We start from the raw sequence: 144,179 nt of genomic DNA, 5'->3' as shown, positions 1-144,179 counted from the left end.
GTGGGGGACCAGTCTATTGCTAAATTTGTTAAATTCAAAAAAAAAAACGACGTGGGGGTCCCCCCCATTTTTATAACCAGCCCGATACAACACAGCAGCAGCAGCCTAGCATTACAAGGGTGGGAAGGTCCACTGATTTTGGCCCTTCCCAGCCTCATAATACCAGCCTACGGCCGCCCCAGTACCCGACCATCACAACAGATGGTCGGGTACTGGATCGTACCAAGCTCTTCCCGGCACCCCTGGTGGTGGTGGGTACCGGGGTAATAATGGGTGGTTAGTGCTAGCCTCTGCACTGGCTAACACTAAGTACCGCCTTAATAATGGACGCTGTCAATCAGCCAACTGCCATTATCTAGGCACTAATAAAGTTTAAAAAAAAACACAAAGACAATTCTTTTTTATTGAAATAAGAAATCCCCAACAAAACCCTCGTTAACCATTTTATTAAAATTTGAAAAAACGTAGATCTACGCAGTAGTCCAACGAATCGAAGATGTAGTCCAATCGGTACATCATAATCTGCAACAACATAAAAAAACAGTTATCAATGTGAACAATACCAATACTTCTACTCACCTACACACATATATATACACGCACACACAAACAAACAACCATACACAGACATATATACACAAACACAACAAGATATACACACACACACACACACACACACACATAAACAGACAAACACACACACATATACACGAACTCACACATATCCAAACAAAAACACACATATCCAAACACACAAACACACACACACACACACACACACACACACACAGTTATACACACACATACACAAACACATATACAAACAAAAACACACATACCCAAACACACATATACACACAAACACATATACACAAACACATATACACAAACACACCCATATATACACACAAACACACACCCATATACACACATATACACAAACACACACATATACAAAAACACACACAAACATCTACACACAAACATATACACAAATACACCCATATATACACAAACATATACACAAACACACCCATATATACACACACACACATATACACAAACACACATATAAAAACAAAAACAGACAAAGTCACATACCCAAACACACATATATACACAAACACACACATACACAAACACGGTTTCTTTTAAATGCTGCTGGGGAACCCGCTCGATCCACTATATAAGGCTGCGCTACAGTGCAGCATTTAAAAGAAACAGGATCCTGACCTGTCCATAGAGTTTAAGGCAGCACAGAGTATTTCAGGAGATGAGCGTGCAGATTCAGTGCTGCTGTGAACTCTGCTCTTACCATTACGTAGCTCTCAGTCTGTTACCTCTCCTCCACTCCTGTCCTCCAGAACACCTTCACATGATTGGCAAGTCACCACGTAATGGTAAGAGCAGAGTTCACAGCAGCACAGAGTATTTCAGGAGATGAGCGTGCGGATCTTGTGCGGGGTGGTGACTTGCCAATCATGTGAAGGTGTTATTGAGGACAGGAGTCGAGGAGAGGTAACAGACTGAGCTACGTAATGGTAAGAGCAGAGTTCACAGCAGCACTGAATCTGCACGCTCCTCTCCTGAAATACTCTGTGCTGCTGTGAACTCTGTTCTTACCATTACGTAGCTCAGTCTGTTACATCTCCTCCACTCCTGTCCTCTATAACACGTTCACATGATTGGCAAGTCACCACCGCGCACAAGATCCGCACGCTCATCTCCTGAAATACTCTGTGCTGCTGTGAACTCTGCTCTTACCATTACGTGGTACCATTACGTGGTGACTTGCCAATCATGTGAAGGTGTTCTTGAGGACAGGAGTGGAGGAGAGGTAACAGACTGAGAGCTACGTAATGGTAAGAGCAGAGTTCACAGCAGCACTGAATCTGCACGCTCATCTCCTGAAATACTCTGTGCTGCCTTAAACTCTGTGGATAGGTCAGGATCCTGTTTCTTTTAAATGCTGCACTGTAGCGTAGCCTTATATAGTGGATCGAGCGGGTTCCCTAGCAGCATTTAAAAGAAACAGGATCCTGACCTGTCCACAGAGTTTAAGCCAATCACAGGCTGCCGCGTCAGAAAAGGTCGGACTGGAGGAAGAAGAGGGACTCGTCACCAAGACAACGACCGGGTACGTATGAAATGCTTTTTATTTTATTTTTAATCAGCAGCCTCTTTTCTCTATCAGTGATTGATAGAGATAAGTGGCTGCCGATTTGTATAATGTTTTTGACCGGGTTCGGTCAAAACGGGTTCGGCCGAACCCGGTGAAGTTCGGATTCGCTGCGAACCGAACTTTTCCGGAAGTTCGGACCGAAACCGGGTTCGGTTGTCCCGGTTCGCTCATCTCTATTTGTCAACTACACCCAAAGTTACATATTTTAGTAGAGATTGTCCTAAATTCAACATAATGTAAAACACTAAATAAAGAATGTATTCACTTGTGGACTCACAAGATTGTCAAAATAAAAGATATACAATGCATATGGTTGTATGGTTTATACAACATTTATCTGCAAATAACAGCTCAGGTCTGACTTGTGTGTTCAGTGCGGATATGGAAACAATAATCTCAAGAATATTTTCTCTTAGATTATCACTATAAATACTTCCAATCATGGACATGGATTGTAATGGGGCTATATTAGAAATTCTACTACTCCTAGCTGGTCGTTCTGTAATGCTGGGCTTACTCGAGTAGCGCCCCATCAAAACAAATACAATCACAGACCAAATGACCATTGGACAATTATCTTTACTGAACACACAACTATTATTACAATGGCCCATCAGCTTATTTGGTTACAACACTTGTGGTACGGTGGCTCAAACAATACTATACTGCTCATATATAAATATATATATATATATGATAGGATGTCCAGGAACTATATATATATATATATATATATTGTAGCAGTGCAGCTAATGGACAGTACAGAAACTGTCCAGCTTTAAGCGACCAGGGAATATGCACAGCAGAGAGGGTTTTCTCTGCTGTTGCTTGGGTATAAAACTCGGAATAGGGCCTGGTTTGCTGGAGTGTGAAGGAGAAGGGCGGGCTTCCACTCCATACAGACTGTCCATGTCTTGGGCTGTCTGATGAGCCTACTTAGGCTTCTCCTGAGGCGGCTCTTTAACCCCTTCCCTCTTTGGCCACTTTTGATTTTCCTGACAGAGACTCATTTTTCAAATCTGACGTTTCACTTTATGTGGTAATAACTTCGGAATGCTTTTACCTATCCAAGCGATTCTGAGACTGTTTTCTCGTGACACATTGAACTTTATGTTACTGACAAAATTAGCTCGATACATTGAGTATTTAATTGTGAAAAACACCAAAATTTAGTGAAAAATTGCGAAAATTCACAGTTTTTCTAAATTTAAATGTATCTGCTTGTAAGACGGGCTGTTATACCACACAAAATTGTTTCTAATTAACATCCCCCATATGTCTACTTTAGATTGACATAGTTTTTTGAACATCCTTTCATTTTTCTAGGACGTTACAAGGCTTTGAACTTTAGCAGCAATTTCTCACATTTTCAAGAAAATGTCAAAAGGCTATTTTTTCAGGGACCAGTTCAGTTGTGAAGTGGCTTTGAGGGCCTGATATATTAGAAACCCCCAATAAGTCACCCCATTTTAAAAACTTGACCCCTCAAAGTATTCAAAACAGCATTTAGAAAGTTTCTTTTTTTTTTTAAATGCTTTATTTGGTTTTTCATCTATATAAAAAAACTCAACTCAACTCGCGGGTGGAATTTTGTATAAACATACATTTATATTGACAAAAGAGATATTTCAAATATACTCCCCCCCCCCTATCCATGGTCCATGCTCATCCTCTTTCCTTTCTTTTTATTTTAATTTATGTGCATCTCTTTAAACTCTGCTCTAGATAATATTCTATTAACAATTGGCTCCCATTTTGTTTTCCATCTAGCTGGATTATTCTCTCTTTTTAATTTATTTTTTTCGATCCACTGTTAATATAATATTTTTTTCCATAATCTCTTAACCTGCAGAAATGACGGAATGTGCATTGATACCCACTCTGATAGAATAACTTTTTTCACTGAAAGTGTCATTAAATGAATTAGATCAGAAAGATAGTTATCTTTTTCACCCGGTTTAAACTGTACCAAAACACATCCATTCGTCTAGTTTTACCTCTTTATTTAGTACATAGCTAATATATTTTTCTGTCAAAACCCACAACCTTCTGATTGCCGGGCATAGCCAGAAACAATGGATCAATCCTGCGTTAATCTCCCCGCATTTTGGGCATCGTCGTGTATAATTAGGTACATATTTTTCGTAAAGCAGATTAAATGAATTATAAAGTCTAGCCCCTACCTTCCACTGCATCTCCCTTAAATTTTCAGATGACGTTGCCCTCCTAACCCGGGCCCATCCTTTTACCAGGCGTTCTTCTACTTCTTCCTCCGAGATATGTGTATCCAGATCTCATTTGCATTTTTAATATATTTTTTATACCTTTCCTATCCTCCTTAACTGAGATTTTTTTTCTAATAAATGCAATCGATGGATTCCCCTGCATACCTCTCATCATATCTCCAAATTCCTTTTGTTTGATACCCAGTCATTTTTTTTTAAATCCCCTTGTTTTTGTATTATGTGTAGAGATGAGCGAACCGGGACAACCGAACCCGGTTTCGGTCCGAACTTCCGGAAAAGTTCGGTTCGCAGCGAATCCGAACTTCACCGGGTTCGGCCGAACCCGTTTTGACCGAACCCGGTCAAAAACATTATACAAATCGGCAGCCACTTGTCTCTACCAATCACTGATAGAGAAAAGAGGCTGCTGATTAAAAATAAAATAAAAAGCATTTCATACGTACCCGGTCGTTGTCTTGCGGACGAGTCCCTCTTCTTCCTCCAGTCCGACCTTTTCTGACGCGGCAGCCTGTGATTGGCTGCAGAGGCCTCTGCAGCCTGTGATTGGCTGCAGAGGCCGCGGCAGCCTGTGATTGGCTGCAGCGCTCACATGGGCTGCATCGTCATCAAGTGATGTCGAGAGGGACGCGTCACCAAGGCAACGGCCAGGAGACCGGACTGGAGGAAGCAGGGAGTTCCCGGTAAGTATGAACGTCTTTTTTTTTACAGGTACTGTGATCGGTAGTCACTGTCCAGGGTACTGAAACAGTTACTGCCGATCAGTTAACTCTTTCAGCACCCTGAACAGTGACTATTTAGTGTATGTGCACACACACTAATTACGTCCGTAATTGACGGACGTATTTCGGCCGCAAGTACCGGACCGAACACAGTGCAGTGAGCCGGGCTCCTAGCATCATACTTATGTACGATGCTAGGAGTCCCTGCCTCTCTGCAGGACAACTGTCCCGTACTGTAATCATGTTTTCAGCACGGGACAGTAGTTCCACGGAGAGGCAGGGACTCCTAGCATCGTACATAAGTATGATGCTAGGAGCCCGACTCCCTGCAGTGTGTTCGGTCCGGTACTTGCGGCCGAAATACGTCCGTCAGTTACGGACGTAATTAGTATGTGTGCACATACCCTTACTGACGTCGCTTAGCAACGCTGCCGTAATGACGGGTGCACACATGTAGCCACCCGTCATTACGGGGCCTCATGCACACGACCATAAAAACACCCGTTATCACGGGTTGTAATTACGACCCGAAATAGCGGGCCCATAGACTTCTGTTAGCCACGGGTACCTTCCCGTTTTCTCACGGGAAGGTGCCCGTGCCGTTAAAAAGATAGAACATGTTCTATTTTTTTATTTTACGGGCCGTGCTCGTAATTACGACTCTTAACTACGAGCACGGCCGGCCGGCCACGGGCAGCCGGCCGCTTTTGCGAACCGTGCTGTCATTATAATTATAGCAGCACGGCCCGTAAAATAGAAAAATAGAACATGTTCTATTTTTTTAACGGCACGGGCACCTTCCCGTGAGAAAACGGAAAGGTACCCGTGGGTAACAGAAGTCTATGAGCCCGTTATTGCGGGTCGTAATTCCGACCCACAATAACGGATGTTTTTACGGTCGTGTGCATAATGGGAGCACGGCTCGGAAAAACCAACGGCTGCCCGTGCTCATCTCCTGAAATACTCTGTGCTGCCTAAGGGTATGTTCACACGGCCAAATTTCAGACGTATACGAGGCGTATTTTGCCTCGTTTTACGTCTGGAAATACGTCTCAAATACGTCGGCAAACATCTGCCCATTCATTTGAATGGGTTTGCCGACGTACTGTGCAGACGACCTGTTATTTACGCGTCGTCGTTTGACAGCTGTCAAACGACGACGCGTAAAAATACAGCCTCGTCAAAAGAAGTGCAGCACACTTCTTTGGACGTTTTTGGAGCTGTTTTCTCATAGACTCCAATGCAAACAGCTCCAAAAACGGACCTAAAAAACGCAGCGAAAACGGCGTGAAAACGCTGCGAAAAATGCGAATTGGTAAAAAAACGTCTGAAAAGCAGGGTCTGTTTTCCCTTGAAAACAGCTCTGGATTTTCAGACGTTTTTGTTGACTACGTCTGAACATACCCTTAAACTCTGTGGACAGGTCAGGATCCTGTTTATTTTAAATGCTGCTAGGGAACCCGCTCGATCCACTATATAAGGCTGCACTATAGTGCAGCATTTAAAAGAAACAGGATCCTGACCTGTCCACAGAGTTTAAGGCAGCACAGAGTATTTCAGGAGATGAGCGTGCAGATTCAGTGCTGCTGTGAACTCTGCTCTTACCATTACGTAGCTCTCAGTCTGTTACCTCTCCTCCACTCCTGTCCTCAAGAACACCTTCACATCATTGGCAAGTCACCACGTAATTGTAAGAGCAGAGTTCACAGCAGCACAGAGTATTTCAGGAGATGAGCATGCGGATCTTGTGCGTGGTGGTGACTTGCCAATCATGTGAACGTGTTATAGAGGACAGGAGTGGAGGAGATGTAACAGACTGAGCTACATAATGGTAAGAACAGAGTTCACAGCAGCACAGAGTATTTCAGGAGAGGAGCTTGCAGATTCAGTGCTACTGTGAACTCTGCTTTTACCATTACGTAGCTCAGTCTGTTACCTCTCCTCCACTCCTGTCCTCAATAACACCTTCACATGATTGGCAAGTCACCACCCCGCACAAGATCTGCATGCTCATCTCCTGAAATACTCTGTGCTGCTGTGAACTCTGCTCTTACCATTACGTGGTGACTTGCCAATCATGTGAAGGTGTTCTGGAGGACAGGAGTGGAGGAGAGGTAACAGACTGAGAGCTATGTAATGGTAAGAGCAGAGTTCACAGCAGCACTGAATCTGCATGCTCATCTCCTGAAATACTCTGTGCTGCCTTAAACTCTATGGACAGGTCAGGATCCTGTTTCTTTTAAATGCTGCACTGTAGCGCAGCCTTATATAGTGGATCGAGCGGGTTCCCCAGCAGCATTTAAAAGAAACCGTGTTTGTGTATGTGTGTGTTTGTGTATATATGTGTGTTTGGGTATGTGACTTTGTCTGTTTTTGTTTTTATATGTATGTTTGTGTATATGTGTGTGTGTGTGTATATATGGGTGTGTTTGTGTATATGCGTTTGTGTATATATGGGTGTATTTGTGTATATGTTTGTGTGTAGATGTTTGTGTGTGTTTTTGTATGTGTGTGTTTGTGTATATGTGTGTATATGGGTGTGTGTTTGTGTGTATATATGGGTGTGTTTGTATATGTGTTCGTGTATGTGTGTGTATAACTGTGTGTGTGTGTGTGTGTTTGGATGTGTTTTTGTTTGTATATGTGTGAGTTCGTGTATATGTGTGTGTTTGTCTGTTTATGTGTGTGTGTGTGTGTGTTTATATCTTGTTGTGTTTGTGTATATATGTGTGTGTCTGTGTATGGTTGTTTGTTTGTGTGTGCGTGTATATATGTGTGTAGGTGAGTAGAAGTATTGTTATTGTTCACATTGATAAGGGTATGTTCACACGGCGGGGGTCCGTAACGGCTGAAATTACGGGGATGTTTCAGCCTGAAAACATCCCTGTAATTTCAGCCGTACCGGCATGTGCAGGCGCTTGAACGCCGCGTCAATTACGGCCGTAATTAGCGCTGCTATTCATTGGAGTCAATGAATAGCGGCTCCAATTACGGCCAAAGAAGTGACAGGTCACTTCTTCTACGCGGGCGTCTATTTACGCGCCGTCATTTGACAGCGGCGCGTAAATATACGCCTCGTGTGAACAGACAAACGTCTGCCCATTGCTTTCAATGGGCAGATGTTTGTCAGCGCTATTGAGGCGCTATTTTCAGACGTAATTCGGGGCAAAAACGCCCGAATTACGTCCGTAAATAGGCCGTGTGAACATACCCTAACTGTTTTTTTATGTTGTTGCAGATTTTGATGTACCGATTGGACTACATCTTCGATTCGTTGGACTACTGCGTAGATCTACGTTTTTTCAAATTTTAATAAAATGGTTAACGAGGGTTTTGTTGGGGATTTCTTATTTCAATAAAAAAGAATTGTCTTTGTGTTTTTTTTTTTACTTTATTAGTGCCTAGATAATGGAAGTTGGCTGATTGACAGCGTCCATTATTAAGGCGGTACTTAGTGTTAGCCGGTGCAGAGGCTAGCACTAACCACCCATTATTACCCCGGTACCCACCACCACCAGGGGTGCCGGGAAGAGCTTGGTACGATCCAGTACCCGACCATCTGTTGTGATGGTCGGGCACTGGGGCGGCCGTAGGCTGGTATTATGAGGCTGGGAAGGGCCAAAATCAGTGGACCTTCCCACCCTTGTAATGCTAGGCTGCTGCTGCTGTGTTGTATCGGGCTGGTTATAAAAATGGGGGGGACCCCCACGTCGTTTTTTTTTTGAATTTAACAAATTTAGCAATAGACGGGTCCCCCACATTTTTAATAACCAGCCATATACAAGGCCGCAGCAGTCTGGCATTACATTGGTGGGAAGGGCCACTGGTTTTGTCTATTCCCAGGCTAATAACACTGTGTTGTATGTGGCTGGTTATGATAAATTGGGTGGAACCCCATGTCTTTTAAAAAAAAAAAATGTAAATAAATAATTTAAAAAAATGACGTGGGGTCCCCCCACTTTTATAACCAGCCAGATACAACACAGCAGCAGCAGCCTAGCATTACAAGGGTGGGAAGGTCCACTTTTTTGGCCCTTCCCAGCCTCATAATACCAGCCTGCGGCCGCCCCAGGGCCCGACCATCACAACAGATGGTCGGGTACTGGATCGTACCTGGCTCTTCCCGGCACCCCTGGTGGTGGTGGGTACCGGGGTAATAATGGTGGTTAGTGTTAGCCTCTGCACCGGCTAACACTAAGCCTCGCCTTAGTAATGGATGTTGTCACTCAGACAGCGGCCATTACTAAAGTGGTAGTAATAAAATTTGAAAAGAAAAAGACAAAGATATAGATAAAATATTTTATTGAAATAAAGCACCCCCAACACAACCCTCATTAACCATTTTATTGTAGAAAAAAAAAACGTCATCTAAGTAGTCCTCGAAACCGACGTAGTCCAAACACCAAACCTGTGAAAAAAAAAATGAAATAAAACATGTCGTAGGCTTAGATTCAGTTTAATGTGTGATACTGACTTTTATACCATGTATAGAAGCCTGCCGTGAAGTTGACTTAGATACAGGGCGCCAGCAGACAGTATCATACATGGCCATACATACATATATACAAACATACATACAAGCATGCACATATATACATGCAAATATACATACATGCAAACATACACACATATATACATGCAAACTATCATACATACATGCATACACACACACACATGAAAACATACATACATACAAACAAACATGCAAAGATACATACGTACATATATACAAGCATGCACAAATATACATGCAAACATAAATACATGCAAACATAATTACATACATGCACATATATATAAACATACATGCAAACATACATGCAAAAATAAAAACATGCAAACATACATACATGCACATATATACATACATACATACATGACAACATACATACAAACATACATGACAACATACATACATGCAAACATACATACATACATACATGCAAACATACATACACACATGCAAACATATATACATGCAAATATACATACAAACATGCACATGTATACATACATGCCAACATACATGCAAACATACATGCACATATATACATACATACATGACAACATACATACATGCAAATATATACATGCAAATATACATACATACACACATGCAGATATATACATACATGCCCACATACATGCACATATATACATACATGACAACATACATACATACATACATGACAACATACATATATATATACACACATGCAAATATACATACAAACATGCATACATACATACATGCAAACATACATACATTCATGCAAACATACATACATACAAATATACATACACACATGCACATATATACATACATACATGACAACATACATAATGACAACATACATGCAAAAATACATACATGCAAACATGCAAACATACATACATGCAAACATACATACATACATGCAAATATATACATGCAAATATACATACAAACATGCACATATATACATACATGCCAACATACATGCACAGATATACATACATGACAACATACATACATACATACATGCCAAAAAAATAATAATACGTTCATACTTACTTTCCTCCTGTCCGGCCTCCAGCGATGACGTTTCATCCATGTCGCCGCTGCAGCCTGTGATTGGCTGCAGAGGCGGTCACGTGGGATGAAGCGTCATCCTGGCGTGCGTGACCGCCACTACAGCCTGTGATTGGCTGCAGCGGCGAAAGGGATGAAACGTCATCGCTGGAGGCCGGACAGGAGGAAAGTAAGTACGAACGTATAATTTTTATTTTTTTATTACATTTATTAAAATTGTATTTTCCGCGCGCCGAGCATGTACTGTCAAGGTTGCTGAAAGAGTTAGTGCAGCCCATTAACTCTATCAGCACCCCGGACAGTAGCATGCTCGGCGCACGTAAGTGACAGGTTCGGTCAGAACTAGTTCGGTCCGAACCGAACTTTTTTGTGAAATTCGGCGAACTAGCCGAACCGAACTTTTGATAAGTTCGCTCATCTCTAATTATGTGGCATATTTGAATGTGTTGCAAGAAAAACCCTTGCTCAAGATCACATTTTTCTTTTATTTGGCCAAAGGTTTTAAGTTTTCTATTTTGTTCATCCATCAAATCCGAGATTCTGCATATACCTTTTTTAGCCCATTTTTTTTCCATTCTATATAATTCTGATAGCCTTTAGATTGTAAATATTCCCTAATGGTCAGAAACCCTGACAAGCTATAGGATAAATCAAAGCTTTTTCTTAGCATTCTCCATATTATTTTAGAGTCTCTCAACAAAACCGAAGATCCTGTCCTCAAGGGACCCCCACCCGGTGATTGATGGAGATATGAATGGAAAGAAGTTTGAAACTGTTTATTGTTTTTTGATTTTACAAATAACAAAGGTATTATTATCATTAATCCACTCTATAACATATCTTGCAATACCAGCAATATTATATGCCCTGATGTCCGGGAAGGATATCCCTCCTACTCTAATATCTTTTTGTAGATTCTTCATCGACATACAGGATTTTTTGTGTCTCCACGTAAATTTCTGAAAGGCTTTATTGATATTATTTATGTCATTATGTTTCAATAGGAGTGGAATCATTTGGAGCTTATACAATAGTCTAGGGAAGATCCCCATTTTTATTAGGTTCTTCCTATCATATAATGATAATGACCAATCCTTCCAAAATATTAGTTTCCTTTTGGCATCATCCAGTACCGGCACAAAATTCCTCCTGTAAATATCATGTATGTCTCTCCCAATATAGATCCCCAGATATTTGATCCAGTCTTTTACAATTTTCAATCCAATCTCTTGATTCCATCCCACATTCATCTGTTTATCCAGCAATAAAACCTCAGTTTTTGTGCTATTCATTTTCAAACTCGTGCAGTGTTTCTTAGAAAGTTTCTTAACCCTTTAGACGTTTCACATGAATTAAAGCAAAGTACAGGTGAAATTTACAAATTTCATTTTGTTTTTGCAGAAATTAATTTTTAATAAAAAAAATTTGTAACACAGAAAGTTTTACCAGAGAAATGCAACTCAATATTTATTGCCCATGTTCTGCAGATTTAGGAAATATCCCACATGTGGCCCTAGTGTGGTAATGTACTGAAGCACAGGCCTCAGAAGCAAAGGAGCACCTAGAGGATTTTTGGGGCCTTCTTTTTATTAGAATATATTTTAAGCATCATGTCAGGTTTGAAGGACTCTTGCGGTGCCAAAACAGTGGAAATACCCCAAAAGTGACCCCATTTAGGAAACGACACACCTCAAGGAAATTATCTAGGGGTATAGTGAGCATTTTGACGCCACAGGTTTATTGGAGAAATTATTGGAATTAGGCCGTAAAAATGTAAATCTAAATTTTTCCAAAGAAAATGTAGGTTTAGCAGGAATGGTTTGCGGAGGCCATGTCACATTTGCAGAGCCCCTGAGGGGAGAAAACTGTGGAAACCTCCCACAAGTGCCCCCATTTTGGAAATTACACCCACTGAGGAAATTACCTAGGGGGTATAGTGAGCATTTTGACCGCAAAGTTTTTTATGCAGAAAGTATTGAAATTAGGCTGTGAAAATTAAAATCTACATTTTTTTCTAGAAAACGTAGGTTTAGCTAATTTTTTTTCATTTCCACAAGGACTAAAGGGGAAAAAGCACCACAAAATTTGTAAAGCAATTTCTTCCAAGTAAAACAATACCCCAAATATGGACATAAATGGCTGTTTGGACACACGGCAGGGCTTAGAAGGGAAAAAGTACTATTTGGCTTTTGGAGATCACATTTAGCAGGAATGGTTTGCGGAGGCCATGTCACATTTGCAGAGCCCCTGACGGGACAAAACAATGAAAACAACCAAAAAGTGACTCCATTTAGGAAACTACACCCCTTGAGGAATTCATCTAGGGGTGTAGTGAGCATTTTGACCCCACAGGTTTTTTTTTATAGAATTGGGAAGTGAAAATAAAAACAATCTCTTTTCTTCAATAAGACGTAGTTTTAGCTCAGCATTTTTCATTTTCTCAACAAAGTACAGCAATATCCCATATGTGGTCATAAACTGCTGTTAGGGCGCACGGCAGAGCTCAGAAGGGAAGGAGTGGCATTTGACTTTTGGAGTGCAGATTTTGCTAGATTGGTTTCAGGTCGCTATGTAGCATTTGCAAAGCCCCTATGGAACCAAAACAGTGGAAACCCCCCAGAAGTGACCATATTTTGGAAACTACACCCCTTAGGATATTCACCTAGGGGTGTAGTGAGAATGTTAATCCCACAGGGGTTTTGCAGAAATCAGTGAGCACTCGATGTTGCAGAGTGAAAATTGGATTTTTTTCCATAGATATGCCAATATGTGGTGCCCAGCTTGTGCCACCATAACAAGACTGCTCTCTAATTATTATGCTGTGTTTCCTGGTTTTAGAATCACCCTACATGTGGCCTTTATATTTTGCCTCGACATTTAACAGGGCTCAGGAGTGAAAGAGTACCATGTAAAATTGAGGCCTAATTTGGTGATTTACAAAGTATTGGTTCACAATTGTAGAGGCTCTGATGTGAAACCCCTGAGAAGTGACCCCATTTTGGAAACTGCACTCCTCAAGGCATTTATTAAGGGGTGTAGTGAGCATTTTCACCCTACAGGACTTTTCCATAAATGATTGCGCTGCGGATGGTGCAAAGTAAAAATTAAATTTTTTCGCTAGATATGCTGTTTCAGTGGCAAATATGTCGTGCCCAGCTTATGCCACTGGAGACACACACCCCAAAAATTGTTAAAAGGGCTCTCCCGGGTATGGCGATGCCATATATGTGGAAGTAAACTGCTGTTTGGGCACGCTGTAGGGTTCAGAGCGAAGGGAGCACGATTTGGCTTTTGGAGCGTGGACTTGCTTGGTAGTAGTTTTGTTTGAGTATTGCTGGTGATTCCGTTTTCTAATGTGGGGCATATGTAAGCTGGGCAGAGTACATCAGGGGCATAGTCAGGTATAATAACTGGGTTAAAAAAACGGTAAAATAATCCATAGATGTGTGTTACGCTGTAACACAATCCTATCTGCACAGGCCGGTGTCACACTGATAAATGTCCTTCCTTATCCCCCTTTTGGTCCACACTCCGCACCTTTGCAGTTTGGGGAATTTTGCTAGGAAGTGTTGTCCTGGTATAATACGGGCGCCCTCACTTCCAGCAGATATGTTTGAGCCCTCCCCTTCCTGGTTCCCTAATTTTAGGGCCTTGATAATTTGCCGCTTGAAACAGAAGAAATGTTCCCATCGGGCCTGCACAACTGCATATTTTTAAATTCCTTGCTTATTGGAGCTTTAACTAATGTAGTTTTTTCATAGACGTAGTGGTATGAGGGCTATTTTCTTGGGGGACAAGCTCTAGTTTTTATTGGTACCATTTTTGGGTACATGCGACTTTTTGATCACTTTTTATTCCAATATTTGTAGGGCAAAGTAACCAAAAAACAGAAATTCTGGTATAGTTTTTTCAAGGGTTTTTTTTACGCCGTTCACCGCGTGAAATAAATAACATTATATTTTTATAGTTCAGGCTGTTACGGTCGCGGCGAAACCAAATATGTATGTTTTTTTGTACTAGATCTGTCAGTCATTCACTGACAGCAAGCCAATCTGCTAGCAACCTCTAAGATGCAGCGATCGCTTTCGATCGCTGCATCTAAGGGGTTAATGGCAGGGATCGGAGCTAGCTCCGGTTCCTGCCATTACAGGTGGATTGTCAGCTGTAACATACAGCTGACATCCACCGCTGATGACGCCGGCTCAGCTCCTGAGCCGGCGCCAACTTGCCGTCGGCTACGAAAGCCTTTCAGGCTCCGCCTCTGGGCGGGGCCTGGAAGATTTCTGTGCTAAGCTATGCTATTGCAATCACTGGAACCCCTGCAATTTAATTAGCTTTTGACAGCTGCATTTAAGGGGTTAATGGCGGGGATCGAAGCTCATTTCGGTCCCCGCCATTACAGCCGGATGTCAGCTGTAATACACCACTGACATCCGGCGATGATGGCATGGACTCAGCTTCTGAGACGGCACCATGCATTCGTCGTATGGATACGGAAAAATGCGGGAAGCACTAGCTTTCCATGACGTATCCATTAGGCAAATGTCGGGATTGGGTTAATGATTCATGATTAAAAAAATTAATAACTCATGATACATGATTCATGATAAACGATTAATGAATTATGATGCATGATTCATGATTACTGGTTATCCACAAAATAGGGGATACATGTGTGATCGCTGGCACTGATAAGGAGAACGGGGGACCGAAAGTCCCCCGAAATTCTCCATGACTAACCTCTGACTTCCGGAGTCTGCGCAGCTTAATAAAAATGAAAGGAGCGCTGGTCACGCATGCGCACAAACGCGACCGGCGCTCCATTCATTTCTACGGAGCTGCTGACACAGACCCCGGAAGTCCGAGGTTTGTGATGGAGAACTTCAGGGGACTTTCGGTCCCCCGTTCTCCCTGTCACTGCCAGCGATCACACATGTATCCCCTATCCTGTGGATAGGGGATACATGTCTTATGTAGGAACAACCCCTTTAATGGCAGAGCGGGGAGAAACCTCCCTGCTCTGCCATAGTGTATAGTGGCGTCGCGCTGTAGCAGCCATAGCGCCAGCTAGCGGAGCCTCCGGAGATGGAGGGGGCCCGTGCCGGCGGGCGACACGGGCCCCCTCATGCCGCGGGCCCCGTAGCAGCCGTTAGGGCTGCTATAGCGGTAGTTACGCCACTGGAATCATTTATCATGAATCATGAATCATAAATCAAATCATGAATCATAAATCATGTATCATTAATCATGAATTATACATCTTAAATCATAAATCATGAATTATTAATCATGAATTATTCATCATGAATAATGTATCATGAATCATGTATTATGAATAATTAATAATAAATCATTTATTATCTATCATTAATCGGAAATCATGAATAATGTATTATGAATCATGAATCATCATTAATTATGAATAATGTATCATCAATCATTAAACATGTATTATGAATTATAAATCTTTAATCATTTATCATGAATCATGTATTATGAATCATGTTACATGATTCATGATTAATTATTCATGATTAAATGATTCATGTTTAATGATTCATTATATATTATTCATAATTAATGATTAATGTTTCATGATTCATGATTCATAATACATGATTCACATTTCACGATTATTGATTCATGATACATGATTCATAATACAATATTAGTGATTCATGACACATTATTCATGATTAATAATTCATGATCAATAACTCGTGATTAATGATTAAGGATACACGATTTATGATTCAAGATTCATGATACATAATACATTATTAATTATTCATAATACATGTTTAATGATACACAATTCATGATTAATATAACTTTTTATTTTTTTTAAATGAAAATTTTTATTCAACACAGTGTCAAAATTTGACAGGAATAGAATAACTTTTAACAGAATATTGCAATACACACTTTATAATACAAAATTACTTTTAAAACTTTTACCATAACCCTTGACAACCCCCCACCCCCCATAATGCCCCTCCGCCCTTATCCACCTTTAGAAAGGCATAGAATCAGACTACTTGAAAATTACTAGAAATTACACTGGAATAGAATCACTACCATTGGCCCCAGTAGCAATTTTTAAGGTTACTCCAGGAGGTACTATTGTTGTTTATTTTTTCATAACTTATGATTTTTTCACATTATGGATCCATGCTTTTACAGCCTTAGGAGTGTTAGAGATCCATTTTCTAATGATCTGAAGTTTGGCGATAAACAATAACTTTATTACACCATTTTTCCAGTGTCTAGGTACATTTAAAGCAGAATCATCTCCCTGTAATACTAATTGGGGAGAGAAAAGAATATCCACCTCCTGACGGTCCAAAATTTCTTTAGAAATTGCTACCAAAAATGTTATAACTGTCGGACAGCTCCATAGGATGTGCAAATAGTCGGCCTTCACTACCATACATCTGGGACAGTTAGATGACTTTTTTTTATAGATTCTGTTCAGGAACACCGGAGTGTAATAAAGTCTTTGAACTATATTGAATTGTATCAATTGGTGATTCCTGTTTAATGAGGCTCTACTAATGTTTTTATATAGAAAAAATGGGGAGAAACCTCCAGCTCACCAAATCCTGCGTCCCAGCCTGACACCTCGCACGGATCTCCGCGACGGCCCACGGTGGAAGTTGCAAGAAAAAAGGAGAAATGATCCAGCGCTGTGTCGGGATAAAAAGGATACGTGGATCCCACTTTTATTGACAATAGAATATATCTACATTGCAGTGCCGATCACATGCAATAGGAGATAGGGGTTTGAGAATCTGGTGACGGAGCCTCTTTAATTCAGATAAATTTCAATTTAGGAATATTGAAAAATGGGAAAATTATTTGAAATGTGTAGGCAAGTTAAAATGAGATATTATATATAAAAACATTGCAAAAAAAAAAGGAGAAATGATCCAGCGCTATGTCGGGATAAAAAGGATACGTGGATCCCACTTTTATTGACAATAGAAGATATAAAATGTAGAACGAGACGCAGTCCCAGGATGGTTGATGGTGCGGGCGTGTGCCCGAGCCTACGCGTTTCAAGCACCGACCGTGCTCTTAGTCATGGCAAGAAATGAAGACTTCCATAACTTGGCCAAGTTATGAGCTATTTTATATTTATGCAAATGAGGTTTGAAATGGACAACTGGGCGTTTTTTTTTCAATTATGTCCAACTGGACGTGTATTGTGTTTTTAACTGGGCGTTTTTACGTGTATGACGCTGACCAATCAGTGACCAGTCAGCGTCATACACTCCTCAACATCTGCACGCTCCTCTCCTGAAATATTCTGTGCTGCTGTGAACTCTGCTCTTACCATTACGTAGCTCTCAGTCTGTTACCTCTCCTCCACTCCTGTCCTCAATAACACCTTCACATGATTGGCAAGTCACCACCCCGCACAAGATCCGCACGCTCATCTCCTGAAATACTCTGTGCTGCCTTAAACTCTGTGGACAGGTCAGGATCCTGTTTTTTTTAAATTCTGCTGGGGAACCCGCTCGATCCACTATATAAGGCTGCGCCTCCATCCTCTTCTGCCCCAGTCACTTATTCCCAAGCACTGTAAACTTTCAGATTGGTTGCGCTGTGAATATTCGGAGAACATGATTGGTTTATGTGCAGGGTAATGAATATACAGACAAGCAGTAGAAGACTGAATTCAATGAAATGCTCAGCCCTTAGTCAGTCTTCTACTGCTTGTCTGTATGTTCATTACCCTGCACATAAACCAATCACGTTCTCCGAATATTCACAGAAAAAAAACGCCCACTTGTCCATTTCAAAGCTCATTTGCATATATATAATATAGCTCATAACTTGGCCAAAAATGAAAGTTTTTTAAAAAAAACCACGTTGCTGTTATCTACATTGCAGCGCCGATCACATGCAATAGGAGATAGGGGTTTGAGAATCTGGTGACAGAGCCTCTTTAACTTCTAACAATGTTTTATAGATATTAGAGCCTTGACCCCTACTTCTTGGATGAAAAATCTTGAATAGAAGCCATTCGTAACATCCTTGTAAAGAAGCAATTTATTGTCCAAGTGATCAAGGGCGGGTTTTAATTGCGCAAAGGAGAACCTTTCCTTTGAGGATAGACCAAAAACTGCATAAAGTTGCTCCTATGATTTAATTTTTCCCTCCTCCCCTCTAGTATACGCCTTATTTCTTTTTGTCTTAGGAGAGGATGCTCTGAGATATCCTTGAGCTGCTTGAACCATGAATTATGCCATAAAGGCGAGAATTCTATTGAACTTTTCCTTCCTATAATTTTACCCATGAGAGTACAACAGTCATGTAGATGACGGGCTGTTGGCACAATTGCTAGTACACCGGATAGTAATTGGCCTGACTCTAACACTTAAAAAAAATTGGAGTATTGACCTTTGGTCTTAGACATAACCCACAGCAAATCCTTGTTCCATTCCTTAATGTAAAGTAGTTGGGCTGCTAAAAAATACAAGCGGATCTCAGCGAATGCCAAACCTCCACTTGTCTTTGGAAGGCATAAAAAGTCTAGTTTTATCCGAACCCTTTTCCTCCCCCATATAAGTTCATTGGACATAATAATAATTATTTTGAAGTGATGGATCCCGACTGGGCATACTCCAAAAATAAACAATAATTTAGGTAATAAAACTGCTTTTATCTGTAATGACGGGGGTAGGGAAACGGACAAGTGAGCCCTAATCTACCCGCCACTCTGTCCCTGCCTAATTGCAACGACCCGCCCTAGGCGACGGGGTACAACTGGGCGGCGGTCCCTACGCTCAGTAAGTGCACGAGACAAACAGACAAGGGAACAAAAAGCAAAGGGAAAGGGGCAGTTGCCCACGGCAACACCGTGAGCAACAAGAGTGGTGAACGAGCCGAGTCAAACCAGGAGTGCACGAGGTACCAAACGCAGAGCAGGAGAGTAGTCAGTAAGCCAGGGTCAGTATGGAGCAGGATCAAATAGTTAGAAGCTGTAGCTGGGCCAGGAAACCACACGAGAAGAATCACAAGGAAAGGAGGAACAGGAAAGGCAGGTATAAATAGAAAGAGGGCGGGAGCTAGCTCAGTCTGGCCAGGCTGCGATAGGCTCTCCCACTCCTAAGCCTGCCATCCTGAGTGGTGGAAGATGGAGTCAGTCTCAGAGACATAGACTCAGGTGCAGACTGATTACCTATGGGAGTATACACAGAAGTTGTGCCTGGCAGATCCTTTACAGTACCCCCCCTTTTATGAGGGGCCACCGGACCCTTTCTAAGTGGACCTGGTTTATTGGGGAAACGAAGGTGGAACTTCCTGACCAATACCCCAGCGTGAACATCCCGGGCGGGTACCCAAGTCCTCTCCTCAGGCCCGTATCCTCTCCAATGGACCAGGTACTGGAGGGAGCCTTGGACCATCTTGCTGTCCACAATCTTGGCCACCTCGAATTCCACCCCCTCAGGGGTGAGAACGGGAACAGGAGGTTTCCTCGAGGGAGCCAAGGACGGGGAGCAGCATTTAAGGAGGGAGGCATGAAACACGTCATGTATTCGAAAAGATGGGGGCAACTCCAGTCGGAAGGAGACAGGATTGAGGACTTCAATGACCTTATACGGCCCAATAAACCGGGGAGCAAACTTCTTGGAAGGGACCTTAAGGCGCAAGTTCCTAGACGATAACCACACCAGATCCCCGACCATAAACAAGGGGTTAGCAGAACGTCTTCTATCAGCCTGAGTTTTTTGTACGCTCTGGGACGCCTCTAGGTTCTTCTGAACCTGGGCCCAGACTGTGCACAGTTGCAGATGAACGACCTCTACCTCGGGATTGTTGGAACTACCAGGTGAAACGGAGGAGAACCGTGGATTAAACCCAAAATTACAGAAAAAGGGGGAGACCCCTGACGAGTTACTGACCCGGTTATTAAGGGAAAATTCGGCGAGGGGAATGAATGAGACCCAATCATACTGACAGTCAGAGATAAAACACCTTAAATATTGTTCTAGAGATTGATTAGTCCTCTCAGTTTGGCCATTAGTTTCAGGATGGAAGGCAGAGGAGAAAGACAGATCAATCTCCAACTTTTTACAGAAGGCTCTCCAAAACAATGAAACAAATTGTACCCCTCTGTCCGAAACAATATTGACAGGGACCCCATGGAGACGCAGGATGTGTTTGACAAACAAGGTAGCTAACGTCTTGGCGTTGGGTAGTTTCTTGAGGGGCACAAAGTGGCACATCTTACTGAAGCGGTCTACTACCACCCACACCACCGACTTGCCTTGAGATGGAGGCAAATCGGTGATAAAGTCCATGGAGATATGGGTCCAAGGTCTCTGGGGAATGGGCAAAGAATGTAGTAAGCCCGCTGGTCGGGACCTGGGAGTCTTGGACCTAGCACAAACCTCACAAGCGGCGACGTAGGCCTTAACGTCTTTAGGCAACCCAGGCCACCAATAGTTTCTGGCAATGAGGTGTTTGGTACCCAGGATGCCTGGATGACCAGATAGTGCGGAGTCATGATTTTCCCTAAGTACCCTTAGCCGGTATTGCAGGGGAACAAACAGCTTGTCCTCAGGAAGGTTCCCGGGAGCTGAACCTTGATCAGCCGCAATTTCAGAGACTAAATCAGAATCAATAGAAGAAATGATTATACCAGGAGGCAAAATACAAGCAGGATCTTCCTCCGAAGGAGGGCTGGCCATGAAGCTACGCGACAGTGCATCGGCCTTAATATTTTTAGACCCAGCCCTATAGGTAACCAAAAAGTTGAATCTGGTAAAAAATAGTGCCCATCGAGCTTGTCTCGGGTTTTGCCTCCGGGCAGATTCTAGGAAAACCAGATTCTTGTGGTCGGTAAAGACCGTTACCTGGTGCCTAGCCCCCTCCAGGAAGTGGCGCCATTCTTCAAATGCCCATTTAATGGCTAAGAGTTTGCGGTTGCCAATATCATAGTTACTCTCAGTGGGCGAAAACTTCCTGGAGAAGTAGGCACAGGGGCGGAGATGGGTGAGGGACCTGGTACCCTGGGACAAGACAGCCCCCACTCCCACCTCGGATGCGTCAACTTCCACGATAAATGGCTCCATTTGGTTGGGCTGAACCAGCACCGGGGCCGAGATAAAGCACTTCTTAAGGACCTCAAAAGCCTGGACAGCCTCAGGAGGCCAGTGGAGGAGATCAGCACCTTTGCGAGTGAGGTCCGTAAGAGGCTTAGCGATGACCGAGAAGTTAGCAATAAATCTCCTGTAATAATTAGCGAACCCCAAAAAACACTGTAACGCCTTCAGGGAGGCAGGTTGGACCCATTCCGCCACAGCCTGGACCTTGGCGGGGTCCATGCAGAATTCATGAGGAGTGAGCATTTGACCCATAAAATGGTATCTCCTGTACCCCAAACACACATTTTTCGGTTTTCGCAAACAGTTTGTTTTCCCGAAGGACCTGGAGCACCTTCCTGACCTGCTCAATGTGGGAGGACCAGTCCTTGGAAAAAAACAGTATGTCATCAAGGTACACTACAAGAAATACCCCCAGGTAATCTCTTAAAATCTCATTTATGAAATTCTGGAAGACCGCAGGAGCATTACACAACCCAAAGGGCATGACAAGGTATTCGAAATGACCTTCGGGCGTGTTAAACGCAGTCTTCCACTCATCCCCCTCTTTGATGCGGATAAGGTTATACGCCCCCCGTAGATCAAACTTAGAGAACCATTGGGCCCCCTGAACGTGATTAAAGAGATCAGGAATCAAAGGAAGGGGATACTGGTTCCTTACAGTGACCTTATTCAAGTTACGGTAGTCAATGCATGGCCTAAGACCACCATCCTTCTTCCCTACGAAGAAGAAGCCAGCACCTACCGGAGAAGTAGAGGAGCGAATGTAACCCTTGGCCAGGCATTCCTGGATATACTCTCTCATGGCTTCACGTTCGTGACAAGAAAGATTAAATATCCTACCCTTAGGAAGCTTAGCTCCTGGTACCAATTCGATAGCGCAATCGTATTCTCTATGAGGAGGTAACACTTCGGAGGCCTCCTTAGAGAAAACATCAGCGAAGTCCTGAACAAACTCAGGTAGCGTGTTCACCTCCTCAGGGGGAGAAATAGAATTAACAGAAAAACATGACGTCAAGCATTCATTACCCCATTTGGTAAGCTCCCCAGTATTTGAGTCAAACGTGGGACTATGCAACTGCAACCAGGGAAGGCCTAAAACCAAATCGGACGATAATCCCTGCATCAACAGTACAGAGCACTACTCCAAATGCATGGAGCCAACAAGGAGTTCGAAAACAGGGGTATGCTGTGTAAAATAACCATTAGCAAGAGGAGTGGAGTCGATACCCACTACCGGGACAGGTTTAGGCAAATCAATCAAAGGCATAGCTAGAGACATAGCAAATTCCACAGACATGATATTAGCAGAAGACCCTGAATCCACGAAGGCACTGCCGGTAGCAGACCTACCACCAAAAGAGACCTGAAAGGGAAGCAAGATTTTATTAAGTTTCATATTTACGGGAAATACCTGTGCGCCCAAGTGACCTCCCCGATGATCACTTAGGCGCGGAAGTTTTCCGGCTGCTTATTCTTACGCCTAGGACAGGTGTTCACTTGATGCTTGTCATCCCCACAATAGAAGCAGAGACCATTCTTCCTGTGGAACTTGTTGGGGGGACACGGAGGCCCCGAGTTGCATAGGTACCTCCGAGTCTTCCGTGGAAGAGCGAAGCAACGGGACCTCGGGAGGCATCATGGGGGAGTCAGAGGGGAAGACACAAAAACGTTCAAGCTGTCGTTCCCTGAGACGTCGGTCAAGTCGTACCGCTAAAGCCATAACCTGGTCTAGGGAGTCAGAAGAGGGATAGCTAACAAGCAGGTCTTTCAGGGCGTTCGACAGACCCAACCTAAACTGGCACCTTAAGGCAGGGTCATTCCACCGAGAAGCTACGCACCACTTCCTAAAGTCAGAACAATACTCCTCAACAGGTCTCTTACCCTGACGTAAGGTCACCAGCTGACTCTCGGCAAAGGCAGCCCGGTCAGTCTCGTCATAAATGAGTCAGAGAGCAGAAAAGAAACGATCAACGGAGGAAAGTTCAGGGGCGTCAGGAGCCAAGGAGAAGGCCCACTCTTGGGGCCCTTCCTGGAGCCGGGACATAATTATACCTACCCGCTGGCTCTCAGAACCTGAGGAATGAGGCTTTAAGCGAAAGTAGAGCCTACAACTCTCCCGAAAGGAGAGAAAAGTCCTCCGGTCCCCTGAGAACCGGTCAGGCAACTTGAGGTGGGGTTCAAGAGGTGAGGTGAGGGGCACTACCATGGTAGCGTCAGGCTGGTTGACCCTCTGAGCCAGGGCCTGGACCTGTAGGGAGAGACCCTGCATTTGCTGGGCCAGGGTCTCAAGGGTGTCCATAGTAGTGTCAGGGAGCAGGGTAGACTAGGTATATGGGCTTGTGATTATGTAATGACGGGGGTAGGGAAACGGACAAGTGAGCCCTAATCTACCCGCCACTCTGTCCCTGCCTACTTGAAACGACCCGACCTAGGCGACGGGGTACAACTGGGCGGCGGTCCCTACGCTCAGTAAGTGCACGAGACAAACAGACAAGGGAACACAAAGCAAAGGGAAAGGGGCAGTTGCCCACGGCAACACCGTGAGCAACAAGAGTCGTGAACGAGTCGAGTCAAACCAGGAGTGCACGAGGTACCAAACGCAGAGCAGGAGAGTAGTCAGTAAGCCAGGGTCAGTAAGGAGCAGGATCAAATAGTTAGAAGCTGCAGCTGGGCCAGGAAACCACACGAGAAGAATCACAAGCAAAGGAGGAACAGGAAAGGCATGTATAAATAGACAGAGGGCGGGAGCTAGCTCAGTCTGGCCAGGCTGCGATAGGCTCTCCCACTCCTAAGCCTGCCATCCTGCATCCTGAGTGGTGGAAGATGGAGTCAGTCTCAGAGACATAGACTCAGGTGCAGACTGATTACCTATGGGAGTATACACAGAAGTTGTGCCTGGCAGATCCTTTACATTATCAGAATAATTCTGTCAGCTTTTGATATAAGTAGTTTACCCCAAATTTTTGTTTTTTCCCCCAGTTCTTTTATCATACAGGTAAGGTTAAGAGCCCCAAAATATTCTATCTTATTGTAGATTTAAATTCCTAGGTATTAAAATGTTTGACCCGGGTAAAATCACTTATTTTATTTTGTAGTATTACATTTCTTTAATGAAGGGACAACAACGTGGCTTTCGCCCAATTAATTTTAAGACCAGAGAAAAAAAAAACTTCTGAATTTTGGCTATTACATACTGCAATTTACACTCTGGATCTTTCACAAACAGGAGTAAGTTATCCGTGTAGAGGCCAATTTTGTCCTCTCTCACCCCAGCACCAAATCCCTCAATGTACTGGCCTGTCCTGACTAGATTGGCCAAGGGTTCAACCGCCAAGGTAAATAACAGGTAGAGGTAGAGGACAGCCTTGCCTCATACCCCGCTTTAAGATAAAAACTCTGAATTCTTCCCATTGACCCGGATATTAGCTCTGGGAGCGGTATATAGTAATCTAACCAATCCAATAAAAAAATTGCCAAATCCTATTTTCCTCAACACTGCCCAAAGGTATCCCCACTCCACCCTGTTGAACGCTTTAACTGCGTCCAAAGACCGGATGGAGCGGGGATCCCACCCAGATGTCACTTGAATATTACCAAAGACTCGTCAGACACTTTGCCACACTGTTCTGCCTGGAATAAAACAGTTTTGATCCTCATGAATTACCGTTGTGATTATTTTTGCCAATCTAATTGCCAAGACTTTTGCAAAAAGTTTAACGCTTGTATTTAACAGTGAGATTGGTCTTAATGAGTCCACCTTTACTAGGCATTTATCTTTTTTTAATATCAAAATAATTTTTGCTTCTGTCATGGTAGTTGGCAGTTTACATGCCTTTTGTCACGTTGGGTATGTGGACCCTCTGGACCGTACCACCTTGACGGTATGGCAGCTGGCCAACAGGACACGGGTCACAGTCTATAGTTCTTATAGTGTACCTGTGGTAGCTCAGACAGTAGGAAGGCAGGTTCGGCTGGGACTAGGCAGCAGGCAGGCTCCAGGCGTGGTGTAGCAGGACAGGCGTGATACACAGCACAGCACAACTTCAGCTCAACCTAGTGGGTTGCAGGGCAGGGCACAGCCCTTCTTATAGCCCAGGGTGGTCTGGGAAACATCAGCTCAATCTCCCACCTGTGTGCGCTTTGGCTCCTTAAGTCAGGACTGAGCTTGCGAGCATACCCTGGTGATCACTGTGGAACAGGACGGCCGCATGTCCAGACATCTCTGGAGAGAAGGGCGTCGACTGTATGGAAGGAGATCGTGGTCAGTGACCACAGATGATACAGTATCCCCCCCTCTTACGCCCCCTCCTCTTGTGGCCAGAGCGAGAGAGAAACCTCTTAAAGAGGGTAGGAGAATTGAGATTCTCTTCTGGCTCCCAGGACCTCTCTTCAAGACCAAACACCTCCCAATCAACTTTTTTAGTGTCCAGGATCTCCTTAACCTCAAAAGTCTCTGATGTACCGCTGGGAGCCACTGCAGGAGTGGAAGTCTCGGAGTAGCGGTTCAAGATCACCGGCTTCAGCAGGGAGATATGTAAGGAGTTGGGGATCTTGAGGGTATGAGGCAGCCGAAGCTTGTAGGAAACAGGGTTGATTTGTTGCAAAATCTCGAAGGGTCCAAGGAACCTGGGAGAAAACTTGTACGATGGCATCCTCAGCCGGATATTCCTAGAGGACAGCCAGATCTTAGTACCTGGAAGGAACTGGGGAGGCTCTCGTCTTCTTGTGTCTGCCTTTCTCTTCATGCGGTTGACTGCCAGAAGAATAGAAGATCGAGTCTGCTGCCAGATTTGTAGAAAGTCTCTGAATCAAGAGTCAGCTGCAGGCACCTGGGACGTAGTGGAAACAGGAAGAGGTATACGAGGGTGTTGCACCCAGTATTCATGCTGCCCGAAGATAAAGTGGCGTAGATAGTTCTCCATAATCTGGTTTATTCTCTCGAATTGACCATTGGACTGTGGATGGTAGGCAGAGGGCTCTCCAGAACTTAGAGGTGAACTGAACCCCCTGACACAATATGTAGAGGCAAGCCGTGCAGACGGAAGATGTGTTGGACAAAGAGATTGGCCAGTTGGGAAGCGGACGGTAGGCCGGTCAGTGGAATGAAATTAGCCATTTTGGAGAATCGGACAACCACCACCCAGACCGTACTGCAACCAGCAGAGAGAGGCAGGTCCGTGACAAAGTCCATAGCAATATGTTGCCAGGGGGCATCGGGCACAGGCAACGGCTGGAGCAGGCCCGCCAGTTTGGAGTGGGCAACCTTATTTGCTGCTCACACCGTGCAGGAGACAAAGGCCATGATGTCTTTGGGCAAGGTGGGCCACCAGAACTGATGAGCAATCAGGTCTCGGGTCTTACGTGCGCCCGCATGACCTGCAAATTTGGAACGGTGTTCCCAGTGGAGGATTCTTCTTCTGTCCGCCAGACGCACAAAAGTCCTCCCTGGGGGAATGTATCTAACTCGCCTAGGGTTGACAGGGATGATGCAGGATGGGTTAATGATACTCTGTGGAGACTCCATAGTGTCCTCTGTCTTGAATGACCTGGACAAGGCATTGGCTGGACGGTAGTGGAGCTCAAACTGGAACCGGGCAAAGAACAGCAACCACCTGGCCTGACCAGGATTCAGTCGTTGGGCCGTCTGGTGATAAGTGAGGTTCTTGTGGTCCGTAAATATCAAGATAGGATGAACTGCACCCTCTAATAGATGTCTCCACTCCTCCAGAGCCAATTTAATGGCCAGTAACTCCCGATCCCCAATCGAGTAGTTGCGTTCTGCGGAAGAGAAGAGCTTATAGTAATAGCCACATACCATTGACTTGCCCTTGGAACCTTTTTGGAACAGGAGTGCTCCAGCACCAACAGAGGAGGCGTCCACCTTCAACGAGAACTGTCGAGAAACATTTGGATGATGGATGATACAGGCTGACGTGAAGTCACTCTTCAGGCTATTAAATGCGAACTCTGCTTCTGTAGTCCACAACTTGGCGTTCATGCCTTTCTTGGTGAGGTTAGAGATAGGAGATGTCAGTGAGGAGAAGTTTGGAATGAACAGTCTGTAGAAATTGGCGAAGCGCTGTATGGCCCTCAAGCCTTGAGGGCGTGGCCATTCCAGGACAGACTTTACCTTTTCAAGATTCATCTTGAGACCTTGATTCGAGATGATGTAGCCCAGGAAGGGTAGAGCATCTTTCTCAAACATGAACTTCAACTTGGTGTACAGGCGATTCTCCCTCAACCGCAGCACAACTTGACGGACATGCCTCTGATGAGTCATTGGATCTGGAAAAAAAAATCAAGATGTCATCAAGATAGACCACAACACAAACATTGGAGGAGGTCGCGGAAGACGTCATTAACGAACTCGTGGAAGACCGCAGGAGCACTACACAGGCTGAAGGGCATTACTAGATATTCATAGTGTCGGTCACGGGTGTTAAATGCAGTCTTCCATTCCTCACCCCGGCGAATCCGAATTAGGTTGTAAGACCCACCCAGGTCTAGTTTAGAAAAAATCTTGGCAGCACGTATACGATCAAACAGTTCAGAGATCAATGGCAACGAATACCTATTTTTCACCGTGATCTGGTTGAGACCCTGGTAGTCGATGCAAGGACGCAGAGAACCATCCTTTTTCTTGACGAAGAAGAACCCGGCTTCTGCCGGGGTGGAAGACTTCCGTATGAAGCCCCTATCCAAGTTCTCTTTAACATAGGCGGACATGGACAGAGTCTCTGGCAAAAAGAGAGGATATACCATACCATGGGGAAGGGAAGCACCAGGAACTAGGTCGATAGGAAAGTCATACGCGCGGTGTGGGGGCAGCATCTCAGCCCCTTTCTTGCTGAAGACGTCCGAAAATGCAAAATAATGACCAGGCAATCCTGACAAGGACTGAGGCAGAGGAGGCTGAATCGAACTAATCTGTACCAGGCAACGATTGAGACGCTGTGACGTCACTCACTTCCTCCCACAGGAGGAACGAGCGAGGACACGCTGTGTGTCTGCGCACTGCCAGAAGCTGGGTGGTAACGAAGAGAAGTGGATGATGCTGATTCGTCAGCATCATACACTTCTATTCACAACGCTCAGCTAGTAAAACAAGTAAACACACCCAGATGTAACGAACACAATACACGCCCAGTTGGAAATAAGATTAAAAACGCCCAGTTGTCCATAAGAAAGGCTCATTTGCATAAATATAAAAATGATCATAACTTGGCCAAAAAGGATCGCTTTTGAAAAAGAAAAACGTTCCTGTTATCTACATTGCAGCGCCGATCAGCTGCAATAGGAGATAGGGATTTGAAAATCTGGTGACAGAGTCTCTTTAAAGAGGCTCTGTCACCAGATTTTGCAACCCCTATCTGCTATTGCAGCAGATAGGCGCTGCAATGTAGATTACAGTAACGTTTTTATTTTTAAAAAACGTGCATTTTTGGCCAAGTTATGACCATTTTTGTATTTATGCAAATGAGGCTTGCAAAAGTACAACTGGGCGTGTTTACAGTAAAAGTACAACTGGGCGTGTATTATGTGTGTACATCTGGGCGTTTTTACTTCTTTTACTAGCTGGGCGTTAGGAATGGGAGTGTATGATGCTGACGAATCAGCATCATCCACTTCTGTTCGTTAACACCCAGCTTCTGGCAGTGCAGACACACAGCGTGTTCTCGAGAGATCACGCTGTGACGTCACTCACTTCCTGCCCCAGGTCCTGCATCGTGTCGGCCACATGGGCACCAGAGGCTACAGTTGATTCTGCAGCAGCATCAGCATTTGCAGGTAAGTAGCTACATCGACTTAGTTGCAAACGCCGATGCTGCTGCAGAATCAACTGTAGCCTCTGGTGCCGATGTGTCCCCGCTCGTCCGACACGATGCAGGACCTGGGGCAGGAAGTGAGTGACGACACAGCGTGATCTCTCGAGAACACGCTGTGTCTGCACTGCCAGAAGCTGGGCGTTCTGAAGAGAAGTGGATGATACTTCTCGTCAGAACGCCCAGCTAGTAAAATAAGTAAACACGCCCAGATGTAACACACATAATACACGCCCAGTTGGACTTTTACTTTAAACACGCCCAGTTGGACTTTAGCAAGCCTCATTTGCATAAATACAAAAATGGTCATAACTTGGCCAAAAATGCTCGTTTTTTAAAAATAAAAACGTTACTCTTATCTACATTGCAGCGCCGATCTGCTGCAATAGCAGATAGGGGTTGCAAAATCTGGTGACAGAGCCTCTTTAATAATGTTTATTAACATCTTATTCGGGCTACCTGCTTCACAGAAACTGTTTTCCTTAAAAAGAAAATTTTATTTTAAGCTTTGTTTAGTAAACATTCTTTGTACTCCTTCTGTGATATTTTCCACTCGCTCAAGAGGGCTTCCGTTGAGTTTTTAGTGTAAATTTTTTCACATTTCTTTCCCCTTACAACTTTATTATATTCACGTTTTAATTTGACAACATTCCCAAAGAGTATACCTCTAATAAACACCTTTATTGTGTCCCACACTATTAACCCCTTCCCGACATTTGACGTATCCATACACCAAAGTCGGGTAGGGGAAGTATGGAACGGGCTCACGGAGTGAACCCGCTCCATACGATGCCGGTGTCGGCTGTTTGTTACGGCCGACACTTCAGAGTAACTAGCGGCATCGCGCTCGAGCGCGATCCCGCTCGTTTAACTCATTAAATGCTGGGCTTAAATGGGGCTTAACAGTTACCTGTCAGAATCACGATATACTGCAATACATTAGTATTGCAGTATATCGTGCAAGCGATCTAACGATCGCTGGTTGATGTCCCCTAGGGGGACTAATAAAAAAAGTAAAAATGAGTTAAATAATTCACTGTATTTTATGATAGTTAACTTGTGCTCCCACAAAGTACTAAAGATTGCAATTCACTGAAGTGATAAATGAGTAAAACTTATAATTTTTATTGAATAACTCTCTAAAAACAGGGGTACAATCACCACTGTGAAAACAGCCCACCGTGATTAATAAAAAGTGTATTAAACATATACTGCAATTGCTGGTTCGTTTGTGAACCCTCCTCAGATTGAGTATGCTTAAAAGTGTGGGATCAGCGTTTGAGCATTGGTGTATCAGTGAATGGGACCCTACAACATAACAGAGCCAGCAGTTTCCGCTTCTAAATACCCCAGTGCTGGGGTTACCCAAAGATACCACTGTCACCTAGGGCCATGCGAGCACGCTTCCGTGTGTGTGTGTAGCAGAATATCTGTTACAGTTTGATATCACTGGCGTCTTAGCCAGAATGACAAAGACATAGACCCCTGATGAAATAATGCATAGAAACGCGTAGGGTCAGAGGAGATAGGGATTATAGCGTAGGTGACAGTGGTATCTTTGGGTAACCCCAGCACTGGGGTATTTAGAAGCGGAAACTTCTGGCTCTGTTGTGTTGTAGGGTCCCATTCACTGATACACCAATGCTAAAACGCTGATCCCACACTTTTAAGCATACTCAATCTGAGGAGGGTTCACAAACGAACCAGCAATTGCAGTATATGTTTAATACACTTTTTATAAATCACGGTGGGCTGTTTTCACAGTGGTGATTGAACCCCTGTTTTTAGAGAGTTATTCAATAAAAATTATAAGTTTTACTCATTTATCACTTCAGTGAATTGTAAAAATGAGTTAAATCCAGTTTTTTTTATGTAAAAAAAAAATTAAAAGTTCAAACAATCCCCCTTTTTCCATTTTCCCCTTAGAGCATAGTAAAAAAATAAATAAGTAAACAAATAATTTTTTACCCATTTCCTAGTACATTATATTGTAAAATAAATGGTGCTACGAAAAACTACAACCCGTCCCACAAAAATCAAGCCCTCATAGGTCTATATCGACGGAAAAATTAAGAAGTTCTGCCTTTTGGAAGATGGGGAGGAAAAAACTAAAATGAAAATCTGAAAAAGGGCTGCGGCGTGAAGGGGTTAAATCAGGAGTTGAGCCCCAATTAATGTCTATTATACTTTTAAGCTGAGCTTTTATTAAATCTAAGTTTTGTATCAAAGTGAACCAGTACGGATTAATTCTAATACTTTTTTGGGAAACATGAATGATTTAAAGAACACTACAGCCCGTGATGATCCGATATACTTCTGGTGTCATATGTCATTTTCCCAATTAACGTGATGAAGGAATCGCTGCACAGCACCATATCAATACGTGTCACTGTGTGATGTGAGGCATTATAACAAGAAAAGCATTGATTTTGTGGGTTCTTAAGGCGCCAGATAGCCAACAGGCCCAACTCTTCGCTTATTCTGGCCAAAGGCGTTATTACCAAAATTCTAGGGCCTCTTTCAGGGTTAAACGTATCTATGGCCTCATCCATTACACAGTTCATATCTCCGATAAACATTACAGGACAGTCGTTTCTCCCCAACATAAACATAATTTCTTAAACACCACGGATGAGAACGGAGGTGGTACATATACAAATGCTAAAATAGCTAGTGTTTCTTTTAATATACAGTGAAGGAAGACAAACCTTCCTTCCTCATCTATATACTTATCAAAGGTTTAGCATTGTGTGCCCATGTGAATAAGTACAGTAACACCCCTAGAATACGAGGAGTGTGTAGAATAGAATTGTTGTGCCCACCATCTATTCTCTAATCTACTAATCGTCTCTTTTGTTTAGTGCGTTTCCAATAAACAAGCATTTGAAGGAAAGTGAGATTTTATATATCCCATAATTGTGAACCTCTTTCATTTCTCACCTATACCCCAAACCACTATTTTCATGCTCATCCGTAGGATTCAATATGTATAAATTGATAGTCCTGTGGGGATTCCTTAATAATGGCCCCAAAATTATACAACTTAATTCTATTAGCTGAAAAACAATTTTTGTTTTTTTCATCCATACCTGTTTTACCCCCTCCCCTCTCCTCTCCCCGTGTTGACTTGTCTTTTCTAACAGGCCTCTCCACTAAACATGTACCCCGTTTTCCCTGTGAATAAATACATAATTATTTTAAACCCTCTAAGTCTCACCATTTTTCAACCTCTTTCTGGTAGGAATAACAATTTACTTTGTCCTGATGTACAAGCCTCAACTTTGCTGGGTAGATTAGGGATTATTTGATTCCTGACAAATGTAATTTTTTCCTAAGGCGGGATTCACACGACCGGGTCGCGCCCGAGCCCGAGTGCCGGCCGGTAAAATCGGCCGGGCAGATCTGGACAGTGACATCAGCGGCAACTCCTGAAGGGGAATCCCCATGTGTTCGGGGATTCCGCTTCAGGAGTTTCCCCTGATGTCACTGCCCAGATATGGACAGAGACATCAAGCGCTCTGTCCAGGAGCGGAATCCCCGAAAACAAAAGGATTCCGCTCCTTCAAGGAGCTAAAGTGCGGCTAGCACATAGCAGAGCGGGGAGATACCTCCCTGCTCTGCTATAGTGGCGTCGCTGCAGTAGTAGCAGCCGCAGCAGCAGCAGCTGCTAGCGGCGCCATCGAAGGTGTCGCCGGGCCAGGGCGCTTTTAAAACAAGCAGGGGAAGGGAGCCAGCGCAGCGCTCCCTTCCACCTGCTGTACACCCCGGCCCTGCCACACAGTGTACAGCGATGCCATTCGTCAGAATGGCATCAACTCCTCCTCCTCACATGCACTCTGCGCTGTGAGGAGGAGGAGATAGAGCGCAAGCGCCGGAAAACCCGGCCATCACTCGGGACACATCCCGCTGATGGCCGTGTATTACCCAGCCCCATAGACTTCTATGGGAGCCGGGCGGCCGGTTACCCGGCCGAAGATAGAGCATGTCCTATTTTTTGACGGCCGGTTTCCACGGCCGTCAAAAAATCGGTCGTGTGAATAGCCCCATTAGGGGTCTATTATTCCTAATGCAGCCGGGTGCCGGCCGATTTATGAACGGCCGGCACCCGGCCGGGAAACCCTGTCGTGGGAATGAGGCCTAACTGGAGTAAACGCCTGTCTTTTTAGTTGTTTCATAAGAATAATCTGGGTATATAGATATTTTTATGTTATTAAATAATAAATTCGATGATACGCTAGCTTTCTTTAGGATGATGTCCCTGTCTTTTGAACTCTGGATTCTTGCAATTATTGCCCTCAGCTTAGTGCCATAGGATAATGGCTTAGCAGGTATTATATGTGCTTTATCTATTCCAAATCCTAGAGACAAATGATTTGCCCCAACTTGATCTTTTATCCAGTTCTGAACAAAAGCCTCAGAATCCGTTTTTCAATCCGTTCCGGGAAGCCCAATAATCTTATATTGCATCTTCTTGACCTATCCTCCATATCAATGATTTTATTTTTAAGAGATGTATTACCTTCTGACAGGCCCTTAACTTCTATTTAAAAAAAATAAAATCAAAAAGGCTCCGAGGAAGGTTTCAGCCTCCTAGCTTTAATGGCCAACAGTCAAACAATCTTCTCAAAGTTCTCTAAGGAGAGTATGTAAGTGCTCTGGACTGAGCCCAGTCTCTCATGATGTTATATATAATGCAAACATCTCCTGGAAACAACAGAGACTGATCATATTTAGCATTTACTCTGGCTGGCATCAGAATACACATGCAGGTTATTTCTTATAACAAAAGCATTGAGAAATCCAGTAATGTATACCTGAAAATGATCTATATTGCCAATACAGACAAAGCCATATGATCTACAGAGCATAGCATATAACAAAGTATGTAACAGTACTTAGCTGACTTCAGTAATCCATGTGCAATGTTCGGTGTTTCACCAATTCAGTATTCAGCCAGCAGGAGAAACATAGTGCACCAATCTGTGTTAGTGGCCTCAGCTATGCTATGCCACTTCAGTAACTGGAAACAAGCAGCAGAGGGCGCCAGAGACCATGCAATGCAAGGCCGTTCTATGAAGAAATCGCTCAGTATTGATATCAGAGCTAGCAAAGCACAGGGAGCTGGAGAGTCAGAGAAACAGGGAGGAGAGGCAGAAGGGATCCACTCTATGGCTTCAGCGTCGTATGCACATGGTCAGGGGGCGAGCTACCAGGTGTTCCTACATGCTTGCTTCCTGTCCCATATCAAATATAGCTATTAAATAATCTACAATCCCTATCCAGTACAGAAATATTTTCAGGCATCGCCATATCAGGCCGCATTGGGGGAAACTAGATGAATCCCTATGATCCATTCTAAACAGAGACTTAGGTGTGTAATCCAATCTATTACAATCTCGCATTTAACATAAACTGAGGGAATCCATGCGCACTTATGGATAGCTCGCTGGGTATGTGTCGGCGTCCTCCGATCATCTGAGCCAATTGCGTGGCACTTACCTGCAGGTTATCATATAGACCACATAACTGGAGGTGCATGAATATTAAAGTAGATTCCTATATGCCTTTCCAGTGTACGGCTGTGCAAGGAATTCCCCTTTAACCGTATTACTGCAACATTATCATCATAAACATGAGAAATCTCCCTGTATCGGGATGCTCAAATACAGGGCCGGCCTTAGGGTAGATGGCGCCCGCCCCGTGCGAAATTATCTTTCGGCGCCCCACCCATTATAAAAAATGCCCCATAAAAAAGCATAATTCCTCCCCACAGTATAATGCCCTATATAGTGCCCCCACACAGTGTAATGCCCCTTTAGTGCCCCACACACAGTATAATATTTAATAATGTAATATATTATAACGCCTTCAAGGACACAGTATTTTGTCCTCTAATTGTGCCCACACAGTGTTATGCCCCCTAAGTGCCACACACATTATATTGTCCCCTGTAGTGCCCCTACACAGTATGATGTCCTCCAGAGTATAATGCCCCCACAGCCCCCCTAGTAGAAAGTGCCCCCTGTAGATTGTGCCGTACAGCCTCCCTGTAGATAGTGTCATAATCCCCCACCTCCTCCATGTAGACAGTGCCATACAGCCCCCATCTGCCCCTTGTAGTCTCATACAGCCCCCATCTGCCCCTTGTAGTGCCATACAGCCCCCATCTGCCCCTTGTAGTGTCATACAGCCCCACCTCCCTCTTGTACACAGTGCCCCCCACCGCCCCCTTGTAAACAGTGTCATACAGCACCTACCTCCCCATTGTAGAAAGTGACATACAGCCCCCACCTCCCCCTTGTAGACAGTGCCATACTGCCCCCCACCTCCACCTGACAGGATCCTTGCGTAGGCCGGCTTGATCCAGAGATGTCATCACGCCGACTGCGCAGGGATCCTGTCCCTGCGCCTCATAGGCTGCAGGCGCCTCTGTAGCCTGTTACAGAGTTTCCCAACCTTTTCGGACTTGAGCCACCCCTGGAAAAAAAAAAAATCCTCAGGGCCCCCCTACCAAAAATTGTTTAGAGAAAGACAGAAAATAGCTAAAAATAAGCACTACATTCTTAGGGTATGTTCACACAGCGTTTTTTTGTAAGGCAGAAAAAATCTGCTTTTGAATTGACAGCGTTATTTGATGGGGTTCTTTTAGCGGTTTTTTTTAAGCCGTTGAAGCGAATGCAAAAGACGCAGCAAAAAAAGCTCCAAAAGAGCGCCAAAGCTATTTTCTTCCTACTATTAATTTCAATTGGAGGTCAGAGGTGGAAACCACTTGAAGACCATCAGCCCCCCCCCCCCACTCACAGTAAAATGACCATCAGCCCCCCACTCACAGTAAGGCTGGGTTCACACACACTATTTACGGACGTAATTCGGGTGTTTAAGCGTTGGCAAAGATCTGCCCATTCATTTGAATGCGTCTTACGATATTCTGTGCCGACGGTCATTTTTTTTACGCGCCGCTGTCAAAAGACGGCGCGTAAAAGAGACGCCCGCGTCAAAGAAAAGCCTGTCACTTCTTGAGACGTAATTTTCCCTTGACTCCATAGAAAAACAGCTCCAATTACATCCGTAATGGACGCAGCGAATAGCGCCTGCACATGCCATTACGTCTGAAATTCCGGAGCCGTTTTCTCCTGAAAACAGCTCCGTAATTTCAGCCGTAATGGACGCTGCCGTGTGAACATACCCTAAAATGAGCATCAGCCCCCCACTCACAGTAAAACTACCATCAGCCCGTCCACTCACAGTAAAACTACCATCAGCCCCCACTCACAGTAAAACGACCATCAGCCCCCCACTCACAGTAAAATGACCATCAGCCCCCCACTCACAGTAAAATGACCATCAGCCCCCCACTCACAGTAAAACGACCATCAGCCCCCCACTCACAGTAAAACGACCATCAGCCCCCCACTCACAGTAAAACTACCATCAGCCCCCCACTCACAGTAAAATGACCATCAGCCCGTCCACTCACAGTAAAATGACCATCAGCCCCCCACTCACAGATGCCCCCTGTATAGTACCACACAGCCCCTTGTAGGTCGTGCCACACAGCCCCCTTGTAGGTAGTGCCACACAGCCCTCTTGTAGGTAGTGCCACACAGCCCTTTTGTAGTTCGTGCCACACAGCCCTCTTGTAGGTAGTGCCACACAGCCCTCTTGTAGGTAGTGCCACACAGCCCCCTTGTAGGTCGTGCCACACAGCCCCCTTGTAGGTAGTGCCACACAGCCCCCTTGTAGGTAGTGCCACACAGCCCTCTTGTAGGTAGTGCCACACAGCCCCCTTGTAGGTAGTGCCACACAGCCCCCTTGTAGGTAGTGCCACACAGCCCTCTTGTAGGTAGTGCCACACAGCCCCTTTGTAGGTAGTGCCACACAGCCCCCTTGTAGGTAGTGCCACACAGCCCCCTTGTAGGTAGTGCCACACAGCCCCCTTGTAGGTAGTGCCACACAGCCCCCTTGTGGTTCGTGCCACACAGCCCCCTTGTAGTTTCGTGCCACACAGCCCCCTTGTAGTTTCGTGCCACACAGCCCCCTTGTAGGTCATGCCACACAGTCCCCTTGTAGGTCATGCCACACAGCCCCCTTGTAGGTCATGCCACATAGCCCCTTTGTAGGTAGTAGGGATGTCACGACACCTGAATTTGGACTTCAATACCGATACTTCGTGTAGTATTGCAATTTCGATACCAAAACGATATTTTGCCAACAGTAATAAAAAAAAGTTCTTCCATTTTCTGATGTGAGGCGCGAGGTGTGATGATGAATTTAACCTCCATTTGCCTCACATTAATAGTAATTAACCCCATCATGTTTCTCAGTCATAATGGGTTAATGTGTGAGGTACATGATGGGGTTAATTACTATTAATGTGAGGCACATGGAGGTTAAAATCATCACACCTCGTGCCCCATAATAATAAGTGAAAGAAGTTTTTTTTAAATTTATTTCTGAAGTCTTTCTGCCAAAAAAACTGCACCAAAATTTGGTGCTGTTTTTCAGGTGAAATTCCCTGCGGTTCTCAGGACGTATACACTGTGTCGTTTTACGTATCCACCCTGTGTGTTCCTACCCTTATAATCAAGTTGCTCTCCCCACAAATATTATCTCTAAGGGCTTATTCAGACGAACGGGATATACGTCCGTGCAACGCGCGTGATTTTCACACGCGTGGCACGGACCTATATTAGTCTATGGGGCCGTGCAGACATGTGCGTGATTTTTATGCTGCGTGAGTCCGCTGCATAAAAGTCATGACATGTCCGTTCTTTGAGCGTTTTTTGCGCATCACGCACCCATTGAAGTCAATGGGTGCGTGAAAACCACGCATGGCACACGGAAGCACTTCCATGCGAACAGCGTGATTCGCGCAACAACTGTCAAAAGGATGAATGAAAACAGAAAAGCACCACCTGCTTTTTTGTTTACAAACATCCAAATGGAGTGTCATAATGATGGCGGCTGCGCGAAAAGCACACAGCCGCGCATCATATGCTGCTGCCGCACGGAGCTGTCAAATGCATTTTGCGCAGGCAAAACGCCGTGTTTTTTGCGTGCGCAAAAGGCACGCGCTCGTGTGAATCCAGCCTAAGGGTAAGGCCACACGGAGCAGCCCTGACACGGTCGCAACGCAGCTAACAACCACGCCGCCACCATGTTCAGTGCGGCTGTCAAACAGCCTGTTAGTGGCCGCACGTATTCCGGTTACACGCGCACTGCCGCTCCATTCATTCTCTATGGGAGCGCCGGAGATAGCCGAGTGCAGTGTTCTGCTTTTTCTGCCGCTCCCATAGAGAATGAATAGGGGGTAAGTTGTTGTAATTTGCAAAATCGTGCGGCCATAAAGGGTGTATTAATTCATGGCCGCACGATTTTGCAGATAAAGGGACGGTTTACCAGCGTTAACGTGCGGCCATGAATTAATACACCCTTTATGGCCGCACGATTTTGCAAATTACAACAACTTACCCCCTATTCATTCTCTATGGGAGCGGCGGAAAAAGCAGAACACTGCACTCGGCTATCTCCGGCGCTCCCATAGAGAATGAATGGAGCGGCAGTGCGCGTGTAACCGGAATACCCCTTAACGAGGTATTGGACAGCCGCTCCTACATAGTGCCAAGCGCGGTTGTTGACCGCGTTGCGACAGTGTGAGGGCCGCTCCGTGTGGCCGTACCCTAAAGAATCCTTTCTCCCCATACATAACGCTAAGTTCCCCTCCCCCATGATTCATAATAAGCTCCTACACCACAAAATAAACTATACAGAAGTCCCCCTCCCCACAAAATACATGTATAAAGAATCCCCCCACTCCTATAGCATTTAGGGCAATGTCCCCTCCCCCACAAAATCGATCTGTAAAAAATACACACTCAAAGTACCTCTAACCTAGCCTCCCCTCCCCCACAAAATCGATCTGTAAAAAAACACACACACACACACAAAGTACCTCTAACCTAGCCTCCCCTCCCCCACAAAATCGATCTTTTAAAAAAAACAAAACATCCTGTTACACATCAAATAAAGCCCCCTCTCTCCCCCTCCCTCACACTGCACATAAATAGACATAGATTAATCTAAAGCTGCTGCACTTACCTGACTCTGGAGCTCCGTGGAGGAGTCTTCACTGGGGCAGCAGCACAGCAGGAAGGAGCTGCTTGAGGCTCTGAGTGTGTGTGACACTGCAGTACAGGCTGTGCCGATTGGTGGAGCAGACAGAGGCACCTGCTGCTCCTCCAATCAGCGCTCACTTCACGCAGCAGTGCAGAGGGAGGAACATTTCTCCTCTCTTCTGCTCGTACCCACTGGCGCCCCCCTTGCAGCATGGCGGCCGGCGCCCTGTGCGACCGCACGTGTCGCACATAGCTAAGGCCGGCCATGCTCAAATACGTCTGTTGGGGACATTTATTTGTTACAACGTCTGATCAGACAAGCCGATCTCTTAAATTAGGACTCCGTCTGTATGGTAACAGAGGAGGCGATTTAAATTCAGGTATTCCTAAGCAACCCCTTTCCAATATTGACCTGTTTTGTCTCAGGTTGTCCCCAATCCCATTACTAAGAGGGCGGTAGATGGAGACAAATGGGATTCATTGCAAGTTGTCCGTTCTACACTTTCTACCCAAGAGTGACTCTTTGTCCACCATACGGCCTTCCCTTTCTGTTGTTGAACCACATTTAATGGATAGATGCCTTGTTTTACGTCTGAAAATAGGGCTACAATACGTCGGCAAACATCTGCCCATTCATTTGAATGGGTTTGCCGACGTACTGTGCAGACGTCCTGTCATTTACGCGTCGTCGTTTGACTGCTGTCAAGCGACGACGCGTAAATTGACTGCCTCGGCAAAGAAGTGCAGGACACTTCTTTGCAACGTAATTTGAGCCGTTCTTCATTGAAGTCAATGAAGAGCAGCTCAAGATTACAGGCGTCAAAGACGCCTCGCATAATACGAGGAGCAGCATTTACGTCTGAAACGACGCAGCTGTTTTCTCCTGAAAACAGTCTGTCTTTTCAGACGTAAAAGCCTCTCATCGTGTGCACATACCCTAAAAATACATTTTATTGATAGATACTAAAATAAGCTCTTGAAGCCCAATTACATATAACAACAGGCTCAGACAGGTGGTCAGCAGCAGAGAAGGTCTATTAGTAGTGGTAATATTGATAAGAAAACTAATGGTGGAATAATATTACCACTACTAATAGACCTTCTCTGCTGCTGACCACCTGTCTGAGCCTGTTGTTATATGTAATTGGGCTTCAAGAGCTTATTTTAGTATCTATCAATAAAATGTATTTTAATCGTTCTAATCAGGCAGTAAATCTATTTTCACTCATAGGTGGATTCTTATTTGAGGGCAAGGCCAAGTCCGTAAATGGACCTTCTCCTGTTGGCTACCACCTTACTTGAGTAAATCCCCCATAGTCCTAAGAAGGGGCATATATGCCTCCTCTAAACCCAACTCCTGACACCTACGTCTGTCATTAATTTATTTATTTTTTTTTAATTTTAGCTTCCGCCTAAACAGTTGTAGGTCTTTGACCCATGAAAACAAGTCAAAAGTCGGGGTAGGGACAAATGAGAGTCCTCTCTTTAACACACAAATTTCCCCTTTAGATCGTACTCTTTGAGAAAATTTGTGTTGGGGTATTGGGGTCTGCCTCTTCCCCTAACACTAGGACGCGAAATGTATCACTGTCGTAATCAAATGAAGATATTTCTGTATACATATCTGGTATACACTACCGTTCAAAAGTTTGGGGTCACCCAGACAATTTTGTGTTTTCCATGAAAACTCACACTTATATTTATCAAATGAGTTGCAAAATGACTAGAAAATATAGTCAAGACATTGACAAAGTTAGAAATAATGATTTTTATTTGAAATAATAATTTTCTCCTTCAAACTTTGCTTTCGTCAAAGAATGCTCCATTTGCAGCAATTACAGCATTGCAGACCTTTGCCATTCTAGCTGTTCATTTGCTGAGGTAATCGGGAGAAATCTCACCCCATGCTTCCAGAAGCCCCTCCCACAAGTTGGATTGCCTTGATGGGCACTTCTTGCGTACCATACGGTCAAGATGCTCCCACAACAGCTCTATGGGGTTGAGATCTGGTGACTGCGCTGGCCACTGCATTACAGATAGAATACCAGCTGCCTGCTTCTTCCCTAAATAGTTCTTGCATCATTTGGAGGTGTGCTTTGTGTCATTGTCCTGTTGTAGGATGAAATTAGCTACAATGAAGCGCTGTCCACAGGGTATGGCATGGCGTTGCAAAATGGAGTGATAGCCTTCCTTATTCAAAATCCCTTTTACTTTGTACAAATCTCCCACTTTACCAGCACCAAAGCAACCCCAGACCATCACATTACCTCCACCATGCTTGACAGATGGCGTCAGGCACTCTTCCAGCATCTTTTCAGTTGTTCTGCGTCTCACAAATGTTCTTCTGTGTGATCCAAACACCTCAAACTTCGATTCGTCTGTCCATAACACTTTTTTTCAATCTTCCTCTGTCCAATGTCTGTGTGCTTTTGCCAATATTAATCTTTTCCTTTTATTAGCCAGTCTCAGATATGGCTTTTTCTTTGCCACTCTGCCCTGAAGGCCAGCATCCCGGAGTCGCCTCTTCTAATGTTCCTACTGTAGGAGTGTGACAGACGTTTTTTCAACGGCCGACACACGGCCGGGAAACACTGTCGTTTGAATGGGGCCTAAGACATTTAAATGTTTACCCTTAAACCACTCCAGTGTACTTTATCAGTATGTTTATGGTCCTTGTCCTACTGGAAGGTGAACCTCGTCCCAATCTCAAATCTCTGGCAGACAAACAGGTTTTCCCTAAGAATTTACCTGTATTTACTGCCATCCATCTTTACTTCAATCCTGACCAGTTTTCCAGTCCCAGCCAATGAACAGCATCCCCACAGCTTGATGCGGCCATCACCATGTTCTTGTGGTAATGGGAAGTGTTGGTTTGTGCCACACATATCACAATAATGGACAATGATTGACAAAAAGTTACTATGATCGCTCTCCCCCTTGAATTTCCATCATATTGGCAGTGCATCTCCATGTTTACAAGTTGTGCTGCTGACAACGATAATATTTTGTGCTGCAGAAACGATTCAATTAGCCGATGTATTTGTCATGGTTTTTGCTTCATTATTTTTTTTGCATGTGTTTTTTGGGCAAAAATACTAAACATATTTTCCTGTAATTTTAATCAAAGAACACCAAAACTACCTTAAACAGTAACTAAACTTTTAGACTTGTCAGAAGTTTTGATCGGTGGGGGTCTGAGCACTATGACTCACAGATTGCTAAAACGAAGTGGCAGAAACACTCGGGTAAGTGCTGTGCCAATTCGTCTCTGATTGTCTTTTCTCGGCTTTCCTCGGAGTGGTGTACAGGCTCAATAGAAAGTCTATGAGTTTGTGCAATACTCGCTCAGCTTTCCGAGGAAAGCCGATTAAAAACAAAGCGGCAGAGCACCCACCTGAGTGCTTCTGTCACTTAATTTTAGCGATCGTGGGGGTCTTAGTGTTTGGACACCCACCGATCAAAATTTCTATGGTATTTTTGGCGTTCTTTGATTAAAATTACAAGAAAATTTGTTTATAATTTTTCCCCCAAAAAAACACATGTTAATGCAAAATAAAGCAAAAACCTAGGCAAAAACATCACTGACATTATTGTTATCTAGTATACTCGGTTGATGAAGGAAGTTGAGGCATAAGGGTATGTTCATACGCTGCAGATTTGATGTGTATCCGCCCAGCGGCGTAGCTAAAGGCTCAGGGTGTGGGACCCATAATGCAATGTCTATAGTTCAGAAAGGGTACCTGAGGCAATGTAGACAGTAGCGGTGGAGTCAGGCTAAGATGAAGTTCCGACAGTAGACACACACCCTGCGGGGTGCGACACAATAGAGACTCCAACTCTTGAAGGCACCATAGCACAGGACACAGGGTACAGGCAGCAGGAACGGGTAACACTGGGAACTGGAAAACACTAGGAGACCATTTTCAAGGACAAACTTAACCCCTTCCCTCCGCAGCCATTTTTCGGATTTTCACTTTTGTTTTTTCCTCCCGACCTTCCAAAAGCCATAACTGTTTTATTTTTTCATCAATATTGCCGTATAAGGGCTTCTTTTTTGCAGGACGAGTTGTAGATTTTCACAGCATCATTTTTTTTACCATATAATGTAGTGGGAAATGAGAAAAAAAATATTTGTGGGGTGGAATAGGAAAAATATAGCGGTTCCTCAACCTTTTGGGTGGTTTTATTTTTACGGCGTTTTCCGTACGGAAAAAATGGCATGTTAACTTTATTCTGCGGGTCAATACAATTACAGTGATACCAAATATATATAGTTTTCTTTATGTTTTACTACTTTTACAAGGAAAAAACTGATTGTTAAAAATAAAATTTTAGTTTTCTCGCCACATTCTGAGAGCCATAACGTTTTTTATTTTTCTGTCGATTTACCCGTGTGAGGGCTTATTTTTTGCGGGGCGAGCTGCAGTTTAGGTACGTGAGAATTTTTAATCACTTTTTATGTAATTTTTTGTGGGAGAAGAAGTGACCAAAAAACAGCATATATGAGGTTTTACATTTTTATTTTTTTTACGCGGTTCACCATGCGGACTAAATAATGATATATTGTAATAGTTCAGACTTTTACAGACGCGTCGATACCAGTTATGTTAACTTTTTATTTTTTTTACATTTTGCTTCAAGGGAAAATTGGAAAAGGGTTTTTTTTTTGAGCTTTTAATTTATTTCTTTTTTTGTATTTGTTAAAAAAAACTTTATTTGACTGTTTCTTACTTTTTTTACTTGTCCCCCTAGGGGACTTTAACCAGCGATCGTTAGATTACTTGCACGATATACTGCAATACTAATGTATTGCAGTATTTAGCGATTCTGACAGTCTCCTATGAAGCCCTTATAAGAGTACAAAGATCGCGGACCCGGGGCGACTTCGTCAGACTCCCAGGCAGCCGTGCCGTGCCAACCAACGGGGGGGGGGCGTAGGGACGTTACAGGGGGTCACCCCACTGTTTTTTAGTAATTTAAATTCCACATTCGCTATTGAACATGGCATTTAACTGGTTAAACAAGTGCGATCACGCTTGAACGGGATCCCGCTCGTTACCCGCAAGTGTAACACACAGCCGACACACTCGCTCTATGGAGTGGTCTAAGCCCGTGAGCCCGCTCCATATAGCCCCACCAGGCGTGCACAGTATATATACGGCGGATGTCAGGAAGGGGTTAAGGTAACACAACAATGCTCAGGCAAGGGTCGAGAGGGCAGAGCCCCTTTTATAGTCCCAAAGCATTCTGGGCTAATTGCAGTATTCTGCAACTGTGCGCGTACTGGCCCTTTAAGGCCGTGAACGCGCGGGCGTGCGCGCCCTTCGGGAGACAGTGTCCGGACTACTCGCTCGTCCATGACCGCGGACATCAGAGGGTGAGTCAGGATGATGGTCCGCAGCCATAGATGTTACAGTATCCCCCCTCTTACACCTCCTCTTACGCCCCCTCTTCTTGGGGCCAGAGCGGGAGAGAAACTTCTTCAGGGAGGAGGAGCATTGATGTTCTCCTCTGGCTCCCAGGACCTCTCCTCTGGATCAAATCCTCTCCAATCCACCAAATAAAACGTTCTTCCTCCTCCTACTCTCTTGGTGTCCAAGATCTCCCTCACCGCGAATGTCCCTGACGAGTCGCCAAGAGCCACTGCGGAACTAGGAGTCCTGTAGTAGCGGTTCAGGACCACAGGCTTCAGCAAGGAGATGTGGAAGGAGTTTGGGATCTTGAGGGTGGGAGGCAGACGAAGCTTGTAAGAGACAGGATTTATTTGCAGCAGAATCTCGAGGGGTCCGAGGAACCTGGGAGCAAACTTGCAAGATGGCACCCTTTTAGTCGGATATTCTTGGAAGACAGCCAGACCTTGGTACCTGGAAGAAACTGGGGAGGTTCTCATCTTCTAGTGTCTGCCTTTCTCTTCATGCGGTCGACCGCCAGCAGAATAGAAGATCGGGTCTGATGCCATATCTGCAGAGGGTCCCTGAAAGTAGAGTCAGCTGCAGGCACCTGGGACATAGTGGAAACAGGAAGAGGTATTCGTGGGTGTTGGCCATAGACAATGAAGAATGGGCTGGAGGTGGTGGACACACTAGTATGGTTTTTATTAAGAGAACTCAGCCCAAGGAAGTAGCTGCACCCAGTCATCATGCTGCCTGGAGATAAAGTGCCGTAGATAGTTCTCCATAATCTGATTAACCCTCTCGACTTGACCATTGGACTGGGGATGGTAGGCCGAGGAGAAGTCCAACTGTACACCGAGGAGACCGCAGAGTGCTCTCCAGAACTTTGAGTTGAACTGAACCTCTCGATCCGAGACAATATGCAGAGGCATGCCGTGCAGACGGAAGATGTGTTGGAAGAAGAGGCCGGCCAGTCGGGAAGCAGAAGGCAGACCAGTCAGTGGAACAAATTGAGCCATTTTGGAGAATCGATCCACCACCACCCAGACCACACTACATCCAGCAGAGAGAGGCAGATCTGTGACAAAGTCCATTGCAATTTGTTGCCAGGGGGCATCGGGCACAGGAAGTGGCTGGAGCAGACCAGCTGGTCTGGAGTGGGCAACTTTATTTGCTGCACATGCCGTGCAGGAAGAGACAAAATCTGGGACGTCTTTGGGCAGCGTGGGCCACCAGAACTGACGTGGCAATTATGTCTCTTCAGGACGATGAAGGATTGATGCTGACGTGAAGGCCTTCTTTAAGCTCTTGAATGCGGTCTCTGCTTTTGGAGTCCACACCTTGGCATTCATGCCCTTTTTGGTGAGGGTAGGGATTGGAGCTGTCAGTGAGGAGAAGTTGGGAATGAATAGCCGGCGTCTCCCAGGAGGGAGTTGCTGCCGGGAACTCGCTCGTCCATTGCCGCGGCCGTCAGAGGTTGTCAGGATGACGGTCCGCGGCCATAGATCTTACAGTATCCCCCCTCTTACGCCCCCTCTTCTTGGGGCCAGAGACGGAGAGAAACTTCTTCACGAGGGCAGGAGCATTGATGTTCTCAGGAAAATGGTCTGCAGCCATAGACGTTACAGTCAGCTTGGGCCCCCTTACCCTACCCAACACCCCAAGACCTCTGCATGCACTTATGCCCAGCTGCCTTGCCCAACAGCCCCCATCGATACCCACACAATATAATGCCCCCAATAGCCGGCCCACACAGTATAATGCTCCCCATAGCTGCCCCCATACAGTATAATGCTCCCTGTAGCTGCCCCCATACAGTATAATACCCCCATAGCTACCCCCATACAGTATAATACCCCCATAGCTGCCCTCATACAGTATAATGCCCCCCATAGCTGCCCCACACACAGTATAAAGCCCCGATAGCTGCCCCCACACAGTATAAGGCTTCCCATAGTTGCCCCCATACAATATAATGCCCCCGATAGTTGCCTCCATACAGTATAATGCCCCCATAACTGCCTACGTAGTATAATGCCCCCATTGCAGACCCCATAAAGTATAATTTCCCTCATAACTGCCCAACACAGTATAATGCCCTCATAGCTGCTCCACACAGTATAATACCCCGATTGCAGACCCCACACATTATTTATGCTCCCCATAGTTTCCCCCATACAGTATAATGCCGCCATACAGTATAATGCCCCTCATAACTGCCCAATACAGTATAATGCCCCCCATAGCTGCCCCCCACACATTATAATGCCCCCATAGCTGCCCCATGAGTGACTCGGCCCAGACAGGCACGATGACATCACTAAATCGTGCCTGTCTGCGCTGAGCCGCAAGTGGCTCACGGCACAGTTAATGCTGGAGCAAGGAGCCGTCAACTCCTTGCTTTCTCATTAAATTTAACTGTATCTGAGGACGCATATACAGTTGGAACTGGGACCTCGGTGAGTAGGTCACAACCCCCCGGTTGCAATGTTTTGTATCATGCAGTTTGCGGTGGGGAGAGGAGAGGGGGGCCCTGTAATTTAAAGCCCCACCCTCTCCTCTCTCCACCGCAAACACAGACAGCACAATAAAACACACATACATTACGGCCCCCTCTGCAGCTCACCTGCAGTCTTCCGTGCTCTTCCACACCGGCTCTTCCACACTGGTTGGAACGCCCCTCACGTGACGTCATGGTCACATGGTACACGTCTAAAGGAGCCCTGCCAGTAACCAGGAAGTTCCGGCGTCACGGCACATATAGAATTAGCATTAGCGCACTATGGGCCCCCCTGGTTTAGGGGACCGGTCGCAAGTGCGACTGCTGTGACCCCTATAGCTACGCCTCTGCATCCGCTTCAATTTACTGTACAATTTGTGTAGATGGGATTTTATTTTTTTCTACAATGTTTTGGGGGAAAAGGGAAAAAGTTTTTTTTCTTTGAACTGTTAATATTTTTAATATAATTAATATATGGAAAAATGTATTTAACTTTTATTATTAGTCCCTCTAGGGGACTTCAACCAGCGATCGTTGTATCGCTTGAATGATAAACTTCCATACTATTGTATATCTCAGTATATCGCCTGAGGCAGGGTTTAATAGGATCACAAAGGTGGCAGACCTGGGGACCTTCATTAGGCCAACAGGCTGCCATGACAACCATTGACACCCTGCAATCGCATCACGGGGGGGAAGCAGGATCCTTCTTGTTGCAGTGAAGTGTCGGCTGTTTCATACAGCTGACACACGCAAGTTATTTGCGGGCTCGTGAGCCCGCTCTATACTTTCCCTCTCGGCCTCCACAGTATATATATATGGCAGATGTCGGGAAGGGGTTCAAAACCTCATTTACATGTACTGGAAAAAAAATCAACACTGAAAAACAAGTATGCTGTTGATTTTCAAATCCACAACATTCCTACGTTATGGATTATGACCGCAGATATCGTCCATTTAATGTATCAGGTGAATTCCACTGTACAATCCATTTAAGAAGTGAAAGTTTTGCTGCAAAATCACTGTGATTTCAGCTGCGGATTTGTGGCAGGATATGAGGGTGAATTTTTCCACTGCATGTGAACTCAGCCTAAGGGCTTGTCCGAACGTAGCGGAATTGCTGCTTTTTTCTCGTCCAGAATTGAGGAATGAAAAAACGCAGCAGAATACAGTAGCAGCAAAGTGGATGAGATTTAACAAATAATGAGCGGAAAAAACGCTCAGAAATGGACCTGTGGTGCAGAATTTTATTCCAGAGCATGTCAATTGTTTTTGCATAATCGCTCCGTATTTTCTCCTGGGATGACGCTTTATCCTATATGACCGCTGCTGCAGCCAATCACAGGCTGTAGCAGCGGACACATGGATGAAACGTCATCACAGGAGGCCGGCCTGGATGACGTCAGAGGGTCGGCCTCCTGGGATGACGCTTCAACCCATGTGACCACCACTGCAGCTAATTACAGGCTGCAGCAGTCTCGTGGGATGAAACTTATTTAGTATGTTTTCCATTACTTAGAGTCCATCATGTTTCACCAAATTTTCCATAAATCAAGTACAAGTGATGATACATTTTGTAAGGCCTCGTTCACATCTGCGTCGGAGGCTTTGTTAGGGGTCTCCGTCGTAGATCCGGCTGAGATCACCGGAGATCAGCATGCTGCGCTATTGTCTCTGGTAAAACCACAGACACACTGACGGAAAGCCGGCGGAACCCATTAAAGTCAATGGGTTCTGTCGGCCGCTGGCGGTTTCCGTTTTGCAACGGAAACATTGCTTCTGGCATTACAGAATGTCACAATGCAGATGTGAACATAGCCTTAGATATCTTTTATAGCAAAATGCCTCTTTCTCCACCTACACCAACTTTTCTCTTCGTCCAGCCTCTTAAAACCAATCTCTCACTTTTAATCCACTGCTAATATCCGTCGATTTTCGGCTTCACTGGGGGATCAGGCTACAACTTCTGCCCATAGAAGTCTAAGAAGAGGAGAGGGGGTGGAGGAGGGCCATAGGTTCTTAATCTCAGCCTGTGCCTAACAGGAGAGCCTGAGTAAGGCCTCATGCACACGACCATATTTTTGTCCACCCGTAAATACTGGCGTAAATACGGGTCCTTGGTCACACGTATTCGACCCGCATTGCACCAGTATTTACGGACCCGTGCCCGTAAATACGGGTCCGGTGTCACCCGTACTCCACCCGTATTTACGGGCACGTTTTTGGCTGCAAAATTGCACTGCACTAATCGGCAGCCCTTCTCTCTATCAGTGCAGGATAAAGAGAAGGGACAGCCCTTTCCGTAATAAAAGTAAAAGAAATTCATACTTACCCGGCCGTTGTCTTGGTGACGTGTCCCTCTCCTGACATCCAGTCCGACCTCCCTGGATGACGCAGCAGTCTATGTGACTGCTGCAGCCAGTGATTGGCCTGTGATTGGCTGCAGCGGTCACATGGACTGTAACGTCATCCCACGAGGCCGGACTGGAGGAAGAAGCAGGGAGTTCTGGGTAAGTATGAACGTCTCTTTTATTTTTATTTTTACAGCTTTATCTATATTCTGATCGGTAGCCACTGTCCAGGGTGCTGAAACAGTTACTGCCGATCGTTTAACTCTTTCAGCACCCTGGACAGTGACCATTTACTGAGGTCGCCTAGCAACACTCCCATAATTACGGGTGCACACACGTAGTCACCCGTAATTACGGGAGCCCCATAGACTTCTATGGGCTGCCCGTGCCGTAATTACGGCCTGAAATAGGACATGTTCTATCTTTTTCAAAGACACGGGCACCTTCCCTTAAGCATACGGGGAGGTACCCGTGGCCAATAAAAGTCTATGGGCCCGTAATTACGGCAGTTTTTATGGTCGTGTGCATGAGGCCTAAGAGAAAGGTAAAGACACACAGTTACAGTATTGGGAGTGGTTTTAGTGCCAGACTTGGCTTCTCTGTTTCTAGAGCTGCAGCTCTGTGAGAACCATGTAGCATAAGTGTGATCTCAGATGCATTTCTGCATTCTCTAGTGGTCTCTCAATCTTACTAAGCAAAGCTTAAAATATTAAATAAATTACATCAAAGTATTCCCAAGGCTATGATCATACACTGTGCTGCAGCTATTAAAACCCCAGTAAGAGGACATGGCGTGTACCCTCTGGGGTACATGTACCAGGAGTTGAGAAGCTAGGCTCTAGATGACAGCATGTAGGACATTTAGCATGGCCGGAGAGTGTTTGTATAGTGAATAAGGGTCTACACTAGGAAAGTGGACATATTTTTATTGTACCCACCCTCCTTTGTATGCCCTTCTGTTTTTGTAACTCTAGACAACTCACCATTCTAATTTTATTTCAGGAATACATCCATCTCTGTGGAGCAGGGATGATATTATTCAGTGGTTACGATGGGCAGAGGAAGAGTATTCACTAAAGAAAACAGATGACAGCAAGTTTGTAATGAATGGAAGAGCGCTGTGTATTCTTACAAAGTTTGATTTTAAAGCCCGTTCTCCTAGTTCAGGTACAGAACTTTTCACTGTTTACATTCGTAATATTCGTAATATTAATAGAGATATGCTTTTGACAATATATAATTAATTTCCTTTATGTATTAATGTGAGATTCACATTTTTATCTAGAAATCAAATAAGCTGTTATGGAATAATTTTAATTTATTCCACTTAAGCAAGAGAAAGTAGTTAAGAAATACAAAAAAAATCTCCAAATTAGTCACCCTATGCTCGTGCAGGCACTATGTATGTGCACTTTATACACAATCTAAAGTAATTATGTTACCAAGACTAAAAGTACACTTCATAGTGTGAAACATGTCCGCCTACCAGAACCCTTCATAGCTCAAGCTGGTCAAAGTTTTAATGATAATCTTCAACGATACAAAAAATTATTATGAATGTTAATGATAATCGTTATGTATATTCTACTAAAAACAATCGGCTCTGACCAATGTAAATTCCCCCCACCAGTAATTGTTCGTGCTTTAAAATTATTTGATCATATAATTTATGTTACCATCATCTGCATCTGTCAAAAATTTATATGGCCTTGTGGGAAAGTGCGCGTTCAAGCTGGATAGCGGCACAGTTACGACACTCTGAGCCGCAGTAGTTTAGTATACTTTCTACAGGGCACATATCAGGCAACTCACCTCTCCCTACACTCCTGGCGAGCAGTGGCAAAGCGGCGTCCGTTACGGCAGAAATTACGGTACTGTTTTCAGGAGAAAACAGCACCGTAATTTCAGCCATAATGGCATGTGCAGGCGTCTTTCGCTGCGCCCATTACGGACGAAATTGAAGCTGTTTTTCCATGGAGTCAATGGAAGTCCAATTACGTCTCAAGAAGTGACAGGCACTTCTTTGACGCGGGCGTCTTTTTTACGCGCCGCCTTTTGACAGCGTAAAAAAAATGACCGTCGGCACAGAACATCGTAAAACCCATTCAAATGAATGGGCAGATGTTTGTCGACGCTTTTGAGACGCATTTTCGGACGTAATTCGAGGCTAAAATGCCCGAATTACGTCCGTAAATAGGGTGTGTGAACCCAGCCGGAGTCTTTCTGGCAATACTGTCTGGCCGCTGTCATACCTTTAGAACAAAGTCTACAGGCCCCATTCAAGATGGTGCCAGCTCAACTGCCTGGAGGAGACCATACGGTCCACCCTTCAAGACTCTTCGGAGCCCAGCCACTCATTCCTAGAGGGCTCTTCTGTTAGACACAGGCAGAAATTAAGAGCCTCTGACTTTACAAATCTGCTACAGCAATCCCATGCCCTACTTGAGATGGAGCTGAACAAGACCTCAGCTAAAATTACTCATGACCTCATTAAAGAAATTAGGGAGCTGGGCACCCGAACAGATCTCCTAAAACAGTGCATGGATGAAATGGTGTGTCCCACTCCTCACTCCAGTATGACCTGCTGGAAGACCGGGATGACAACTTGCAACTCCAGAACAAGCTAGAGGATTTTGAGAATATAGCCTGCCGGGACAATGTTTGTATAAGTGAACTATCCGAGCACATCGTTGACCTGCAAGCCACAATTACGGCGCTATTGCAGGAACTTTCCCTTAAAATCTCAGCAGAGCGCCTTGAAATGGATAGGGTTCTTCAAGTCTTGATGGCTAAGTAAGTTCAGGGACCCTCCGTGACATCATCACAAAGTTACATTTCTACTGCACCAGGTAGGAATTGATGTTGGCAGCCCATACTGCCACTTCCCTGACTTTTCAAGGTCACACGTACCAACTAATTTCTGACCTGGCACCTTTTATCATAGCCAAGAAACGTGCTTTAAAGCCCTACTTAGAAATTCTGCAGAGGAAGAACATCATGTACCAATGGATTTTCCCCTTTAAATTTACATTTATCTCCAATGACAAGGTTCGCACTGTCCTTTACCTTAAAGGGGTGAAAAAATGCTTATCACAGCTTTGTTTGGAAGGCACCACATCCAGCCTATCACCTCCTCCAGATGACCTATCCCAGAGCAGACCCAGTACCTCACAGCTTACATTCCAGTACCTATCCCAGAGCAGACCAGCCCAGCACGCAGCTATAAATGCTCAACCTCATCCCAGCATGTGCCTTGACTTCTTGCTGGACTTTCCACATTGTGCAGCTAAATGTAATCAGCTACTCTAGATTAGTATCACATACAGTTTTTTGCTTCTCATTTGCAACATACGCCTCTTATGCTGTTGCTGATTGACATTACGAGTAATTTTTATTGATTTTCAGTTTTTTCCTCCCCAACCCCCTCTTTTTTTTTTTTTTTTTAGTAATTTATTCTTATTGTTATCTTTTTGCTTATACTTGCATATTGATATGTAGGCTAATACCTGTATAATGTTTTCAATGTGTTCACAGTCATTCTACATCATGATGTTTCTTTAGGCTTCTGTCCCCCTGTTCCTTTACCCCCTCCGTTGGTCACACCAGATAAACTTTATATTGCGCCCTTCAATTCTACAATTGCAGAGAGTTCTCTATTCCTCACCACTGCAGTGCAATGTCGTCCCTCTTTCACCACACTTATCTTTCACGGAAACCCTACACATGGGTCGCTGATGATCCTTTACTGATCGATAGTTTAATGCTGCTCTCCTCACGCCCTTAACTTTAGTATTGCACAGCGTGCAAGGCTAAAACTCACCGCACAAGAAATCCAAAAGATTCCATTATTACCATATTATCCATGTTGATGTGGTTTGCTTACAAGAGACTCATTTCTCCACATCCTCTCGCGCCTAACCATATAGTCCATGCAGTACCTGGCTATTCCCCTACCTGTTTTAGAGGCTGTACTTCCACTTGTGATGTTCTGTATACCTGGAGGACTTGGAGGACTAGGAGGACTTGCACCACAGTAGCAAATTTTAGTACCAAGATATACTACCTCATTTGTACTGTGACAGGCTAATATTTGAGAAAAATTCCCTTTGGGAAGTCCTTCTCAATAAAAATATTAAAGGGGATTCCTATGCTAAGCAGAAGCTTGCCGGCATCCTATTTGTAGCCACAAAGCAGATGATAGCAAGCTCCTGAAAGCAACCTGTCCTCTTCTTATGAGAGATTTGTTCTCGAATGCAATATTACATGATTAACTCCTTATTGACCGGCCTATTTTAGACCTTAATGACCAAACTATTTTTTAAGTTTTTACATCGTCTCATTCAAAGAGCTATAACTTTTTTTATTTTTGCATAGCTGTCTAAGGTCTAAGGCCTTGTTTTTTGCGGGACAAATAGTAATTTTTAATAGCACCTTTTTGGGGTACATAGAATTTAAGGCAGGATTCAAAGAAAACAGCAATTTTTGCATTGTTTTTTTATTTAATTTTTTGGGAGGTTCACTGTGCGGGTTAAATGATGTAATAACTTTATAGTTGGGGTTGTTACGGACGGGGCGATACCAAATATGTGTAACTTTTTTTACTTTATTTTGTTTTTTAATAATAAAGCATTTTGTAAGGGGAATAAGTGGGTTTTTAATTTTTTTCTTCACTTTTTTGTTTTTACTTTTTATTAAACTTTTTTTTACTTTTTTACTAGTCCCACTAGGGGACTTCACTATGCGATCCTTCGATCACATTTATAATACACTGCAATACTTCTGTATTGCAGTGTATTATGCCTGTCCGTGTAAAACGGACAGGCATCTGCTAGGCCGTGCCTCTGGCATGACCTAACAGGCATATACTACATGCAGACCTGGGGGCCCTTATTAGGCCCCTCGGCTGCCATAGAAGACACCAGCACTCTGCGATCACACTCAGGGTGCCGGTGGGATGAGAGCTCCCTCCCTCCCTCTCTTCAAAACCACTCAGTCACCCTACTACAGTCCTTCCTGAAGATATAGGACCCATAAATAGCCTACATGTCCCCTCCTTGAGAGGCCTAAATTATCTCTCACCCCTAGGAGTCCCATTAATCACCCTACCGGATCATGACTCTCCTTTAGACCGAGCATATTTTGATAACTTGCCCACCGATACCCTCCCCTAGCCCTGTCTGTCCTTGTTCCGCTTTCTTGTTATCTGTGGGCCACCAGTTCCAGTTTTACTATGTCTCCACTTGTGTAGCAATTGTCTTTTGTCTTCTACGTATATGCAATGCAGTTACGATCTTCTGTAACAAAAGAGATGCCACTTTGTATTTGCTTGTATTAATGTTGTTTATTTAGAAATGTAATAAAAACAATGTTTTAAAAAAGGCATAATGTCTCCCATGATACAAAAAGATATTCCTGGTAAATATATATTTGTGTATGTTCCTTTTCCAATTAACATACTCACAAAAGCATTTGGAATACTTATCGTATCGGAAAATAATTCAATTTATAGCTCGTTTTACTTCTTCCTACATTCTCATTGTCTTCTGTCAGAGGTATGTTGAGTTGTGAAGATACACTCACAAAACAGCAGTATATCTACCAATAAACTAAATGGGTGACATTAGTCAGGTATGCCATTACATTATGACTGGCTTCTGACTACTTATGTCCAAACATTTAAAATCCATTGAGATAGCAGGAAAAGGTAGATGACAAAATTCTAAGACTGTTTAAAGCCTTAACAGAACAGGGCAGATCCTTATATTTAGCTTGTATATTCTCTGTGCATTGCATAACTACCAGTGATTTAATAGCTTTAATTTGGTGAACCTCAAAAACTTTGTAAGCGGTTCTCATAGGCAGGAAGGTATAATAAGAGCATGGCCTCAAATTTCTCTACCGCCATCATGGAAATATTCGGAGCTATGACTATAACGCTAGATTCACACGAGAGTAGGATATCTCGAACGTGAAAAACTGCCATTTTTCACGACTGGGGTGCATCTGTGCTGCACCCCTGTGGGACGCGTTATCACGCATCCCCCATAGACTAGAGCCTATGGAGGGATTCGTGAAGCACAAAAAAATTGGACATGTCCTATTTTTCATGGACCCTTCACAAGCTCTGTTGAAACAACGGTCGTGTGAACGGCCCCATTGAATTACATAGGTTTGTTTAGACGGCCGCCACACTGACTTATTCAACGTTCATGTGAATAAGGCCTAAAGTGTCTAAATGGCTTAGAAATTACAAAGCATGTCAAGATTTATTAAGTAATGTCTGGTATGGTGGCACAACACATATATAGGTGGTCCACCTTAAGATTTAAAACATTTAAAGTTGTGACACAAAGAGGATTGGAGGTCAGAGGGCTACATCTGGCTGAGCAGGTCTGATGTCGAACTATAAGAGACGTTGACATAACAGGAGTAATGTAGCTGTGGGTGCAGAGGTTGCAGTTGCAGCCAAGCAATGGTGCTATATCTACGTAAGATACTTCTACAGAATTATATCAATTACGTGATATTTGGAAGTGCCAGATTTTGCATCTGGGCTCAACAGGGTTTTCCAACAATCGAAAGACTCCCTAAAGCAGACTAAAATTGTTTGATGACATTTTAACCATGGTGACGTCATTATGGACGACATGTCAATGTGCTAGGACATAAACATTGGAGTAGTTGGGAATAACAAGGATAAATGTTGGAAAACCTCTTTCATGCTACGTTTCTGTATCACATATTTAATCATGTACTTTGGACTGTAAAAAAGACAGTAACACAAGCTAATACCTTTCTTCTTTTTTACAGGTGATGTTTTGTTTGAATTACTACAATGCATTAAGAATCACAGACAGGGGTTAGTAAGGTATTCTTTTTTCAGCCAGTGTATAAGAAAAAGTCACCATCCGCATCTACAGAGCTGCATAAATACAAGTGAGATATTCATTGTACACTGTATCTGTGTACTGGCTGTATGCTCATATGTACTTATTATATTGTACTTATTATATTTATATTCATAAATTAATTTGTGTCAATTCTTAGAGTGTCGCTGTTTCTGGAAAATAGGCAGACCCTTTTTTCTAATTTTGGACAACTCGTTTAAGCTGGCCATTTTCAGCAGATCACATGCATTTTAACTAAATAAATTACATCAGTTAAATGGATTTCATTGTTTATTTATCTTCTGGCATCCCAGTTAGGGCAGATTCAGACGAACGTTGCGTTTATGCGCGCGCAAAAAACGCGGCGTTTTGCGCGCGCAAAAACCACTTGACAGCTGCGTGTGTCATCCGTGTATGATGCGCGGCTGCGTGATTTTCGCGCAGCCGCCATCATAGAGATGAGGCTAGTCGACGCCCGTCACTGTCCAAGGTGCTGAAAGAGCTAACTGATCGGCAGTAACTCTTTCAGCACCCTCGACAGTGAATGCCGAACACAATATCGAGAAACCTGTTAAAAAAAAAGAAAAAGTTCGTACTTACCGAGAACTTCCCTTCTGGCCGTTGCCTCTCTTGACATCGGGCCCCACCTCCCTGGATGGCGCGGCAGTCCATGTGACCGCTGCAGCCTGTGCTTGGCCTGTGATTGGCTGGAGCTGTCACTTGGACTGAATTGTCATCCCGGGAGGTCAGACTGGAGGAAGAAGCCGGGAGTTATCGGTAAGTCAGAAGTTCGTTTTTTTTTTACAGGTTCATGTATATTGGGATCGGAAATCACTGTCCATGGTGCTGAAACAGTTTAACTCTTTCAGCACCCTGGACAGTGACTGTCTCCTGACGTCGCGTACTGGAATTTTTTTTGCCGGGTTCGGCCAAAACGAGTTCGGCCGAACCCGGTGAAGTTCGGTTCGGTTTTACGGGTTCGCTCATCTCAAAGACACTCCGTTTGGATGTTTGGAAACAGAAAAGCACGTGGTGCTTTTCTGTTTACATTCATCCTTTTGACAGCTGGTGCGCTGTTTCAGTCGGTTCGCACGGAAGTGCTTCCGTGCGACCTGCGTGGTTTTCACGCACCCATTGACTTCATGGGGTGCGTGATGCGCGAAATACGCGGAGATATTGAGCATGTCGCGCTTTTTGCGCAGCTGACAAACGCTGCGCAAAAAGCACGGACTCTCTGTACTGCCCCATAGACTTCTATTGGTCTGTGCGTGGCGCGTGAAAACCACGCGTCCCGCACGGACCCAATACACGCTCGTGTGAATCCCCCCTTAGAGAAATTACCCACTTCTGTACCCATTTGTCTCTGATTAGCATCTTGCTTGAGTATTTGCATAGTTCAGAATATCTGAGCACATATAGGGTCAGTTCACACGTTGCGTAAATACTGCAGTTTTTCCGCAAAGGAATTCGGAGGTAAAACCCGCAACAAATAGCAGTTGCGTTTTTTTGCGTCGGAATCACAGAGATTCCGCTGCAAAGAACTCAACTCACGATTTTAAAAAAAAATCTTATACTTACCCAGAAGTCTGTGTTTCTTCCTCCAGGCCAGCCTCGTGTGATGCCGTTTCAACCCATATGACCGGTGCAGCAAATCACAGGCTGTAGCGGCGGTCACATGGGAAAAAAACAGCATGCTCTTTCTTGCCGCGGTTACGCCTCTCACCTCACATTGAAATCAATAGGAGGCAGAGAAAGCGTTTTTCACTGCATTTTTTGCCATCAGCGCTCAATGGCCGTGGCGAAAAACGCAGCGTAACACGCCACGAAGATTGCGGCAAGAAATTACAGACAGGTCAAAATCAGGAATTTTGAGGCAGATTTTTCTGCCTGTAAAAACAATACGTGTGAACAGGGCCTTAGACATTTTCATTCCAGGATTTCATCAGTGTAACGTTTTGTATGTTATAAATGTCAAGCCAGGAGTACAGATGATGCAATCTTTAGAAATTATTTTGTTTTTCCAGAGTGTCCAAGTTGTTTAGAAAATAAAAAAAAAAGGGGTTGGTGACCCTGGTTACAATATATACTTCTGGATATGTGTTACCTGTTAGTATTACCTTTTAATATTCTGCTGCTACTATTAATTGTAATTCAATATTTAGACCAATTGATAGATATCTGAAGTTAGTATCAAATACAATAAAAACATTGGTAAGTCTTATGTGTCTAGTTGAAGTTAGACAACCAAATGTAAAATATGATGTTTTCACTGAAAGTACATTCTTATCAACATTTAAATCGCAAATTACAGGGCACTTAAAGCTCTACCCATCCTGCCTGGGAACACTACCAAAATCGTTAACCGCCCCAAAAAATCTTCAGGAAAACCCCTTTAAATGCAGATTAGAATAAACCTTGTCCCCTTTATGGTCCGGTTTGCAGGACAGTCCCACAAAAATAAGGACATTTAGCAAGTATGCAAATAAAATCTCTATAGTTATTTTAGGCAATGAAGGTGTCTGTGATATGAGTCTCAACTTCCATATAAGTATTATTAAAGAGGAAAATAAAAAAGAGTAATTAAAAGCTATGGGTGATACATGATTATTGCTTGAACTCCAATATACAAATATGAATAAATATTGCATAAAAACAACCTAATCATATATTGACTTGTGTGTTTAGAAACAGAGAATTCTCAATTATCTCCAAAACCAGCTACAGAGGATAATGTCCAAGATGTACCTCTCAATCTTTTCTGAAGGACACAAGGAACACAAAATAATGAAAGCTCTGCAGAACACATTGACTATATGGATAGAAAAATAAAGGGTAAATCTGAAAATAGAGAATGTCAAAAACGTTTTAAAATAGCTCAAAGCAGTCAATGGAAGATGTGGAGAGGCTTCAAGTAGGTCATTACTGAAATTAATGTCAGGAAGTCTCAAAACAAGTCTTCCTATGATACTTTATCTTACATATGTCCAGTTCTGATAATCTCCAGAAACATTTAATCACTTTATTTTTTACTAGTCATAACTGTATACTGACACAAATTCCTTTTTTCTAATCAGTTTTTATTTTCTGATTGTTTATATTTTTATTTTCTGTACATGATTATGGGGGTGAGTTCCTGCTCTGAGCTGTGAACAGCATTTTAGAGATTTGCTTTACAGCAGCCACATAGAAAACCCAGTCAGAAAACCACTCATTGACTTCTATGGAAGAGTGTTGTGGGCATGCTCTGTGTGCAGAGTTCATGTGCAGGGAGGGAAAAAGGTTAGGAGGATTGTAATCCTGCCTGTGAAAAGTGATCTCTGCAGAACAAGAAGTGTTAGCCTATTGTGAGGCTCAGTGGTCAGCGTGAGAACTGCAAGATCAATATTTTTTTTCGATACTGATAGTAATAGATTGTTTTATGGAAAATGATAAAACAAAAATGTAAGGGATTAGCTTTTTTACCCTTATTATTGAGACTGTTCCTGTTATTTCCACCCTTGTTATTGTGTGCGTGTAGCCTAGTGTTTAGAGGTTAAACTCTAACATTAACTATCGCCACTACATGTCATAGCAGACACCAGGAGGAAGTGAGATAAGGGAACTGGTTGCAGGAAGTAGAGTCGGTGTGTGTGTGTGTGTGTGTGTGTGTGTGTGTGTGTGACTGAGAGCTCGTGGAGGGTTAGAGGAACTGCTGAGCTTATTTTACGACAGCAGGCCACACCCAGCTAGCGTGAGATTTGCCGGTAGGCTGGAGAAATTCAGTGAGAGCCATTGCTATTTGACCAGCCGTGGCTGTGCCCAAAAGCATGCTGAACCTAGAGTGAGAGACTGGCCAACTGTTGATTGTAACTGTTCAGAGTGATTCCTTAAAGCCTCAGACTTGGACTAAAGACTGTGTGTGCCACTTCATGACGTGGGAACTGTACTCATGTATTGTCCGGAGAAATGTGGGCAGTTGGAATCACCTTATAGGTAGTGTCGTAACGGCTATGAGAACCTACTGAGTTGCATGGCGTTCTCAATACTACATAACTGGTACAACCGCATGCTGGTGCATAGGCGAGATAGGCTGTGGCAAAGAGTGACCTCACAGAGAACGACAGTGGCACGGCAGAACAGGCTAAGAGACAACAGTTACTTTGGCGCAACTCAATTTGGTGGGACATCAGGCATACTTGTTAGGTTCACCGGCCTCGGTAAGGACGGCACTGAAGAAAATCAAATTGCTTGAAGTGCCCGTATTCTCAAGTCATACTGCGAGAATTTTATAAATCTATTGATCTGCAACAATTTGTGATTCATTCGAAAACACTGTTTACACACCACCATGTTTGACACAAAAACTTGATTTAAACAATAGGTCATTTTGTCATGATACATTTTCTTTATATGTATATTTTTGAATTATAATATTATTATTTTCTAAGCCTTACTTTATAATCTCTGGACCATAGACAATTATGGCATATCCCCAGGATATGCCATGATGATCTAATAGGTATAAGTTTCACCCCAGCAAACCCCACTTATCTTAAGAACATGTAAAGAATGAATGGAGTGGCACTGCAAATGCGTGGCTCTCTCCACTTAGCAAACTTGGTAGCCGTCTCACCAGGCAGTATGTGTGTCGAGGAACCCCTATTATCAATATAGGTGGGGGTCCCAGAGGTGGGACTTGCACCTATCAGATATTTATGGCATGTATCTGTTAAACATCAATTCAAATTTAATTCCTAATTTGTGGTTTTCAATTACAAAAATACATTATTAACCACATATAGACCATTGTCAGTAAAATATATTATGGTGTCTGTAGTAAACTGATTAAAGTAATAGTCTGTAATTGTGAATCCAGGTTGCAGGATCTTGTGGGATTATTTGCACAAGCTCCTTGAGGACAAGCGCTATGAATCATCCATACGGTGGGAAGATAAAGAACTGAAAATCTTTAGGATAGTGGATCCAAACAAGCTCGCCGCATTCTGGGGAAATCATAAGGTAGTTTCCATATAATGTATTACCAACATAAAAATAAATGTAAACACAACCAGGCAATAATTACTTAATAATGTTTACTGGTAGGTTAAGTTGTTTAACAAGATGGAAACAAAGGGAGTTTTCAGCATTTGAACTGTTATGGTGCGTGAATTATGTGGAGAATTCTAAAGTACAATAAATTCCTGGCAACTGTGATATTTGGGACAGTGAGGGTACGAAATTTAGGAATCCTCCTGACAATGTCTGAAGTGCAGACAATCATTTGCATTGGCTGGCTTCTAAATCTGATTTTATGTATTGCCTCAAGGGGACTCCAATAACACTTACTGCAATTGTGCGTGTACACAAAGTCAGGGCAACCACTGGCGTCAGCTGCTTACTACAAAAATTATTGTCTGGTATATAGACAAAATGTAGATGGAAACCCGACGGCACTCATTAAGTCAATGGGTCCAGTCTGGCGCTGTTGGTTTCCATCAGGCAACAGATTAGGCGCTTCCTGTATTCTTATTGTTCTGCTCCTTTAATCGAGCTGAACAACGGAACACGGAACGCATATGTGAACAGAGCCTTACTGACTAACCGTTACAGGCAGTCTGTACACTATAGAGGTTAGAAATGACACCCGAAACACAATACAGGGTCTTAAATAGTGTTCTGGGCACATGCCATCACATGCTGTGAATTTTTTTTTGCTGATATCGCTACTTTCATTTGCAATTTGCTGCCAGTAATACAGAGATTGTTTGGTGAACCTCTTAAACTGCTTAATTTTGCTTAGAATCTCGCATTTAGGCTGGATTCACACGACCATGTTACGTCCATAATGGACGGAACGTATTTTGGCCGGAAGTCCCGGACCGAACACAGTGCAGGGAGCCGGGCTCCTAGCATCATAGTTATGTACGATGCTAGGAGCCCCTGCCTCGCTGCCGGACAACTGTCCCGTACTGTAATCATGTTTTCAGTACAGGACAGTTGTCCTTCAGTGAGACAGGGACTCCTTACATCGTACATAACTATGATGCTAGGAGCCCGGCTCCCTGCACTGTGTTCAGTCCGGGACTTGCGGACGAAATACGTTCCGTCCATTACGGACGTAATGTGCTCGTGTGAATCTAGCCTAAGTGTATCCATTCGCTTATCTCTACCTAACAATAGTTGCATAGTACATAGCAACAACACTGCAGCAGTACAAAGACTGCATTCATCAAAGCCATAAAATGCATGAAATAGGACCGGCAGTTTAAAAAAATTGCAATCTGCCTAAAAAATGTGCAGTTTATAAAAACATTCCCCTCTATGTAAAATCTGTATGCCGAAAAGCATTCAGAGACTTAGATACAAGAATGTACTCTTCATGTGATATTAATTGTGGTATAGAAGTCAGAACATCACCTAACGTCAGGAACTGAACTTCCTGGATTTGAACTCTGGACTCTCCATTCTTGCTTTACAGCATCCACCGGTCTGCTACAGAGATCCTTGCTTGTTCTATCCTTGTTCCAGCCATGTGTTTGCTGATCTTGGTGATTTGTTATGGATTGCACCTGCTATGTGGCCAATCACAGTATTTGCTGCCCTATATTTACCCACAACTTTGTACTTCCTGTGCCTGATTATTTTGGCTTGCCAGTAATCCAGCTACTGTGCGTTTAACGTCCATTGTTTTCCTGTGTACTGAACTCTGCATACGTTTAGCTACAGCTGATCTCTCGCCCCTGTGTACCGAACTCTGCGTACAAATGACCGTGGCTTATCCCTCTGTCGATTGTACTACTTCCAGGGGCGTAGCTAAAGGCTCATGGGCCCGGGTGCAAAAATTCAGCTTGGGCCCCCCTACCCCTCCCCAACACCACCATCATCAGACCCCTGCGCGTGCCTGTGCCCAAACGCCTTGCCCAACAGCCCCCATAGTATAATGCTCCCATAGCTACCCCCACACAATATAATGCTCTCATAGCTACCCCCACACAATATAATGTCCCATAACGTATAATGCCCCCCCATAACAGCCCCATACTGTATAATGCTCCCCATATCAGCCCTCACAGTATAATGCCCCACATAGCTGCCCCGATACATTATAGTGCCGCCCATATCAGCCCCCATGCAGTATAATGACCCCCATGTCAGCTCCCCATAAAGTATAATGCCCCACATATCAGCTCCCCATACAGTAAAATGCCCCCATACCAGCTCTCCATACAGTACAATGCCCCCCATATGAGCTTCCCATACAGTATAATGCCCCCCCATATGAACTCCCCATACAGTATAATGCCCCCCATATGAGCTCCCCATACAGTATAATGCTCCTCTATATCTGCTCCCATACAGTATAATGCCTCTCATATCAGCTCCCCATACAGTATAATGCCCCCCATATCAGCCCCCATACAGTAAAATGCCCCCATATGAGCTCCCCATACAGTATAATTCCCCCATATGAGCTTCCCATACAGTATAATGCCCCCCATATGAGCTCCCCATACAGTATAATGCCCCCATATCTGCTCCCCATACAGTAAAATGTCCCCCACATGAGCTCCCCATACAGTATAATGCCCCCATATGAGCTTCCCATACATTATAATGCCCCCCATATAAGCTCCCCATACAGTATAATGCCGCCATATGAGCTACCCATACAGTATAATGCCCCCCATATCAGCCCCCCATACAGTATAATTCCCCCATATCAGCCCCCATGCAGTATAATACCCCCCATATCAGCCCCCACACAGTATAATTCCCCCATATCAGCTCCCATGCAGTATAATGCCCCCCCATCTTATCAGCACCCATGCCATATCAGCCCCCATGCAGTATAATGCTCCCCCCTGCAATATCAGCCCCCCCGCATCCTTCGCCTCCTCCGGTGTGTGCTATGAGTGACTCAGTGCAGACAGGCGCGATAATGTCGCTACATCTCGCCAGCCTGCGTCGAGCAGCTCAGGGGACAGTAAGTGCTGGATCAAGGAGACGTCAGCTCCTTGCTCCAGCATTGAATGGAACCAGGACCTCGGTGAGTGACTCGCGACCCCCCGGAGGTCTTCACACGAATCCCAAAGGGGACGCGACTCACAGTGTGTAATGTATTATGTTGTATTGTGCAGTTTGCGGTGGAGAGAGGAGGGGGGCTGTCATTTAATGGGCCCCCCTCTCCACGCAAACAGCACAATACAACACAATACATTACAAGGCAACACAATACATTACAATACATTACATTACAATACATTACAAGCTAACACAATACAACACAACACAATACGTTACAATACAGACTCTGCAGCTCACCTGGAGGCCTCCGCACCGGCTCTTCCACTGCACTGGCTGGAAGACGTGTCACGTGACAACACGGTCACATGGTACATTAAGTGTACCATGTGACCGTAACCAGGAAGTACCGGCTTCACGGCACAGAAAATTAATTTAACAAGCATGCTGTATGGCAACGGAGGCCCGTGGGCCCCCCAGGCTTAGGGGCCCGATCGCAACTGTGACCGCTGCGACCCCTATAGCTACGCCACTGACTACTTCATCTGTAGCCTAGCCGTCATTTGGAGACTATCCTGGGGACTGGGCCCTGGGAATCCTAACCCAATTATGGCTATTCCATATTCCAGCTTGCTGCATGTCACAAAACAACGCTCAGTCCGTACTTACCTGGGAAGATGGTTTCAGAGACGGGGCAGGAGCTCCCTCTAGTGGCTGGAATGCGAGGATACATGCCGGAGCTCCCTCTAGTGGCTGGAATGCAAAATACAATCTAGAACTCCCTCTAGTGGCTAGTACATGGCATTGTAGCTTTGACTAAGGACCCTAGCGGTCTGAAACGCGTAAGCGTGGTCCCGGGATCTTTGTTTTAAACCTTCTGTTTTAAGATGACCGAATAAACCATTTAACTTTTATACCGAGTGCTGGATACATCTTTCATTGTTCACCTCCATTACATGGCATTACCTCAACTCTGGTAAACTCCCCCCGGACATCACATGACGCCTAACTATAGGACAGCCCATATAAGCCTCTCTCTGAGCACCAACAGGTGCCAGAGTACCAGGTAATTTCTACCTAGCTCCAGCATTGTACTATACCTGAACTGACTTCCTGTGTTACGACTCTGCATGTATCTCTGACCTCTGCATCTGTGCCTGTGATCCTAACCACACTATTGTATCCTGATCCTAGGCTGCATCCGTGGTAACATCTGCACTGTTCAAGGCCACTTATTTTAAAGGGAGCGATCTGCAGATTCCCGGCACCAAAGTCCAAACAACCTTGCGGCGATCCCTGGTGAAAATCGGGGTTTTTTTTTGTATCGACGCCTCAGTGATTTTAAGCGCTTCTAGAAACTGGCAAAAAGGAATCCCATCCTTCCTCCTAAAAAGTTCCTGAACCAGTGTTCTATCCATTTTGGGTTACTTCCGGGAAATTTTTCCTCTGACAAAGCCGAAGTGGCCTTCATTATCTCCCTGCTTTCCGGACAGGCCTTGGCATGAGCCTCTCCTTTGTGGGAACAAAATGACCCTGTATTATACAACTGTCAGGCCTATCTTGACACCTTCCAGAAGATTTTTGCTGAACCGGGAAGAGTGTCATCTGCCGCAGCCTCCTTGCTACGTCTCCGTCAGGAATCCATGACCATTGTCCAGTATGTGGTCCGGTTTCGGACTTTAGCCTCTGAACTGAAGTGGAACAACGAGGCTCTGATGGCAGTTTTCTGGCAGGGGTTGTCCAATCCGATTAAGGATGAATTGTTCTCTCGTGAACTACCTCCTTCATTGGACGAGTTGATTTCACTATGTAACAAAGTAGATATCCGTTTCCGAGAGTGAGCTATTGAGCAGCGGAGATCCAGATGTTTCAATTTCAAGTTGGCTCCAAAGTTCCAAGCACCTGAGGTTCCCCCAGAAGAACCAATGCAGTTTGGGCGTGCAAAATTGTCCCCGGAGGAACGTGAGAACAGAATGAATGTGCCTGTATTGCACTGCACCCAGGCACCTATTAGCTTCCTGTCCCAATAGGTCAGGAAACTCCAGAATCTAGACAAGGAAGGAGAGCTTGTTCTAAGTCCTCTGTGCTTCTCTCCTGTACAGAAAAAAGAGACATCGTGCTTCACTATCCCAGTGCTCCTGCACACACCCGTAGGGATTAAACACATCTCTGCCTTCCTAGGCTCTGGAGCTTTATCACCTCAGCTCTTGTATCTGTGAGGAAAATTCAGATTAAATTACTTTCTGGTCCCTTTTCTCTGGCGGGCATCGATGGAAATCGGCTGCCAGATGAGGCTATCCAGGCCCGTACCAAATCACTCTTCATGAATGTGGGAGTCCTGCATCAGGAATTTATTGACTTTCTTGTGGTCCCTAAAACCATCAGTCCAGTTATCTTGGGATACTATGGTTGCAAATTCACGCCCCACATATCGATTGGCAGACACGGGAAATTGTATCTTGGAGTTCTAAGTGTCACTCGTCCTGTTTGAAGAAGGTGACCCCTCTTAGACAACTGATTCCTCTGTGCACCTGAAAGCTTGAGGGTATCATCCCCCGCAGTACTCTTCCTTCACAGATGACTTCAGAAAGTCTCAAGCAGAGAAACTTCCTCCCCATCGTCCCTGGGACTGCACTATTGACTTGCTCCCCAATAGAACTCCTCCTCGTGGGCAGACCTACCCTCTCTCGCTAACCGAAACTCAAGCTATGTCTGAATATATCCAGGAGTATCTTGAATGGGGGTTTATCTGACATTCCTCTTCTCCAGCTGGCGCAGTGTCTTTCTTCGTGGAAAAAAAAAGACGGTGGTCTTCGCCCATGTATTGACTATCGAGAATTGAGCGAGATCACTGTCAAGAATAAGTATCCACTCCCTTTGCTCTCCAAGTTATTTGACCGGATACATGGTGCAACAGTGTTCACTAAGCTCGATCTGTGAGGCGCTTACAATCTCATCCGCATCGTCTGGCGTTGAATGGAAGACAGCCTATAACACCAGGGATGGCCATTACGAGTACTTAGTCATGCCCTTCGGCCTGAGTAATTCGCCCGCAGTGTTCCAGAGTTTCATAAATGAGATTTTCCGGGACATGCTGTACCACTTCGTTGTCATTTATCTGGACAACATGATCTTTTCCCGTTCCCTTTCGGATCACCGCAACCACGTGCGCCATGTCCTAACCCGACTGAGAGACTATCAACTTTATTGTAAACTGGAGAAGTGTCACTTCGAACAATCCTCCGTTCCGTTTCTGGGATACATTCTGTCGGGCACCAGACTCAAGATGGATCCAGTCAAGGTCCAGGCTATTCAAGACTGGCCTCAACCCACTGGGCTAAAGGCCGTTCAGAGCTTCGTGGGGTTTGCCAACTATTAAGAACCATGGACCCACATCTCAATGGATTTTGTTACCTATCTCCCACCATCTAAAGGGTACAATACCATCTAGGTCGTGGTAGACCGAATCTTCCAAAATGGCGCATTTCACCCCTTTGAAAGGCTTACCCTCAGCGGCTGTCCTGGCTTCTATTTTTATCAGAGACATTTTCTGTCTTCATAGCTGCCCTCAAGAGATTGTGTCTGACCCAGGGTTTCAATTTACATCACGGTTCTGGCAAGCTATCTGTAAAATAATGGGAGCTAAGCTCAATTTCTCCTCAGCCAACCTCCCACAGTCCAACAGACAGACAGAGAGGGTAAACCAAGACCTTGAGAAATTTATAAGACTCTACCTCTCTCCAGCTTAAGACAACTGGGTAGACCTCCTACCGTGGGCAGATTTCGCACATAACAATCTGTTCCACGAATCGTCATCTGAGTCCCCATTCTTCATCAACTATCAGAAGCATCCACGCCTTCCCACTTTTCCAGCTCTTCCCATCTCTGATGTCCCAGCTGCGGATTCCTGCATCCGAGAATTCTCGGACATCTGGTCTCAGGTAAAGACTAATCTTCAGAAAGCATCTGCCAGGTACAAATCCCAGGCGGATGAAAGACACAAAGTTCCAAGATGAGGACCAGGGAACAGAGTCTAGTTGTCCACTCGTTTTATCATACTCAGAGTGCAAACTATGAAATTTGCCCCACGTTACATCGGGCCGTATATTATATCCCAAGTAATAAACCCAGTAGCCTACCGCTTGTCCTTGCCTCTGTTCCTACGCATCCCAAATGTCTTCCATGCCTCTCTCCTTAAGCCTGTAGTCCTCAATAGATTCTTGTCCTCTCGGGCACCTCCCAGTTCCATCCCTGTTGATCAGCATAAGGAATATGAAGTGGATGAAATCTTGGACTCCAAGTTATCCAAGGGGATCTTGCACTTCCTCATTAATTGGAAAGGCTACGGTCCTGAGGAGCGCTGTTGGATCAAGAATTCGAACGTGCATGTCCCTCAACTTTTAAAGAAGTTTTATAAGAAATTTCCCGACAAACCGGTTTTGGCGTGTTCAGAGCCCACCCCTAAGGAGGGGGGTATTGTCACAAAATGATGCTCAGTCCGTACTTACCTGGGCAGACGGTTTCAGAGACGGGGCAGGAGCTCCCTCTACTGACTGGAATGCGAGGATACATGCCGGAGCTCCCTCTAGTGGCTGGAATGCAAAATACAATCTGGAACTCCCTCTAGTGGCTAGTACATGGCATTACCTAAATTCTGATAAACTCCCCCCTGACGTTACATGATGCCTAACTATAGGACAGCCCATATAAGCTTCACTCTGAGCACCAACAGGTGCCAGAGTATCAGGTCATTTCTGCCTAGATCCAGCATTGTACTATACCTGATCTGACTTCCGGTGTTACGACTTGTATCGCTGACCTCTGCGTCTGTTCCTGTGATCTTGACCAGTGATTGTATCTATTGTACCTAGATAATGGCACAGCAACCTATTACAGGAAAGTCAATATATTAAAGTGAAACGATCATGCTATACATATTATATATGCTGTTTGATCTGAGTGCATCATGTTATAGAGCAGGAGGAGTTGAGTAGATTGATATATATTCTTGTGGGATAAGATTAATTATAACTTGCAGTTTATCATTCTCGGCTTAGGAGTTCAACGGGTGCAGTGACTCAATGATTGACAACCTTTATGACATGCATAGAGAGATAGCTAGCAGGCACTAAGGACCATCCACTGGATTCCTAAGCCTAAAATTTGTAGGGATTTTAATAATTAAATTAGTAGTTATAATAAAGAACAAGCAATGAAAAGTTGTCCCAATTTTAGTCTTTTATACATGTTTTAACAGCAACTAGACAGCTCTTTGTGTTTTACTGTCTCTTAGTAAATCACAAGATGTTTGACATTATCAGTGCCACATTGGTTATGATACATTTTATTTATATGATTTAAAAAAAGGCCACTTCTTGCAGCAGAATATTATCACAAGTTGAAAAAAATAGCCCATAAACATAGTGAGAATAAATAATTTTACTTATTTCCTGCAGAATCGACCAAACATGACCTATGAGAAGATGTCAAGAGCCCTGCGACAATACTACAAAATAAACCTTTTAAAAAAAGAATTTGGACAGAGGCTAACCTTCAGGTAAATTCTTGTTGAAACCATAAGGATTCTTCCCTTGGTGTTAAAGGGGTTTTCCTGTACAGTAATATTGATGGCCTATTCCTAGGATAGGTCATCAATATATGATTGCTGGGAGTCCGACTCTTGGCACCCCTTCTAAATGATGGGGCCGCTGCTCTCTATTAAGTTCCACGTCCCCTTTATTGTTTACCCAGGCACACCGCCATACATGGTTATGGCTATGCCTTGTTCTACAGCTCAGTCCCATTCACTTGAATAGAACTGAACTGTGGCCCATCATTCAGCTGATCATGTGGGTGCCAGGGTTCGGACCCCTAGTAATTAGATATTACTGGCCTATCAGTAATTACTAGTAGATATTACTGGCCTATCAATGTTACAATCTTGGAAAACCCCCTTAAGTCAAATGAGTAATAATACTGGCCATTCAATATTGAAGGGTTAAAAATATAGTTTTTGGACCCTGTAACCCAATAACATATAATAATTCCCAGAATGTCTACATATAATAATTTGCATACATCTTTTAGATATTTAGAACACTGATATTGGAGCTGAAAATGATTATTACAAAAATAATGTAGCACCTGAATAATAATGCATGCGAATACATTCGCATAAATGTCCTTCAAGTTCAATCAGGGGAAAAAAAGAAAAACGCTCATAACGGAAGAGACAATACACACTAAAGGAGAAATAATTAGTTCCTGACCCTGAGTAGTAAACAGGATCAGCTGCCATTTAATGTGTGAATCTCAGAGTTTGTAGCCTGTATAGAGCATTTATATTTTGGAAAACTTACCAGAAGAAATCTTAAAGGGGTTGTCTGGGCACGGGTCAGTTTATCATCCTGATGATCTATCCACGGGATAGGTCATCAGTATATGATCATGGACACATGGACCCCGCACAGATTTGTTGCTCCGCTGCCTCCGGTCACCGGATGTTATGCAGTGGCCAGTGGCGGAAGCAGATGGCTCCGTACACTGTAAAGTGGCTGTACTGAAGTCCTCCAACACTGCTCCTATTCATTTGAATAGGTGCAGAGCTGCAGAACCGCAGCTCGCCACTATATTGTGACCGGAGCCATCTGCTTCCGGCATGGACATCCACCGATCATATACTGATGACCTATCCTATGGATAGGTCATCAGTACGAAAAACCGCCCCGTGTCCGAATAGTCCCTTTAAGTTCTATTTATCCGCTGCTTCAAGATAGAAAGACTCATCCTTTTACGCTGTGGTTTCTATTAAATATATCCTCATGTATGATAATAGAGCACTTGATAATTTTTATTATTATATGATAACTTGGGACCATGTTGCACATTAAACACCCTAGTTCAAGTTATTTATTCTCTTTAGAATATATTCAAGTCAAAATATAGAAGCTACTAATTGAAACTTATATACAATTTTATAGAACGCGAGCCAGTTCAAAGTAACATCATATTTTTCATGGGACATGGGTTCCCTCTAGTAATAAGTGGAGCATTATGTGTAGATACATAAAATAGTATTAGTGTCCCTAGGCATGACATGTTTTGCTATAACTGCAGCGTCTTCATGAGTCCAAGACATAACAATACTTAATTATGAAACACTCTAAGAAGGACATCAAAAGAACAAAAGTGTTGTAATGATGGGGGTAGGGAAATGGACAAGTGAGCCCTAATCTACCCGCCACTCTGTCCCTGCCTACTTGCAACGACCCGCCCTAGGCGACGGGGTACAACTGGGCGGCGGTCCCTACGCTCAGTAAGTGAACGAGACAAACAGACAAGGGTAACAAAGCTAATGGAAAAGGGGCAGTTGCCCACGGCAACACCGTGAGCAACAAGAGTGGTGAACGAGCCGAGTCAAACCAGGAGTGTACGAGGTACCAAACGCAGAGCAGGAGAGTAGTCAGTAAGCCAGGGTCAGTATGGAGCAGGATCAAATAGTCAGAAGCTGTAGCTGGGCCGGGAAACCACAAGAGAAGAATCACAAGCAAGGAGGAACAGGAAAGGCAGGTATAAATAGACAGAGGGCGGAAGCTAGCTCCGTCTGGCCAGGCTGCGATAGGCTCTCCCACTCCTAAGCCTGCCAGCCTGAGTGGTGGAAGCTGGAGTCAGTCTCAGAGACATAGACTCAGGTGCAGACTGATTGCCTATGGGCGTATCCACAGAAGTTGTGCCTGGCAGATCCTTTACAGTACCCCCCCTTTTATGAGGGCCACCGGACCCTTTCTAAGTGGACCTGGTTTATTGGGGAAACGGAGGTGGAACTTCCTGACCAATACCCCAGCGTGAACATCCCGGGCGGGTACCCAAGTCCTCTCCTCAGGCCCGTATCCTCTCCAATGGACCAGGTACTTGAGGGAGCCTTGGACCATCCTGCTGTCCACAATCTTGGCCACCTCGAATTCCACCCCCTCAGGGGTGAGAACGGGAACAGGAGGTTTCCTCGAGGGAGCCAAGGAGAAGGCCCACTCTTGGGGCCCTTCCTGGAGCCGGGACATAATTATACCCACCCGCTGGCTCTCAGAACCTGAGGAGTGAGGTTTTAAGCGAAAGTAGAGCCTTCAACTCTCCCGAAAGGAGAGAAAAGTCTTCCGGTCCCCTGAGAACCGGTCAGGCAACTTGAGGTGGGGTTCAAGAGGTGAGGTGAGGGGCACTACCATGGTAGCGTCAGGCTGGTTGACCCTCTGAGCCAGGGCCTGGAACTGTAGGGAGAGACCCTGCATTTGCTGGGCCAGGGTCTCAAGGGGGTCCATAGTAGAGTCAGGGACCAGGGTAGACTAGGTAGTGAGGCTTGTGATTATGTAATGATGGGGGTAGGGAAACGGACAAGTGAGCCCTAATCTACCCGCCACTCTGTCCCTGCCTACTTGCAACGACCCGCCCTAGGCGACGGGGTACAACTGGGCGGCGGTCCCTACGCTCAGTAAGTGAACGAGACAAACAGACAAGGGTAACAAAGCTAAGGGAAAAGGGGCAGTTGCCCACGGCAACACCGTGAGCAACAAGAGTGGTGAACGAGCCGAGTCAAACCAGGAGTGTACGAGGTACCAAACGCAGAGCAGGAGAGTAGTCAGTAAGCCAGGGTCAGTATGTAGCAGGATCAAATAGTCAGAAGCTGTAGCAGGGCCAGGAAACCACAAGAGAAGAATCACAAGCAAGGAGGAACAGGAAAGGCAGGTATAAATAGACAGAGGGCGAAAGCTAGCTCCGTCTCGCCAGGCTGCGATAGGCTCTCCCACTCCTAAGCCTGCCAGCCTGAGTGGTGGAAGCTGGAGTCAGTCTCAGAGACATAAACTCAGGTGCAGACTGATTGCCTATGGGCGTATCCACAGAAGTTGTGCCTGGCAGATCCTTTACAAGTGTTCAGGAATTCACAAGGAAGAGACTGGCCAAAAATGTGATTCTTGGAAGAGTAGAAAGGAAACACTTCTACTTACTTAGAGTAGCATTAATGCTCGTCTCATATTTGCCAAAAACAACTGGATGAATGCCAAGCCATATAGAATAAGGTTCTATCAGACAAAACACACAGGGTTCATTATAACTGGCAGAAGATAAAGAAGGCAGTTTATAAGTAACAACATCATACCAATGGCTAAACTGCATAAAGGTAAGGTTATTGAGGATACTTTGCTGCCCCTGGACCTGGACAACGTGTCATTATTTTAATAAACCACTAATTCTGCACTGTACTATAACATCAGTTCAGTCATGAGTGTAGTACACTCTTGTCTCTGCACAGTAGAATGGTATAGCCCATGTATTATTCCTAAGCAATTTTTCCTCTAAGCTAGGGCTACAGGGCGACTTTTGGCAGTGACACCGGTTGCATGGCCAAATATTGCTGTGTGCCTCTGTATTGCAAATAATTTAAATGAATTTGGATGAATTGCAAACCGCAGGTTGCCGCGACCCTGACCCTAACCAGTAGGTCCCAACACAGCCAAATTCACTTTAATTACGTGCGATTCACACAGGGGCACACAGCGACCTGTGTCGCAGCTAAAGTTGCCATGTAGCCCTATCCTTAAAGGGGTTTCCAGAGTTAAAATGTGTTTGTGTTAATGCTTTTAACTTATGAATGCAAATCCAATTGTAATGTATTTACTGTTTCCAAATTGGCCCCTTTTCCAGATACTGGCGTGGGGCACATGCCTGGGGACGTCACTCTCTGGCCGCTGTGTTGATCATCAATTTCCTTCCGGGTATACAACTAGTCACTAGCGATGTGCCATGTATGGGTTGTTCTATTATACAGCCAGTAACGCGCATGCGGGGTACAGGCTGTATTTCAAAATAGCCCATACACGGCACGTCACTAGTGACGTGTCGTATACCCGGAAGTTATTTGATGATAAGAGTGACGTCACCAGGCATGTGCCCCACGGCAGCATCTGGAAACGGGGCGAATTTGGAAACTGGGCGAATTTGGAAACTGGAAGTACATTACAAATGTATTTACATTTATAAGTTAAAAGCATTAACACATACACGTTTTAACTTGGAAAAACCCCATAAAGCTGCATGGCAGTGTGGCTGCGCAGCTTAGAAGCTTCCCCCATAAAGGGGTTGTATAGACTTAGATGCTTCCCAGAAATAGCTCCACTCCTGTCCATCTGGTATGTTACGTCTGGTATTGCAGCTTCTCATGTATACAAATTGCCGTTGTTATCATATAATTTAATAGAAATGGGGCTTGTTTTTTGCGGAGCGAGCTTTCGTTTTTATTCATACCATTTTGAGGTACATAAGACTTTTTGATCACTTTTTAATTCATTTTTTGTGGGAGATGAGGTGATCAAAAAACAGCGATTCTGGTGCTTTACATTTTTTTTTGTTGTACTGTGTTCATTGTGCTGGTTAAATAATGTTATATGTTAGAAGTTCGTACATTTATGTAAGCGCCGATACCAGCTATGTTAATTTTTTTTTTACTTTGCATTTGGGGGAAAATGAGAATGGTGTTTTTTTAATATTTTTATTTTTTATACAAAAAATCTTTATTTAACTCTATTTTATTTTAGTTCCCCTAGGGGACTTGAACCAGCGATTATTGGATCACTTGCATGATATACTGCAGTAATAATGTACTGCAGTTCATCATGATTTTTATAGGCTCCAATTAAGTCTTACCTCTGAGACAAATCAAGCAATCAAGGCAAGAAATCCAGAGAGGCAGGAATCAAGAGAACCTGGACAACAGATTCAGCAGTGGAGCTGTCCAAACTTTCAGATGGCTGAAAGAGAAGAGCTACTGCCTGAGACGCAGAAGTTTCTGGGTTCAAATTCTATCAATGCTCCCTTTTTTCCAAGATGTCCTCTGGACGCCCTAGGGGCTTTTGTTTTTGTTTTTTTTAGGTTATCTCTGATTAAATTCTTTTGTAAGTTTAGAAGCATGAACATTTTGCATCAAAAAAGCAGGATGCACATTCATAGATTTAGGAAGATTTAAATGAACAGGACTTCATCAATTTGAGCGAAAATTAGCTTTCCGGTGTTTATCAGCAGCCTATTTAAATACATGTTTAGCATCGTGCAAACTCTCAACAATCTTTTCTTTAACCTTTTGTAAGATCCAGCTATTATCAATTACATCTAATTTCATGAACTTAGATGTGATTGATAATAGCTGGACCTGAGTGTTAGAGACACACAAGACCAGCGTTCACCGAGACCTGACAGATTCATCTTTGACCGCAAGATACAGCTTCAATGTATACAGGGTACATAAAAGCTTTTTCCGTAAAGCCGATGTAGCATATTACGGGTTCATGGACTTGCTATTGAGCCCTTACTCCGATTTGTGTTTTATTTTTTTTTATTTTTTCACTTTTTCTTCACTATGGGGGCTGCCATTTTTTTTTACCATTTCTGTATGTGTCGATTAATGACACATACAGACATGGAATACGGCAGCTACAGTCCCATAGTGAATGCGAACGGGGCCCGTTCCATCCACTATGCTGTACGCCGTCTGTGTGGGAACGGCGCATGCGCCGCTCCCACACAGTCCAAGTTGAACTGTGCGACGTCCGGCGCCATTTTCCTGTGGACCGGAAGTCGCGGCCGGACAGTAAGATTACTACTTCCGGTCGCGGCTTCCGGACTTGTGCAGTTGGAGCGGCGGTAGCAGACGGAGCGGACGGACCGGAGGGAGCGGCGGCGGCAGGAGCAGGTAAGTTATTTCTATGTATGTTCGTGTTTCAGTGTGTGTTTACTACTGTATGTTAACCTACTACACTGTGTGTTAGCTCAAAAAATGGCGACACACAGTGTAGGAGGTTTGACCGTTCAATCCCCTCGTTTCTCCCGGCACTAGCCAGGATAAAGGAGGGGGGTTCTGAGAGCTCACTAGAGCGAGTGAGTTTTCTCAAATTTTGCAGCATAAAGCAATGTAGTTGCTTTACCACATGCAATGCTGCAATTTTGGGAATTGCTCCATCTAGTGACCAGTGCTGGGAAATATTATAAATTAGAATCTAATTTATAATATTTCCTGACTCGTGAAAAAAATAAAAAAATTAGAACAATGTCTAATCACCTATACACTAACTGTTTAGCTAAAAAAAAAAAATGTTTTTCTAGCGACACATTACCTTTAATGTTGCGATTTCAATGTTGAAGGGTGTATTAGGCCATGCCTCTGGCGCGGCCGAATGGGCATGTAGCCAGGGCACGTCTGAGGGCCTTTGTTAGGCCCCCGACTGCCATGGCAACCCATCAGCGGCCAGCGATTGTGTTCGCAGGCCGCCGATGGGTTGACAGAAGGAGCCCCCTCCCTCTGTGAATACACTAAGTGACACCAAACAATTCTAACACCATTACTAAAAATGAAGTGATCAATCTCTCTACACATCCCCTCACTCAAATTCAAATACAGGTCCTGGAGAGGGACCTGTCCTTTGTCCTGACGGAGAAATTTGACTCCTTCGTCTGGACCAAGGACATAGCCCTATTCTCCAGAAAACTGCACTGGCATAAATTTTTTTGTGAGAAAAATAAAAGGACCTGTCAGGACTTTCATTTGGATCCTGTTGATCTAGACACAGCAAATGACGTTGTAGATCTCTTGGAAGATAATATCAGAGACAGAAGCAAGGGACCTTTCACTAATCTAAGATCGACAAGTACCAAAATGCCACCAATATGTAATAACCCAAATATAGAGATTTTCAGGAGACTAGTAGAGGAGGATCTAAGGGCTCTTGAAGGCCAGGAACCTATACATAGAAATATGACAAGGGAGGAATCTAGAACTCTGAATAATCTATCGGCAAATAAAAAAATAACAATAAAACCTTCTGACAAAGGGGGTAACGTAGTGGTGATGGACACGGGCCCCTATCTAGATATGTGCAACACAATTCTCTTTGACTCAGCAACATATCATCGATTGCAAGGCAGCCCTTTGGAAATATTTATGGGAGAACTGAGGATAATTCTGGAGAGGGCATTACAGAATGACATCATTAACCCCTTCAGGACGTAGCCCTTTTTCAAATTTTCACTTTTGTTTCTTTCTCCCCACATTTCAAAAGCTATCATTTTTTTATTTTTCCATCTATATAGCTATACGAGGGCTTGATTTTTGCAGGACAAGTTGTAGTTTTTCATGGCACCATTTATTGTACCGCATAATGTACTGGGAAGCTGAAAAAAAAATATTTGAGGGGTGAAATGGGCAAAAAGCAGTAATTACGTCATATTTTGGGGGGTTTTGTTTTTACGGCGTCCATCAGGCGTTAAAAACTACATATTCACCTTATTCTACAGGTTGATAAGATTACGGCGATACCAAATTTATATGTTTTGTTTTATGATTTACCACTTTTTAAAAAATAAAACCATTTGCTAAATTTACTAAAACTTTTGTGTCGCCGTATTCTGAGAGCCATAACTTTTTTATTTTTCCATCAATTTAGCAATGTGAGGGCTTAAGTTTTGCGGGGCGAGCTGTAGTTTTCACCCATACCATTTTGGGGAATATGTGACCTTTTGATCATTTTCTATTTCATTTTTTTGGAGCGCTAATGTGACCAAAAAACATCAATTTGCGTGTTTTATATATATATATTTTTACAGCATTCACCGAGCGGGTTAAACAACGCTATACTGTCATAGTTCAGACTTTTACGGACGCGGTAATACCAGTTATGTTAACTTTTATTTTTTTTAACATTGATTTAGTGGAAAAATGTGAAAAGGTTTTTTTTTTTAACATTTGATACTTTATTGTTTTTAGAACATAACAAAAATCTTTATTTAACTGTTTTTTTACTTTTTTTATTAGTCCCCCTAGGAGACTTGAAGCAGCGATTGTTGGATCGCTTGCATGATATACTGCAATACTAATGTATTGCAGTATATCGTGATTCTGACAGTCTCCTTTGAAGCCCTGCAGGCGGAGCTTCAAAAGAGTACAAAGATGGCGGACCTTGGGGCTTTTGTTCGGCCCCCAGACTGCCATAGCAACCGTTGTAACCGGCAAACCGTGCCGCTCGGGGGGGTGCGATCGCGAGTTTGAGGGGGCGCCCCCCTGATTCTAACACTTTAAATGCCACGGTCGTGATTGATTGTGGCATTTAAGGTGTTAAACGGGCGGAATCAAAGTGAACTTTGATTCCACTCATTGCAGGGAGGTGTCGGCTGCGTGTAACAGCCATCACCCGCTGTGTATGGAGCGAGCTCAGCCCGTGAGCTCGCTCCATACTTCCCCTTAACCCTCATCACGTACAGTTACGTGATTTTGCGTGAAGGGGTTAGTAAAATGGAACACCAATTTCTATCCCAAGAAAATCCCAAAGTGGCAACTTTTTATACAATTCCGAAGATACACAAAGGGACTAACCCTCTCAAGATGAGACCTATAATCTCTGGGTTTGACAGCCTAAACCAGAACATAGGAATATACATTGATAGAATCTTGCGCCCATTTGTGCTGAGTCACCCTTCATACATTAGAGACACTACAGATTTACTTCTAAAACTAGAGGGCATAGTCATGGAGAATAACATGATTTTTGTCTCCATTTATGTTGTAGCATTATACAGTTCAATTCAGCACCAGTTCGGATTGGAATCTGTTTCCCACTTTTTGAAAATGAGAGGAAACCATCTTATTGCACATAATGCATTTGTTATGGAATTATTGGAGTTCAACTTGACCAAAAATGTATTTCTGTTCAAGGACCATTACTTCCACCAGCTCAGGGGCACTGCTATGGGAAGCCCATGCGCCCCCTCATATGTGAACCTGTTCCTGGGCTGGTGGGAGGCAAATATAGTCTTTGCACATACCAATAGCAAATGGCATGAATCAATAGGCCTATGGCTGAGATTCATTGATGATATTTTCATCCTATGGATAGGTAACCAAGAAGAATTCCGGGACTTTATTCGTGACTTAAATACTAACCAAATAGGACTTAGATTCACCTCAGAGAGTGATACAGATAACCTGGCCTTCTTGGATGTGGGAATCTCAAGGGGGGATAAAGGTAGGATTATAGCTGATGTATTCAGAAAGTCTACCACAACAAACAGTCTCCTGAGGTGGGAGAGCTCCCAACCATATGCCCTAAAAAAATGGTATACCTAAGAGACAATACCTCCGCTTCAGGAGGAACTGTTCTAACATGAAGACTTACTACAAGCAGAGGATTTGAGAAACAGGTTTCTACAGAGGGGATACCCCAAGAGAATCCTGAAAGAAGCATTTAACAATGCAGTGGGAATGAAAAGATGTGACCTTCTGATACCCAATAAAGCAAAAGAACAGAAAGACAACATGATGCGCATCATAGGGACATATGATGGTTCTCACATAGAAATAAGGGAAATAATTAACAAGCACTGTGGAATATTAATGGAAGATGAAGACCTTAGACAAGCTATAGGTGGGAGACCCCAAATCACATTCAGAAGAAGCAAAAGCCTGAAGGATAAACTAGTGTGAAGCCACTTTGTAGATGAACCCCCTGAAACATGCTGGCTCCTGGGGACCTTTAGATGCGTTAGATGTCTCGCCTGTGAAGCAGTTTGTAATGTCCGTGGCTGCGGGCTGTCAGCTCCGTTCTCCCCCTGACAGCCGCAGCCACGAGTCGGCAAGCGCTGGCCCCAGCCTCCTCCTCAGGAGAAGCCAGTGCTCGCGTCTACTCACCACAGCCGGATCCCGTAAAGGGGCATCGCGTGCACAGGACCTCGTTCATGAACCTTGACCGGTGAGTACTCTGGACTATAATAGGGGTCCAGCCCCCTAGTTCTATGCCTGAGCTTTGTTGTGTATTCCTAGTCTGTCTTGCATATGGCCCCCTAGTGTTTCCTGCTCCCAGTGTTCCTGTATCCTATTACTTGTATCCTGATCCAGTCCCCTGCTGCGTTGGATACCACGCATGTTCTGCTTCTCCACACCTGACATCCACCTGCTGCCAAGTTCCTGCCAAGCCTGCATTGCTACTGTCCGAGCTGCCACAGGTACCCTATACAAACTATAGACTTTGACCTGCGTCCTGTAGGCCAGCTGCCTTACCGCCAAGACGGTACGGCCCAGTGGGTCCACAGACCCTTCGTGACAGTAAGCTCAGGCTATGGACCCCGCTGGTCGACCAAGACCATGACGACGTCACAGGAGATGCGGGCGGATTTGCTGGACCTCCAGTCTCTACAAGAACAACTCCTCCAGGCTTTGAACATTCTCGTAAGTCAGCAGGAGGCACGAGCTGCCGTTCCTCCTACTACACCTCCTGGTAGTGTTGATCCTCAGACTACACCTCCTGGCAGTGTCGATCCGCGTTTTTCTTTGCCTCTTTTCTTTGCCGCTATGATGGAGACGCAGGTTCCTGCCGTGGATTTTTGAATCAGTGCCAGATCCACTTCAGCCTGTATTCTAGGGCATTTTCATCTGACGGCGCAAGGGTCGCTTTCATCATCTCTCTCCTCACTGGCAAGGCCGTTGCATGGGCAAACCCTATCTGGGAGAGACAAGGACCAGAGACCCGTGACTTCCAAGCCTTTCTCCGGACTTTTCGAATGGTGTTTGAGGAGCCTGGACGTGTCTCATCTGCAGCGGCTACCTTGATTAAACTACGCCAAGGAGACACCTCCGTGTGCGAGTACGCCATCCACTTCCGCACCCGGGCCGGAGAACTGTTATGGAACAATGAGGCCCTGGTAGCTGCATTCTGGCATGGACTGTCTCCTAAAATTAAGGACGAACTTGCCGCTCGAGACCTGCCATCTACCCTGGATGACCTCATCCTTCTGTCCGCCCGGATTGATATGCGGATCCGAGAACGCCTCCAAGAGGTTAGTCGGGAGGGAGACCCTCCTAGTCTGGTACCTACTTTGCAGCAACCCCTGCTGTCCTCAGATGTCGATCCTCCTAAGGAGTCTGTGATGATGGACCAAGGTAAGCTATCCACCCAGGAGAGACAACGTAGACGCACTTCGGTACTTTGTCTATATTGCGGCTTCGGTGGCCATCTTGTGCGCCTGTGCCCTCAAAAGCCCCAAAGCCTAGGGTTGCTAGGAGTTGCAACCCTGGGTAAAAAAGGACTTCCGTCCAAATTGTCCTTACCCGTGACCATAGTGTCTGGCGGGAGAACGCATCATGTCTCTGCGTATCTGGACTCTGGATCCGCTGCAAATTTTATCCGTAGAGACCTGGTGGACCTTCTTCAATTGCCTACTACCCCTATGGAGAGCCCGTTGACAATTGCTTCAGTGGATGGCCTACCCCTGCCAGACCCAGTTATTGCTGTGACCAAACCACTGAGGCTCCAAGTAGGGGCTCTCCACTCCGAACTGCTGTCATTCTATGTCCTACCCAGAGCCGTTGACCCTGTGTTGCTGGGCCTGCCTTGGCTCCGATTGCATGCCCCAGTCCTCAACTGGAACTCTGGAGAGGTTCTCCAGCGGGGCACCGAGTGTCACAATCATTGCCTGGGACAGATTAGTTCGGCTCAGCCTCCTGTGCCTCAGTCACTGGCAGGATTGCCTAGTCATTTTACTTCATTTGCGGACGTCTTCAGCAAGAAAGAGGCGGAGACACTGCCCCCACATCGGGAATATGACTGTCCTATCGAGCTGGTTCCTGGTGCTTCCCTTCCCCGTGGTAGGGTATATCCTCTCTCTCTGCCAGAGACTCTGTCTATGTCTGCCTATGTTAGAGAGAACTTGGAGCGGGGCTTCATATGCAAGTCTTCCTCCCTGGCAGGAGCCGGGTTATTCTTCCTCAAAAAGAAGGATGGTTCTCTTCGTCCCTGTATAGACTACCGAGGTCTCAACTAGATCACGGCGAAAAATAAGTATCCATTGCCATTGATCTCAGAAATATTTGATTGTATACGTGGTGCCAAGATTTTTTCCAAGTAGACCTGCGGGGGGCTTACAACCTAATCCGCATTCGCCAGGGTGATGAATGGAAGACTGCATTTAACACCCGTGATGGACACTATGAGTATCTAGAAATGCCCTTCGGCTTGTGTAATGCCCCTCCGGTCTTCCAGGAGTTTATTAATGACATTTTCCGTGACCTCCTCTATGTTTGTGTAGTAGTCTATCTTGATGACATCTTGATTTTTTTCTCCAGATCCTATGACTCATCAGAAGCATGTCCGTCAAGTCTTGCTGCGGTTAAGGGAGAATAATCTGTACGCCAAATTGGGGAAGTGCGAATTTGAGAGAGATACTCTACCCTTCCTGGGCTACATCATCTCGAATAGAGATCTCAAGATGGATCCTGAAAAGGTAAAGTCTGTCCTGGAATGGCCACGTCCTCAAGGCTTGAGGGCCATACAGGGCTTTCTGGGATTCGCCAGTTTTTACAGACAGTTCATCCCAAACTTCTCTTCACTGACATCTCCTATCTTTAACCTCACCAAGGGGCATGTACGCCAAGGTGTGGACTCCTGAGGCAGAGTCCGCATTCAATACTCTGAAGAGTGCCTTCATGTCAGCCTCTATCTTCCATCATCCAGACGTCTCTCTACAGTTCTTGTTGGAGGTGGATGCATCCTCTGTCAGTGCTGGTGCACTCCTGTTCAAGAGAGGCTCCAAGGGCAAGTCTAGGGTATGTGGATATTTCTCCAGGGAGGACTTTTGTGCGCATGGCTGACCGAAGGAGGGTCCTCCGCTGGTGACATGCCTCTAGACTGGCAGGTCACGCGGGGATCCGTAAGACCCGGGATTTGATTGCCCATCATTTCTGGTGGCCCACTCTGCCCAAAGTTGTTATGGACTTTGTTTCCTCCTGCTCTGTGTGTGCAGCTAAGAAGGTCGCTCACTCCAGACCCGCTGGTCTGCTCCAGGCATTGCCTGTGCCGGATGTTCCCTGGCAGCATATAGCTATGGACTTTGTTATTGACCTGCCTCTCTCTGCCGGATGCAGTACTGTCTGGGTGGTGGTGGATCGATTTTCGAAAATGGCCCACTTCGTTCCTCTGACCGGTCTTCCATCTGCTCCTTAACTGGCCAAGCTGTTTATCCAACACATCTTCTGCCTGCACGGCTTGCCGCAGCATATTGTGTCTGATCGGGGGGTTCAGTTCACCTCGAGGTTCTGGAGAGCCCTTTGCGGACTTCTACGTGAGAAGTTGGACTTTTCCTCGGCCTACCATCCTCAGTCCAATGGACTCGAGGATCAATCAAATCTTGGAGAACTACCTGCGTCACTTCGTCTCTAGGCAGCATGATGACTGGGTGCAGTTGCTTCCGTGGGCTGAATTCTCCCACAACAATCATACCAGCAAGTCCACTAGGAACACTCCGTTCTTCATAGTCCTTGGCCAACACCCACGAATACCTCTCCCGGTTCCTGATTCATCCAAGGTACCAGCTGCTGACACGGCCTTTAGGGACTTTCTACAGATTTAGCGGCAGACTCGATCCTTCATCCTGCTGGCAGTTGACCGTATGAAACGGAGGGCGGACACAAGGAGAAGACACAAAGGTCTGGCTGTCCTCCAGGAACATTCGACTAAGGGTGCCGTCATGCAAGTTTGCTCCCAGGTTCCTCGGACCATTCGAGATCCTACAACAGATCAACCCTGTAGCCTATAAGCTTTGGCTGCCTACTACCCTCAAGGTCCCCAACTCCTTCCATGTATCCCTCCTGAAGCCAGTGGTCCTGAACCGCTACACCAAGACTCCTAGCCCTGTGGTTGTCGCCAGCGGCCCTTCAGACACCTTTGAGGTTCAAGAGATCCTAGACACCAAAAGATTGAGAGGAAAGACCTTTTATTTGGTGGATTGGAGGGGATTTAGTCCTGAAGAGAGGTCTTGGGAGCCAGAGGAGAACCTCAATGCTCCTGCTCTTCTGAAAAAGTTTCTCTTTCGCTCTGGTCCCAAGAAGAGGGGGCGTAAGAGGGGGGATACTGTAATGTCCGTGGCTGCGGGCTGTCAGCTCCGTTCTCCGCCTGACAGCCGCAGCCACGAGTCGGCAAGCGCTGGCCCCAGCCTCCTCCTCAGGAGAAGCCAGCGCTCGCGTCTACTCACCACAGCCGGACCTCATTCATGAACCTTGACCCGTGAGTACTCTGGACTATAAGAGGGGTCCAGCCCCCTAGTTCTATGCCTGAGCTTTGTTCTGTATTCCTAGTCTGTCTTGCATATGGCCCCCTAGTGTTTCCTGCTCCCAGTGTTCCTGTTCCTGTAATCTATTACTTGTATCCTGATCTAGTGCCGTGCTGCGTTGGATACCACGCCTGTTCTGATTCTCCACACCTGACGTCCACCTGCTGCCAAGTTCCTGCCAAACCTGCCCTGCTACATCTCCGAGCTGCCACAGGTACCCTATACGGACTATAGACTTTTACCTGCATACTGTTGGCCAGCTGCCTTACCGCCAAGATGGTACAGCCCAGTGGGTCCACAGACCCTTCATGACACAGTTGAGGTATCTAGGGCATTTACTAGTGCGACGACAGGCATTGGATACCTGAATAAACAGTTTATTAATTGTAAATATAGAGGGGTGATATATTTAGCTAAATGTACGTGCCCTAATGATTATGTGGGGAAGACTAAAAGAGAGTTCAGGAGACGCATCAGGGATCATTATAATGATATCATAAACAAAAGAGACACTACAATATCAAGACACATTTGTTCGGCACATAGGGTAAACACAAAATCCATCAGATTCCAGGGTATACAACATATTGAACCTAGCCCTAGAGGTGGCAACTGGGATAAATTATTATTACAGACAGAGTCGAGATGGATATACAAGATGAGATCGGTATCTCCAGACGGTGTGAATGAAAATGTGAATTTTGCATGTTTCCTATAGGGATTGGGTTAGACTACGCATATAGAGGGGAGGGGAAGGATGCAATATACGATCCTCGTATAAGATTCTGACTATACTCTGAACAAAAATCTTAACACAGGAACCAATACCCTATACTTAATTGACACTTATATGTTATGTATGTCAGTATATGTCCTTATAAGTAAATGTGTGATGTTCCACGTTTTAACAGCTTATTAAAAGCTAAGTTTTATATTTACTCCTTCTGCAGCTTTATAATATAATCACTATTGACCGCGGCATTTAAGGTGTCAAATGGCAAGATTGGAGGTTTCTCCAATCCTAGCTGTTGCAGCGGATGCCCAGCAGTCAGTAACAGCCAGGCTCCCGCAGTGATCGTGCGAGCACAGCTTCTGTGCCCGCGCGATCAGAAGCATGTATGTGATTGTATGCTAAGCTGTTAATTTAATGAGAGCATTCAAGTTTCGAACTAACTTTCTGTAGACATTAGCAAAACCAATAAATTACTGAATTTTCCATTTTTTGGGGTTGGCCAATCAACACCAGCCAGTCCATACTGAGATGTGCTGGAGATATACTGTACCCAAAGAAATTGAATTGTAGTCTATTCAAAATTACATTTCTCAAGTTTAATATATACAGTGAAGGAAATAAGTATTTGATCCCTTGCTGATTTTGTAAGTTTGCCCACTGTCAAAGACATGAACAGTCTAGAATTTTTAGGCTAGGTTAATTTTACCAGTGAGAGATAGATTATATTTAAAAAAAAACTGAAAAACACATTGTTAAAATTATATATATTTATTTGCATTGTGCACAGAGAAATAAGTATTTGATCCCTTTGGCAAACAAGACTTAATACTTGGTGGCAAAACCCTTGTTGGCAAGCACAGCAGTCAGACGTTTTTTGTAGTTGCACACATGTTAGATGGAATTTTGGCCCACTCCTCTTTGCAGATCATCTGTAAATCATTAAGATTTCGAGGCTGTTGCTTGGCAACTCGGATCTTCAGCTCCCTCCATAAGTTTTCGATGGGATTAAGGTCTGGAGACTGGCTAGGCCACTCCATGACCTTAATGTGCTTCTTTTTGAGCCACTCCTTTGTTGCCTTGGCTGTATGTTTCGGGTCATTGTCGTGCTGGAAGACCCAGCCACGAGCCATTTTTAATGTCCTGGTGGAGGGAAGGAGGTTGTCACTCAGGATTTGCCGGTACATGGCTCCATCCATTCTCCCATTGATGCGGTGAAGTAGTCCTGTGCCCTTAGCAGAGAAACACCCCCAAAACATAATGTTTCCAACTCCATGCTTGACAGTGGGGACGGTGTTCTTTGGGTTATAGGCAGCATTTCTCTTCCTCCAAACACGGCGAGTTGAGTTAATGCCAAAGAGCTCAATTTTAGTCTCATCTGACCACAGCACCTTCTCCCAATCACTCTCAGAATCATCCAGATGTTCATTTGCAAACTTCAGACGGGCCTGTACATGTGCCTTCTTGAGCAGGGGGACCTTGCAGGCACTGCAGGATTTTAATCCATTACGGCGTAATGTGTTACCAATGGTTTTCAAGGCAGCTGTGGTCCCAGCTGCCTTGAGATCATTAACAAGTTCCCCCCGTGTAGTTTTCGGCTGAGCTCTCACCTTCCTCAGGATCAAGGATACCCCACGAGGTGAGATTTTGCATGGAGCCCCAGATCGATGTCGATTGACAGTAATTTTGTATGTCTTCCATTTTCTTACTATTGCACCAACAGTTGTCTCCTTCTCACCCAGCGTCTTACTTATGGTTTTGTAGCCCATTCCAGCCTTGTGCAGGTCTATGATTTTGTCCCTGACATCCTTAGAAAGCTCTTTGGTCTTGCCCATGTTGTAGAGGTTAGAGTCAGACTGATTAATTGAGTCTGTGGACAGGAGTCTTTTATACAGGTGACCATTTAAGACAGCTGTCTTTAATGCAGGCACCAAGTTGATTTGGAGCGTGTAACTGGTCTGGAGGAGGCTGAACTCTTAATGGTTGGTAGGGGATCAAATACTTATTTCTCTGTGCACAATGCAAATAAATATATATAATTTTGACTATGTGATTTTCTGGTTTGTTTTTTTATATAATCTATCTCTCACTGGTAAAATTAACCTAGCCTAAAAATTCTAGACTGTTCATGTCTTTGACAGTGGGCAAACTTACAAAATCAGCAAGGGATCAAATACTTATTTCCTTCACTGTAAGCAATATTCCCAAAGTCTTTGTAGTACAGTGCAGACATGTTTCCGATGCTCCTAAAGAATGTCTGAAAAAAAAATGAGGATATCATCCAGGTAGGCTATTACAAGTTGCCAAAATAAGTTCCTAAAAAGATCATTGATAAAGTGTTAGAAAGCGACTGGAGCATTACAAAGTTCAAAAGACATTAAAAGATACTCAAAGTGTCCAAACTGTCCAAAGTGTCCATTCATCCCAAGGACAGATTAAAACAGGGTTATTTGCTCCTCTTAGATCAAGCTTATTAAATATTTTAGCTGTGCAAAGCCTTTTAAGTAATTCTGGAATTAAAAGGTGAGGATATTGCTTTTTTTTTTTTTATAATTTCTTTGTTTAACTTTTTTAAGGGAGGAGATAGAGAGTACATAATGGAAGGAAAGAGGGCAGGGGGTTACAAAATATACAAATACAGAAAGAAAAACAAACAATTGTCTCTGCTGTTGTTAGTATGAATTAGAAACAGACCTATATAATTCTGTACAAGATTAAAGGATTATATGATATATGTAACTGGCATCAAGTATTCTAAGTTTGAGAAGAAACTGACACCCCACCAATCATAAAAACTTAGTCCAAATTTTGTGCTTTTATCCATCTGCCCTAAATCGTGTAATACTTATCTAGATTGTTCTATTGACCATTTTGTTTCGCTTCGTGTCTGTTCGGCTTTTTCCGGAAATTAATGTATCGGAGTACGGACAGAATAGAATGTCCATGAGCCCATACTCCGATACATCGGCTTTCCGGAAAAAGCCGAACAGACACTAAGCGGCTGAGCGCTCACAAGCGCTTCAGCTGCTTCATTCTAGCGATTGGTAGGGGTCTCAGTGCTCGGACCCCCACCAATCCAAACTTCTGACATGTCACTATGACATGTCAGAAGTCTGCCAAAAGTTGAGCTACACTTTAAACCAAATATGTGACAAATTCCCTGTTTCTTTCTTACAGCTCCAGCATATTGGGTTTTGGTTGGGATCAATTCTGTTCAAGAGCTCTGGTGTCTTATACCAACGTGCAACTAGTTTATAGTTTAGTTCTTGAATTTTTGTAGAACTAGAGGGAGATTGATAATTTTTCTAGATTTGATCAGTCTGTTCCCTGGTGAACGTTTTACCAAGATTTTTTTCCCATTTTGTTATAAATTAGGGTGTTTCTGAATTAGTAATAAGACGTAGGTAAAGTTTTGAAATGTCTTTTTGGGTATAATTCTAGAAGAGTAAAAATTAGTGAATAAATTTACAGTATTTAAGTCTAAGATGTCAGGTGAGAAAAGACTCAGCAATTATGTTCTATTTCCCAACATTAAACGTGAGGTTGGGGATTATACTTTTCATTTGTTTAACCCCTTAATGACCAGCCTATTTTAGACCTTAATGACCAGGCTATTTTTTACGTTTTTCCATCGTCGCATTCCAAAAGCTAGAACTTTTTTATTTTTGCGTCGACATAGCTGTATAAGGTTTTGTTTTTTGCGGTACAAGTTGTATTTTTTAATAGCACCATTTTCAGGTACATATTATTTATTGATTAACTTTTATTAACTTTTTTTGGGGGGGAGATAGAAAAAAATCAGAAATTTTGCCACACGTTTTCGCGTCTTAAATCTACGCCGTTTACCGTGTGATATAAATAACACAATAACTTTATTCAGCGGGTTGTTACGATTGCAACGATACCAAATTTGTATAGTTTTTGTATGTTTTACTACTTTTACACATTAAAAACGCTTTTTTTTTTTTCAAAATTATATGTTTCTGTGTCCCCATATTTGATGAGCCGTAATGGTTTTATTTTTTCGCCGATGCAGTTGTATGAGGGCTTTTTTTTTGCGAGAAGACTTAGTTTTTATTGGTACCATTTTGGAGTAGATGCGACTTTTTGATCACTTTTTAATCACATTTTTTTAAAGTCAGGATTCACAGAAAACAGCAATTTTTCCGTCGTGTTTGAGTTAATTTTTTACGGCTTTCACCGTGTGGGTTAAGTAATGTAATAGATTTATAGTCGGGGTCATTACGGATGCGGTGATACCAAATATATGTAACTTTTTAACTTTATTTTGTTTTTTTACTACTAAAGCAATTTGTAAGGGGAAAAAGTGTGTTTTTCATTTTTTTTTATTAACTTTCTTACAATTTTTTTTACTTTTTTACTAGTCCCACTAGGGGACTTCACTATGCGATCCTCCGATCGCCATTATAATACACTGCAATACTTTTGTATTGCAGTGTATTACTGCCTGTCTGTTTAAAATGGACAGGCATCTGCTAGGACATGCCTCTGACATAGCCTAGAAGGTATTCACTACAGGCAGACCTGGGGGCATTTATTAGGCCCCCGGCTGCCATTGGAGACACAGACACTCGGCGATCTTATCGCCAGGTGTCAGTGGGATGAGAGGGAGCTCCCACCCTCTCTCCAAAACCACTCGGATGCAGTGCTCGCTATTGAGCACCTCATCTGAGGGGTTAAACGGGTGAAATCGATACGAATATCGATCTCACCCAGCAGAGCAGGGACGCTCACAGCCCTCAGCTACCTCTGGCAGCTGAGAGCAGGGAGATTTGACAGCTCCCTGCTCTGTTTACTTATTCTGATGCCGCGACGTAAAAAGTCTATGGCATCGGAATAAGACCCGTTAGTGACCGACGTAAAAAGACTATGGGCCGGTCACTAAGGGGTTAAATGTAATCACAGCTTTGTTATGAATAAAATTGCTTACTGGAAGTAATGCTTCCCTTAAGTTCCTAGATAATTCCTTCCCGTAATGCTTCCCTTTAGTTTTTTGAATTTGTTAGGTATCAAGAAAAAGATAGGGGTATGAATGCATGTACTAGGTAAAAATTGGTGTCTTTTGTTTAGTTTGTGCCAGATTCTGACAGTTTGTTTAGGTAAAGGATTGAGGAATATTTAAATTTATCATAAGATGTCGGCCATAAAAGTTCTTCAATATTCGTTTTTAAGAGATATAATTAAAGTTCTACCCAGAGTTTCCGTTTAACCCTTTCAAGACTGAGCCTGTTTTGGCCTTAATGACGAAGCCGATTTTTCAAATCTGACATGTGCCACTTTTGGTGGTAATAACTTTGGAATGCTTTTACCTATCCAAGCGATTCTGAGAAATTTTTTTTTCTCATGAGATGTTGTACTTTATGTTAGTGAAAAAAATTGGTAGATAAATTCAATATTTATTTGTAAAAACCACCAAGATTTGGAGAAAATTTTAAAAAATTATCATTTTTCTAAATTTAAATGTATTATCTTGTAAAACAGATAGTAATACCACACAAAATAGTTACTAGTTTACATTTCCCATATGTCTACTTTATGTTTGCATCATTTTTTGAATATTCTTTTATTTTTCTAGGACGTTACAAGGCTTAGAACTTTAGCAGCAATTTCTCATATTTTCAAGAAAATTTCAAAAGGCTATTTTTTCAGGGACCAGTTCAGTTCTGAAGTGTCTTTGAGGGCCTTATATATTAGAAAGTCCCCATAAATCACCCTATTTTGAAAACTGCATCCCTCAAAGTATTCAAAACAGCAGTCAGAAAGTGTTTTAATCCTTTAGCCGTTTCACAGGAATTAAAGCAAAGTAGAGGTGAAATTTACAAATTTCTTTTTTTTTTGCCATAATTCATTTGTAATACATTTTTTTTTCTGTACCACAGAAGGTTTTACCCGAGAAATGCAACTCAATATTTATTGCCCATATTCTCTAGTTTTTAGAAATATCCCACTTGTGGCCCTAGTATGCTACTGGATTGAAACACAGGCCTCAGAAGCAAAAGAGCACCTAGTGGATTTTAGGGCCTCCTTTTTTTAGAATATATTTTAGGTACCATGTTAGGTTTGAAGAGGTCTTGTGGTGCCAAAACAGTGGAAACCTCCCAATAGTGACCCTGTTTTGCAAACTACACCCATCAAGGAATTTATCTAGGGTTGTAGTTAGCATTTTGACCGAACAGTTTTATTGCTACATTTATTTGAATTAGTATGTGAAGATGAAAATCTACTTTTTTGTCTGAAAAACTTTAATTTTTTAAATTTTTACAAGGAATAAAGGTGAAAAAACACACGAAAATATGTAAAGCAATTTCTCCCGATTATAGTAATACCCCATATGTGGTAATAAACTGCTGTTTGGACCCACAGCAGGGCTCAGAAGAGAAGGAGCACCATTTGGATTTTGGATTTCTGATTTTGCTGGAATCGTTTTCAGTGCTGTGTCACGTTTGCAATGTACTGGAGTGACCAAAACAATGGAAACTCCCCAAAAGTGACCCCATTTGGGAAACTACACCCCTCAAGGAATTTTTCTAAGGGGAAAGTTAGCATTTTGACACCACAGTTGTTTTGCTGAATTCATTGGAATTAGTCTGTAAAGGTAAAAATCTACTTTATTTCTGAAAAAACTTAGACATTTTTAATTTTTACAAGGAATAAAGGAGAAAATGCACCCCAACATTTGTAAAACAATTTCTCCCGATTATGGAAATATGCTATATGTGGTAATAAACTGCTGTTTGGACCCACAGCGGGGCTTAGAAGGGAAGGAGCTCTATTTGGCTTTTGGAGCTCAAATTTAGCTGAAATGGTTTTCGGGGTGCCATGTAGCATTTGCAAAGCCACACTATTTGGGAAACTACACCACTTAAGAAATCGATCTAGGGGTATAGTGAGCATTTAGACCCCACAGGTCTTTTGCAGAATTTATTAGAATTAGGCCGTGAAAATGAATATCAACATTATTTCCACTAAATATGTTGAATTTTTTCAATTTCACAAAGGATAAAGGAGGAAAAAGCACCCCAACATTTGTAAAGCAATTTCTCCCGAGTACGGCAATACCCCACATGTGGTCATAAATGTTTTTTCATTACAAAAAAATTAACCCTTTCCAGACTGATCCATTTTTGCTTTTTCTTTTTGTTTTTCCCTCCCTGCTTTCCAAGAGCCATAACTTTTTTATATTTCCGTCAATAGAGTGGTGTGAGGGATTATTTTTTGCGGAACAAGCTGTAGTTTTTATTGGTACCATTTTTTGGCACATACAACATTTTGAGCACTTTTTATTACATTTTTTGGTAGGGACAAAGTGATCAAAAAGCAGCGATTTTGCCGTTTTAAAGTCTTTATTTTTCACGGCGTTCACCGTGCGAGTTAAAAAAGCTGTATTGTAATAGTTTGGACTTTTATAGACACAGCTATACCTATTTTGTGGATTTATTATTTTTTGACATTACTTTAGAGAAAAAATGTGAAAAGGTTTGTTTTTTTTGGACTTTAAATATTTATTTCATTTTTTTCACTAATAATAATAATTTACTTTTGTTATTACACATTTTATTAGTCCCCCTAGGGGACTCGAACCAGCAATCATTAGATCACTTGTACAATACACTGCAATACTAATGTATTGCAGTATATTGTCATTTTTACAGGCTCCTGTAACAGCTTGATTGCTTTTCCTGTCCGTTAGTCCCGGGTGTCAGCTGTAATACACAGCCGACACCCGCAGCGTATGGCGCGGGCTCAGCACGGGAGCCTGCTCCATACATCACTCCCACACCACGACATGCTATTAAGTCGTGGTGTGCAAAGGGGTTAATGCGCAATTAATGGGGTGGAGTGAAAATTAAAATTTTCCGCCGATATGCCATTTAGTACACTATATGTTATGCCCACTTTGTGCCACTGAAGAAAAATACCTCATAAAATATTAACCGGGTTCTCCCGGTTATGGCGATGCCATATCTGTGGATGTAAACAGCTGTTTGGGCACGCTGTAGGGCTCAGAAAGGAGGGACAGCCATTTGGCTTTTGGAGTGCATATTTAGCTTGGTAGTATTTCTGTTTGGCGTTTTGCTGCTATTTCAGTTTATAATGTGGGGGCATTAAGCTGTCCGGAGTACATCAGGGTATAATAAGAGGGTATAATACTGGGGTAAATAAATAATAATCCTCAGATATGTGGCCAGTGTCGCACTGATAAATGGTGCCCAATCTTCTCCACTTTTGGAACACTGCACATTTTGCATCGCTATATTCTGAGAGCCAGAACTTTTTTCTTTTTTCTTCGCCAGAGCTGTGTGAGGGCTTATTTGTTGTAGGACAATCTGTAGTTTTCATTGGTACATGCAATTTTTTTGATCACTTTTTATTCCATTTTTTGGCAAGCAAAGTGACCAAAAACGATCAATTCTGACAATGTTTTTTTTTAATAATTTTTTTTACGATGTTCACCCTGGGCTATAAATTACCATTTTACTTTATTCGGCGGGTCGGTACGATTACGGCGATACCATATGTATATAGTTTTTTTTATGTTTTGCAGCGTTTGCGCAATAAAATCACTTATTTATAAAATAATTAATTTTTTGTGTCACCGTATTCTAATAGTCATAACTTTTTTATTTTTCAGTCAAAAAAGCTGTGTAAGGGCTTGTTTTTTTGCGAGACGGGTTGTAGTTTTTATTGGTACAATATTGGCGTACATGCGACTTTTTGATCACTTTTTATTGTATATTTTGGGAAGGGTGGTGACCAAAAAATAGTGATTCTAGCGTTGTTTTTTTTTTGCGGTGTTAATTGTGCGGGAAAAATAATATTAGAGTTTTATAGTTGGGGTCATTATGAACGCGGTGATACCAAATATGTGTACTTTTTTAACGTGTTAATTTTTTCCTATAATAAAAGACTTATAGGGAAAAAAGCATTTTTTGTTTATGTAACTTATAACTTTTATTTTTACACTTTTTTAAACCATTTTTATTATCTTTTTTTTACTTGTCCCACTAGGGGACATTTAGACTTGCAGCTCAGATCGCTGCTAGTCCTACGGAGTGTAATGTGTTCTGTCATTGTAACGGGACAGTCAGTCAAGCGCCATCTTGAAGATCCGAATCAGGTTAGGGGGGCGGATGGGGGGGGTTGATCGGGGGTGTAACAGGGGGGTGCTGGCCCTTATTTAGACCATTTCTCTCTTCTCTCACAGAATATATTCTGTGAGAGAAGAGAGAGAACGGACTGTCGCTGTTCTTACAGCGATCGCCGTTATTCGTTGAAATGACGGCGATCATGTGACCCTCGGTCTGTGCTCCGAGGCCTCAGCTACCTCCGTAGCTGAGTGCACAGAGTTTAAGCACCTCCCGGGGACGCTATCTTATGCCAAAGTGCCGCCGTGAAAAGGCGGCGCTCTGGCATAAGTACCCTTAATGGTCGCCGTGAAAACACGTATAAGCGGTCATTAAGGGTTTAATATAATTTTTTCATTCAATAAATCCAGAAAGTGTATAGCATCCCTGTAGTTTTCCAGGTCTGGTAGGCCTATTCCGCCTGCTTTTTTGTTTTTAATGAGCGTTGAGAATTTAAATATTTATCCTTTAGATTGCCATACAAATTTTGTTATTGTAGCGTCCATGGCCGCGGGCTGTCAGGTTTACTCACCTCCCGACGCCCGCAGCCATGGATCTGTGAGCGCTGGTCCCCATCTCCTTCCTAGGAGACGCCAGCGCTCACTTCCGCTCCGTTCGGCTGTGTCCCGTAGGGTGCGCGCGCACGCTCGTGCCCGGCCTTAAAGGGCCAGCGCGCGCAAATTAGAGGAAGTCATCATCATCAACTGCCACGATTTCCTGGTCTATAAGAAGGCCCCTGGCCTTCTAATCCTTGCCTGGGCATTGTTAGTTTTCCCAGTCTGTCTTGCAAATGGTCCCTTAGTGTTTCCCGTTCCTGTTGTTACCCGTGCCTTGTTCCCGTTCCTGTTTCCCGTGCTTTGCCTTAGTATCAAGTCGTGCCACGTCCTGTGTCATCTGCCACGTCCAGAGGAATCTGCCACATCCTGTGTCATCTGCCACGTCCGGAGGAATCTGCTACGTCCTGTGTCATCTGCCACGTCCGGAGGAATCCGCCACGTCCTGTGTCATCTGCCTCATCCGGAGGAATCTGCCATGTCTGGCGCAACTTGCGGCTCCTGAGCCATCCGCCACGTTTGGCGCTGTCTGCTGCAACCATCTCCATCTGTGCCAGAGCTTCGGTCACTGTCCGGACTATCCAGGTACCCTTGTGCGGGACATTGTATTTCTGGGGTTTCCTGTGGTTTGGCCAGCTGCCTTCCCGCTACGGCGGTACGGCCTAGTGGGTCCACTACCCGCGCCGTGACAGTTCGCTCAGGCCATGGACCCCGCTGGTCAACCTGGGACTTTGACGACACAAGCCATGCTGGCCGAGATGGAGGATCTCCAGTCACGACAAGACCATCTCCTCCTGTCGGTGAATGCCATAGCCCATCGATTGCTCGCTCCAACCACAGTCGTCCCCGCACCTCTCCCTGCGGTTCCTCCTGCTACACTTCCTGTCTGTACCGGTACCAACCCCCTGTGTTTCTTGCCGCTACCTCCACGCTATGACGAAGATCCGAGGTCCTGCAGGGGATTTTTGAATCAGTGCCTGATCCATTTCAGACTTCATGCCAGGTCCTTCTGTTCGGATAACGTCAGGATCGCCTTCATCATCTCTCTCCTTACTGGCAAAGCCCTGGCATGGGCTAATCCTCTGTGGGAACATCAGGGACCAGAGACCCGGGACTTGCAGTGCTTCTTACAGACCTTCCGCTCGATCTTTGAGGAACCTGGGAGAGTTTCTTCGGCTGCTGCATAACCCTACACCAGGGAAACCTCTCCGTGGGCGAGTATGCCATCCAGTTCCGTATCCTGGCTGCTGAATTGACCTGGAACAACGAGGCTTTGGTGGCTACATTCTGGCAGGGACTGTCTTCAGGGATCAAGGACGAGCTGGCTGCTCGCAATCTGCCATCTACCCTGCACGATCTTATCCTACTCGCCTCCCGTGTCGACATGAGGATCCGGGAACGTTCCCAAGAGGTTCTCTGGGAGAGAGTACTTCCTGGGCTGGATTCTGCTGTCCCGCAATCCCCCTCAGTCGTCCCACCAGAGGATCCGATGCAGGGTAATTATGTCAAATTGTCTACCCAGGAGAAACAACGCAGACGCACTTCTGGACTTTGTTTGTATTGCGTCCGTGGAGGCCATGTTGTGCGTCTGTGTCCCCAGAGGCCGGAGAGACCCCATTGCCTAGGATTGGTTGGAGAGACAACCCTAGGTGGAACGGAATCTAACAGAGCATTCGGTTCCAAATTGACTATTCCTGTGACCCTGGTATCCGGCGAGAGGACGCATCAAGTTTCTGCCTATCTTGACTCTGGCTCTGCTGCAAACTTCATCCAGAAAGAGCTTGTGGATCATCTTCAGTTGCCCACAGTTCCCCTTGAGACATCTTTGGCTGTTGCCTCAGTTAATGGACTGCCTCTGCCTGATCCCATCATCTCTAAAACCAAGCCATTGAAGCTCCAGGTTGGAGTACTTCATTCTGAATTTATTTATTTCCTTGTTTTGCCCAAGGCCATCAATCCTGTTCTGCTGGGCCTGCCTTGGCTTCGACTACATGCCCCAGTCCTGGACTGGAATTCTGGAGAGGTTCTCCAATGGGGCTCCAAGTGCCATGGTCGTTGTCTGTTGCAGATCCATCCTGTCAAGCCTACTCTGCCTCAGTCGTTGGCTCAATATGCAGATGTTTTCATCAAAAGGGAGGCTGAGACGCTGCCTCTACATCAGACCTATGACTGCCCCATATAACTGGTTCCTAATGCCTCTCTCCCCCGTGGACGGGTATATCCTCTCTCCTTGCCTGAGTCTTTATTTATGTCGGCCTATATCAAGGAGAATCTGGAGAGGGGTTTTATACGAAAATCTTCCTCCCCGGCCGGGGCTGGATTCTTCTTCGTTAAAAAGAAGGATGGATCCCTTCGTCCCTGCATTGACTACCGGGGCATCAACCTGATCACAGTCAAGAACAAATACCCGTTGCCACTCATCTCTGAGCTGTTTGATTGCATACGAGGGGCCAAAAATTTTTCTAAGCTAGACCTGCGTGGGGCTTACAATCTAGTCCGGATTCGCCGGGGTGATGAATGGAAGACGGCATTTAACACCCGGGACGGGCACTACGAATACCTAGTGATGCCCTTCGGACTGTGTAACGCTCCCGTAGTGTTTCAGGAGTTCGTTAACGATATCTTCCGGGATCTACTCTATGTCTGTGTTGTTGCTTATCTCGATGATATTTTGATTTTCTCCCCAGATCCGACGACTCATCGGAGGCATGTCCGTCAGGTTCTACTACGATTGAGGGAGAATCATTTATACGCCAAGTTGGAGAAGTGCGTCTTTGAGAAGAGTTCTCTGCCCTTCCTGGGCTACATCATCTCGGATCAGGGCCTCAAGATGGATCCTAAGAAAGTGAAGGCTGTCCTGGAGTCGCCACGTCCCCAAGGCTTAAGGGCCATACAGCGGTTCCTGGGATTCTCCAATTTCTACCGCCAGTTTAATCCTAATTTCTCTTCTCTGACGTCTCCCATCTCGTCCCTTACCAAGAAGGGTGTGAACGCCAAAGTGTGAACTCCAGAGGCAGAGTCCGCATTTATTAGCCTCAAGAGAGCCTTCACCTCAGCCTCGATCCTCCATCATCATGACATATCTTGGCAGTTCTTCCTCTGTTGGTGCAGGTGCACTTCTGTTCCAGAGGAGCTCCAAAGGAAAGGCAGTAGTATGTGGCTACTACGCTAGACTGTTTTCTTCTGCTGAGCACAATTACTCCATTGGAGATCGGGAGCTGCTGGCCATCAAATTGGCTCTGGAGGAGTGGAGACATCTTCTGGAGGGCACTGCTCACGCCATCCTGATCTTCACCGACCACAAGAACCTTACTTACCTTCAGTCCGCTCAAAGACTTAATCCTCGTCAAGCCAGGTGGTCGCTGTTCTTCACCCGTTTTCTGTTTGTGCTCCACTACCATCCCGCGGACAAGAATGTGAGGGCCGATGCCCTGTCCAGATCGTTTGAGACGGAAGACACGGTGGAGTCCCTTCAGACCATCATAGACCCGTCCTGCATTGTCACTGCTAATCCTCTGCAGGTTAGAGACATCCCTCCTGGGAGGACTTTTGTTCGGTTGGCAGACAGGAGAAGAATTCTCCACTGGGGACATAGTTCTAAACTTGCTGGGCACGCTGGTGTCCGTAAAACCCGAGATCTGATTGCTCGTCACTTTTGGTGGCCCACGCTACCTAAAGATGTTCTGGACTTTGTCTCTTCTTGCACGGTGTGTGCCTCTAACAAAGTGACTCACTCCAAGCCTGCCGGCCTGCTTCAACCTCTGCCTGTACCCAATGCCCCCTGGCAGCACATTGCGATGGACTTCATCACAGACCTTCCCCCCTCAGCAGGATGCAACACCATCTGGGTGGTGGTGGACCGGTTCTCTAAGATGGCTAATTTTATCCCGCTGACCGGCCTACCTTCTGCTCCTCGTCTGGCGAGTCTCTTTATTCTACACATCTTCCGCTTGCATCGCCATCGTGTCAGATCGTGGTGTTCAGTTTACCTCTAAGTTCTGGAGAGCCCTCTGTAAACTCCTGGATGTGAGTTTGGACTTTTCCTCTGCCTATCACCCCCAGTCCAATGGGCAAGTAGAGAGGATCAACCAGAACATGGACAATTATCTCCGCCACTTCATCTCTTCACAGCACGATAACTGGGTACAGCTTCTTCCATGGGCCGAGTTTTCTTACAACAACCACACAAGTGAGTCCACCACTTCCACTCCGTTTCACATCGTGTACAGTCAACATCCCAGAGTCCCTCTTCCTGTATCAACTTCATCTCAGGTACCCGCTGCTGACTCTGCATATGGGGACTTCCTGCAAATCTAGCAACAGACCCGGTCCTCTATTTTGCTGGCGGTAGATCGCATGAAGCGAAAGGCAGATACTAAGAGAAGAGAGCCACCTCAGTATCTTCCTGGGACTAAAGTCTGGCTGTCCTCTCGGAACATTCGCTTGAGGGTGCCTTTATACAAGTTTGCTCCCAGGTTCCTTGGTCCTTTCGAGATCCTGCAACAAATCAACCCTGTCTCCTATAAGCTGCGGCTGCCTCCTACCCTCAGAATCCCTAACTCCTTCCATGTGTCCCTCCTGAAACCAGTGGTCCTGAACCACTACAGCAAGACTTCTAGTTCCACAGTTGCTACCAGCGGCCCTTCTGATGTATTCGAGGTAAAGGAGATCCTAGACTGCAAAAGGGTAGGAGGAAGGACTTTCTATTTGGTGGACTGGAGATGGTTTGGTCCTGAGGAGAGGTCCTGGGAGCCAGAGGAGAACCTCAGCGCTCCTGCTCTTATTAAAAAGTTCCTCTCTCACTCTGGCCCCAAGAAGAGGGGGCGTAAGAGGGGGGATACTGTAGCGTCCATGGCCGCGGGCCGTCGGGTTTACTCACCTCCCGACGCCCGCAGCCATGGATCTGTGAGCGCTGGTCCCCATCTCCTTCCTAGGAGACGCCAGCGCTCACTACCGCTCTGTTCGGCTGTGTCCCGTAGGGTGCGCGCGCGCGCTCGTGCCCGGTCTTAAAGGGCCAGCGCGCGCAATTTAGAGGAAGTCATCATCATCAACTGCCACGATTTCCTGGTCTATAAGAAGGCCCTGGCCTTCTAATCCTTGCCTGAGCGTTGTTAGTTTTCCCAGTCTGTCTTGCAAATGGTCCCTTAGTGTTTCTCGTTCCTGTTGTTACCTGTGCCTTGTTCCCGTTCCTGTTTCCCGTGCTTTGCCTTAGTATCAAGTCATGCCACGTCCTGTGTCATCTGCCACGTCCAGAGGAATCTGCCCCATCCTGTGTCATCTGCCACGTCCGGAGGAATCTGCCACGTCCTGTGTCATCTGCCACGTCCGGAGGAATCCACCACGTCCTGTGTCATCTGCCTCGTCCGGAGGAATCCGCCACGTCTGGCGCAACTTGCGGCTCCTGTGCCATCCGCCACGTTTGGCGCTGTCTGCTGCAACCATCTCCATCTGTGCCAGAGCTTCGGTCACCGTCCGGACTATCCAGGTACCCTTGTGCGGGACATTGTATTTCTGGGGTTTCCTGTGGTTTGGCCAGCTGCCTTCCCGGTATGGCGGTACGGCCCAGTGGGTCCACTACCCGCGCCGTGACAGTTATAATCTTTTTGAGTTTATTAACAAATGTCAGAGGCACCACAATTGGTAAAACTTGCAGTAGGTAAAGTATTTTTGGTAATATTACAATTTTTATGATATTATTTCTCCCAAACCATGAGATCGGCAAAGTATTAAATTTCTCTAAGTCTGCTTCTATTTTAGTCAGTATTGCCTTATAATTCAACTCGATAATATCTTTAAAAGAATTGTTAATCTTTATTCCTAAAAAGGTGAAATGTACGCAATTATTTTTAAAGGAAAATTTTTAAGTCAATTCCTCCCACGTTTTGGGGTCTATGTTTACATTTAATAATTCTAATTTTGTTGTATTTAGTTTAAAGTTTGAGATTTGTCCAAATATTTTAAATATCCATGTAGTAAGGCTTTAATTGTCTTTCTTTGGTTTGAAAGAATTATTAGCATGTCGTCTGAGAATGCAGCAATCTTTTGTTCTAATTTATTAAATGAAAGACCAGTGATTTCCTTGTTTTCTCTTATCATTTGGACTAGAACTTCCATGGTCATTATAAATAGTAATGGAGATAAAGGATAACTGTCATAATGCGGGGTGTGGACCCACTGGGCCGTACCGCGTAGCGGGGTGGCAGCTGGCCAAACAGGTAAGTACAGAGTTCAAATAGTTCAGCGAGGGTACCTGAGGCAATCGTAGGCAGTAACGAGGCAGGCACGTGAAGGACCAGGCGGCGGGAAGACGTCAGGAGAGGCATAGCAAGTCAAGCGAGACTGTAGCACAGCACGGCAACAGCACTAGAACTGGGTAGCAAGGAAACAGGATACGGGATACAGGAACAAGGTACATTGGGAAACTGGAAGACACTGGGAGACCATAAGCACGACAAACTAAGGGTAACAAATAATGTTCTGGCAAGGGGCAAGAGGGCAGAGCCCTTTTTATAGCCCAGGGCATCCTGGGCTAGATTTGCAGACTTCCTGCAAAATGCGCGCACTGGCCCTTTAAGACCGTGTACGCGCGGGCGTGCGCGCCCGCCGGAGACACTCAAAGTCCGGAAGTGAGTGCTGGCGCCTCACAGGAGGACGACGCTGCAGGGAGGTAAGATGTCCATGGCCACGGCCATCGAGGTTAACGGCAGAATGACAGACCGTGGCCATAGACGTTATAGTATAGACGCCATAGACGTTATAGTATAGACGCCCCCTCTTCTTGGGACCAGAGCGGGAGAGAAACTTCCTCACGAGGACAGGAGCATCGATGTTCTCCTCTGGCTCCCAAGACCTCTCTTCTGGGCCGAACCCCCTCCAATCCTCTAAATAAAATGTCCTTCCTCCCACCTTCTTGGTAGCTAGAATCTCTGTTACTTCGAAAGTCCCCGATAAGCCGCCAGGGACCACTGTGTAACTAGGAGTCCTTGAGTAGCGGTTCAGGACCATAGGTTTCAGCAGGGAGACGTGGAAGGAGTTAGGAATCCTGAGGGTAGGGGGGAGCCGCAGCTTGTAGGTTGATCTGTAGCAGGATTTAGAAGGGTCCGAGGAACCTAGGGGCAAATTTGCACGACAGCACTTTCAGCCGGATATTCCTAGAAGACAACCAGACTTTAGTCCCTGGAAGGAACTGCGGAGGTGCCCGACTTCTTGTATCTGCCTTTCTCTTCATGCGGCCCACCGCCAACAGGATTGAAGGTCGGGTCTGTTGCCAAATCTGTAGAAAGTCCCTGAAGGTCGAGTCGGCTGCAGGAACCTGGGACATAGTAGACACAGGAAGAGGTATACGAGGATGCTGACTGTAGACGATGAAGAATGGACTGGAAGTGGTCGACTCACTGGTGTAGTTGTTATAAGAGAACTCTGCCCATGGGAGCAACTGCACCCAATCATCATGGCGCCTGGAAACAAAGTGACGTAGATAGTTCTCCATAATCTGGTTAACTCTCTCGACTTACCCATTGGACTGGGGATGATAGGCCGAAGAGAAGTCCAATTGTACACCGAGGAGGCCGCAGGGTGCTCTCCAAAACTTTGAGGTGAACTGGACCCCTCAGTCCAAGAAAATATGCAGGGCAAGCCGTGCAGATGAAAGATGTGTTGTATGAAGAGGTCAGCCAATCGCGTAGCAGACGGCAGGGCGGTCAAGGGAATGATGTGAGCCATCTTGGAAAATCGATCCACCACCACCCAGATCACACTGCAACTCGCAGAAGAAGGAAAATCCGTGACAAAGTCCATAGCGACATGTTGCCAGGGGGCAATGGGCACAGGCAGTGGTTGGAGCAGACCAGCAGGTCTGGAGTGAGCAACTTTATTTGCTGCGCATACCGTGCATGAGGAGACAAAGTCCATAACGTCTTTTTTACACCGAGGAGGCCGCAGGGTGCTCTCCAAAACTTTGAGGTGAACTGGACACCTCAGTCCAAGAAAATATGCAGGGCAAGCCGTGCAGACGAAAGATGTGTTGTATGAAGAGGTCAGCCAATCGCGTAGCAGACGGCAGGGCGGTCAAGGGAATGATGTGAGCCATCTTGGAAAATCGATCCACCACCACCCAGATCACACTGCAACTCGCAGAAGAAGGAAGATCCGTGACAAAGTCCATAGCGACATGTTGCACAGGCAGTGGTTGGAGCAGGCCAGCAGGTCTGGAGTGAGCAATTTTATTTGCTGCGCATACCGTGCATGAGGAGACAAAGTCCATAACGTCTTTGGGTAGCGTAGGCCACCAGAACTGACGGGTGATTAGATCTTGGGTCTTACGAGCACCCGCGTGACCTGCCAGCTTAGAACTGTGACCCCAGCTAAGAATTCTTCCTCGGTCAGCCAGACGTACAAAAGTCCTACCCGGAGGAATGTCTCTAACTTGCAGGGGATTCACAGAAAAGATGCAGGATGGGTCAATGATATTCTGTGGGGATTCCATGGCGTCCTCAGTTTCAAAATATCTGGACAAGGCGTCGGCACTCACATTCTTGTCGGCCGGTCGGTAGGGGAGTTCAAACCGGAACCGAGCAAAGAACAACGACCACCTGGCTTGACGAGGATTCAACCGCTGGGCCGTCTGTAGGTAGGTCAAATTCTTGTGATCCGTGAAGATCTTGATAGGATGAACCGCGCCCTCCAGTAGATGTCTCCACTCCAGCATAGCCAACTTGATGGCCAGTAACTCCCGGTCCCCAATCGAGTAATTGCGCTCTGCGGAAGAAAACCGCTTAGAATAGTAGCCACATACCACAGCCTTGCCTTTCGATCCTCTCTGGAACAACAGTGCACCAGCACCAACCGAGGAAGCGTCCACCTCTAATGAAAACTGTAGGGATACATCAGGATGGTGCAGAATGGAGGCAGACGTGAAGGCTTTTTTTAAGGATTCAAATGTGGCCTCAGCCTCCGGAGTCCACATCTTGGCATTCCTACCCTTCTTAGTGAGGGTGGAGATAGGAGCAGTCAACGATGAGAAGTTGGAGATGAACAGTCGGTAGAAGTTGGCGAATCCTAGGAAGCGTTGTATGGCTCTTAAGCCTCGGGGGCGTTGCCACTCCAGAACAGCCTTTACCTTCTGGGGGTCCATCTTGAGGCCCTGATCGGAGATAATATAGCCCAGGAAGGATAGAGACTTCTTCTCAAATACATATTTCTCCAACTTGGCATAAAGGCGATTCTCTCTTAGACGGAGCAACACCTGGCGGACATGACTTAGATCAGTTACTGGATCTGGGGAAAAAATCAAAATGTCATTGAGATACACCACAACACAAACATAAAGGAGATGACGAAAAATGTCATTGACAAATTCTTAAAATACTGCGGGGCGTTACACAGGCCGAAGGGCATAACTAAGTATTCGTAGTGCCCATCATGAGTATTAAAAGCAGTCTTCCATTCATCAGCTCGACGAATCCGAATCAGATTGTAGGCACCCCGCAGGTCCAGTTTAGAAAAAAAATTCGCCCCCCCCCGTATGCGATCAAACAGTTCAAAAATCAAAGTCAGAGGGTACCTGTTCTTCACCGTTATCTGGTTTAGGCCTCGGTAGTCAATGCAAGGTCGTAACGATCCATCTTTTTTTTTAACAAAGAAGGACCCTTCTCCAAGTTCTCCTTAATGTAGGCTGACATGGACTGGGTCTCTGGCAAGGAGAGAGGGTACACTCTGCCATGAGGAGGAGACAATTTAGGAACCAGGTCGATCGGACAGTCATATGCCTGATGTAGCGGCAAGGTCTCAGCCTCCTTTTTGTTGAAGACATCGGAGAACATGGAGAAACAAGAAGGCAACCCTGTCAAAGACTGAAGAGGGGCAGGCTGTGGCGACTGGATATGGCCCAGACAGCGGTCAAGACACTTCGGACCCCACTGGAGGACCTCTCCAGAGTTCCAATCCAGGACGGGGCATGCAGACGGAGCCAAGGCAAACCCAGCAGCACGGGGTTGACGGCCTTGGACAGGACGAACAGGGAGATGAGTTCAGCATGAAGGGCTCCTACTTGTAGTCTCAACGGCTTGGTTACGGACACAACTGGGTCAGGCAATGGCAGTCCATCCACCGAGGCAACGATCAACGGCCTTTCAAGAGGGATAGTAGGCAACAGAAGGAGATCCACAAGGTCCTGGCAGATGAAGTTGGCTGCAGAGCCGGAGTCCAGATAGACAGAGACCGGATGGGACCTCTCGCCAGCAATGATGGTTACGGGAATGAATAGTTTGGAAGAGAGTTCTTGATTCAATGTGTTGACGCCCAGGGTTGTCTCTCCAACCAAACCTAGGCGCTGGGGTTTTTTGGCTTGTGAGGACACAGATGCACAAAATGGCCAGCGAGGCCGCAATATAAGCAAAGTCTAGAGGTGCGCCTGCGGTCTACTTGCATCGGGACCTCGGCAAAGCAATAAAAGCAGGCAAGAGGGGTTGCTGAAAGTTGGACGCCAGTCTAGGGCGCCGACGCTCCTGACGAATCTCGTGATATCTCTCCCTCAGCCTTATGTCTACCCGAGTGGCAAGCAGAATCAAGTCGTCCAAGGCAGGAGGCAGGTCTCGAGCGGCCAGTTCATCCTTGATCTCGGACGACAGGCCATGTCAATAGGATGCCACCAAGGCTTCATTGTTCCAGGATAGCTCTCCTGCCAGAGTCCGGAACTGGATCGTATACTCGCCCACAGAGGTGTCCTCTTGGCGAATGTTGAAGATGGCAGTGGCTGCCGATGAGACTTGCCCAGACTCCTCAAAAACAGTTCGAAATATTCGCATGAACCCCTGGAAATCTTGGGTCTCGGGTCCCTGACGTTCCCAGATAGGATTAGTCCATGCCAGGGCCTTGCCAGTCAGGAGGGATATGATGAATGCGATCTTGGCTCCGTCCGACGGAAATGCTTGAGAGTGCAGGGTAAAATGAATGTGGCATTGGTTCAGAAACCCCCGACAAACACTGGCGTCTCCATCGAACTGAGAGGGCAATGGCAGCGAGAACCGAGGATCCGGACAGGAACTGCCAGGAGGAGCAACAGGAGGATCGGCTTGAAGGACTTGCATAGAGGCAGGAAGACAAGCAACTAGCGTCCCTAGCTGCTGCGCCATAGAGTCCACTGCCACAAGGAGCTGATCCTGCCTAGCTCGGAGATCCAGCAGGTCCGCTTGCATGGCTTGGGAGGGTGCCAAGCCCTTGAATTGACCAGCAGAGTCCATGGCCAGAGCGTACTGTCACGATGCGGGGTGTGGACCCACTGGGCCGTACCGCGTAGCGGGATGGCAGTTGGCCAAACTGGTAAGTACAGAGTTCAAATAGTTCAGCGAGGGTACCTGAGGCAATCGTAGGCAGTAACGAGGCAGGCACATCCAGGACCAGGCGGCGGGAAGACGTCGGGAGAAGCGTAGCAAATCAAGCGAGACTGTAGCACAGCACGGAAACAGCACTAGATCTGGGTAGCACGGAAACAGGATAAGGGATACAGGAACAAGGTACACTGGGAATCTGGAAGACACTGGGAGACCATAAGCACGACAAACTAAGGGGAACAAACAATGCTCTGGCAAGGGGTAAGAGGGCAGAACCCTTTTTATAGCCCAGGGCATCCTGGGCTAGATTTGTAGACTTCCTGCAAAATGCGCGCACTGGCCCTTTAAGACAGTGCACGCGCGGGCGCGCCCGCTGGAGACACTCGAAGTCCGGAAGTGAGTGTCGACACCTCACAGTGGGACGACGCTGCAGGGAGGTAAGATGTCCATGGCCACGGCCGTCGAGGTTAACGGCAGAACGACGGACCATGGCCATAGACGTTACAATAACTCTGTCTTGTACCATTTTTTATTTCAAAATTATGCAAAAAACTCAGCATTTATTTTGATTTTTGCAGATGGATTTTTATATAGAGCCATAATTTTATCTACAAACATTAGTAGTAGCCCAAATTTCTGTAGTGTCAGTTTGATAAAAAGCCAGTCTAATCTATCGAAAGCCTTTTCGGCGTCGGCGGTGAGTAGAGCTAGAGGGATATTTTTATAATCTGTGCGACTTGAATTACATTCAGAATTCTGACTATTTCTTTTGCTTCTCTACCTGGTGTCAAGCCTACTTGTTCTAGGATAATTATGTTTGGTACGAAATTTGTAAATCTATTAGCTGTTGTTTTTGCAAATGGTTTGATGTGATTATTTATTAGGGTATGTTCACACGAGGGCGTCCGTAACGGCTGAAATTACGGGGATGTTTCAGCCTGAAAATATCCCCATAATTTCAGCCGTAACGGCATGTGCAGGCGCTTGGACGCCGCGTCCATTACGGACGTAATTGGCGCTGCTATTCATTGGAGTCAATGCTTTCAATGGGCAGATGTTTGTCAGCGCTATTGAGGCGCTATTTTCGGACGTAATTCGGGGCAAAAACGCCCGAATTACGTCCGTAATTAGTGCGTGTGAACATACCCTTAAAGAGATGGGTCTGTAATTTCCACAAATAGTGTGGTCTTTCTCTTCTTTAGGAATTAAGGTGATGTGTGCAGTTAAGGACTCTTTACAGAAAAGGTTGTGTAAGTCTATTGTGTTGAAGTATTGTGTTAGGAAGGAAGATAGAGTTTCACTAAATATTTTATAGTATGACATACAAAACCCATCAGGTCCCGGGCTCTTGCCTTTTGGGCTAGTATTAATAGTGTTGTCTATTTCTTGTTTTGAGATGGGTAAAGTTAGCGTTTGACTCTGAGCTTCTGAGATGTAAGGAAGTGTTATTTTGTCTAGTAGTTTATTAATCGCTTCGGTTTTTTTAGTCAATGTTTGGTCATTGAGAAGTTATATACCTCTGAGTAAAAGGAACAAAATTCCTTGGCTATTTCTTCAGTAGCGTAATGAAGTTTCGTTTGTTTTGGGTATAAAGGTGTTTGAGTGTTGTTTTTTAATTAGATTGGCTAATTTATTTCCCATTTATCTGCATTCACGTACATTTAAGATTTTGCAAAGTTAATTTTTTTTCTGCATTATAGTTCAGTAAGTCTTTCAGTTCTGTTCTGAGTTTAACCTTTTCATGCCGACAATCTGTAGATTCACGTCCTATTCGCATATACCCCATGCAGATAGGACGTGAATCTGCAAACCTCTGCTTTTGCCAGCATAGAGCTGGAGAGATCGCTCTGACATCGGTGGTGTCAGTGTCCGCGGCTCCCCAGCAACCTGTTTTCTGACAGCTGAACCGATTGGTTCAGCTACAGAGAATATTATCACTATTTTTGATTGTTTCCCGACCGCCCACAGTAAATTCATGTCGGCGCGTGCTGGGCTCTGTGCAGCGCCAACGTGAAATCACAGTGGGTATTAAAAGCGCGATCCAGTGTCTCAGAGTAGTGCTGACACCCGGATCGCGCTGTTAACCCCTGCCTCTGGTCCGGGAGACATGATCGGGACCTGATTGGTACTGGTCACGATCATGTGATCGCAGGGAAAGTTTATTGTAGCAACAAACTGGAAAGTTTGTTGATACAACAAACTTTCTCGGGACCGATTGCGGGTGCTGCCATCGGTTGCATGGCAAAACCGGAGGCCATACAACGGCCTCCGGGTCTGCCATGCACGGAAGCCTATGACGACCACCCGGAGGCTAGTCCTCATAAGTTTCCTGTCAGTGTGACTCTCATCGTCACACTGAGAGTTTATAACACGTTACACTACCTAGGTAGTGTACTGTATTATAGCAGCTATCAGTGCTGCAGGTCTAAAAGTAAAAAAAAAAATTAATAAAAATGTTTCAGAAAAGTGTAAAAACAAAAAATGATTTTTTTCCTATAATAAGACTTTTATTATAGGAAAAAAATGAAAATGTTAAAGAAAGTACACATACTTGGTATCACCGCGTTCGTAACGACCCAAACTATAAAACTATAATATTATTTTTCCCGCACGGTGAACACCGCAAAAAAAATAAAAAAATAATGCCAGCATCACTATTTTTTTGATCATCACCCCTCCCAAAATATAGAATAAAAAGTGATCAAAAAGTCGCATGTAACCCAAAACAGTACCAATAAAAACTACAACCCATCCCACAAAAAACAAGCCCTTACACAGCTTTTTTGACTGAAAAATAAAAAAGTTATGGCTCTCATAATATGCTTACACAAATAATAAATTATTTTATAGAAAAGTGATTTTATTGTGCAAACGCTACAAAACATAAAAAAACCTATATACATATGGTATCGCCATAATCGTATCGAGCCGCAGAATCAAGTAAAATCTAATTTATGGCGCATGGTGAACTCTGTTTTTTTGTTACTTTGCTTGCCAAAAAAATCAAATAAAAAGTGATGTACCCTAAAATTGTACCAATGAAAACTACAGATTGTAACGGAACAAATAAGCCCTCGCACAGCTCCGGTGGAGAAAAAATAAAAAAGTTTCCTTTTCACAGACAAACTCCAATAAATATAGCAAAAGAACTGTGGGGTAAAGATGCTAACTATACCCCTAGATAAATGCCTTGAGGTGTGTAGTTTCCAAAACAATGTCACTTTTGGGGCGTTTCCACTGTTTTGGCACCACAAGACCTCTTCAAACCTGACATGGTGCCTAAAATATATTCTTAAAAAAAAGGATGTCCTAAAATACTCTCGGTGATCCTTTACTTTTGAAACCTGTGCTTCAGTCCATTACCACACTAGAGCCACATGTGGGATATTTCTAAAAACTGCAGAATCTGGGCAATAAATATTGTGTTGCGTTTCTCTGATAAAACCTTCTGTGTTACAGATTTTTTTTTATTACAAATGAATTGCGGCAAAAAAAAAATAATTTGTAAATTTCACCTCTACATTGCTTTAATTCCTGTGAGACGCCTAAATGGTTAAAGCACTTTCTGAATGCTGTTTTGAATACTTTGAGGGGTGCAGTTTTTAAAATGGGGTGATTTATGGGGTCTATCTAGTACATAAGGCCCTCAAAGCCACTTCAGAACGGAACGGGTCCTTGAAAAATAGCCTTTTGAAATTTTCTTGAAAATGTCATAAATTGCTGCTAAAGTTCTAAGCCTTGTAATGTCCTAGAAAAATTAAATAATTTTCAAAAAAGGATGCAAATATAAAGTAGACATATGGGGGATGTTAATTAGCAACAATTTTGTGTGGTATTACTATCTGTTTTACAAGTAGATACATAATTGATGCTCTGTTTTTTTGAGATTGAAAGTTTTAACATAAGTGGAGCATGGTCCGATTGTGTAATTGAACCATATTTCACCTGTGTTATAGCATTGATAAGGGGGATGAGAAATAAGCAAATAGTCTATTCTAGAGTACTTTTTATGAACGGTTGAATAGAATGAATAATCTCTGGTAGAAGGGTATCGAGTTCTCCATACATCAACTAAATGAAACTCTGCAAAGAGTGTCTAATGAGGGTTGAAGTGCTGTATTAAAGTCACCACCTGCGATTAAATCGCCCTCATTGAATTTCTCAAGTTTTAGTAATATTTGCTTGAAATTTTTTTCCTGATTAGTGTTGGGCGCAATTTGCAAACGTGAATATTCTACCAAAGATAATTCCCTTCAAAAAAAAAACTATCTATCTTCAATATCTATAACTACATCTTTGTAAGTGAAAGGAACCCTTTTGATGATAATAATGGCAACCCCTTTAGATCTTTTATGAGGTGTAGATGAATTATACCACTTTCTATAAGCCTTATTTGTTGTTAATATAGTGTAGTCTTTTTTTAAAATGGGTTTCCTGTAATAATGCAAAGTCTACTCGTTCCTTTTCTAAAAACTGCAGTATTTGAAGTCTCTTATTGAAAATATTGATGCCTTTGTCTTTTTCATCTTTTTAGTTTTCTTTGGGTTAGTTGTTTCCCAATTGTCATGTTTTAGAAGTTGTGGAAAGTTGAGTTGTTCTTTTGGACTGGTCCAATCTGGAATTTGTAGATGACATAAATCCAATTAGCTAAGGACAAAGTCCAGGTCATCTAGCGTTTTAACGGTCATTGTTTTGTTGTGTCAAGTTATTTCAAGTCCAAAGGAAAACATCCACCTGTAGGGGATACTTCTCCCTCTCTCTCAATGTTTTACTCAAAGTTTATAGTTGGCCTCTCAGTTCCAAAGTCAGTTTAGAGAGGTCTTGATAAATAAGAGTTTTGCTTTAATTTCTTCATATTCAATTCTCTTAGCGTATCTTGCTTTCAGTAGTATTTCTTCTTTCATTTTTAATTTTTGTGTGCAGCATAGAATGTCTCTAGGTTTATCTGGGCCGACAGATTTGGGCAAGAACAGTCTGTGTGCTCTTTTGAGACTTATATCATGGCTTTCTTCTTTCCCCAGAAGTTAGTTGAATATTTGAGTGAGTACATTAGGAATTTATTTATCAGGTATACATCTTATTCTCAGGTTATTTCTTCTAGATATATTTTCAAGGTCATCTATATGTAGTCTTTCCAAAAACATTTTGTTTTGCTTGTCCATGAGTATCTCAGACATTCTTTCAACATTAGAGATAACTCGGGTGCAGATATACACTAGGGATTGGATTCTGGTAAAGGCTTGTTTAACATCATTCCTCATTTCTGATATTTCTTCTTTTACTGTCTGGGTAAATTCTTTAAATAAGCTCCAGGTACAGGCCGTTGTAGGAAGAGCTTTAAAGAGGCTCTGTCACCACATTATAAGTGCCCTATCTCCTACATAATGAGATCTTGCGAGATCACATGTGCTGTCATTCACAGAAACTTTACCGAAGTGTCAGGAGTGATGAATAGATATCGCGTCCTGGCTGGAGGTGATGTCTATCCACTCCCAAGACACTTCAGTAAAGTTAATATGGGAGTATGTGACTGCACAGCGTGATCTCGCGAGATCACGCTGTGTTGTGAGCACTGCTAAAAATTAATGGAGAGAAGTGTATGATGCTGATTGGTCACTGATTGGTTAGCGTCATACACTTCTCTCCACAACGCCCAGTTGGTAAAAAAGTAAAAACACGCCCAGTTCTCTATTAAGAAACAAATTAGCATAAATCTAAAATTGTGCATAACTTGCTCAAAATTTATTGTTTTTCAAAATAAAAAACACTGTTGTTATCTACATTACAGTGACAATCCCTTTATGTACGAGGTAGGGCACTTATAATGTGGTGACAGAGCCTCTTTAATATAGTCCTTGAGATCAGAGGAATCTTGTATTGCTAGGTCCACTGGCGTAGCTATAGGGGTCGCAGCGGTCGCAATTGCGACCGGGCCCCGAAGCCAGGGGGGCCCACGGCCCCCCGCACCACATCAATAAAAAGTTACTATAGTAACTCGGGCCGCGGGCCCCTGTTACTATAGTAACATACTTTACTTACCTTCCTGGTTCCGGATCGCAGCGGAGGTCCTGACGTCAAGCGCTGTGCGCAGCGCATGACGTCACAGTGCTATGCCGCCGCGCACAGCATCGAGACTACAGAACTCCCGCCGCGGCCGAAGAGGAAGGTAAGGTTAGCCCTGACTGGCGGGGTCTGACTCCCGGGACCCGCCAATCAGCTGTTTTGAAGGGGCCGCAGCACTCGTACGAGAGCTGCTCCCCTTCATTCCTGTCACTTCATTCCGGTCACACTGTGAATCGGTGTCGGCGATTCACAGTGTGAGCGAGTAGTGAAATGAAGGGGAAGCAGCTCTCGTACGAGTGCTGCGGCCCCTTCAAAACAGCTGATTTGCGGGTCCCGGGCGACACATCAGCTATTGATGGCCTATCCTGTGGATAGGCCATCAATGTTTAGGGACTGCACAACCCCTAAGCCTACGATGTATCAGGCTTAGGGGGCCCATGAGACAGGATCACAGATTGTGTGATCCTGTCTGCTGGGCCCTGTATCTAAGCCAATCACATGGTAGGCTTAGATACATGGCCCATGCGTGATCCTGTCTGCTGGGCCCTGTATCTAAGCCTACCACACTGTAGGTTTAGATACAGGGCCCCAGCACACACTAATCTTATACTGTATAAGATTACTGTCTGCTGGACCCTGTATCTAAGCCTACCTTGTGGTAGGCTTAGTTACAGGGTCCCACAGACAGTATCACACATGGGCCCTGTATCTAAGCCTTAGGGTATGTGCACACACACTAATTACGTCCGTAATTGACGGACGTATTTCGGCCGCAAGATACGGACCGAACACAGTGCAGGGAGCCGGGCTGCTAGCATTATAGTTATGTACGATGCTAAGAGTCCCTGGCTCGCTGCAGGACAACTGTCCAATACTGTAAACATGTTTTCAGTACGGGACAGTTGTCCGGCAGCGAGGCAGGGACTCCTAGCGTCGTACATAAGTATGATGCTAGGAGCCCGGCTCCCTGCACTGTGTTTGGTCCAGTACTTGCGGCCGAAATACGTCCGTCAATTACGGACGTAATTAGTGTGTGTGCACATACCCTAACACATGTGTTACTAATCATTTTTTGTGTGTTTTCTTACAGGTTCGGTCGTTGGACTACGGCGGATTCCAGGACTACTTCGATGACAGCTTTTTTTTTTATTAATAAAATGGTTAATGAGGACTGTGTGTTTTTTTTTTTATTTCAATAAAATATTTTTTCTATGTCTTTGTGTTTTTTTTTTAAACTATATTACTACCGCCTTAGTAATGGCCGCCGGCTGATTGACAGCATCCATTGCTAAGGCGGGGCTTAGTGTTAGCAGGTACAGAGGCTAACACTAACCCCCATTATTACCCCGTTACCCACCACCACCAGGGGTGCTGGGAAGAGCCGGGTACCATCCAGTACTTGACCATCTGTAGTGATGGTTGGCCACTGGGGTGGCCGCAGGCTGGTATTATCAGGAGGGGAAAGGTCGAAAACAGTGGCCCTTCCCATCCTGGTAATGCTAGGCTGTTGCTGCTTTATTGTATCTGGCTGGTTATGAAAATGGGGGGGACCCCACGTCATTTAAAAAAAAATAATTGGAAAGAATGATGTCGGGTCCCCCCCAATTTTCATAACCAGCCAGATACAACACAGCAGCAGCAGGCAGCATTACAAGGGTGGGAGGGCCACTGTTTTTGGCCTTCCCCAGCCTAATACTACCAGCCTGCGGCCACCCCTGCCCGTCACTACAGATGGTCGGGTACTGGTTTGTACCCGGCTCTTCCCAGTACCCCTGGTGGCGGTGGGTACCGGGGTAATAATGGGGGTTAGTGTAGCCTCTGCACCGGCTGACATTAAGCCTAGTAATGGAGGTTGTCAATCAGCCAGCGGCCATTACTAAGGCGGTAGTAATAAAGTTTAAAAAGATACAAGCACATAGAAAAAATATTTTATTGAAATAAAAAAACACAACCCTCATTAACCATTTTATTGAGAATAAAAAAAACGCCGTCATTGAAGTCCTCAAATCCGAAGTCCAACAACCGAACCTGTAAAAAAAACACAAACACAAAAATAATCAGTAACACATAAAGAAGCAAAATTATTATTCTTACCTATCCTGGGTCCAGCGCTGGAGCCGCAATGTCAGCGAGCTGGGCCCTGTATCTAATCCTATCATGTGTGATACAGTCTGCTGAGCTGTGTATCTAATCCAATCATGTATGATACTGTCTGCTGGGCCCTATATCTAATCCGATCATGTGTGATACTGTCTGCTGAGCCACTGTATCTAATCCTATCATGTGTGATACTGTCTGCTGAGCCACTGTATCTAATCCTATCATGTGTGGTACTGTCTGCTGAGCCACTGTATCTAATCCTATCATGTGTGATACTGTCTGCTGAGCCACTGTATCTAATCCTATCATGTGTGGTACTGTCTGCTGAGCCACTGTATCTAATCCTATCATGTGTGGTACTGTCTGCTGAGCCACTGTATCTAATCCTATCATGTGTGATACTGTCTGCTGGGCCACTGTATCTAATCCTATCATGTGTGATACTGTCTGCTGAGCTGTGTATCTAATCCTATCATGTGTGATACTGCCTTCTGAGCCACTGTATCTAATGCTATCATGTGTGATACTGTCTGCTCAGCCACTGTATCTAATCCTATCCATAGTTTATAGGGTCGTAGTGCTATAGATATGCTATGCTGTCTCATATACACACTTTTTTTGGGGGCGGACACATATGTATTGGGGCTATTTCCCGGACATTTTAAGCCCTGAGGGTATGTTCACACGGCAGCGTCCGTTACGGCTGAAATTACTGTGCTGTTTTCAGGAGAAAACAGCACCGTAATTTCAGCCGTAATGGCATGTGGAGGCGTCTTTTGCTGCGTCCATTACGGAAGTAACTGAAGCTGGTTTTCCATGGAGTCCATGGAAAACGGCTCCATTTACGTCTGAAGAAGTGACAGGCACTTTTTTACGCGCCGCCTTTTGACAGCGACGCGTAAAAAAAAATGACCGTCGGCACAGAACATCGTAAGACCCATTCAAATGAATGGGCAGATGTTTGCCGACGCTTTTGAGCCGCATTTTCGGACGTAATTCAATGCTAAAACGCCCTAATTACATCCGTAAATAGTGTGTGTGAACCCAGCCTTAGTGACGCCCCCGGCTGCTAGTGCTGCATTGTTGGGTCATTTAGGAGACCCAGCGATGCAGCTGAAAGTGGACCGTCGGCCATGAGAAGTTTGCGGGGGAGGGGGGGGCCCAGTAAGAATTTTTGCATCGGGGCCCATGAGCCTCTAGCTACGCCCCTGGCTAGGTCTTCTTCTTCACTGTCTGACCAACATGAAGTTGCAAAATTATCCTTAGATTTATCTTTCTTAGGATCAACTCTTGAAATCGAGCTTTGATTTTCCCCATAGGCTGGTAATTTCCATTTCTTTACATTTTTTTTCTTTACCTTTTTTTGTGGTTTTGCTGTTTTTGACTTGTTCATCGATTGAGTTTTTTTTGGGTTTGCCCATTATGATCCCTTTCTTATATAACTTGCTGGAAGAACTGTATTATGTAAATAGGACATTTAGGGTTCCCATACTAACCCCTTAAGGTTGCAGCCTAGTTTGGGCCTTAAGGCTCAGAGCCCATTTTTTAAATCGGACATATTTCACTTTATGTGGTAATAACGTCGGAATGCTTAAACCTATGCAAGCGATTCTGAGACTGTTGTCTCGTGAGGCATTGGGCTTTATGTTAGTAGTAAAATTTGGTCGATATATTCAGTGTTCATTTGTGAAAAATTGCAAAATGTAGAGAAAAATTTGAAAAAATAAAATTTTTCTGAATTTAAATGCATCTGCTTGTAAAACAGATGGTTATACCACCCAAAATAGTTACTAGTTCACATTTCACATAAGTCTACTTTAGATTGGCATAGTTTTTTGAGCATTATTTTATTTTTCTTGGACGATACAAGGCTAAGAACATAAACTGCAATTTCTCATATTTTTAAGAAAATTTCAAAAGCCTTTTTTTTAAGGTACCTGTTCAGTTCTGAAGGGGCTTTGAGGGGCCTATGTATTAGAAACCCGCATAAAACAGCGCTATGTGTTCTTAGGAGTCCAGATTTAGCTGGATTGGTTTTCGGGTGCCATGTCGCATTTGCAGAGCCCCAGAGGTATCAAAGGAATGGAAACCCACCAGAAGTGACCCCATTTTGGAAACTACACCCCTCAAGGAATTCATTTATGGGTGTTGTGACCATTTAGACCCCACAGTTTTTTCACAGAACTTATTTGAATTGGGCTGTGAATTACAAAAAAAACAACTTTTTTCCAATAAGATGTTGTTTTGGCTCAAAATTTCTTATTTTCACAAGGAATAAAATACCCCAATTTGTTGCCCAATTTGTCCTGAGTGCGGCAATACCCTATTTGTGGTGATAAACTGCCGTTTTGGCCCATGGGAGGGCTCAGAAGGAAAGGACCACCATGTGGCCTACTGGGGATTTTCTGGTGCTAAGTCATGTGTGCAGAAGCCCTTGAGGTACCAGTACAGTTGAAACCCCTGAGAAGTGAACCCCGTTTTAAAAACGACACCCCTTAAGGAATTCATCTAGAGGTGTAGTGAGCATTTTGACCCCACAGGTACTGTGTAAAAGATAATGCGCAACAGATGGTGCAGAGTGAGAGTTGCAATTTTTCTATATATATATATGCCATGTCAGTTTCCGATATATTGTGCCCAGCATGTGCCACCGGAGACATACACCCCATAAACTGTAATGTGGGTTCTCCCGGGTATGGCAATACCCTACATGTGGCTGTTATTAGCTGCCTGGGCACACGGCAGGGCTCAGAAGGAAAGGACCACCATTTGGCCTACTGGAGCTTTTCTGGTGCTAAGTCATGTACGCAGAAGCCCCTGAGGTAGGGCTCAGAGGGGAAATATGAGGAGGGGTAAGCTGTGCGGAGTGCATCAGGGTAAGTAAAACTGTGGTAAATTAAAAATAAAGGGATGGATGATAAATTTTAAAACACTTTCATACAGAGCTCTGGTTTTTCGGGACATGTGTCACATTGGTATATTTTGTCCTTCCTTATCCCCCTCTTATAGCAGACTTTGCAGCTCTTTTGACTTTTTCCCTTCTTGCCAGTTTGGGGAACTTCTCCTGGAAAGTGTTGCCCTGGTACGATGCGTGTGGCCTCGCTTCCAGAAGTACTGTAGGGCTTCAGGACTTGATCTGACAAGTCCACCCCTCCCATGTACCTACTGTAGTCCAGGATGCAGTCTGGTTTGGGGGTCTCTGTTCTGGTACCTCATACAGGTACATAGATACTGGTGGGACATCTCTCTTGTCTTGTACTTGACACACAATATATTGCTGCTGGATTGTGCCCAGCTCTCACCACTTCTTGTTTGCCCAAGCAGAGTCTTAGGGAGGCTTCTCAGATTTCTTCTAGCAGTGCCGCATGCCGCAGGACTTCTGGAAGCGAGGCAGTTGAAGAGTGGGACACTGGTATAAAAATTATCCAGGTAGAGGTGGTAACCCTGGTCCAGCAGTGGGTGCACAAAATCCCACACAATTTTTGTATTAACTCCCAGTAAAGGGGGGCATTCTGGGGGCTGAATACTGGTGTCCTTCCCTTCATATATCCTAAATTTGTAGGTTTACCCTGATACCCCCTCGCACAGCTTATACATCTTCACGCCATACTTTGCCCTCTTACTCGGCAGGTACTGGCGGAATTGAAGCCTCCCTTTAAAATGTACCAAGCACTCATCAATAGAAATACTATTCTCGGGCACTGAAATGGTCTACTAATAGGGGTCTCCATTTATACAAACGGTCAAAACTGGGGTCATCTCGGGGTGGGCACTGCTCATTATCCGTATAATGTAAGAAGTGAAGTATTGCCTCATTTTTATTTATTTTTTAGGTTCCAGTTTAGTTCTGAAGTTGCTTTGAGGGGCCTATATATTAGAAACCCCTATCAAACACCCCATTTTAGAAACTAGACCCCTCAAAGTATTCACAAAAGCATTTAGAAAATGTATTAACCCTTTAGGTGTTTCACAGGAATTTAGAGCAAAGTAGAGGTGAAATTTAATTAATTTAATTTATTAGGCACCATGGTGGTGCCAAAACACCATGTGGTGCCAAAACAGTGGGAAAACCCCCAAAAGTGACCCTATTTTGAAAACTAGACCCCTTGAGGAATTCATTGTAGTTTTCATGGGGTGCACGCGACTTTTTGATCAGTTTTTATTCTATTTTTAAGAGGCGTGGTGACTAAAAAACAGCAATTTTACTATTGTTTCTTATTCTATTTTTTTTTTACAGCGATCACCATGCGCTATAAATGAAATATTCACTTTATTCTGTGGGCGATACGATTACGGCAATACCAGATGTGTATAGTTTTTTTATGTCTTATGGCGTTTGCACAATAAAATACATTTTGTAAAAAATCATTTACTTTTTGTGTTACCTTATTCTAAGAGCCATAACTGTTTTATTTTTCCATCAGGAAAGCCGTGCAAGGACTTATTTTTTGCGTAACGAACTGTAGTTTCGATCAGTACCATTTTTAGGTACATGCCACTTTTTGATCTCTTTTTATTCAATTTTTTGGCAGATGAAGTGACCAAACAATTGTGATTCTAGTACGGTTTATTATTATTTTCTTTTACATCGCTTTGTAGTTCAGGCCGTTACGGATGCGGCGATACCAATTATGTATAGTTTATTTGTTTATTTATATATTTTTATTAATAATAAAGGACTGATGAGGGAAAAACGGGGATTTGTACTTTTATCACTTTTAAAACTTTTATTTTCTTATTTTTACACAACTTTTTTTAACTTTTTTACACTTTTTTTTACTTTGTCCCACTAGGGAACTTGAGGGCAGGAGGCCCTGATCACTATTCTATTACACGCGTAGTGCAGTGTATTAGAGCTGTCAGCTATTCGCTGACAGCAAGCATAGTGGGTCCTGACTTTGTCAGGACCCACTAGGCTTCCGTTGATGGCGTAGCCAGAGTCCATTATTAGTACTCTGGTTGCCATAGCAGCCATCGCGGGCTGCTATCGTGTAGCGGGCCTTCGATTGTGGCTTAACCCCTAAGAAGCCGCGATCGCTATTGAACGCGGCTTCTAAGGGGTTAATCGGCGGGGACCACCGCGATCGGTCCCTGCACACTGAGCTGTGATAGCCTGCTGTCGGAAACAGCAGGTATCACAGCTCAAACATGTGCCGGGGAAAGATGGCGCCGTGTTAACTCAGGTCAGTACTATTACTGAACTGAGCGCGAACGATGCGCTCAGCACAATGTAATAGTACTGAGCTGAGCGGGAAGGGGTTAATACATGTTCTGAACTACTACTGAGTATAAATGATATTCTCTAAATTTGTAGGACGGACCTTTTGTGCTGATAGGTCTAGTAGTAAATTTCCTTTTTAGGTTGAATACTCAGATTAGAAGTTAATCAGAAGACCACAGAGAGTCCAGGAATTTTTGAACTATGCTCTTTCTTGTTTAAATTCACAGTTCTGTAGAAAGGTAATTAGTTGTTCTGAGACCATAGAGATTTAATTAAAAGCACTAAGCACTTGTATAATGAGGAAAAAACAAGGTGGCTCCTTTTACAAAGGAGAGTTACCTCTTATTTCACAGTAAAATGTAGACCTTTATTTCTCTGGTGAGGGCACTCTGCAAGGCTGTTATTTTATCTTGCTGTAAAAGAAAGCATTTACTGCATAAATAGCGTTCTGGACGCCGTGTTCATTTTCCAGTATAGGACAAAATTCAGTCCCCTTTTTTGAGGCCTAGTAAGGGTTTGGTTTCTTCCCTTTCCCAAAGTTATTTTCAATGAAAATGAAGCAAAGAGTGGATGCCTCAAAATGGGACTGGGTTCAAAGTCCTTATGAGTACACACAAAAAAAGTAGCGAGGCAGCACATCCCAAAAAAAAGTGGGAATTTATTCACCCAATGCAGAACACTGGGGGTGCGTAAGCCCACTACAGCCCAATATTAAATTCCCACTTTTTTGGATGTGCTGCCACGCTTCTTTTTTTTTGTGTGTACTCATAGGGACTTTTTACCCAGTCCTATTTTGTGACATGTACACTTTGCAGCATTTTTTCTGGTGCTGTGACATTTTTGTTTTTGTCTATTGCCATCGGTCCTATCACTTTGCACAGAACAATATTGGACTGTAATGGGAATTACATTATGGCTTCCGCACCCACAGTGTTCTGCATTGGGTGAATAAATTCCCACTTTTTTGGATGTGCTGCCTCGCTTCCTTTTATGTCTTCTCAATGGTATGTCCTACCGTTTAGTATCTGGGGAAGGTGACTGATGCTCTCCGTGCAATGTTTGCATACTTTTGGCATGTTATTTAGGTATGTTAGTATGAGTGCCGTTCCTAGCCAAGTGAATAAGGACTCAGTTCGGACGGTGTCTTTGATCCTTTGGTATGTCAGTGGGGTCGGTGACTCTCTGTGTTACACCTCAACAGTGCTTCCCCATCGCATAAACAGGGCGTCTGTAAACGTTAGTGTCTCAGAGATCTAAGAGGGGGGGGGCGCGGGTCTGCCCTTACATGCGGTAGAAATCGAACAGGCTGCGTTATAGTTTACGCCTTAACCTTTTGTTGAAATATGACTGGGGAGAGATTTAATCTCTTGATTGGTACGCCGCTCACCTTTGATGATGTTTCTGAGCCTGCGTGGCAGCTGTCCCCATTGGTGTAGCGCGTGGTCTGAGCATGGTCTAGGCCACAATGGTATTAAACTTGTCTGCAAAGAATCCAGCGATGATTGACCAGCTGCAGAGAATCTCTTTGCACTACCACACCGGTTCAGCTTTCAAAAAATAGATTTAAAGGCTGTGATGTTATTAGATTCTTTTTTTTAGATGCGGAGCTCATGAAAGCACGTCTGCTCAGTTCTCCGGCTAGCCACGCCCCCAGAGGATATCGGTTTTTAACTGTTCGTTTTTTTGCTCCCTATAATCAATGCAGGGACGTAAGGTTAAATATTTCTTATCAACAAAGAACAAGGGTGCTCCCGCAGGACATGTAGATGGAAAGATAAAGCCTGTATTCAAATTTTCATCCAAATATTCCTTAAGGGCTTTCAGTTCTGTTTCCGAAAGAAAGTAGATTCGACCAAAGGGTTATGTAGCTATGGGTAACAGTTCTATTGGGCAATCATTAACCATGTGGAGGTAGCTTATCTGCATTCTTTTTATCACAGACATCCTGAAATTCTTTGTATTGTGATGGTAATTAATCTTTAACCCCTTAACGACCGGCGTATATTTTTTTTTACGTCGGCCATTCAGGGTAGTTCTTCTGAAGCGCCGCCTTTTCACGTCGGCACTTCAGAAGATTTTTCCCCGCATCATCCGGTGATCTCCTGAAGCCCATGCTGTTGCTAACAGCCTCGGGCTTCAGGACAACGATTGGAGACCACTAGCAGTGTTCTCCGATCTTATTTAACCCCTCAGATGCGGCATTCAATAGCGAGCGCCGCATCTGAGTGATTTTAGAGGGAGGGGTCTCCCTCTCTCATCCCACTGGCATCCCCGCGTGTATTATAATAGCGATCAAAAAGTTTGCACTGTAAAGTCCCCCAGTGGGACTAAAATAAGTAAAAAAAAGTTAAATAAAGTTTGAAATAAATAAATGTCCCAAGTAAAAGAATAAAAAATAAATACCCACTTTTTCCCCTTACAAAATACTTTATAATGAAAAAAAAGTTAAAAGTTACTCATATTTGGTATCGCCGCGTCCGTAACGAACTCAACCATAAAATAATTACATTATTTAACCTGCACGGTGAACGGCGTAAAAAATATAATAAAAAACAACGCCAGAATTGCTGTTTTCTATTCATCCTGCCTTCAAAAGTATTTGACAAAAACTGATCAAACAGTCGCATCTACTCCAAAATGGTACCAATAAAAACTACAAATCGTCCTGCAAAAAAAAAAAGCCCTCATACAGCTGCATCGGTCAAAAAATAAATAAGTTATGGCTCTTAAAATATGGCGACACAAAAGCAAATAATTTTGAAAAAAATGTGTTGTTACTGTGTAAAAGTAGGAAAACATAAAAAAAATCAATATAAATTTGATATCGCCACAATTGTAACGACCCGCTGAATAAAGTTATTATGTTATTTATACCACACGGTAAACGGCGTAAAATTAAGACGCAAAAAAATGACGAAATTTCTGTTTTTAAAAAAGTTATTAAAAAGTTAATCAATAAATTATATGTATCCCAAAATGGTGCTATTATAAAATACAACTTGTCCCGCAAAAAAAAAAAAGTCCTTATACAGCTATGTCGACACAAAAATAAAAAAGTTATAGATCTTTGAATGTGACGATGGAAAAACCTACAAAATTGCTCGGTCATTAAGGTTTAAAATACCTTCGGTATTAAGGGGTTAACAGCAAGTTCAGATATTGATATTCTCAAGTATTGAAAAAGTTTAGGCAGACAATTTAGCTGACAGTACTCAGATGGAAAATGTATACAACGTGTTTCCCAACTGATGAATAGTTTGTGAGTAAAAAGCCAAGGAATTCCCCAAATCACTGAAAACTTTGGAGAAGAAACAGTTGGAAATGAATAACTTCTTGATGATCAGGCATGATGAGAACTTGAAGATGCTTAATTTCATGAGAAAAAGGCCATGATGATAGGGGTCAAATATATCAGAACAAGAAATCTCATGTGTTTTAGTGCATATGTGTATTGGCACTATAAAATAAGATTCTCTGGTGCCAGCAACTTGTCTTCGTCCTATAGTATTTTTTAATCCAACAGATCAGACGTCTCCATTTTCTATTACATCTTTGACAGCGATCGTCCTACGGATCTAATTTGAGCAATAAACAGCATAGTACACTTCAATAAAGGCAAATATTTTCTGTAGGTCGCCTCTCTTTTTCTGCTGTTGTTTTTGAATAACATAAAGTCAAATTGGTTCAGATATAGATTCAGTATCTTTCTGAGTATTCTGACTTGATTGATCGAAGGAGAAGGCAGGATTATCTCCAAATACCCACAGTATAGTCTTTCGTTTTTCATTAAGTCTCTGATCAATTTGAATGCACAATTGCATTAAGTTCTCCAACTTTTCTGGGGTTATCACTTTGGAAAGTACATCCTTCACTTGCTTTGAAAGCCCTCTCTGAAATTGGCTCTTCTGAGCCGCTAGCTTCCCTGTGGTATCAGTTACCCAGCAGCTCTTCTGTGCATTCCGGAACTGAGCACCTTCCTTGCCGCAGATTATGCAGTCTAACTTCAGCTGTGGCATAACAATTAGGATCATCTAAAACTTGATTCATAGCAGTGATACAGTCATCCAAAACATTCAGAAGATTACTATCCTTTTCTACATAAAGAGAAGCCAACACTGGAGCTTCATCTGTCAGAAGATTAATTGTAAGCAATAAATTTTTCTTTTCACTAGTAAATTTGAAAAATATATGTAGCATAATTAAAGAGGTTGTCCGAGCACAGGGCAGTGTTTCATAGTGAATAGGAGCAGAGCTGCAATAACCCAGCACGGCCGCAATACAGTGTACGGAAGCCTTCTGCTTCTGACACAAGCCACTGCATAACATCCAAGGCCTGGAAGCATCCCCAAAAGCTGATCGGTATGGGGTCTGGGTGTTACACCCCCACCGATCATATACTGATGACCTATCCTGTAGATCAGGTCAACAGTATGAAAAACCGCTGAACCTTAGAGATGGACGTTGTGTGCTGCCAGCGTCAGGACCTTGTATGTGCCACGGTGCAGACCATTGCCAGGGACTAATGTAGCAAGCGTGAGGGGGATTCGGTCCCCTAACCCTCCGGTCAGGGTTGCAGGGGGTTTGTTACGCCAATGGGTAATGGCGTGTAAACTTGAGACTGTGGCTGAGTGAGCCACGCACATACGAAAGTTGTCTTTGTAATTAAATCATCTCTCTTTGTTGCTCTCCCTATCGATTTTGCAGCTGAGAACATTTTTTTTTTTGATAAGTAGCTCCAAATGCTTGTAGTTCAGCAATTTGTTGCTTCATAGTTGTCAAAGGACTTGTTCCAGGGGATTCCACATGTGAGCCAGACTAGTCTGCTAAGGTTTATAGCAGATTAAGATTCTAGATCATGTAGGAGGGTGATAATAGCAAGAGTAGCCCAGTAACAGCCCAGGATCGGTACACAGATGAGCAGCAACAGGTTACCGCGTGAGGCAGAGACGTGGTCAGGAAAAAATGCAAGTTCGGTACACAAATGACAGCAACATTTTGTAGAGAGAGTCAGAAAGGAACTAGACTTGAGGCAGGAAGCTTAATAGCCTGGCCAGATTTATATAGTATGCCAAAAGGGTGAGATGAATTAAGCAATTAAGGCAAATAATCCAGAGAGGCAGGAATCCATCCTATGGGTGGATTACTTAGGACTAATCCATTATACTGTGCAGAGACTGGAGTCGACTACACTAGTAAAAATAAATTATGTGAGCAGAATTTTAATTACATATAAATTACAAAATTGTATTGTTTCCAATTCTAGAAATGAATAAATAAAAATGACAATGAAACAGAATATCCCTCCAAATATTGTGATACAGTCAAGAGTTTGCATATTCGAGACACAAATGTTCAATTGTAAAATTAGCTTTCTCTGCATATTAAAAACATGTATTTATATGCTGATTAATTCCACAATTATTTTGTTTAGGTTTCTGAGGTCACCTAAAGAGAAACATGCATCAGAGGAGAAACTGCAAACGCAAGACACATATGACTCTGATGAATATATCATTGCTGTTTCCCCTTGAGATATTTCACTAAGGATACTTTCACACTGCAGTTTTTGGTCAGTATTTGGCATCAGTATTACGAAGCCAAAACCACGAGTGGGTCCAAAACATGGAAGAGGTACAAATCTTTCCATTATACTTTTTTCTCATTAGGTACCACTGCAGGATTTGGCTTCCAAATACTTCCAAATACTGATGCAAAATACTGACCAAATACAGCCCAAAATACTGAAAACATGTACTGAAAACATGATGGAGCATACTGAAATTTTTTTTCATGTGGACTCAGCATGTGTTTCCACCATTGTACAGATGTGCCCACCATTAACTTTTCTTGAATTGCGTTGTTATACAATTTGTCATGATACCATTTCAATACAATCTCGCACCTTCTAGTAAAAAACCTATTAACATAGGATAACAAATGGCTGTTGGATGTCATCTGTCAGACACATTCGTCACAGCTATCCAGTAAAAACAAATACATTAAAGCTATGGTTTTTTTTAACATGGGAGTCAATGGGCAATGGATGGCTCAAGAATGGCATCTGTCGGAGGTTTATGGTTTTTTTACCTGCTTGTTTAACATTTTGTGTCACACATTTCGGGATTTGTCGGCTTTAGAAACAAGTTAAGGGTGGACACATCTGCCCCATTGAAATGCAGTAACATCGTATTGAATATCCTTATGATATGAATGACAAATACGCTTGTGTGCATGATGCCTATGGCTGGTGCTGCATGCAACTTCTATTATTTCCTATGAACTGAGAGCAGAGCCAAGTGTATACATATGAAGATAATAATTAAGAAAACTTGTGTTAATTGCCATTGAATTATGGATATGTGCAGTGAATGTGTTATATGCAGTTATATGCTAACATAAGGAAAAAATAATAAAAATAAAGAATAAAAATGTCACAGAAATATTTTTTTTGTTGTGTTTCTTTTAGTCTTCAGCATAGACTGCACTGAATTATTTTTAACATGACCACGGTATCTGCTTGCCAAAGAGAATCTATAAGATGGCCATGGTTTTTTTCTGCTTTAGCAAGAGCTATTGAACATGCTGAATAGTGCCCTAAACAACGGTTAGGGGAGTCATCCAGAAGTGTGCACCATATGCCAATATTTTTTCAACGAGAGGCATCATGTGATTTCGGCCATACCACTTGTGTGCTTAGTCGAGTCGCAGACAAAACTATTTTCATTTGCCAATCAGGCCTGAGCACACACCATAATTAGTATAGCACGCTTTTGCATGGCACCTGAAGCACATTACGTTGAGTATCTCATAGATGCACTATATTAAAGGGGTTTGTCTGGTGACAGATTTCCTTTAAAGATCGTCTGTCACCAGACACAGCCAAGTGTACCCCAATGTCCTATTCAGTTTTGAAAGAGTCTGAGAGGTCAGAAAGGGCCATCATGTGAACCCTCTTGGTCAGTAAAAAATAGCAAAAGGGATTACGTGTACACATTTACATATAGTGTGGTTAATCTTTCAGCCACCAATGAGGAGATCAAGGTCATTTAGTGAGTGCTCCTTCCGTTTAGCAATACGTTTTGTAGATGTTCTGAAATAAGGGACTCTGCTTTATTATGTTTATGATCAACTCAAAAAGTACTGTATAATTATATACACACATACACAAATTTGTGAAAACCATATATTTAAATTATGGCAAGTAAATCTACTGCCAGCGCTTATAAAACGAATATGTAATCTAGGAAAATGTAAATTGCTTAATCCTATAGACTTATTGGGGAAGATGTATCAAGATTGTGCCAGTTTTAGTTCTAACAAGCTAGAGTAAGATGCAACAAATTTATTAAGAGGCAAATGACTCTTAATAAATGTTTTGCATTTTCAGTTGTCCATGCGACACTAAATAAAATCTATGCCAACCTGGAGCTGTCGTAGATCTTTGCTATAATTTTCGCAAGTTGCCAGTTTCTGGTGTAAATTATAGTAAATATGTCGGGCCGAAGTGGGCACGCCCCTTCCACTAAGCTCCGCCTACATTTTCAAAAGGGGTCGAAAGTGGAGGATACTGCCCAAAAGATGCAAATTTTGCGACTTTTGATCTGTTTGCAACATTTCTTTGCCAGAAAACAGGCATATTAACATGGCTAACTTTCTCCCATTGAGTATTATTTTACATTCTTATTTTAAGCCCAAGCACTGTACCTTTTCCATCTTAAAATAATGCAAAATTCGATAGAGAGAATTTAAGTCGTCCAGGTACAGTGTCTTCAAACGCTACCCATATCATATAAAGTTAGCTTTATTGGTACACTCCCTTGGACTTGGCAGAGATTTCATGTACAGTTGCCCTATATCGAGAGTGTAGGCTAAGAGAATGCCTTTGATGTGCTATTTATACACACCCATCTTTCCTGCACATTTATGGTTTACATACTGTATACGGATTACAAAATGGCAAAATACTTATTTACACTATTACTCTATTTGTATTGTGCTTTGAAAAAAAGTAAAATAATCTGTCTTAGGCCTCATTTACACGAGCGTATTATACGCGCGTGCGACGCGCGTGCTTTTCACGCGTGTCGTACGCACCTATAATAGTCTATGGGGCTGTTTAGACGATGCGTGAATTTTGCGCTGCGTGAGTGCGTTGCGTAAAACTCACGACATGTTCTATATTCTTGCGTTTTTCACGCAACACGCACCCATTGACTTTAATGGGTGCGTGAAAACAACGCATGCCACACTGACGGTCCTGCGTTGCATGCGCGAAAATCACGCAAGAGCTGTCAAAAGGATGAATGTAAACAGAAAAGCACCACGTGCTTTTCTGGTTACAAACATCCAAACGGAGTGTCAAATTAGAGATGAGCGCACCGAACTTCACCGGGTTCGGCCGAACTCGTTTTAACCGAACCCGGCAAAAAATGTTCGGGTACGCGACGTCAGGAGACAGTCACTGCCCACGGTGCTGAAAGACTTAAACTGTTTCAGCACCATGGACAGTGACTTTCGATCACAATATACATATACGTGTAAAAAAAAAACAGAAGTTCTGACTTACCGATAAGTCCCGGCTCCTTCCTCCAGTCCGACCTCCCGGGATGACAATTCAGGCCAAGTGACAGCTGCAGCCAATCACAGGCCAAGCACAGGCTGCAGCCAATCACAGGCTGCAGCGGTCTCATGGCCTGCCGCGTCATCCTGGGAGGTGGGGCCGGATGACAAGAGAGGGACGCGTCACCAAGGCAACGGCCGGGAGACCGGACTGGAGGAAGCAGGCAGTTCATGGTAAGTGTGAACGTCTTTTTTTATTCACAGGTTGGTGTATATTGTGATCGGCATTCACTGTCGAGGGTGCTGAAAGAGTTACTGCCGATCAGTTAGCTCTTTCAGCACCTTGGACAGTGACGGGCGTCGACTAGCCTCATCTCTATGATGGCGGCTGCGCGAAAATCACGCAGCCGCGCATCATACACGGATGACACACGGAGCTGTCAATTGCCTTTTGCGCACGCAAAACGCAGCGTTTTTTTGCGCGCGCAAAACGCACACGCTCGTGTAAATGAGGCCTCAGGGCCAGTTCACACAGAGTTTTTTTAACACGTTCTTTGACACGGAAACCGTGTCAGAAAACGCGCCAAAAAATTTACGAAAATGCCTCCCATTGATTTCAATGGGAGGCGGAGGCATTTTTTTCCCACGAGCGGAAAAACCGGCTCTCTGGAAAAAGAAGGGACATGCCCTATCTTCGGGTGGTTACGCCTCTGACCTCCCATTGACATCAATGGGAGGCAGAGAAAACGTATGTCACTGAGTTTTTTGCCCGCGGCGCTCAATGGCCAAGGGCGAAAAACGCTGCGAAAATCGGCGTGCAGGCAGAGCAAAATCTGACCCAAAAAAGTCTGTGTGAACCCAGCCTTATGCTGATTTTAACTTATCTTTTGGCACTGCCAAATATCTAACAATTATTAACTCATAACTGCTCATACAAAGGAAAAATCTCATAGTGTACTGTCAGCCGATCACAAACAAACTAATGTTTCAGGTACTTTCCAAAGTGTACGTGTTCATTATCATAGTAAACAAAACGGCTTACTGAGCAAAGTACACTTCCTCACCATTTTTTTTTTTAAATAATATGTTAATAAGGTTTTTTCAACTGTAAACACTACACAAAGTTTACTAGCAAGGCGTCTGGGCATAAGCGCGCGCAGGGGTCTGATGATGATGGTGGTGTTGGGGAGTGGTACGGGGGCCCAAGCTGAATTCTTGCACTCGGGCCCATGAGCCTTTAGCTACGCCCCTGGGTCTTGTGGTGCCAAAACAGTGGAAACCCCCCAAAAGTGACACTATTTTGGAAACTAGACCCCTTGGGGAATTCATTGTAGTTTTCATGGGGTGCATGTGACTTTTTGCTCAGTTTTTGTTCTATTTTTAAGAGGCGTGGTGACTAAAAAACAGCAATTCTTCTATTGTTTTTTATTCTATTTTTTTTACAGCGTTCACCGTGCGCTATAAATGACATATTCACTTTATTCAGCATGGCGATACGATTACGGCGATACCAAATGTTTATAGGGTTTTTTATGTCTTATGGTGTTTGCACAATAAAATAATTTTTATTAAAAATCATTTACTTTTTGTGTTGCCTTATTCTAGGAGCCATACAGTTTTTGTCTTTTTTTCCATCAGGAAAGCCGTGTGAGGACTTGTTTTTGCGTAACGAACGGTAGTTTAGATCAGTACCATTTTTAGGTACATGCGACTTTTTGATCTCTTTTTATTCCATTTTTTGAGAAGTGAAGTGACCAAAAAACTGTGATTCTGGTATGGTTTATTATTATTTTCTTTTACGGCGTTCACCGCGCGGGATAAATAACGAAATACTTTTGTAGTTCAGGCCGTTACGGACGCGGCAATATCAATTATGTATAGTTTATTTGTTTATTTATTTATTTTTATTAATAATAAAAGACTGATAAGGGTAAAAGGGGGATTTTTACTTTTGTTACTTTTAAAACTTTTATTTTCTTATTTTTACACAACTTTTTTTTTACTTTTTAGCTGGATGCCATTGTTAGGCTTGTTAGGCGTCTGGTTGCTATAGCCACCATTGCCGGCCGCTATCGTGTAGCGGGCCGATGATGGCAGCTTAACCCCTAAGAAGCCGCTATCGCTATTGAAAGCGGCTTTCAAGGGGTTAAACAGCGGGGACACAGCGATCAGTCTCCGCAGAAGGAGCTGCGGCGACTGCTGTACGAGAAAGCAGCTGTTACAGCTCCTGTATGTGTCGGGAACACGGCCGAAATGGCCGTTCCTCCCGCGACATACTATTCCAGCGCTGAGCGCGAACGATGCACTTAGCACGAAGGAATAGTACGTCGCTGAGCGCGAAGGGGTTAAGCATCAGTTTCCTAAAATGTAATATTAGACTCCCTTTACAAGCGGAGACAATACAATTAAGCAAATATTTTCTTTACGTTTCCCAGTATATAATATGGTACAATAAATGGTGCCGTGAAAAAGTACAACTTGTCCTTCAAAAAACAATCCCTCATACGTTTTTTTTGGACCAAAAAATAAAAACTTATGGCTTCTGGAAGTTGGGGAGGAAAGAGCGAAAATGAAAAACCAAAAATAACTGTAAAAGTCAGGGGTTAAATATGAGGTTATAGGTAACATAAGTAATAATTCATGGCGTGATATATTTAGTAAAGTCCAGTTCATCTCATTCCACTGTTGGACAGGAATAGTTGGTACACTGAAACTTGTAGAATTTCTAATTCTCTTGATGTAGGGATATGAATCTTGGACAATATGGGTGTAAGTATTAAAGGGGTTCTCTGCAAATAAACCTTGATTACTGTAAAATAAAAAATGTTATACAACTTTATAATATCCTATGTGCTAAAATTTCTGTTTTAACTTTTGCTGTAATGGGATGAAAACACGGAGTGAAAACCCAAAGAAGCCAAATACTTCTCATGGATAGTAATATGCTACAATTGTATCCAGCCTAAGCAATAATCTGTAAACTAAACAGCATGGACTCTAAGGCCTCATGCACACGACTGTAATGGCTTTTATTCTACTCAAATACGGATCCCTAGTCATCCAAACTCATCTGCGACTCATTCGCATATAGGCACGCTGTCCGCAAATACGTACCGTCATGCATCCTTAGTTCATCCGCATTTACGGATCCGCAAAAAAAAAGAAATGGGAGTCTACAAATGATGTCACCACTATGTCGCAACCCCTTGAAAAGGTCACATGATCGCTCTGGCACCATTTTCTCTGGCATTTGTGCTTTGTGAGAGCTCTGATGGAATCCTCGGCTGATATAACTTTGGTTTCTGGCATTTCTTTCGTTGCGAGGATGCACTACCCACGTGTGGTTCATGCTCTCATGCTCTTCTGGACTGGCTCGTCTCTCGGCGATTCGGACAGTAAGCTATGCTGGAAGAAGAACCAAAGAGGAGGAGGAGGTACTGGGTTCACCCCATTGTCTCCCAACAGCCCAGAAAGGTGCATTTCCATACCCTGTATGCAGACCTGCGGCAGCACCCGGACAAGTTTCACAACTTCTGCTACATGTCGATTTCCAGCTTTGACCGACGGTGCATCTCGGAGGAACGGCTCATCGTTTCTCTCAGGTAAGAACACCAAATGTCCCTTTTGTCCATTGCTGCCATGTCACCTTGCTACAGGTAGTATAACCGTAGTTGTCCCCTGGGCCCATTGTCGCCATGTCTCCCTGCTACAAGTAGTATATAATTGTAGTTGTCCCCTGTGCACATTGCCGCCATGTCATAATGCTACAAGTAGTATATAACCGTAGTTGCCCCTGTGCCCATTGCCGCCATGTCACTCTGCTACAAGTACTATATAACCCTGGTTGTAGCCTTTGCCCATTGCCACCATGTCACCCTGGTACTGCTAGCACTAATTATTATAAATATTTTTTTCACAGATTCCTGGCAACAGGGAACTCATTTGCATAACTGCATTTTGAATTTCCACTGGGGTGTTCCACCATTTCACAGATCATCTGTCTGACCCTGCGAAGTCATCTGGCAGCGACTGAGAGCGACGATGATGCCACAGCCCAAGGCACAAGACTGGTTTCGGATTGCCGAGGGCTTTTACCAACAATCACAGTTTGCCAACTGTGGTGGCGCACTGGATGGTAAACACATTAGTGTGAAGAAGCCACCTCACTCATGGTACCTATATTTCAATTACAAGCAGTATTTATTGGTGATGCTGTTCGCCTTGGCTGACAGCAACTACCAGTTTGTAATTGTAGATATAGGGGCCTATGGGAGCTCTTCAGATGCTGGCATCTTCAGGGCTTCCAGAATGGGTGAACGGCTTCAGTCCAAACAGCTCCCCCTTCCAGAACCGAGACAACTACCTGGATCTACTGGACCTCCTGCCCCATTTCTCATCGGGGCAGATGAAGGATTTGGACCATATATTCTACGTACAGCACACGTCCGGTACTGATGGGAAGAAAGAGCTGGCTCAGAAGCTGAGCCTGCGTCATCAGTCGTGGGTGTTAGCCTAATCGGCTTGCTGTCAGTGAACGACTGACTGTTTTAATACATTGCTCTACATAGGTAGTGCTATGTGTTAGAAAATAAATCAGAAATTATACCTTCAAGTCCCATAGTGGGTCTAAAAATAAATGTAAAAAAAGTTGTAAAAAATAAAATAAAAGTTTCAAGTAATAAAATAAAACACAATAGCCTATTTTCCCTTATTAAGTCCTTTATTATTGAAAAAATATATAAACCATACATATTTTGTATCGCCGCGTCCGTAACGGCCTGAACTATAAAAATATTATGTTATTTATTCTATGTGGTGAATGGCGTAAAAATTTTTACATAAAGAACAATGCCAGAATTGCTTTTTTTTGGTCACTTTGCCTACCAAAAATTGGAATAAAAAGTGATAAAAAAGTCGCATATATGCAAAAATTATATGAAAACTATAAAAACTATAGCTCAGCTTGCAAAAAACAAGCCCTCATATAGCTCCATCAACGAAAAATTAAAACGTTATGGCTCTCAGAACATGGTGACAGAAAAAATATTTTTACTAAACTAACTTATTTTGCAAAAAGTTGTAAAACAGAAAAAAAGTGCTATAAATTTGGTATCGCCGGAATCGTACTGACCCGCACAATAAACGTAACATGTAATTTATAATGCATGGTGAACGCTGCATAAAAAAAAAATAGAAAACTCTGCAGAGAATTGCTGTTTTTTGGTCACCTTGCCTCCCAAAAATAGGATAAAAAGTGTTAAAAAAGTCTCATGTACCTCAAAATGGTAGCAGTAAAAATGACAGCTGGTCCCGCAACAAAACAGCCCTCATCCACTACGTCTATAATAAAAATAAAATTAAATTAGGGAACCAGGAGTGTGAGGGCCCAAACATATCTTCTGGAAGCGAGGACACCTGCATTATACCAGAACACTTCCCAGCAAAATTCCCCAAACTGCAGAGGTGCAGAGTGTGTACCAAAATGGGGATAAGACATTACACCATTTATCAGTGCGACACTAGCCTGTGCATAAAAGATTACTTGACAGCGTAACACGCATCTATGGATTATTGTTTTTTTCTTTTTTACCCAATTATTATGCCCTGATGTACTCCGCACAGCTTTCATGTACCCCCACGTTATAAACTGAAACACCAGTAATACTCCAAACAAAACTACTACCAAGAAAACTCCAAATGGGCGCTCCCTCCCTTCTGAGCCCTACAGTGTGCCCAAAAAGCAGTTTACTTACACAAATATACACGGGAGAACCCTTTTAACAATTTTTGGGTTGTGTGTCTCCAGTGGCACAAGCTGGGCACAACATATTTGCCACTGAAATGGCATATCTAGGGAAAAATTGCAATTTTACTTTGCACCATTTGTAGCGCATTAATTTATAGAAAAGACCTGTGGGTAAAAATGCTCACTACTTTACTACTTTGTAAATCGCCAAATTAGGCCTCAATTTTGCATTGTACTCTTTCTGTCCTGAACTCTGTCGAATGTCCAAGGAAAAGATTAGGGCCAGATGGAAGATATTTCTAAATCTGGGAATCACAGCATAATAGTTAGAGAGCTGTCTTTTCATGGTGGCACAAGCTGGGTACCACATATTGGCATAGCTATAGAAAAATTACCATTTTCACTCTGCAACATTGAGTGTACACTAATTTCTGGAAAACACCTGCAGGGCTAACATGCTGACTACATCACTAGGTGAATAACTTGAGGGGTGTCATTTCCAAAATGAGGTCACTTCTTGTGGGTTTCCACTGTTTTGGTACCATAGAGGCTTTGCAAATGCGACATAGCGCCCGAAACCAATCCAGCAAAATCTGCACTCCAAAAGCCAAATGGCGCTCCTTCACTTCTCAGCCCTACCATGTACCCAAACAGTAGTTTATTACCACATATTAGGTATTGCCATATTCGGGAGAACTTGCTTTACAAATGTTGAGGTGTTTTTTCTCCATTTTTCGTTAAGAAAATAAAAATGTTGCGCTAAATCTAAGTCTTATTGGAAAAAAATGAAATTTTTATTTTCACTGCCCAATTCTAATAAAATCTATAAAAGTCCTCTGGGGTCAAAATGCTCACTACAACCCTAGATAAAATCGTCAAGGGGTATAGCTTCCAAAATGGAGTCACTTTTGGGAAGTTTCCAAAGTTTTGGTCCCACAGGGGCTTTGGAAAAGCAACATGGTCCCAAGAAAACAATCCAGCAAAATCTGCGCTACAAAAGCCAAATCGCACACCTTCCCTTCTGAGCCCTGCTGTCTGTCCAAACAGCAGTTTATTACCACCTATGGGGTATTTACATACTCTGGAGAAGTTGTTTTACAAATCTTGGGGGCTTTTTCTTCTTTATTCCTTGTGGAAATTGGTTTTTTTTCAGCGAAAATGACATCTTATTGGAAAAAAATGTAGTTTTTCATTTTCACGTCCAAATTTTAACAAAATCTATCAAGCACCTTTGGGGTAAAAATGCTAGATGAATTTCTCAAGGCGTGTAGTTTCCCAAATGAAGTCACTTTTGGGAAGTTTCCATTGTACTGTTACCTTAAGGGGCTTTGCAAATGCGACATGGCACCAAGAAACCAATCCAGCAAAATCTGGACTCCAAAAGCCAAATGGCGCTTCTTCCCTTCTGAGCCCTGCCATGTGCCCAAACTGCAGTTTATGACGACATATGGGGTATTTCCATACTCTGGAGAAGTTGCTTTACAAATGTTGGTGGCTTTTTCTTCTTTATTCCTTGCGGAAATTGATTTTCTTTTTCGCTAAACAATCTTATTGGAAAATAATAAGCATTTTTTATTTTGACATACAAATTCTAATAAAATCTGTGGGGTCAAAATGCTCACTATATGCCGAGATGAATTCCTTGTTGGGTTTAGGTTCCAAAATGGGGACTTTTTTGGGGTGTTTCCGTTTTTTTGGCATCGCACCTCTTCAAACCTGACATGGTGCCTAAAATATAATCTAATAAAAAGAAGGCCCCAAGATCCTCTAGGCACTACATTGCTTCTCAGGCCTGTGCTTCAGTAAATTAGCACACTAAAAACTGCAGAATCTGGGCAATAAATATTAAGTTGTGTTTATCTCGTAAAACCTTCCGTGTTACAGAGAAAAAAGGATTAAAAATTTATTTCTGCAAAAAAACCTGAAATTTGTAAATTTCACCCCTACGTTGCTCTAATTCTTGTGAAAGGTCTGTAGAGTTAAGAAACTCTCTAAATGCTGTTTTGAATACTTTGAGGGGTACTGTTTTTAAAATGGAGTGCTTTATGGGGGTTTGTATTGTATGGGCCCCTCAAAGCCACTTCAGAACTGAACTGGTCCCTGTAAAAACAGCCTTTTGAAATTTGTGAGAATGTCTGCTAAAGTTCTAAGCCTTGTAACGTCCTAGAAAAATAAAAGGATGTTCAAAAATCTATGCCAATCTAAAATAGAGATATCGGAAATGTTAATTAGTAACTATTTTGTGTGGTATAACCATATGTATTACAAACAGATACATAGAAATTTGTAAAAATGCTAATTTTTCGCACAATTTTTGGTGTTTTTCACAAATAAATACTGAATGTATCTACCAAGTTTTACCAGTAACAAAGTCCAATGTGTCACGAGAGAAGAATCTTACAATCGCTTGGATAGGTAAAAGCATACAAACATTTGCTAAAATAGACATGTTTAGAGGATTGACATGTCCTCATTAAATCCAGTGACTCACAGGTGACGTCTTCGCTGATTGTAGACGTTCTCTTTCCTTTTCTTCCCTTTCCAGCCAAGATTGTTATGACGACTTGCCATAATAAATGCAGAGTCTGCTGCCCAGACTATTTTAGCCTATTGCTTCTGCAGCAATTCCCAGCATTTTAAGTAACAAGAATAAACTCAGACCCCAGACCAAACACCAAAATTAATTCATACCCCAGACCAGACCCCTATATAAATTCAGAATTTAAACAGGACTCCTATATAAATTAAGATTCCAAACCTTACCGCTTTTATAATCCAATTCCTAACAAGACCCCTTAATTTTAATGGGACAGGGGTGCAATACCATGCACAGCCACTAGAAATGTAACAGCACGTGCTAATACGAACGAGAAGTTAAACCATGAAAACAATGAAGAGGCTGCAGCTCTCATACAAGGGTTGCAGACCCTTCAAATAGCTGATCGGCGAGGGTGACAAGAGTCGAACCCACCCCACTCTAATATTGACAGCCTATCCTAAGTACAGGCCATCAGTTTTAAAAACCCAGATAACCCCTTTGAATAATAAAATTCCTGCTTTCTGCAGCTGTCTCTGTGTACTGTTTGCTGTATATAAATTTATATAACTTCCACTTAGTGCAATGCAACATGCAGTAAATCCATATACAGAAAGCTGCCCTAGTTGTACCTGCAGGCACCCAGAATTTTATTATTTCAATAAAGCTGTGTAAAGGGAAGCAGGGAATAAACTCTCTATCAGAAAAACGGAGCTTGGCTTAGAAAGATAATTGGTGCATTTCTGGGATCACATATAACACCGCTAACTTGAGAAATATAGAAACATTTATACCCGATAAACATTATTATGACAAATTATTCACTTAATTAATGACTAATAAAAGAAACTCATTGAACCTTCTACATGCTGTGGATTTCTCAGGTATTAATGGGTTTCATACATACTGTAGTTATATGAGGTTCACTGGCAACCATTGGATGATGAGGACATGAGACATTTGTAAATCACTTAAGCATTTCTTGATGTCGATCCCTGTCTTTACAGTTTACCTAATGGGCCAGCAATGGTTTTAGGAGTGACCCGGATTAAGGAACCAGGCAGGAATTCTTTGGTCCTCTTGACTTCAAATGCTGCAGAGAATGTGGTATCCATAAAATTATCATGCAGCCATTTTTCATGAATACATCTGGGTGTTGGTCTTCTACCCCCTCTGGGAGGCCTATGATTAGAGATGAGCGAACTTATCAAAAGTTCGGTTCGGCTAGTTCGCCAAATTTCACTAAAAAGTTCGATTCGGACCGAACCTGTTATTTCCGTGCGCCGATCATAGTACTGTCCAGGGTGCTGATAGAGTTAATGGGCTGCACTAACTCTTTCAGCAACCTTGACAGTACATGAAATGTAATAAAAAAATAAATAATACGTTCATACTTACTTTCCTCCTGTCCGGCCTCCAGCGATGACGTTCCATCCATGTGAGCAGAGTTCACAGCAGCACAGAATCTGCACGCTCCTCTCCTGAAATATTCTGTGCTGCTGTGAACTCTGCTCTTACCATTACGTAGCTCAGTCTGTTACCTCTCCTCCACTCCTGTCCTCAAGAACACCTTCACATGATTGGCAAGTCACCACCCCGCACAAGATCTGCACGCTCATCTCCTGAAATACTCTGTGCTGCTGTGAACTCTGCTCTTACCATTACGTGGTGACTTGCCAATCATGTGAAGGTGTTATTGAGGACAGTAGTGGAGGAGAGGTAACAGACTGAGAGCTACGTAATGGTAAGAGCAGAGTTCACAGCAGCACTGAATCTGCACGCTCCTCTCCTGAAATACTCTGTGCTGCTGCGAACTCTGTTCTTACCATTACGTAGCTCAGTCTGTTACCTCTCCTCCACTCCTGTCCTCAATAAAACCTTCACATGATTGGCAAGTCACCACCGCGCACAAGATCCGCATGCTCATCTCCTGAAATACTCTGTGCTGCTGTGAACTCTGCTCTTACCCTTACGTGGTGACTTGCCAATCATGAAGGTGTTATTGAGGACAGTAGTGGAGGAATCGAAAGGAATAAAGGAGAAAAATCACCCCAGCAGTTGTAAAACAATTTCTCCTGATTACGTAAATACCCCATATGTGGTAATAAACTGCTGTTTGGACCCACACCAGGGCTTAGAAGGGAAGGGGCACCATTTGGCTTTTGGAGCTCAACTTTAGCTAGAATAGTTTTTGGGTGTCATGTCGAATTTGCAAAGCCCCTGAGGTACTAAAACCATGGAAACCGCCCAAAAGTAACCCCATTTGGGAAACGACACCACTTAAGGAATCTATCTAGGGGTATAGTGAGCATTTAGGCCCCACACGTCTTTTGCAGAATTTATTAGAATTAGGCCGTGAAAATTAATATTAACATTATTTCCACTAAAATGTTAAATTTTTTCAATTTCACAAAGGATAAAGGAGAAAATGCACCCCAACATTTGTAAAGCAATTTCTCCCGAGTACGGCAATACCCCACATGTGGTCATAAATGTTTTTTCATTAGAAAATAAATTAACCCTTTCCGGACTGATCCATGTTTTGCTTTTTCTTTTTCGTTTTTCCTCCCCGCTTTTCGAGAGCCACAACGTCTTTATTTTTCCGTCAATAGAGCGGTGTGGGGGCTTATTTTTTGCGGGACGAGCTGTAGTTTTTATTGGTACCATTTTTTGGTACAGAAGACTTTTTAAGCACTTTTTATTACATTTTTTGGTAGAGCGAAGGTGACCAAAAAACGGCGATTTTGCCATTTAAAATTCTTTATTTTTCACGGCGTTCACCGTGTGAGTTAAATAATGGTATATTGTAATAGCTTGGACTTTTACGGACGCAGCAATACCAATTTTGTGTATTTTTTTACATTACTTTAGAGAAAAAATATGAAAAGGGTTTATTTTTGGACTTTAAATATTTATTTCATTTTTTCCACTAATAATAACTATTTACTTTTGTTTTTACACATTTTATTAGTCCCGCTGGGAGACTTGAACCAGCAATCATTAGATCACTGGGAGAATACACTGCAATACTAATGTATTGCAGTATATTGTGATTTTTACATGATCCTGTAACAGCGCGATCGCTGTTTCTGTCCGTTAGTCCCGGGTATCAGCTGTAATATACAGCTGACACCCGCAGCGTATGGCGCGGGCTCAGCGCGTGAGACGCTCCATATATCACCCCCCACACCACGACATGCTATTAAGTCATGGTGCGCGAAGGGTCTAATGCGCAGCCGATGGTGGAAAGTGAAAATTACAATTTTCCACTGATGTGCCATTTTAGTGCACTATATGTTGTGCCCAGTTTGTGCCACAAATACCACAAATAAAATATTAACAGGGTTCTCCCGGGTATGGCGATGCCATATCGGTGGACGTAAACGGCTGTTTGGGCACGCTGTAGGGCTCAGAAGGGAGGGACGCCATTTGGCTTTTGGAGCGCAGATTTTGCTTGGTAGAAGCTCTGGCGTTTTGCTGGTATTTCAGTTTATAATGTGGGGGCAAATGTAGGTTGGGCAGAGTACATCAGGGGCATAATAAGAGGGTATAATAATGGGGTAAATAAATAATAATCCGCAGATATGTGGCCAGTGTTGCACTTATATTATAAATGGCGCCCGATCTTATCCGCTTTTGGAACGCTCTGCACATTTTGCATCGCCATATTCTGGGAGCTGGAACTTTTTTTCTTTTTTCACCACCGGAGCCGTGTGAGGGCTTATTTGTTGCGGGACAATCTGTAGTTTTCATTGGTACCATTTTGGGGTACATGTGATTTTGTTGATCACTTTTTATTCCATTTTTCGGCAAGCAAGGTGACCAAAAACCATCAATTCTGACAATGATTTTTATTTATTTTTTACAGCGTTCACCCTGGGCTATAAATGACCGTTATATTTTATTCTGCGGGTCGGTTCGATTACGGCGATACCATATGTATATATGGTTTTTTATGTTTTGCAGCGTTTGCGCAATAAAATAACTTATTTAGAAAATTATTTATTTTCTGTGTCACCATATTCTGAGAGCCGTAACTTTTTTATTTTTCAGTCAAAAAAGCTGTGTAAGGGCTTGTTTTTTGCGACGGGTTGTAGTTTGTATCGGTACAATTTTGGCGTACATGCGACTTTTTTATCACTTTTTATTGTATATTTTGTGAGGGGTGGTGACCAAAAAATAGTGATTTTCGCTTTGTTTTTCATTTATTTTTTTTGCGGTGTTCACCGTGCAGGAAAAATAATATTATAGTTTTATAGTTGGGGTCGTTACGAACGCGGTGATACCAAATATGTTTACTTTTTTTTTACGTGTTCATTTTTTTTCCTATAATAAAAGACTTATTATAGGAAAAAAAGCAGTTCATGTTTATGTCACTTATAACTTTTATTTTTACACTTTTTTTAAAACATTTTTATTCTTTTTTTTACTTTTTTTACTTGTCCCACTAGGGGACACTTAGACTTGCAGCTCTGATCGCTGCTGGAATACATTACACTAGACACGTAGTGTAATGCATTCCAACTGTCATTGTGACGTAACAGTCACACTGACAGGAAGCCTACGACGACCACCCTCGGGGTGATCCTCATAGGCTTCTGTACATGGCAACCCAGAAGCCATTGTCTGGTGTCCGGTTGCCATGGGTACGATCGCCAGCCCCCGTGATTTCACATGGGGGCTGCCGATCGGTGCTAAACACCTTAATTGTGGCGTTCAAATCGAACGCCGCAATTAAGGGGTTAACTGCCGAAATCAGCGGCGACAGGCCGCTGATCGGCAATGGGGAATGCAGGGCAGACGCCCTGCACAGTTAACCGCCGCTGCGGTGTACCGCCGCTGCGGTGTAGCGCCGCGCGGCGATTAACTGTCATAGCACAGACGTAACTGCACGTCAAGGTGCCCGAACTTACTGCACACATTGACGTAAAGTTACGTCAAGGTGCGGGAAGGGGTTAAAAGAAACAGGATCCTGATCTGTCCACAGAGTTTAAGGCAGCACAGAGTATTTCAGGAGATGAGCACGGCCGGCCACGGGCAGCCGGTCTTTTTTCCGAGCCGTGCTCCCATTATGCACGCGACCATAAAAACACCCGTTATTGCGGGTCGTAATTACGACCCGCAATAACGGGCTCATAGACTTCTGTTACCCACGGGTACCTTCCCGTTTTCTCACGGGAAGGTGCCCGTGCCATTAAAAAAATAGAACATGTTCTATTTTTCTATTTTACGTGCCGTGCTGCTATATTATAATGGAAGCACGGCTCTCAAAAGCGGCCGGCTGCCCGTGGCCGGCCGTCCCCGGCCGTGCTCGTAATCACGAGTCGTAATTACGAGCACGGCCCGTAAAATAAAAAAATACAACATGTTCTATCTTTTTAACGGCATGGGCACCTTCCCGTGAGAAAACGGGAAGGTACCCGTGGCTAACAGAAGTCTATTGGCCCGCTATTTCGGGTCGTAATTACGACCCATAATAACGGGTTTTTCTACAGTCGTGTGCATGAGGCCCCGTAATGACGGGTGACTACATGTGTGCACCCGCATTACGGCAGCGTTGCTAGTCGACGTCAGTAAATAGTCACTGTCCAGGGTGCTGAAAGAGTTAACTGATCGGCAGTAACTGCTTCAGCACCCTGGATAGTGACTACCGATCACAATATAGAGTAACCTGTAAAAAAAAAAACACTTTCATACTTACCGAGAACTTTCTGCTTCCTCCAGTCCGGTCTCCTGGCCGTTGCCTTGGTGACGCGTCCGTCTCGACATCCGGCCCGACATTCCTTGATGACGATGCAGCCCATGTGAGCGCTGCAGCCAATAACAGAATGCAGAGGCCACTGCAGCCAATCACAGGCTGCAGAGGCCTCTGCAGCCAATCACAGGCTGCCGCGTCAGAAAAGAAGGTCGGACAGGAGGAAGAAGAGGAACTCGTCACCAAGACAACGACCAGGTACGTATGAAATGCTTTTTATTTTATTTTTAATCAGCAGCCTCTTTTCTCTATCAGTGATTGATAGAGACAAGTGGCTGCCGATTTTTATAATATTTTTGACCGGGTTCGGTCAAAACGGGTTCGGCCGAACCCAATAAAGTTCGGATTCGCTGCGAACCGAACTTTTCCGGAGGTTCGGACCGAAACCGGGTTCGGTTGTCCCGGTTCGCTCATCTCTACCTATGATCTATAAACTATTCCAACCTAGTTGGTTTCCGAAGTTATTCGCCTTCTGGTGCCACAGATCTACTTTTTAGAACAGGAGAGCAACTGGCAGAGATTATGTGCAGTTATCTCTGAGCTATATATGCTGAATACGTTCACATCAGGTCTGACCGTCTCCTCTCAGGATGAATAGATCGATTCTTACCACCTCTTTATTCCCTCGAGAGCTGAGCACAGGAGATGCAGCATGTAGGATGTTCTTACTGGTGCAGAGCCCCAGAACCTTATGAGGGTCTTCAGGTTTTTAGTCATATTTATTACAAAGATTATGTATTTTAATATAATATTAATTGTTTCCTCAATGTCACACAGACAGAAATTATTATCTATCAGATGTTCAGCAGCTGCAGATCCGTCCAGATTGTAATAACTAGACACACACTAAACCAACTGTGAGAGATGAACATTACAAGTTCCATGCACCAAGACTGAACCATATCTCCGACTTTTACAATTTATTATGGGTTTTAATTCTATTCCTGATCTCCTGTCTTGGCAGTACTGGGTAAGAGTCTGTCCACGGAAACATTATGAAAATAGAAACTACATTCAAAATATAAAGAACAATCAAACATTAAAAATATTGTTAAAGCCATACTGAAATATGCAAATTATGTGTGTGGTCATAAAAGCAGCTCACACCGGGTATATCTATTGTGATGTCACTACTATTAATGATGGTAAATCTATACTTGAAATATGCAAATTATGGGTGAGGTCATAAAAGCATCTATTGTGATGTCATAGAGCTTGTGTATATGCAATGATGCTGGTCACAGAGCTGTCACTCAGTTGGATGTGACCGGTAAGTTCTCTATCATTTCTCTATCTGTACCTGACTCTGATCGATCCATTATATTAGGAACATTGAATCCATGCCTTCAAGATATGGTTTAATAGTGGTTGTAATATCTTTTTTTGTTTCATTATACAATTGA

General features: G+C 43.9%; 1 protein-coding gene across 1 annotated transcript; it reads left to right on the top strand.

Moving 5' to 3' along the window:
• The first annotated feature begins 59,636 nt into the window (after nucleotides 1-59,636).
• On the top strand, nucleotides 59,637-126,607 carry LOC142682168 (transcription factor ETV7-like). Its single transcript, XM_075847299.1, has 4 exons — nucleotides 59,637-59,737; nucleotides 61,761-61,903; nucleotides 70,363-70,463; nucleotides 125,612-126,607. The coding sequence occupies exons 1-4, from the start codon at nucleotides 59,719-59,721 to the stop codon at nucleotides 125,709-125,711; spliced, it is 363 nt and encodes a 120-aa protein (XP_075703414.1). The 5' UTR covers nucleotides 59,637-59,718; the 3' UTR covers nucleotides 125,712-126,607.
• Nucleotides 126,608-144,179: the final 17,572 nt, after the last annotated feature.

Source organism: Rhinoderma darwinii, assembly GCF_050947455.1.
Source record: "Rhinoderma darwinii isolate aRhiDar2 chromosome 2 unlocalized genomic scaffold, aRhiDar2.hap1 SUPER_2_unloc_9, whole genome shotgun sequence".
Lineage (NCBI taxonomy): Eukaryota > Metazoa > Chordata > Amphibia > Anura > Rhinodermatidae > Rhinoderma > Rhinoderma darwinii.
The sequence above is the reverse complement of the archived record's forward strand: the minus strand, read 5'-3'. Positions and strand labels throughout refer to the sequence as shown.

What these genes read in the sequence shown, in the direction of transcription:
- LOC142682168 (XM_075847299.1), top strand. An exon ending in CATTCTGGGGAAATCATAAG is followed by an intron (nt 61,904 to 70,362) that starts GTAGTTTCCATA and finishes TATTTCCTGCAG; the next exon opens with AATCGACCAAACATGACCTA. An exon ending in GGACAGAGGCTAACCTTCAG is followed by an intron (nt 70,464 to 125,611) that starts GTAAATTCTTGT and finishes TATTTTGTTTAG; the next exon opens with GTTTCTGAGGTCACCTAAAG.